At 32.6% G+C, this 144,179-nt stretch overlaps 4 protein-coding genes across 8 annotated transcripts in view; 1 reads left to right on the top strand and 3 right to left on the bottom strand.

Moving 5' to 3' along the window:
• Nucleotides 1-683: 683 nt before the first annotated feature.
• On the bottom strand, nt 684-17,400 carry GOLT1B (golgi transport 1B). Its single transcript, XM_074268870.1, has 5 exons — nt 17,156-17,400; nt 10,164-10,255; nt 7,577-7,755; nt 6,160-6,241; nt 684-1,957 (listed from the first exon to the last, which is right to left on the bottom strand). Exons 1-5 carry the CDS (start codon nt 17,178-17,180, stop codon nt 1,919-1,921), a joined length of 417 nt encoding a protein of 138 aa, XP_074124971.1. The 5' UTR covers nt 17,181-17,400; the 3' UTR covers nt 684-1,918.
• A 50-nt stretch (nt 17,401-17,450) lies between these two features.
• On the top strand, nt 17,451-39,262 carry RECQL (RecQ like helicase). 3 transcript variants are annotated; one of them, XM_074268865.1, is made up of 16 exons: nt 17,451-17,532; nt 20,706-20,781; nt 21,844-21,892; nt 24,439-24,636; nt 25,627-25,806; nt 27,367-27,473; nt 28,892-29,090; nt 30,286-30,452; nt 32,078-32,159; nt 33,436-33,584; nt 33,675-33,792; nt 34,435-34,573; nt 36,536-36,627; nt 37,126-37,345; nt 37,701-37,830; nt 38,322-39,262. In XM_074268865.1, the coding sequence occupies exons 3-16, from the start codon at nt 21,877-21,879 to the stop codon at nt 38,487-38,489; spliced, it is 1,965 nt and encodes a 654-aa protein (XP_074124966.1). In that variant the 5' UTR covers nt 17,451-17,532; nt 20,706-20,781; nt 21,844-21,876; the 3' UTR covers nt 38,490-39,262. The 3 variants fall into 3 exon arrangements, with proteins under 3 accessions (XP_074124966.1, XP_074124968.1, XP_074124967.1); XM_074268866.1 differs by having other exon boundaries at nt 17,523-17,620; XM_074268867.1 differs by lacking the exons at nt 30,286-30,452; nt 32,078-32,159 and having other exon boundaries at nt 17,521-17,620.
• Nucleotides 39,263-40,002: 740 nt separating this feature from the next.
• On the bottom strand, nt 40,003-68,779 carry PYROXD1 (pyridine nucleotide-disulphide oxidoreductase domain 1). Its single transcript, XM_074268869.1, is given in 13 exon segments — nt 40,003-42,338; nt 44,001-44,138; nt 47,611-47,712; nt 47,714-47,734; nt 48,834-48,946; nt 49,653-49,782; nt 53,778-53,878; nt 54,540-54,700; nt 56,989-57,062; nt 60,520-60,648; nt 63,516-63,635; nt 65,779-65,859; nt 68,525-68,779. Coding segments are annotated over 13 exon segments (1,515 nt in total). The 5' UTR covers nt 68,621-68,779; the 3' UTR covers nt 40,003-42,089.
• Nucleotides 68,780-101,547: 32,768 nt separating this feature from the next.
• The window catches only part of SLCO1A2 (solute carrier organic anion transporter family member 1A2), an 80,904-nt gene continuing 38,272 nt past the window's right edge, over nt 101,548-144,179 (bottom strand). For 2 of the 3 annotated variants that reach the window (XM_074268874.1, XM_074268875.1), the window contains exon 13: nt 142,245-142,642. In XM_074268874.1, coding sequence (XP_074124975.1) covers nt 142,432-142,642 — 211 coding nt within the window. In that variant the 3' untranslated portion in view covers nt 142,245-142,431. Of the gene's footprint in view, nt 101,995-107,329; nt 107,465-107,606; nt 107,696-142,244; nt 142,643-144,179 lie in introns of those variants that run through there. The other variant, XM_074268873.1, reaches the window with a different exon arrangement.

The following is a 144,179-nucleotide window of genomic DNA, read 5'->3' on the forward strand; positions in this document are numbered from 1 at the left end:
TTTAAAAAGACAGATTTCACAATCTACTCTAAATAATGATCATCTGTCAAAAATACGTAGAACAAAGGCCTACAACATTCAAAGCCCAAAGTATTTTTTTTACAGTACTCCAATAAATAAGAGTATTTGAACATTACACAGACATAAAACACCAAGTGTCTTAAAATTATGACAGCTGTTGAGGTAGGAGTCTCCATTTTAAAATGTCTTAGCTGCATGAGTTTTGTCCATGCATCAAATGCTTTTGCATTGAATCTGCAAGACTGAATCAGTTCACTGGATATTTAAACCCTTTTCTTCTGTTTTGGATGAAGTTAGGAGTTCCCCCCACCCCCCTTTTTCTCACTGTTAACTCCTTCAACAGAAAACTTGAGAAGTAACAGAATGTTTTAAAAATCAAAATCAAATTTCTACAATTGTGACTTTTTTGGACCAAGAAGCATTGCAAAATGTAAGAAAAAAAAAGAAGAAAAATTAATGTCATCATCAAAAATGAATGGTAAAACAATCTGTACTGTGGTTGATTTAAAAAAACATATTTCAAATGTTTCTAAATCTTTGAAAAAAGTATGCCAACTAGGTGGGAAAAAAAAAAAACCTTGCTAAATGGTTATTACAAAACAGAAATAATATATTTTTTTTCTTAGCTCTCTTGGCTTTGAAAGAATCTAGTTACCAAATAGTCCAAAATAATTTGCTTATATTATCATTGAAGTTTTTTTAGGCAACTCTTTGTGGAAAATCTTCACAACAAACAAGACATTTTTAAATAAGAAAACCATTTCAGTTTATATGAATAGCCCTTTAAGATACAATCAGAAGTTACAACTTTTCAACACTTCATAAGTCTCAAGGTAAACAACAGTTAACTCTTTAGGGAGTTTTTCTTTATGAACAACAACAGCAAAATAAGATCTGAAACTTGCAGGATTTTTCTTTCTCTCCAAGGAAACTATCATCATATCAGACAGACCTTTTAAATTCTGAAAACAAGTTATGTTTGAATAGGAAAAATACAAGTTAGCATCATTAAGTATCTTAAATAAAAGACTATTCCATTAGACAATAAATGTAACAGATTATTTAGTGGACAAAGGGTACAAAGGGTATGCTTTTTATGCTCACATGTAATTATACATGCAGGTATCTTGGAGATGAAATTCCCCAAGGCGTGGAGTGTATATCCAAAGTATTCTACTGACCAAAGAAAGCTTTAGTCTCCTATAATTTAGGATCAAAGTTAAAAAAAAAAAATGAATGACCTTTGCATATTCCAGCACAGAAAGTAAATCCAAGTTAGCATTTACATCTGGCTTTGATTCCTAAGAACAGCAAAAGTTTATTTAAACTATGTATTTACAAACAAAAAAAAAAGTTTGATTCATACAACAAAGTTATTTGGATTTTCCTTTGTTTTTAATACATTAAAATGACATAATCCATCCTAACTCATGCAACACTTTTGAAGCTACAACTCTTGTTAAACAACAGGAAATGTTTTTGCCATTGCGATGAGCATTTCTTAAAAAATTCCAAATGCCTGGTGGCTCTCCCACACCTTCAAAATAAAGAGACAGAAATCAGGCACCACAGTTCTATAGAGGGATGGCTGTGTTTAGCACATTGTGGAAAAAAAAAAAAAAACCATAAAAATAACTTTCAACAGTTTCAATATAGATTGTAACATGGCAATCCCCTTCTTCAGTTCACTTGCTGAATTCTTAGTTACTTGTCTTGGAATCAAGCACCTTTTCATTGCTTCGTTGCTAATTACTTTAGGTACTTTGCAGACTACACATTATAAACTTATGTAAAAGATGTTATAAGCTGTTTTGTGTAATTTAATTTTGTGCTGAATTTCTTCAAAGGGGCTTTTGTAAATAATGCAGTTTTAATGTAATCTTTAGTCCACTTGCTGTTATACCATGTTGTTGCTTTCTCCAACTCTATCTACAAGCTGTTAAGGAAGAAAAGAAAGAAGGCAGTTAATGGCACATATTCACAAGCTTTATGCTTTACATATATTTATTCAAAACACAAACTCAGAAAAATACTTGAAGAAATCCAAAATATGACTAACAATAACTGATTAAATAATATTCACTGAAGTCTTCTGAAATTTTATAAAAGTTGCAAAATAAATTTCTTACAAAAGTACTTTTGCATGACATGTTCTGCATTGAAAGTTGAAGGTGCAACATGAAAATGCAATACAATGGATAAATAAATTTGAAAAATGAGGGCATCACTATTAGCTTAAACAAAAAAAGGGAAAAAAAAAAAGCAAAAATATGAGTCATTCATGCATTAATAATCCCAGTAAGATGTTTCAACTGACCATTAGTGTGGATTCTCTTCTGAGCCTATGTAGTCTTTGAACAAACAGATTTAACTCCATTAAGATCAATCAATAGTGAAGATCAACTACTGACTAAAATTTTAATTAAACTAAAATTGTGGTTTCCAGACTTAGTCTGAGAATGTTTGACAACAGTGTTAAAGACAAACTTCATGATGCAAAAGTTATAGATTTATGTAATAAAATTCTGCATTTAATTTTATACATATTGTTTCAGTTAAACATATAAAATAGCTTATTTTTCTATTTTAGGAGCTCTGACAGTGAGCTCCAACTAATTCATAGAGACATTTAAGTTTAAATAACAAGTGTTACAATATTAAAAAGATATAACAACTAATTCACCAGTCACTAAGATCTTTACTTCAACAAATAATATAATGCTATGATTATAGAAAATAAATATGTATGTATTTATAGAAATATATGTGAATAGAATTGGCCATGGACTAAGAAACACCTGGTTTCCACAAATCCTGTTTGTCACATTGGCTATGTAACACTGGGAAAGTCATTTATTCTCTTATTTAACCTCTCAAAAACTGACTGCTACTGCTTGAGGGAGTTTCCTCACTGGAAGTTCCTCATGCCAATGACTGTGCAGGACCAGAGTAATGACATTTCTAGTCAGACTAACACTACAGACTTCCTATAGTTGAGGTATGAAGTCTACTTTTTTTTTTTTTTTTTAAACAAAATACAGTTAAGTAAAATTATGTTAAGATTAAAAGATAATGGACCTGAGTTTGTAAAATGCAGAATGTCTATTTCTAGAATAAAACACTCGATAGACAGGATATAGTGGAAGAATGCTGATGTTGAAGTCAAAGACCTTGGATTCAAGTTTCTAATTCTCCTACTTAAACTATGTAATTTGGGATAAATCACTTTTATCTCTTTAGCCCAAGTTTCCTCGTCTGCAAAATGAGAGGTTCCCTGTGATTGCATGACAGTAAAATCAGCAATTGAAATGACTAATTTGAAAGTTGTTTCACAGATCTAAGTCTTAATTAGAATTCTGATCTGAATTCAAGTTGAAGTGACTATATAATAACAGAAATATAAGCTCCCAAATCTCAGCCCAAAACCATCTTGGCTGTGGCTTTAAAGATAGTTTAGGGGATTGAAATGTGAGAGGTTGTGTCCAGAATCTACTGCTGAATGCTTTCAGCACAAGCCTGATTCAGCTGAGACTTAGGGCTGATGAAGAGGCCTCAAGAACAGGATTTGCCTAGATAGCTCTGACTTAAAGATGCCAAGAATTCAGGGGCACTTAGGTGATGCAGTGGATAGAGCACCAGCCCTGAAGACAGGAAGACCTGAGCTCAAATTTGGTCTCAGACACTTAATACTTCCTAGCTGTGTGACCTTAGGCAAGTCACTTAACACCAATTGCCTTAGGGAAAAAAAAAAAAAAAAAAAAGATACAAGAATTTATCAGCCAGCAAAACCTTGAGGCAAAAGTGAGCAAACTAGCCCTAATTCTGAGTTGACAAAGTACTGAAAAGTCAGTAGCAGAGGCACAAAAAGTACCTATTTACAAATTCATTCTAAATTTCTGAATGCCATTTGCATCCACAGAAAAAAAGTTAATAGTCAATCCAAAAAAAAAAAGGCAGTTTAAGTCTCAGTTTGGTAAACTGTTCTGCTCATAACCAAATTACTCAAAATACAGCTTTTTATGGAACTGAGATTTTATTTAAAAGAGCAGAAAGTATAATCCTTTATTTGACAGGACTATTAAAAAAAATCATTTCATTTCTTCATTCATTCAACAATGTTTCAACAAGTGTTTTGTAGACACAGTTTTAGACACTTATTTGAAGCAGCTTGATGGTACAATGAATCAAAGCACTGGACTCAAAATAAAGAAGGCCTAAGTTCAAATCCTATTTCAGACATTCACTAGTTGTGTAACCTTGGCTAAGTCACCCAAACCTTTCCCAGCCTTAGTTTTCTTATCTGTAGATTTCAGATAACAACACACCTATCTCACAGAGTTGCATTATATTTTGCAAACCTGAAAGTGCTATATAAATGCTAGCTATGGAGAGGATCCTTTTTAAAATTCTTATAAATAATTTGTCTTGACAAGATCATCTACTCTAGGGACTTAGCTTCCAGGCATTCTTTTAAGACTCCTGATAGAGGGCTTTGCCATCCGAGCATTCCAGCAGCCACTCCCAGAGTTCATGGTCCGGCCTCTGGGATATTGCTGCACACAATATCTCCCTCTTTAGAGCTGTTTTAGGGCATCGACTAGATTTTTACTTTTCTTTGTATTCCCAACACTTAGCACAACATCGGTACACGGTAGGAGGTTATAAAATGTATGCTGACTCACTAGTTTCAATTATCATCTCTAGGTAGAAGCTACTGAAATGTCTATCTCTAACCTCAATCTTGGTCCTGAGTTGCAGCCTTATATTGTCATATATCTGTTAGAAAAATTTTCCTGTGTAACTTTCACTATTATTTCCCATTTAATACAGCCAAATCTGAATTTATTTAATCTATAAACCCTATCTCTCACCCTAACTTCTAGGCCCAACTAAGATGACCCTCTTACAACAAAGATTTCTCTGAAAACTTCTAGTTAGCTATGATTCTTCTTTTTTTGAACTAGTCAGGCTACTCAGACTTCTACCTACTTCTCATGTTGTCACTGGAGTAAAGATTTAGGCTTGACAACTAACTTTGAAATATTCTTGAGTGATTGCAGGCAAGTAAATTAATTCTTGTTCTAGTCCACTCTCTAAGATCCTCTATAAATATCAGAACAAAAGCCCATCCACACTTGCAGAGGAAGTCTCTTTACTAAAAGGGTTCCTATCCAATGAAATAATAAGTTCAGATAAAAAAAAAAAAAAAAAAAGAATAAAGTCCTAATTAATTTGTCCGATTCATTCCTCCATTAAACCACAAGCTTCCAAAGAGCAAGGCCTCTTTGTATCTTCAGGGGTGGCACAAATAGACACTCAATGCTCACAGAAACTAATGAGAGCAAGAAGGAATCTTGAAAATTCCTTATTCTAAATCCCTTCACTATACAGACGAGGAAAGAACTGCTCACTGACATAAAGTGATGTGTCCAAGTTTACATAATTGGTTAGTGGCAGAGACACCATGCCGCCTCCCACACAGGTTAACAGTGACTTTTTGGAATTATTCTTTGTTGCTAAAGGTGAGTAGGACAGATGAGAGTTACTCTTTGAAAGGTCTGCCTTGAGAGGTCATGTCTCCATCCTTGGAGATGAGATGTCTGTTTAAGGAAGTGAATCAGATGAAATGAAATTCTGATTTCCTTTTCTATGATTTCATTACAAAAGCAACTTATGATTGTGTAGTGATTGCTTGTTAACAGCCAAAAGTGGGAGTGATCACAGTTGCTTATGCACAATCTTCCCTCATCTAGTTTAAAAAAACTACAACTTATATATAAAAGTTAATTGTATAGTGCCTTAAGCGCTCTAAAGGAAGGGTAACCCAGAAATCAAAAAAAAGTTATTAGATAGAATTTAGAGAACAATAGGAAAATATGGATACAGTGAAGCCTGGCATCAAATTTTCATATTCTACTAGTTTTTGTTGTTGTTGTTGTTTTTTGCTGATTATGTTACAAGGTACATATCAAGATGTAAAAACTACACCAAACATGACCAAATTACTTATTGTCACAGCCATGTTCATGTATATCCTTGCTATTTTATTACTAGTAAATAATTATATGTATTTTTAAAAATTTGAATTTAAAAAAAAAACTTTTAAAAAGGTATAATGAAAAGTAAATGATAACATACTGATCTTATTCCAGGTAAATTCAAGAGGGATCCAAGAACTGGCACTCTTCTAATAAAGCCAACCACCACAGGAAAGAATCCCCTAAAATTTAATAACAAATAATGACAAATTAACATTCAGAACACCAAATATTTAAAAGTTTACTATTTAACATTAGTGCAAAATCATTTAACATTCTTTATTTTGATCTAAAGTTAAAAATTACTGACATTTTAATAAAAAAAACTGAAAATAATGAAAAAGTGAAAAGGCAGCAATATAATGAAGCCATAGATCAATAACCATATAAATTAAATGGGCTTTCTGTGATTGCAAATAGATTTCAAGCTCTGGTTAACTAAGAAAAATGTATGCTATTGATGAGATGTAGACTGAATCTATAGGGAATTCATAGTGGATTCAAGATATTACAAATATCTAGTAGAGCTAATAAAATTCTCAAAGCCTAAGTCTTACAATTAGACAGGGATGTGAATATTAGAATTATTAGAATTCATTTTAGATTTAAAGGAAAAAGTAGTAACCAAAGGTTTTTAGAAATCAAATACTGTTAAGTTCTTACTAAATTAGCTAGTGATTTTAAAGTTTTATTTTAGATGCCATTCATGCTCTGAAAATGTACAAACACAAAATAAAATCATCTTTCCTAAGTAGCATTTAATTTAGAAAAATCATTTCTAGATACTAAGCTTTAAATACTTTTTTTAAAAATAAAAAATCCTTATTTCAAACTCCACCACTTATTGATGCAACCTGTCAAGTAAATGTCCCAAATGTCCAGTACAAAGCTATAAACCAAAGAATTAGAACACTTATCGTATTCAATTAAGAAGACAATATATTTTCTGGACAAATCACTGCCCTTGGGACTTTAAATTCATTCTCTCAACACTGCTATAACCAGGGTTGCAAGTGCTTAGTTCAGCTTGAGACTTTTTTTTTTTTTTTTTTTTTTTTTAAACAAATTGCACACTATTGCTTATTTAGATATCACTGGCACTTACAAAATATTACCTGATTAAAATCTATCATGATGGTTTTGATACAGAATTCTAAAAAAAATGTTATATAGTTATATAGTGGCATTAATTATTTGATTATGATTACATTAAAAATAAAATATTATATTTGTATAATACACATTTTTAAATTTAAAAAATGAAATTAAGATAAAAAGATTTTTTATTCTATAAAGGAAAAATGGGCACATTTAAAACAACTTTTATAAAAGAATTCTGTGAGATTATTCATTACCCATATATTTTTACCATATCTGATTAGTACATTTAATATTCGATATTCTGATCAAGTTTTTATATGAGTGCATCTGCACTCAGATTTCTCAATTTATACAATTCCTCAATCCTCAAAAAAATTCCTCAATTATAAAAGCCTCTACTTAGGTGATTATCTTACCTGAACAAAAGAAAGAATCCATAAATTTCAAGGATCATGCCTATCAAAGGCCAACCAATAAGAACTACAAATACACCACCCAGGAAAAATCCTGTAGCTTTAACTTTGTGTTTCTGGAAGAAGAATCTAAATGTTCTTTCCAAACCAATTACAAAAGCCAATCCAGCCACAAATAGTACCTGGAAGACAAAGAAAATTCATCTCAAAATAAAGTATTTAACTATAGTGCATAAAAATAAAAAAGTAGGCTTATGGAAGTGGAACCTTTAAAATAATCTTTTTATTTTACAATGAAACTACTAGGCCCTCTTTGAATATGAGAAGTTAATACGGTCAGTTTGATGGTCAGTTGTCAGGTCAAGAAGTATTTGTTAAGCATCTACTCTGTACCAGGCACAGTACTAAGTGCCAGGGATACAAAGAAAGTTAAAAGATAGTCCCTGATCTCAAAGAGTTCACAGTCTAATAGGAGTGACAACATGCAAACAACCATATACAAACAGATATAGACAGAATCAATTAGAGATAATTAACGTAGGAAATGAAGGAGCATAAAGAAATTTGGAAAAGGATTTTTAGAGAAGATGAGATTTTAGCTAGGATTTAAAGAATGTCAGAGAAGCTAGAAGTCAGACTTGAGAAGGAAAATAATTCCAGGAATGGGGCATGGTGATTAAAAATACAGAGTAAGGAGATGGAGTACCTTGAGTAAAAGTCATGATAGGTAACCAACAATTTAATGAGACACTGGATTTCATTAAGGGATGCAGAGATTGCAAATGCAAAGAGTTAAGAGCCCTGATATACTCTGCACCAGCCATTATATAACTAGCTATATATTATATATTCACTGCAGGCACATGAACATAGATATAGAGCTTTAAGGAGTCTCAGAGATTGTCTAGTGTACCCCCTTCAAGAAGAAACCGAGGAACAGAGAATTTAAGTGATTTGTCTAAGGTCATATAGGTAGAGTAAGCAGCAGAATAGAGATTTGAACCCAGGTCTTCTGACTCTTGTGTTCTGTTCTGGGTACTACAGTCAAGGAATGGCCCTGGTAAGTTGAAAAATATTCAAGGGAAAGTCAGGATGGTGAAGGGACTTAAGTTCACGCATATAAGGATTTGTTGAAAATCTGAAGATGTTTAATTTATAAAGAAATGATTTGAGGGAAGAGGGAGACTAGCTCTTGTCAAATATGTGAAGGGTTTCACTTTAAAAAGGTAATAGAATTGGTGTCTAACAAGGGCAGAATTAAGATCAATAAGTGGACATTTTGAAGAGGTAAATTTAGATTTGATATGAGGATAAATGTATTAATGAAGAGAACTATTCAAAAATAGAACAGGCTGAGACTATGAGCTGCTGGATGTAAAACAGTTACGCTGAATACAAAGTTATTTTTCAGGTATGGCTTAAATTAAATGGCTCCCAAGCTCCCTACCATAAAGAGGATTATTAATAACAGCTAACATGTATATAGCCCTTTAAAGCTTGTTAAATTCAAAGAACATGGTGGCAGCAGAAGCAAATTAGTTGCATACCCTTTCCTGTGCATGCTAAAGAATATGTAGTCAAATGAAAAAATAAGTGGCAGTGGACAGAAGACTTAAATATAATTGGCTTTTACTTTTTCAAGCCCATAATTACTGTCAGAAATCTGAAATAGATAAGTTTTCTAAAGCATTTTTTTTTAAAAAAAATTCCCTATGTATTACATCTTATGCTAATTGCCAAAATGTGAGTTTCTTTTGAGAAAAAAATCATTAAAATGCACATTAAACATTATTTAATAATAATTATTATTACAATAAACAATTATTCAAACATTATACCAATATTACTAGTCCTGTGAATATCCTTTAATTTAAAAATCCCTGAAACCAAAAACCAAATATAATTTTGATCTACTTTGCCTTTTATCTTTTCTGTTCTCTGACTCAATGTGGATTCTTCATAACATTCACGTTCTATTAGTGTTTAACTTAAAATAGTTAGGTTGCTAGTTACTTTCTATTATTTTCCCCCTTATAATTAATAGTTATCAGGAATTTGTCCTTTTGGGTTTCTTCCATTCTTTCCAAATGATAGCATAAATGTTTAGTTAGTATAAACTATATATACTCTCTAAGTATTGTAGGAGTAGAAGTACTGAAAAACTTAAGCACCTTTTTAATTTTATACTAAAGTAGCAAATATGAAATGTTTACTGGAAGACTGAGATTAAAACAATTTAAAAGACTCACTAAAACTTAGGACATTCAGGTCAAATATTCCAATCTCTTCTTTCAGGTAGAGAAATTAATATAATCAGTTGGATATCTCTTTAGTCTTCCTTTAACCACTAATTAAGTGTCTTAAATCATAGGTAGTTCTGGACCTAGATGATCTCACTGAATTTCACATTAATAATCAAAACTGATGAATTTTATTCCTGATTGAGAGCAGAATGAATTAAATCTAAAGCTACAATTTTAAAAACATACTAAAATAGTGAATTCTTTCCCATATAATTATAATATATATGCTATAAGTTATTTATGAATTTAGTTAAAATATATTATCAAAATATATTTTAAAAACTCACATTTCCAATAGCCAGTAGTGCTTTGTCGAAAAAGAGAATCATTCCAAAAAATAGGAAAAATACGCCAAATCCTGTTAATCCCATTCCAATTTCTGTAATAAAAATCATAGAATTAAGGTAACAAAGAATAAAAGTCTTGGTTTCTAAAAGTGATTGGCTTTTTTCCTTAGTTGTTACACTAGGGAACAGGCTCTCAAACATTATAGAACAACTTTTTAAGTGAAGTAACAAAAGAATGGTATAAATTAACATCAGTTAATGTTTTCAAAACATGAAATTTGAATAGAAATTTCCCATCCTTATATAAGAATTTTTCTTAGGACACAGGAAACACAGTATAAAGAGATAAGAATTACGGTTATTTAAGCCACTGGTTCCAAACTTTATATCAATAACTCTCTTTGGTATTTGACAATTTTATGATCTTCTCTAACTATTCTCCTTTTATGTTTTATATCCAATTAAACAATGTTTTATAAGAACAATGTTTAATGCATATATGTGTGTGTGTGTGTGTGTATATATATATATATACATACATAAGTATATATATAAGTTCACATAAGTAAATTATGTATATTTCTTCACTTTTCAAATTGATGTCCCCTTTTGAACTCTGTCAGTACATAAATACTCTTTATTCTCAAACTATGGCCCACATGCCAGATGCTGCCTACCAAATTATGGCAAATGGGCTGAGGGACAGAGACAGAGTGTGAGGTTTTATTTTTACTATAGTCTGCCCCCCCCCAACAGTCTGAGGGACAATGAACTGGCCCCCTATTTAAAAAGTTTGAGGACCAGTGCTTTAGGGTCATTGTACTTAACCTAATACTAATTTCTCTAAAAGTAGTATCACTGAATGAATCAATGAAAAACTTTTATCAAGTGTTTGATATGCATGCTAAAGCACTATAATACCCCTCCTCAAAAAAAAAAAAAAAAAAAAAAAAAAGGCAGCATAGTTCTTGCATTAATGGAACTTAGATAATAACATAAAGGAATTAAGGCCAGGTAAGGATATTAGATAAAATAAAGGAATTTGGGCAGGTTAAGGGTATGTGAGTTTAGGAAGTCACTGCAGATTAAGTGAAGCAATAAGGGAGTCAACTGACAAGTCCTTTCCAGAAGCAATGATAGCAATTATTAGATTACTGTTTCAGGAGCAAAAAATAGAAAGAAGGTATCTTGGTCTCAGGAGGTACAGAAAAAGTGATGGGTAGCAGGTAAAATGGCAAAGAGAATCAAGGTAAACTCTTGCTGGGTGTAAGCGATCTAGGGCCAGCTAGATATAGTAGGTTAAGTGTATCTGTGCTGACTCAACAATCCATGAGAAATGATAGCTGTCAAAACTACATTTTGACCTTAGAAAATTGTTTCTCTTACCATGTAACCTCCAGGAGCTTGTTTTCTCATCTATAAAATTAGGAATTTATATAAATGGCATCTAAAGTGCCTTCTAACTCAAAATTTGATTTTCCATTGAAAATCTGAACGTGTTTTGGAACTTAATAATTTGATTTGGATTTGTCATCTATGAATTTACAGATGCTCTCTTTAAACTTAATGATATGTTCATTTACCTAAGTTTTTGAGGGTTTTGTTATTGAGTCATTTTAGTTGTGTGCAACTCTTTGGGATTTACTTGGCAAAGACACTAAAGCAGTTTTCCATTTTCTTTTCCAACTCATTTTACAGATGAGGAGAGTGAGATAAATAGGGATAAGTAATTTACAGGGTCACACAGCTAGTAAGAGTCTGAAGAATACCCCCCCCCTCAAAAAAAAAAAAAGAAAAAAGAAAAAGGCAGCATAGTCCATTTGAACTCTAGCTCTTCTGACTTCAGGGCCAACTTTGTGCTCTTTTGAGGGTTTTAGGAGTCTTAAAACTAAGCTCCAAAGGGTATCTCCCAGATTTACTACTGAAATTTATATTCACCTTACCTATATACTTGATTTTATAGACTGTGACATTTTTTCCTAGCCTGAAGGAAGCTAATCTAATCTATTCATAGCTCCAGTTCCTCTAACCTTTAGTCTCTTTGCCTTTAGAATACTGCTATTCCCTTTTCTATCTATAAGGAAAAAAAACAAAAAACAAAAAAACAACACAGTAGCAAATTTTATAGGATATGAAACACTTTAAAGCAGACACTCAATTTCTAATTGAAATCATCTTTTGCTTCAAATAGATAAACATATCATTTAAATGTCATCTACTTGACATAACTTTTTGAAAAAGGCTATCAAAAAGCTTTGATAAAAACTTCATTTGGCATGAATATTTCAAAGAGATTCACTCCCATTTTACTATACTAATTCCATTTTCATTGGAGTACAATCTTTTGTACACCATAATGAATAACCTAATAAAAACAGGTGATTAGCATAAAAAAGATTCAAATTCCAATAAAATGCAATGTTTCATGCTTTTTAAAGAGTGCTAACAAAAAAATCAAGAATTTCTTTCCTATTATATCTTTTTTTTTTTTTTTTTTTTTTTTTTTGGTTTCAGAGTGGTAATCATTAAAAAGTCCATTTCCACATAATTTATGAAATTTCACACAAGGTATTTATTTAATCTTTTTTTTTTGGGGGGGGGGCAAATGTGTGATGAAGCTAAGTAGATTGATAAGACAGTGACAAGTTTTGTAATTTAATCCCAGAATTGTGATATACTATCAGTGAAACAATACTGATCCACTTTGTTCAGGATTTTGTCACAGATTGGTTTCCTTTTATTTCCCAGTGCCTTTTTAAACTACTTTTCTTTCATGTTAATTTTTTGGGGACTATATATATATATATATATATATACATATATATATATATATATATATATATATATATATATATATATAAAGTACTATATAAGATGAAGTTATAATTTTTTATGACAGCTTTACAAAATAAAAAGCTATTATTCTCAGTGAATTAGGAATGATTTTTTTGGAGGAAAAATAATCAAGTTTCAGTAAAATTCCACATGATTTTTGTATTTCATATTGTAAAATGATAATAGTTTAAAGGAACATAAAGCTAAAACTAAAAGGGATCTCAGAAGCCATCTAGTGTAACTCCCTTTTTACAGATAAGGAAACCAGGCAACAGGGAAGTTAAGTCACTTAAGCCCATAGTCATAAAGATTGTAGTCATTAGAGAAAGGCTCTGACTTCAAAGCTTTTTGACATCCTCTTTCCATTGTACCACAATGCAAAATCACAGATCTATTTCATATAACAAAACTGTTGACATAGATCTATTTGTATATATTCAGTTAGACTATCTAATCCTTTAATTTCTGATTTATCATACATAGTCAACAAGCATGAGTACAATTATCCATAAATCTGTGATTAGTGTGATAAAAATTTGAAAAGGTTATTTTATATTAATATATTAGTATAATATAAACAAAAATTGGGATAAAAAAATATCCCATCTGTTCGCAATAGACTATGAGATACATCTCTGAACATTTTCATGTGAATATAAAATGTTATTTGCTGATGACAAAGTTTTTGGTCCAAACCTGTCATTTTATTGGTCTAAGAAACTTCCAGTGAGGAAGTTTGTTCTTCTTTAGATATAGATTTCCAATAGTTCTTTAATTTACAATCTCGGAGAGTTTCCTGAGGAATACTGAGGGGTCAAACCAATCTTTGCAGGTAGATGTTATTATCCTTATTTTACATCTGAGGAAACTGAGGTTTAAAGAAGTTAAGTGATTGTTCAGGGTCTTACAACTAGTAACTCAGATTTTCCTAACTCCAGTTGTTATTATATCCACTATATCACAAAGCTGCTTTACAAAGAACAAAGATTTCTTTCTTTGTTCAAAATAATGTAGTATGCAAAATTATGGCATTTTTCTCTTTCCCTTCTACCTGACTTGCTTTCCATTAAAAGTCTTATTCCTTTAGTGTGCAATGTTTTAGAAAGTAATCTTATTTAATTAATTATTGAAAAATTATTTTTTTCTTGGGGGGGCAACTTTAAAGAAGCACAGGCACTGTTAATTTTTCTTATTTTAAATAAATCACATATTCATTTTTATGAGAACAAACTGATCTTGTTTATTAGCTTTTGAATCATGGATCAAAGGGATTATAATTTAAAGCAGGCAAGACTCAGAGAAAGTCAGTCTTCTCTGTTCCAATGTTCCAATACCTTTATTCTAAGGAGGAAAAATAGGTACAGAAGTGTTTAAAGTGACTAGCCTGAGGTTACAAAGAGAATCAAGTACTTGAGATGGGAATAAAATCCAAGTCCTTTGATTCCAAGTTCTTAGCTCTTTTAAAGAATATCCCTCTACTTTTCCTCTTCTTCAATGGCCCATATTCAAGTTAGCTTCTAAATTCTGATGTGTCCTTAACATCTCTATCATCTGTCCCTTAATTATCTTCTATGTTAGCTCTGGCCTTCATCACTTTAGCTGAACTACTCCAATAGCTAAAATTGTTCTCCTTGCCTCTAGTATCTCCATTACAAAGCTGCTAAATTGATATTCCTAAAACGGAGGAGCTCATGCCATGTGTCCATTTCTAAAAGTTCAATGCTTTCCTTTTGCCTATAGGATAAAATATAAAATCCTCAGTGCATTTAAAGCCTACCTCAATCAGGCTCCCAGATAGCTTCCCAGTCTTATTTCATATTACTCTACTTGCATATGTGAGCTTTTCTTGTAATTAACATTTTACCTCCCACCAGTGTGGTTTTGTACACAAGTGCCCCTCAACTTTCTCATTAAGCCCCAAGCATACTACCCCCTATGTAAGACTTTTCCTGATCCTCGAAGTTATTAGCATTCTCTACCTCTTGAAGTAATCTTTACCTATATATTTGTGTGCATGTGATTATTTCCCCACAAGAAGGTAAGCACCTTGAAGAAAGTAACAATTTTGTCTCTATATCCCCACAAGACCTTGTATATAGTAGTCACTAAATAAAAACAGGTACATAGTAAATTATTGTTGAATTGAATTTGAATTTACATTGTAACAACAATGCTTCTCCTGAAATGGCAAAAGTTTGATCATATCAGCTTAAACTGCAGATAGCTAATATAAACATATTAGATCATGTGAGCATCTCAACCAAAACAAATCTTTTGGAGGAGTAACTGTAAAGAGATCTTACATGAATGTAGATGTTAAGTACAGTGACAGACTAGTTAATTCTTATTTCAGTTACTCATTCATCACAAAATTCAAGGCAAGTGAGAAGCAGGGAAACTGCGGCATAGTTATTTTCCCCTAAGCAAAAAAGTTCAAAACTCTACACATTTATGCTGCTGCATCCAATCTGAAAAGTCATAATTATGTTCATATTCAATATCTCAAGAAAGACAAGGAAGGTATGTGTATATTTGAGGCATCTAGGTAGCATAGTGGATGAAGTCTTTAATTTGGGTTCAGCTCTTGCCTTTGATATGTATTAATTGTGTGACTCTGGACAAGTCACTGAGCCCCTCTAATCTTTGATTTCCTTTTCTTAAAAAAAAAAAAAAAATGAGGATTATATTGGCATCTATTTAGCAGGGCTGTTGTAAAAAATTCAAATAACATATATAATGCACTTTACAAAACAATAAATGCTAGCTAGCTCTTATAGTTCTGAACAGCCTATAATAACTGAGACTCAATTGTCTCTAAAAACAAGATGACACTCATTAATGGGGTAAATATAATCTTGTTTATTTTTGCAATGAAAGCAATGTTATCACTGAACAGATTCTCAAATATCAGTATTTTCAGGACTCCAATAGAACATCTAAAATAATAGTTGAGGAAGAATGAACGCAATTCCATTTATAGTGAAGTTGTTTTGTATTCAAGATTTGTCTTGCATGAAAACAAATCACAAAAAAACTCAACTAGCAGAAAAAGCAAAGTATTGTCTGACAAAGAAAGGGTTACAGAAACTTTACACCAAGAAGATGGTGGGAAAAATAGTTAAATAAGGAAATAGAATCAATATTATGAAAAAAGCACTTATGAAGTGTGGTACAGGCTGGACATGTAAATGAAAACATAAGTCTGGATGGAAAAAAGTGAACTAAATATAACTTTTGGAAGGTATGAGGTTGAGTCTTGAAAACTTAAGAGCAGGCGGATACCAAAAATGAAAATAGAAGACAATACTGGAGGGCATGATACACTAACATTAGCCTTTAGATTACACTGTGAGGTGCTTGAAAGCAGGGATAGTTTGCCTTTCTTTGTATCCCCAGTCCCTGGAGCCTAACACCTGACCAATAATAGTAGGTGCTTAATACGCTCTAGTTCACTGACCGACTTTAACTGATGAGTGTGTGTATTACTAACATTAAAAAAAAAAAAAAAAAAAAGTTTTTTTACTAAGTAGATAACGTAGACTATTCTCCAGTGGAGACTCATTAGTCAGGCACGAGGGCAGTGATAAGAACCAAGAAGTCGGTGCAAATACATTTAAAAGCTCTGACTACTAGGAGACATTTTAGCCACATGATTATATCATATTATATGCATTCACAATACATGAAGGTACATGAAAGCGGTTGCCTTCCAACAAAACAAAAAGCACTTCTCGAAGGAGCGGGTGGGATCCGGATCCCTCCGGCACTGAAACTCCTTCTCAGACCCTGGAGGCCTTCCTTAGTTCATCTAACTCTCCCTTCCAGGTGCCCCCCGGAGAACAAAGGCGGGGACGGACCCCAGGGGGCTTAGCCGGCAAAGGAGGTGGTGGGAGTTGGGGGTCTTAGACTCCCGCGAGCCTCGATTTCTTTTTGTGACCCTTTACTCTTTCTCGCCCTAGTCCCGATCTGGTCCAGCCCAGGATCGGCGCCCCACCTTGCCCCTCGGGTCCCCAGCCTCCCCCCGACCTCCTCACTAGGGGCTTCATTCATTGCCTGGGGTAGGCGGGGCGGGGCTGGGCAGCAGAGCCGGGGTGTGAGGGAGGGGCGTGCGCGGCACCTGAGGGAGAGGGAAGGTGGGGACGCGGGGTGGTGCTTACTCTGCGTGTCCGTTAAGGAGATCATGGCTGCGGTGGTGGCAGTGGCGGTGGCGGCAGCGACTTGGGGGAAACGCGAATAGTGCCGGGGGGATATAAGGGAAAGCAACCCTGGCAGCAGCCGCCACGTCTTCCGGAAACACGCAGCCGCCGGTACCTCGATTCTAAAACTTCTTCCTGATGGCTGAACCCGCTCCTTCAGCGAGCCAATCGCGAAGGATCTTGTTCCATGTCGTAGCCTTTGATCCTCCCCTTAGGACAGCCTCCAAGGAGGATGCTTCTTCTGATTGGTTGCAAGGGTTGAAACAATGATCGTGCGCCGTCGCGTTTGGTTGAGAAGAAGACTTCCGGCGGAGGGAAGCTACTTTATCCCGCTGAGGGTGAGTAACTGGCTGGGGAAGGGAGATGCTGGTCTCCGCGTCCGAGGTGGCCTCTGCTGATCACTGGCTAGCGGGGAAAACGGCAGTGGTAAGGGTGTTGTTTTGGACTCTTGAGGTGATGCTCCCTCTGTTAGTAAGTGAGGAGCCTTGGCGGGCCCTCGGTCCCTCCTTTTGCACGCTTCCCTTCGTCTCTGGGCTAGGCGGGTGACTCATTGGCTAGGCGGACCAGCTTTGGACTAGGGAAGACGGGATGCTGCTGGAAGAATCCTCTTCTGGGCCACCGGAGCCTTTTGGGAAGGTTAGGTTTTTGTGTTCCGCTCTGTCAGCTTCTTTGGACGGGAAAGTTGCGTGTCTTTCACTTGAGGCACACTTTTACGAGCTCAGGGCAAGTTGTAAGACCTGGCGAGTTGTTTTTTTTTTTTTTGTTGTTGTTTTTAAATCAAGCTACTACTTATTCATAAACGCACAGCTTGGAGTGGTACGTCTTCATTACTTTACTAAGTCTGGATAACCAGTTAAACCATCAAGATCCGATTTGTCATGTTTGTCACTTAAAAATAAATTAACGCTTTCCTCCCTCCTTCTACATTGAATTCTCATGTAATAATCACTTTAAACAGATTATCTAGTTGGTGTACGCAGCACTCCTGCATTCTCCCACCTGTATTACATTTCTTTATTTGTTCTCACTGACTTTTACTGTGGAGTCATTATGTCTGTTCTGTGCAATTGACCCCCAATCTACATATCGATCCTTTATATCTTTTCTGAGTTCCAAACTCTTATCTCTAACTTATGGCTAGTATCTCCATGTGGATAGAAATGTCTCCTACAGCCATCTCATTCATTCTGTTTAAGCATTTTTTCCCACCTAACCCAGGACTCTATCAGTGCCCCTCAAACTTTTTAAATAGGGGCCAGTTCACTGTCCCTCAGACTGTTGGAGGCCAGACTGTAGTAAAAACAAAAGCTCACACTCTGTTTCCGCCCCTCAGCCCATTTGCCATAACCCATCGGGCCCATAAACATCCTCAGTGGGCCACATCTGGCCTCGGGCTGTATTTTGAGAACCCCTGCTCTAACCCGTCAAGATCTTTTTGAATTCTGATTCTGCTATTCAGTTTGTTAATTATTCGTCCCAGATTTGTGTCATATATAGCATATAAGCATGCCATGTAAGTTATTGTTAAAAATGATAGGGTTAACCATAGATCTAGAGACCTTAGTGGAACCATTAATCTTTAGTTTTTTGGGCCCAGCAATCCAACTAATTTGGAATCCTTCTGACTGTACTATTGTCTGGCCTACAATTTCATCTACTCTGTAAGAATGTATGAGAAACCTTTTTTTTAAGTGACTTGCCCAGGGTCACACAGTGTTTAAGGGTCTGAGGTCACATTTGAACTCAGGTTTTCCTGACTTCAGGGCTGGTGCTCTACTCACTGCGCCACCTAGCGGCTCCCTAGTTTGAGAAATCTTAAAATTATTTGCTAAAATTTAGGTTAACTTTATCAAGTGTTTCCTTGACTACTATTTCAGTAAGTCTGTCAAAAAAGGAGCTGATATTTGCATGTTATGATCTTTTTAAATGAAACTCTATCAACTCTTTGTGATTACTTCTTACTTTCTTTGTTGTCCACTCACCATCTCTTTTATGAAACATTCTAGAATTTTTCCAGGTTACCAAAGTCAAGATCATTGGCTTTATTTATAGTTTATAGGCTCCACTTTCTAGTTTCTTTTTTCCAATCGTGTGGTATCTTTCCCATTCTATACAATATTTTCATAAATCATCAATTGTGTTCAGCACTCAAATCTACCAATTATTTCAGAACCAAATTTCTTCTTCCCTCCAGACTTTAGGTTATGAATACATCAAGGACATTGAGGTGCTCTCTTATCTCCCTACATATCTTTCATATGTATTTTCTGTTAGTGATATTTATCCCATTCATTCCAGTTCAGAAAGCATTTTTCTTGTCATTATTTTCCACTTTGGAGTCCCATATCTTTTTTGATCCCTGTATTTTCCTAAGTATTTCATCAACTTGTGATTTTTCTTGGTGTGGCAATCCTTTTTACTGATATTGATCATAACTTATCTGTAACTTTTAAACATAGGAAATTAAGTGATTTGCCAATGAGCACACACTCATAAATGAGAAATGGTTCTTGAACCCAAATCTTCCTGACATAGAATTTAGGAGTCCATCCATTATGCTTGCTGCCTTTCTATTTTTAAAAAATCTCAAGGAAACAACAAAAACTACCTTTGAAAATGTCAATTCCAAAAGAGGCACCTAGATTGACATAGAAGAATTTTGAAATTTTTAGTGGACCAGAGCTAGGGGTATATGTGATACTGTGCGTATGAAACCTCTATATAGTCTATAAGCCTTTAACTTTACTCAGTTTTTAATTTTTTTACAATATTTTGTTTTTTCTTTTTTTCATATATGTACAACTTTGCATTGAAAACACTCATTTTTACAGCATAAACTGATTGAATTTGGAAGGTCTTATTGAAGTCTTTGTAGAATTTCTTTACCTCTTCATCCTCTGTAAAAAGAGTTGGTGTGAATTGCAGTGGTATTTTGCAAATGCTTCACATTATTGATGAAATGACCAATGTCTTAAAATATTTTTTTCTTGTTCTCCAATTCATGGAATATCATACACTGCTAACTTCTTTATTTGTCTTTTCAGGGATAATCTATGAACAACCTTTAATTTTAGCTGAAACTTCTATTTATTTTCTTATTTTATTTGTAACAAGAATGTCAGAATTGACAAGATTCAGTTTCTTATGTAATAATTCCTCTTGTTCATTTTGTGATTCTTAGCACCCTCTGTCTTCTTTTCTTACCACCTTACTGTATTACCACAAACTGTATTACAAAGGGTTGGAATATCATTTTGCATTATTCTACCTTTCATGTTGCCATGGCCAAAGAATTCATTGCGAAATGACTAGCAATGAAATGGTTCCTTTCTTCTTCCCCAGTTACAATAACAGAAGCTGAGTACTTTGGTGGTGGATGGGAGATGGGATGTTCCTAGTGGATAATCTTGAACATTATGAGGAAATCTGGATATTTTTCTTTCTTAATTAGGCTGATTTTAATATATTGTGTATTTTGTTTTTAATAATAAAACATGGTTTTCTTTTGCAGTGCAAGCCTGTGGAAACATCTTTTATTGTAGACTGATTGCCATATCTACAGTTCAGTGCCTCATTATAATAAAAAGGTCTGTTGCCTTTTCTGTTTTTTATTGCACTAATATTAATATGTGATAGTAATAGTAACAATCTTGTCTCTATCTAGACAAATATACTGGGGTATTTGTAGGCAACTGTAGTTTGGTCTTTAGTAGGAAGAGAGAATAGCAATCTCAAATATATGAGGTGACTGGGAAGGGATAGTCTCTGAGAAATATTTTGGAGAAAGGAAGATGATTTTCTTACATCTTCACTAACTGGCAAATGACTTCTCAGCTAGAGCGGCATTTCTTTTTTTCTTTTAGTTTTTCCTTTCCCCAGTTACATGTAAAATTCTTTTTGGTTATACATGTACATTCATTTTTTTTACATATTTCCATATCATGTTGGAGAAAAACAATCAGATTAAAAGGGAAAAGCCATGAAAAAAAAAAAAAGAAGAAGAAAAAAAAGGTGAAAATACTATGTTCTGAAATATTCAGTTTCCATAGTTCTCTCTCTGGATGCAAATGGCATTTTCCATACAAAGTTTATTGGGATTGCTTTGAACCACTAAACTGCTAAGAAGAATCAAATCTGTCATAGTTGATCATTGCATAATTCTGTTGTAGATGTGTATAATGTTTTCCTGGTTATGCTTGTTTTACTCGGCATCAATTCATGTAAATCTTTCCAGGCTTTTGTAAAGTCAGCTTGTTCATCATTTTTTCAAGAACAATAATGTTTTATTAGTTTCATGTATCTTAAATATTCAGCCATTCCTCAATTGATGGGTATCTACTCATTTTTCAGTTCTTTATCACTACAAAAAGTTGCTACAAACATTTTTGCATATGTGGGTTCTTTTCCCTCTTTTATGTTTTTTTTTATGATACACATCCAGTAGTGGTACTGCTGGATCAAATAGTGTGCACAGTTTTATAACCTTTTGGGCATAGTCTGAAAATACTTGGAGTAGCATTTCTTATTTAAGTACTTTTTGCAAATTAGGAACAATTCTTATATTCATTTTCTAATGCTTATTATTGAAAATAATATTAATGCAGAAAAGATAAGACTTAAAAACTTATTGATCAGTCTTTCTCTTTTAGAAAGAACTTCAGGGATTGTTAAACAGTTTGAGAATGGAATCAGTTTCAGGTGGGTTGAAATAATTGTTTTTTTTTTTTTGTTTGTTTGTTTTAGTTTTTTTTTTAAGTTCTGTTTTATTTCTAATTTTGCTTGCTTCAGATTTAAACATGCAGAAACATTTTGCTGATTACAAACAATAATCACTATCATGGATATCTGGAGAACATAATGAGTATGGACTTGGACACAAACTTGGATACCCATGATATGTGAAAAATCTACATGAGCCTGAATTCTCAAGTTTATACAATATTTTCAAAAGATATATTCATGTTCTTCTTTAAAGCCCTTTTTGCTGTCCTGATGGCTGGAGATAGTGTTAAAAAGAAAGTACTTAAGTTTTAAGAACCTAGGCCTTACCTTTTTTTTTTTTTTTTTTTTTTTTAAGTTCATATTATCATTATATATTGATGCCTATTCTCTAAGCATGAAAACTATTTCTGAAAAGTAAGTTAGGTTGATAGGATAAGGTTTTCTATTTTTTTTTTTTTTTAGACCTATATGGATTCTTTTGAACAGCCCAACTTGTTGACTTTGTATATTTATTCAATATATGTTTATTAAGTTGCCTGTATCATATTAGGTACTGGGGAATACAATGGGGGGGAAAACAAAACAAAACAAAAAAACTCTAGGACAAACCTCTTCCTTCAAGGGGCTTTTTTACATTCTCTTGGGGGAAAGGGAAACATGAATACAGTTAAGTAAATACAAAAGGGAGATTAAGTAATTTCACAGAAATGAGAGAGCCATAGCAATTGGAAGATTAGGGTAGGTCTTATGTAGAACATGTCATTTGAGTTGAGCCTTGAAGGAAGCTACGAATTCTGTGAGCTAGAGGTAAGGAGAGAATATAGTGCAATCATGAAGGACAGTTTATGCAAAGGTACAGCATTGGGGATGTGGAATGGTAAATATGGGGAACAAGTAGGCAGTCTTGTTTGGCATTAATATGACAAAGAGTCTGTGAATGTACAGTAACTCTGGAAAGGTAGGCTGGAGTCAGATTGTGAAGGACTCTGAATGACAAATGGAAGTACTTTATCCTAGAGGTAAATAAGTGCATCTGGCACTTTTTGAGAAAAATAATGAGGGGGTCACACCTGTATTTTAAGACTATCAATTTGTAAGCTTTATGGAGGGTGGATTGGAGAGGGAAGAAACTTAAAGCGGGAGTACTAATTAGGCTATTGCAATAATCTAGGTCTGAAGAAAAGGTATATATATGAACTAGGATGGTGACCAAGTGAGTGGAGGGTTGTCATGGTTAGGTGGAATGATGGTACCCTCAATCAGAAATGGGAAGATGTTAGAAGGAAGGGATCATATACAACTACAGATAATGAATTTAGTTTTAGAATTGTTGAGTTTAAGATATATATGGTGATTGATAAATATTTGGAATGTGGGTTTAGAGCTCCTCAGAAAAATTAAGGCTGTATATTTAAATCTGAGGGTTATCTATGTAAAAATAATAGTTGAATACAAGTGAGGTCTAAGATCATTAATGTAATAGAAAAGGTGGCAAAGGTGGCTACGTATAGGGGTTGTGACGTGGACTGTGATTCAGCAAAAGAGACTGAGTAATTAATAAAGAAAAAGAATCAGGAGAAATCAGTATCATAAAAACCCAAGGAAGGAAGAGAAGCATTTTGATACTATTAGATGCTGCAAAAAAGTCAAGAAGACTGAGAACTGAGAAGAGACTAGTTGTACCTGGCAATTAAGACACCATTAGTAACTTTGTAGAGAACAATTTCAGCTGACTTCTTAAAATGGAAGTCAGATTGTAGGAGATCAAGGATAAGAATAGAGGAAATGCAATAATAAGTATCAATAACTTTTTCTCAAATTGTGAGAGAAAAGAGAAATGTAAGCAGATAGTTTGAAACTGGCACTACAAAAAGTCATCCAAGACAATGACCTGTTTATTTTGTAATGTAGCTATTATTATGTTGTATCCAAGTCATGTGTTATCCATTTAATAACAGTGAAGTTGAGATTGAAAGGAAGTAAAACTAGGACATTACTTTGTATGCCTTTATTTTGTTACTTTGGAAAATATTTAGGGATATTTTTTAATAGCTTACCGGTTATCAATTGAATGAACTATTATGGGAGAAACCCTTCTTTTCTGCTACATCTTACTAACGCCAATGTTCATATTGATTAGAACTATACAGATTGGCATTTTTTCCACTGGAGTTAAAAAAGAAATAAAATTCTGGTAATATATAGTTTTTCTCTGTGCTTCTGGCACAAGGTATAGTCATGATTCATCACTAGCATAATATATAAACACATTGATAGGAAACTTATTACAGTAGTTAGGTATGAAAATTTTAAATAAATGCCCTATGTGTTAAGTTCTTGTAATTAAGATATAAATGGTCTGGAAAGTCTTGATTACCCATCTCTTGTCTCATTTGGATAATTCTTCCTTTATTCTGTAGTTTATGTATAGCTTGGTTGCTGAGCAACATGCAATAAAGTCTTTGTAATAGCGCTTTTATAAACTCATTATGGTCCTCGTGGACCTCTTTTGTTTCCTATAGAGCTAAGTGAGGAATTAGATTCCGTCACTAGTGAATTACAAGCAATAGAAATTCAGATACAAGAACTTTTGGAAAGACAACAAGAACTTATTCGGAAAAAGACTGCCCTAAAGAAGAAAATAAAGGAATCTTTAGAAGATTCAGGTGCTGGAGCAAGCTCAGAATTGGATTCCTCTCCTGAGGGCTGGAATAAACAAGGTTTTACTTTTTATCTTGCTAAGTTGTGTGTGTTTGTGTGTGTGGACTAAAATTTAAATTGCTGTATTTAATATACTTTCCATCAGTCTTAGAAAGTTATGTTGGTTGTCTCTTTCAGGGAATGGTGAGAAGGGAAACTGGATGTGGATTTTGGATACAGTTTTATTGATCCTTGTGAATTTAGTTTTTATGACTTAGATTTTGTTATTAACTTTTATGCTTGCAGAATGTAGTTATTCTAATTGGAATTTAGTGTTAACTAAGCTTCCTGATTGACTGTTGTTAAAAGCCTTTAAAAAATATATTTGCCTACATTCTTATAATTGAATCTTGAAATGTCAATAAGAATATCATAGATAACTTTCAGAATGTTAAAGGTACAGAAAATATTGAAATCAGTATATAAAAAAATTTAGGGCATATTATTGTACTAAATGTCAAAAAAGTTTATTTTCTTGTGATTTTTCTTCTGAAAATGAACAGTATTCCCTAGCCATTTAACAATCCTGGTTAATTGGGTTCCTGTTATTTGAGATGAAAACAAAAGATTGATGAACATCTATTGCCTACTATGAGCAAAATATTATAGGTTTTGTTATTTCTCAGTGCATCATACAACTACTTGTAATGAAACATAACTATCAGAACATTCGAAAGGAAAACAAAAAATGTTTAATTATGGTTATCATACTTAGTATGCCAATTGGAAGTTGTGATTATTATTCTTAATTTTAATCTTAAAGGGGAAAAAAACCCACAAAACTTTTCTTTTATATTTATTTCATTGTTCGTGTTTGAAAGTTTCCTGAAATAGTCAAGTAGTTATAAAAATAAGTCAATATTTAAAAATTAGTCTCTCCAAAAATTAAAATTGTTTTTTGCATTCATTTCATCTAATGTGGAAATTCTGTTTTAGAAAAACACTGATTTATGTATTTTTGCTTTAGTGTTTCAGTGTATATAATTTATTTTATGTTTTTCTTATCCTAGATTTTCCATGGTCTGGAAAAGTTAAGGATGCCATGCAGAATGTCTTTAAACTGAAAAAGTTTAGGTCTCTACAGCTTGAAACTATTAATGTAACAATGGCTGGAAAGGAAGTATTTCTTGTGATGCCAACTGGGGGTGGAAAGAGCTTGTGTTACCAGTTACCAGCAGTATGTTCTGATGGTATGTGAAAGAAAAACTAATTAAAATTAGGGAAAATATAATGTTCTTTCATATTATATTGTAAATAGCTTTAAAATGATTTATAAATAATATACTAATTTTGCAAATTTCAAAATTTACTTATGAATTTAGTTAGCTTTTTAAAAATCAACTTTAGTTATTTTTTTTTTCCTCTTATGAAAGTGTTTTCATGTAGACCTTGAAATATAACAGTAGAAGGTAGCTAGGTAGAATGGATGATATTTGATCAGGACTTTGTCTGAGTCACAGTTCTGCCACTTAACTAATTGTGTGACATTGAATACGTCACTAAACTTTTCTAATACTTTTTTGTCACCTACGAATTTGAGATAATGTTACTGTGGGAATCAGATGGGTTGAGAGAACTTTGAAAACTGTAAAGCACTAAATAAGTATGGGGTTATTTAAGTAATTATTATTAATCTTAATTGCTAATTAATCCTTAATTAAGGAAGCTTAGTTTACACTAAACTGTAATTAGAATAACCATATTCTGCAATAGCAATTCTAGTCTGCTACCTTAACATGGAAGTAACCCTGGCCTCTGAAAGATTATGCCAATGAAGTGCAAGCTCAGGTAAATATGATCTTTCCAACCTGGAAAAACCTAATGATATGGTGACCTGTTGTCAGACATGGCTGTTTTGGAGAGAGGCTCACCATTAGAAAGAGCAGTTAAGTGGCACAGTGAATAGTGTGCTGTACCTTAAGTCAGGAAGATTTATCTTGAGTTCAAATCTGGCCTTTTTAGCTGTATGACCTTGTACAAGATATTTTACTCTGTTTGCCTCAATTCCAGTAAAATGAGCTGGAGAAGGCAATGGCAAACTACTCTAGAATCTTTGCCAAGAAAATCCCATATCCAGATCATGAAGAATTGGACCTGTCTGAAATAAAGGACCAATATTAACATCATTAGGGGACTGACCACCAGATAATTTTTCTTTGGTTATAAAAACTCATGAAGATATTAAGATTACATTCTGCGTCATTGAAGGAATTATGTTCTCTGATTAAATCTTGGAATCTTGCAGTATTAAAGTAGATATTAATATTGTTTAGGGTTTTTAGGAGTGTGTCAGTCTCAGCTATTGGAAGGAACAAAAAAAAGAAAGGCTGTAGCTTTTAGAAAAAGCCATTAATTTAATAATATTTTCACTTGGACTCAAACTCAGAAGATGTTAATGTATTAATGCTACCCTGTAACTAATTTTTAGAAATTTACAAGTTGCTATTTCCATTTTGTTTAAATTATAGGCTCCTCATGAATGCCCATCTATATCACCTTAAAAGTGTGATCCAAAGATGTTATTGGCTTGAATAATATTATATTGAAGTATTATTGAATGTAAGTTAAGCATTCCAAAATATTATTATTTGGAATGTTAGACTATATTGAAAAACTGATAAAGCAGGAGAAACAAATATTACAACTTCTGCAATAATTTTCAGATTTTTGCCTATTGCCCATATTTACCTAACATTCCAATAGCGCACTGAGGAAATTATGAAGTTTAAAATAGGAATATTATCTTTCAGGTTTTACACTTGTGATCTGCCCTTTGATTTCTCTTATGGAAGATCAGTTAATGGTTTTAGAACAATTGGGAGTTTCAGCTACTTTACTAAATGCTTCCAGCACTAAGGTATGTTTTTGATAAGTATAAAAGGTGGGTTTCTAGTCTTCTAATGCTATAAATTGGTACCTTTTTAAATTAGAATACTATAATAATAATTAGTAATATGCTATTATACAATAAACAAATGAAAAATATTTTTTAGATAAGATAGCCTGCTCTTCTGTAATTTTTTCTGTTTTGAGACTAAAATACATATGCATCAAAAAGCATTTTCACTTATTCTTTTTGTCATCTTCTTATGCTTACCCATCTCTTTTACAAGATAGTTGATTGAAGTAATGCTTTAGTTTATCTAAAACCTAGCTGGATTAAAAATACCCTCTAGACCATTCTAATTTGATGAAGCCCATTTTTATCTCAGTAATGTTTTTTAGATAAATGAAGAAAATACAAAATTTCAGTTAGAGGTTAGTGAAAATTAAAATGTATTTTTTCTCTCATCCGAGTTCACATATTCTTTGAAATTTATCCACTGATGCCTTGGAGGCCTGAGGACCCAAAATTAAGAACACCTATTCTGATATTTTAGTTCATTCCTCTATCAGCCCTTCTAAAGCAGGAGGGTTTTTGTTGTTGTTGTTGTTGCTGTTTGTTTGTTTTAACTTTTTTTGTGTGTGTGTGTCTGATGAAGCCAGATGCCTTTTCAGAATAATATTTTTAAATGTGCAAAATTAAATGCATAGGGCTATAATAAGGAAAACCAATTGTATTGAAATAAATTTATCAAAATATTGTGTGGGGTAGAGGAAGATCACAGACCCTAGATAAGGAACTGCTGTGGTAAAGGTTTTTTCTTGACAAAATTAGTCTGGCTGCCGAAAGGCTACCTAATCGACATAAAGAGGAAGGGTGATAGGAAATAGTATTATGAGGTTTCTGTGCTGCTTTTTTTTTTTTTTTTTTTTCCCCCTTAGGCTGGGGTTAAGTGACTTGCCCAGGGTCACATAGCTAGGAAGTGTTAAGTGTCTGAGATTTGAACTTGGGTCCTCCTGAATTCAAGACTGGTGCTCTATCCACTATGCCACCTAGATGCCCCTTCGTTCTGCTTTTTAAAATGTAATTAATTTCTTTAAAAAGCCATCTCCTCATAACCTTTTACATGTCTTTCAGTTGTCATACGTTATTTTATAATACATATATTTTTGTCTTATTGAGTTAGACTGTGAGCTTCAGGCTATGGAACCTGCCTTAATTCAGCCTTTGTATGAGCACAAAGCTCATTTTAAGTGTATTTATTAAAAGTATTTTATCAACTGAAATTTTGCTGAGGCTATGTTGGAAGATACTAAACTATATAATAAGGAATGTTTATACAGTATTAAATTATAATAATTAGTAATAGTTGTAGTAAATTATAATAGTGTTTGTTTCAGTGTTGATCAGTGTTTTTTTTTTTTTTTTTTTTTCTATTTACTTTTTAACAGGAGCATGTGAAATGGGTTCATGCTGAAATGGTAAATAAAAACTCTAAGCTAAAGCTCATTTATGTTACTCCAGAGAAAATTGCTAAAAGCAAAATGTTTATGTCAAGACTGGAGAAAGCCTATGAAGCAGGAAGATTTACTAGAATTGCTGTAGATGAAGTTCATTGCTGTAGTCAGTGGGGACATGATTTCAGACCTGGTATGTATTATAATTATCCAGTACTAAATATATGCCAGAAAAATAGATGCCTGCAATATCCTTCTGATTGGTCTCCCTGCCATCCTTTCCCCCATTCTAGTCTATCTTCCATTTAGCTGTCAAATTAATCTTCCTAAAACAGGTTGGCTAGATCACATCCTAGTGAGTTGTTAGTCCTTTGTTCTTAGTTTATCTCCTGTGAGTAAACTCTGGTGGTTGTCTGTTACTTCTAGACTCAAATGTAAAATACTGTTTGTATTTAAAACTTATTATAACCTGATATCTTCCTACCTTTTCCATATTCTTATACATTACTCATCTCCATGTACTCTACAATGATATTGGCCTCCTTACTTACAAGATACTCTGCATTTTCATCAACTCTCCTCCATTACTGGAATGCTTTCCCTCCTTAGCTCAATTTCTAGCATTTCAAACCTTTCCTAATCCCATTACTTGCTAGTGCTGTTACTATGAAAGTTCTCCAGTTTATCCTTTGTATATCTTGTTTGTCCATAATTATTTACATATTATTTTCTCCATCAGATTGTGAATTCCTCCAGAGTAGGGATTGTCTTTGGCTTTTTTGTCCCTAGCACACAGTAGTTTCTGGCAGATAGTAAGTGCTTTATAAATGTTTATTAGCTTGACTTCTGAATTCATTTCATTATCTCTACCCAATAGCTTTTGTTTTGTTTTGTTTTTTTTTTTTTGTTTTGTTTTGTTTTGGTGTGTGTGTGGTTTTTTTTTTTTTTTTTTTTTTTTTAACAGAATAGATTATTTTGAAAGGATAGACTGTTTTGTCAGATATCTCACAAAAAATGGTTAGAAGTAAATAGTTCCTTAGCTCTTGATTTTTGATTCTGACCAAGAAGCTCTTTCTGAAGAAATGGCCAAATTAAATTCTGGGAGCAAATGCTACTTATTAACTTAGAGGCAGCTGAGGTAGTCATCTGAATAGAGAAGTTTTCTATTAAGCCAAAAAAGACGATACATTATTGTAGCATTACCTACTTCACAGAACTGTTGTGAGGAAAGTGCTTTTTAGGCTCAAAAGCACTAGAGAAATGTTGCTAATAATAACATATACTAATTGATATCAATAATATATTATAATACATGACATTTTAATTCTTGCTGGTAGGGAAGGATACCTTTAACAAGTTTCCCCTCTACCCCCCTTTTTTTCTTCCAGATTATAAGGCACTTGGTATCTTAAAGCGGCAGTTTCCCAATACATCATTAATTGGTTTGACAGCAACCGCTACCAATCATGTTTTGAAGGATGCTCAGAAAATTTTATGTGTTGAGAAGTGCTTTACATTTACTGCGTCTTTTAATCGGCCAAATCTTTATTATGAGGCATGTAGCTTTTATGTTAATTTTATGTAAAATTTTAATGGAATAGACTTTTGCTCTAACTAGGGAATGAACAGATATTGAAGACAATTTTGTAAATACTCACAATGCTCTAATCATACCCGTAGCAGAATAAAGTATCCCCTCTACAACATACTTAATAAATTGTGTTTAGCCTTTGCTTGGACTTTTGTGAAGATCACTGTCTTCCTCTTTCCCAGGCTTCTCATTATGTTTTTAAAAAACTCCAATTGTTAGGAAGTTCTTCCCTAAATCAAGCCAATGTCATCTTCTTTAGAACAGTTTCAGTTAAGAAATGGGGTTGAAAGCAAGATGAGAAGCGTTTGAAAAGTGAGATGGATATCTTAGAAGTTATGGAAGTAGTGAGTGTACATAGCTTTGGGGGGGGAATTTGACTTTGAAAAGGTAAAGAGATGATTGAGGGAATGGAAGGTCAAATGAAGTTTTTTGTTTGTTTGTTTTAAGAACTGGAAAAGACCTGGATATTTTTGTAGCAGCTGGGAAGGAATTAGTAGATGAGGAGAGTTTTAAAAATGAGAGAGGTAGAGAAGAAATGAATAAGGTATTGGCTATTTGATAGACCTTATAGCCAAAGATAAAAGAATGGAAATTAATGAAAAAGGGTATGACTTCCTTCAGGAAATGTGCTACCTATAATTTGTTTATTTGCATTCAGACAGTTGAAGTTAGGGGCTTTTTTGATGGGCTTTTTTCTTAGATTTTTTTTTTTCCTATGGATTTCTGGGCAACTCTACTATTGTTTGTCCTACATTGAAGCTATTCTCTATGGTATCTATAGCTTGTTATATAAAGAAAAGTTTTCTCTGAGCCTTTCCCTTTTTAGTTTAAAGCTCTTTTTTTTAAGGCTCCATGCAAATACCAGCCCTTGTGAGGTAAACTGAATTCCTCATTAGGAGCTTATTATTTCTGTATTTTAAGTTGCAGCCTATAAATGTGTATACCTCTTATATATTACAATCATTTATTAGGTTAAATCAAACCTTGTGTTTTGCTAAGGATTATCATTTGAGATTAGCTTCTATTAGGAAATGCAGAAATAGGAGAAATTCAAGTGTATATAATTTAGATATTTTCTTCTTTTGGAGAGGCAAGTAAATACTTTACAATGAGATCTCAAGTAATATAATAGAATGATTATTCTTGGCTGAAGTCTGATTGTGAATTTTTTAATAGTTCCCTGTTTGGTTTTTGATTATACATTATACTTAAGCCTAACATTGCAACAACTAAAATACTCTATTTTCCATTATTTTAAAGTCCATTATTTTAATAGATTAAATGTAAGTTTATTTTCCCAAGCAGTGATTTTATATAGGATTTTATGATCAAATGTTTGTGACATCCCAAATTTCATAACTGGCTCTGTCTCTTGTGGTAAATTGCAAAAAAAAAAAAAAAAAAAAAAAAAAAAAATCATATCTAAAAGCAAAATCCAGGGGGTGGCAGGAGAGAGCTATGTAAGGTGAATGAAGGAGCTCTATGGATACTGTGTTTATGAAAATTTAGGAAGAAAGATATACTCTAATCAGGATGATAATTTGATTATTGTTAACTAGTTTATTTTTAAAAGGTAATGGATTTTCTAGGTTCGGCAGAAGCCCTCGAACACTGATGATTTCATTGAAGATATTGTGAAGCTCATTAATGGGAGATACAAAGGACAGTCTGGTAATATAGGAAAAAATAACAACTTTGAAGACTTAGAAATGCCTTCCCTATAAAAAGTGGTAACTGAAGTTGGTTGTTTACTCATTGGAAATTTACTAGATTGTAATTTTTGACATAATTTATTTTTTGTAAACTTAGAATGTGATTATATAGTTCTACCTAGCTTAATCATAGATTTTAGAAAATATATAGAGAATTATTTGCATATATTTTTTTTCTTTGTAGAAAATTAGTTTCAGCTAGTTTATCTGGTTTCTTTATGTCAAATATAATTAACAAACATTATTGAACACATATTTTTCGTATATTCCCTGTACTAGAGGATAAGAATGCTTAAGATAATCCATGTTCTCAGAGGACTTACTCAAATTTCAGAAGTGGGGTATAGTCATAAAAAGATAAAAAAACAGTACAGAGTAGTTTTTTTGACTGCCAAATGAATTGTATTGATGAATGCTACAGCAGTTCTGAGAAGGAAATAATGTATGTTTAAAGACTGGGATAATTAGGGAAAGCTTCACAGAAGAGATGCTTTTGTCCTGGAACTTAAAATAAAATTTAGAACTTAGGTTTTTAGAAAGCAAAGATAAATCATAATATGTAACAGAGAAAATAGAGCCCAAAAAGAGCAATAGCAGTTAGTGGACTATTATAATAGTTGTATGAGGATATAAAATCCTGGATTGAGTAGTAGAGAGAGATGGAAGAAGAAGACTTGAATCTGGATAGGGCCAGGAATAGTAAAGGGGTGGGGGTGGGGGATTGGGAATGTTGGTTTACAAAGAGAGAGAGTTTAGAAAGGATTCCACTATATTTTATTGTGTAAAGCTTTTACAATTTTTATTATTCCATATTAATATGTAGCTTTGTTATATCAGAAACTAAAAGTCTAGTCACTCTTCCAAATGCTTCACCTGTATGTTGTCTGCAATATCAGTTATACTTTATGCTAGTTTCTTCCTTTAAATTCATCATGCAGCTAATATTATTTTTAGCTTTTAGAGGCGTAGGAATGGAAATAAGATAAATAAAACAGATTCAATTCTCTCTCTCTCTTTTTTTTTTTTTTTTTTTTTTTTGGATGAGCAGATAAGTAAAGTTGGAAACTTTTTTCCAGACATTAAAATATAGCTTTGGGCTACTTCATAGTTGCCTTTTAGCCAATATATAGTTTTAATGTGTCAGAGCCTTTTGTAAATTTCCTTTTGACAAATTTGCTTTTTTCCAGACAAATGCACATTTGTCATAAAAAAAAAAAATTTGTATTTTTATACAGGAATCATATATTGTTTTTCCCAAAAGGACTCTGAGCAAGTCACAGTTAGTTTACAGAAGCTGGGAATTCAAGCAGGTGCTTACCATGCAAATATGGAACCAAAAGACAAGACTGCTGTTCACAAAAAATGGTCAGCAAATAAAATTCAGGTTGAGTATATATTTATTAGTAGAAACATTCATGGACTTTGAAAATAATCATAATTTTTCCTAATAATTAAATTGCTGGGAATATTTCAGGTAGTAGTGGCAACGGTTGCCTTTGGAATGGGAATTGATAAACCAGATGTGAGATTTGTTATTCATCATTCAATGAGCAAGTCTATGGAGAATTATTACCAAGAGAGTGGACGTGCAGGTATCATAAAATTTATATTTCTAAGAGCATTGTGCTTAATGTAGATATATACCAAAATAGTTTATTATACTTCTTTAATTCTTTTTTTTTTTTTTTCCCTGAGGCTGGGGTTAAGTGACTTGCCCAGGGTCATACAGCTAGGAAGTGTCCTAACTTGGGTCCTCCTGAATTCAAGGCTGGTGCTCTATCCACTGCGCCACCTAGCTGCCCCTTCTTTATTTCTTAATTCAAGAGAGAATTGAAAAAAAATTGGGAAGGGTTATTTGCAAATACAGAAAATTTCAGCATATGTATTTGACTTGTTTCATTTTTGTATTATAAATTCCTTCATCTTTAATTTGTTAAGAAAATTTTTTTTATTATTTTTTTCTAGTTTTATTTTTAGCTGTTAATGTATAATATACATATTATATAATTTACATTTTATATTTAATAATGTCACTTATTATTAAGTAGAAGTTTTATTTATTTGATGCTAACTATATAGGTCACCCATCATACATATATGGAAAATTTTTAACTGTTCAGTTCTTCTTTCCACTTGTCAGTTTTCTTTCATTAAAGTTATTTTTCATGCTTCGGCTAAAAGCAGTTGTGTTTAATTTGATATTAAGAGTAACATTTTTATGTAATATATCATAGGTCGAGATGATCTGAAAGCTGATTGTATTTTATACTCTGGTTTTGGAGACATATTCAGAATAAGTACAATGGTGGTGATGGAAAATGTAGGTCAACAGAAACTTTATGAAATGGTGTCATACTGCCATAATATGCACAAGTACGTTTTATTTTTACATTTATATTTATATTGAATATATGTATGTATACTTTTAATAATTTATTAGCTAAAATCAGTCATTTACTCAGTATTTAGTATTTGGCTTTTCTGTGTTAGACCCTTTTTGGGAACCTCTGTGGATATAAAGAAAAAATGATACAAGTCCTGCCCTTAGGAACTTATAAACCATCAGACAAAATTCTATATAATTTAAAAAGTTTTAATGTTACTTTTATAAAAGAATTGTATACATCTGAATGAAATTGTCCTGTGAGATAGATTGTAAAGTAGAAAGCAATATACAATCATCTATGAGTATGTATGTAAAGGAATAAGTTAATAGAAAAGTAGTTCTTATTTAGTTTTCATTTTGCCTCTTAAACATGTGTGATGCTAACAACTGCAGGGATTATGTCTTATCTATATTCCAGTTGGCCTTATGTACATATACCTACATAGATATGTAGGTATATGTATTAATTTTCCCATTTCCAGCATGTGAACTCAAAAGCAAAAAATTGTTTGGAGCCTTATTACATAACTTACAGTTAATTTCTTTTTCTGTATAGTATTCAGACAATTGAGATCAATAATACTGTCCTGTTATTCTGGAATTGTCTACAAAGAACTAGAGGCAGTGCATTTCTGTGGGATGTTTTGCATAGTTACTCAAATATATTTGCTGCCCCAAAATCAACTGCAGATTTCACCATAATTCAGGGCTAAAAATTTCTGTATGGGATTTGAAGGATGGTCAAGCAGAGGCTCATAATTTCAGATCACCTTTTTAATTAAAGAAGCTTTTTTTTAGGGCTATACCATGCAAAAAATTAGCTTCCATTTGATTGCTGAGCTCATCATGTTTGATTGCACACACACACACACACACTCTCTCTCTCTCTCTCTCTCTCTCTCTCTCTCTATATATATATAATATATATTGTATATATACTACCATTGTAACCCTGTTTTAAGTTAAGTAAATTAACTCAAAAAGAAAAAAATATTAGCATACTTTTTTGAATTTTATTTAAGTAAAACTAGTTTTTCCACTAGTCAGAATTGTAGATGTGTTTATAAATCATTGGAACAAAGTCCTGAATTGAATAATAGGTTTGAATTTTTGATATTCCATAGGAGGTTTTTTTCCATATTCTGAGAAAGATGAGAGGAAATTTTGTTAGAATTTAAGTGGTCCCAATAAATCATTGTTTTAATTTTCAGTTATGTCTACTCCTTGTGACCATTTGGGGTTTTCTTGGCAAAGATACTGGAATAGTTTGCCATTTCCTTCTACAATGCATTTTACAGATGATAAAACTGAAGTAAATGGGATTATGATTTGCCCAGGATTACACAGTTATTATCTGAAGATAGGCCGGATTTGAACTCAGGTTTTCTTGACTTCCAGTTGTGATACCATTTCCATTCTACTATCTAGTTGCGCGCGCCCCCCCCCCCCCCCCCCCCCCCCCCCCGCCCCACCATCCCCTTCTCCCTCAGCAAATCATACCTGAGCTTTTAGAACTCAATTTTTGACATCAGAGATTTAGCAAAAAAAAATAACTTTTTTTTTGGGTCGGCCCTTCATCTCTTTGGATCTTAGTTTCCTAGTAAAGTGGGTGATTATATTTCCCCAGGTAGAACATAAGCTTCTTGAGCTCAAACTGTTCATTTTTGTTTTTGTGCCCCCAGTACTTAGCCTATGCTTAGCATATAATAAGCACCTAATAGTTGCTTTTTGCATATTGCTTTTATTTTCAAAACATATGCAAAGATAATTTTTCAACATTGACCCTTGCAAAACCTTGTGTTGCAATCCCCCCTCCCTTCCTCTTCTAGATGGCAAGTAATAATGATGACAATTTAAAACAAAAGATACATGTTTTAAAATCTGTCACCTTATACTTTGAAATACATTTGCTAATCTGCTTATCAGTTATCTTTCTACTCTGTTTTTAGATGTCGCCGTATGCTGATAGCTCAACATTTTGATGAAGTGTGGAATTCAGCAGCTTGCAATAAAATGTGTGATAACTGCTGTAAAGACATTTGTGAGTTCATTGTGGATTTTTTATTGTTAAACTATGTAATATGATTTGAACGTAGGATTGCATATAGCAAACATTTCTAGAATATGAGGACTTTAGTAAGGATGTGTTCTAATAGTTAAAGGGGAACTTTTGCTCTAGAAAATTTCATAGTAGGCAAAAACAAAGTTTTAAATAAAATTGGAGAAAGGGTATCAGTGATAATGATTTTCAGAAACTGATGCCCATAGTTAATGTCCTTCCAAAATTGTGTTTGTCATAGGAGATAGTGAGCATCTTATGAATTTTAAGGAAAATTATCTGAATAGGACTAACAAGTAGGTGTGGAGGTTATCACTTACTAATCATCTGCAGCCATTAAATAACAAAGACAAAAATAGATAAAAACTAGGGAGCTTCTTCCAATTTTTAATATATTCATAAGCCAATATTTTAAATCTTTTTTTTTTTTTAGATATTCCAATATTTATTTACTCTATATGGATATTTCTTCCTTTGTAGCATTTGAAAAAAAGAATGTTACTGACTACTGCAGAGATTTAATCAAGATACTGAAACATGCTGAAAAACTAAATGAAAAGTTAACGCCATTGAAACTTATTGATGCCTGGATGGGAAAGGGTGTAGCAAAATTGAGAGTGTCTGATGTTGTTTCCCCTAAACTTCCACGTGATGAATTGGAGAAAATTATTGTTCACTTCATCCTACAACAATATCTCAAGTATAAAACAAACTTTTTTCTGGTATACTTTTCTTTAAAAGTGGTTTAGTTAAAGTTGCTATAAAAGGTTATTTGAAGAACAAATTTAAAATATTCATAATTGGATTTTTCTAAATTTCTTTGGAAATTTAAAAAAATCATTACAGGGTACTCTTAAAAAGTATTTGTCATCATGTAATATAATGCTATATATGTATATATAGTACTCTTAAAAAGTATTTGTCATCATGTAATATAATGCTATGTATATAAAGATATATATATATATATATATATATATATATACACACATACATATTTATTACTTTTGTGATGCATTCAAATGTTTTATGATTGTGGACTTTTTCTTCCACAGAGAAGACTTCAGTTTTACAGCATATGCTACTATTTCATATTTGAAAATAGGCCCTAAAGCTCATCTTCTGAACAATGAAGAACATGTAATTCCCATGAAAGTAAAGAAAGGCACAAAGGGATTTTTCAAGGTACCGTAAACAAACTTAACCTTCTTATTAAAAATATACATTCCTCTTATGCATAGGTACTATTTATTATAAGATCTAGAAGGACAGAGCATTTCTTATATTCTCCCCTAGATTTGAGGCTTAGAAGACAAAACTTCATTTGGAAGAGCTAATAGCCCATTGTTTTGCTTAACTTATACTGAAGCTTGAAGACCTATTTTAGCTTTCTATAGAGCTTATGAATAAAGTAATCTCCTATTACCAGTTGCTGTTTATTATATGTTTTAGAATCTTTAGCTATCTCCAGATAATTTAATTCCCAAATGTACTGGTAATAAGATCACCATAGTTGAGTGGTATCCATATATGTAATTACCTTTATGTTAGTCTGCTTTGAGAGGTAATATTTCTATATATTAATGATGCAAAAAGTTTCATTATATATTATCTAACTGCAATATTTATATTAGAAAACATTGAATTTTTACCAGTATTATTTTCTGGATCTACAGGTTGAATTACCTCAGGTTTCTAATTCTGAAGCAGAGAGAAAGATGGAAGAAAAATATTCTGGTAACTTCCAGAATATAAATGTAAAGACGTGTGGAAATATGGTTAAACAGCCTCATTCAGAGACTACAAAGGCAAAGAAAAGAAAGCTAGATAACTCAATTGACTAAATTTTCTAAAAGAAGCAAAGTTGTTATCACTTCAACAAAATTAATTTTTGGATTGTTTCATTGTATGTACATGGAGTTACATTTTCCGAGCTTTAAGCAGTTTTTGCATGAACAGTTTTTGTATTTTTTGAAATACTGTTGATTTAAGATTATGAAACAAACAGGATATAGAAAACAGAAAAACATCCAATAAAATGAAGTACAAAAAAAGTAAAATGTTTAAAGAGATTGTTGAATGTCCTAAATATACATAGGTTATTCAGTTGCCATAGCTGGCAAACATAGTAAAAATACAGCTTGTATTTTTTTTGATGGTTTTTTCTTTCTTTTTTTTTTTAATTATAGTTTTTTATTTGCAAGATATATGCATAGGTAATTTTTCAGCATTGACAATTGCAAAACCTTTTGTTCCAACTTTTCCCCTCCTTCCCTCCACCCCTTCCCCCAGATGGCAGGTTGACCAATACATGGTAAATATGTTAAAGTATAAGCTAAATACAATATATGTATACATGTCCAAACAGTTATTTTGCTGTACAAAACGAATCAGGCTTTGAAATAGTGTACAATTAGTCTGTGAAGGAAGTCAAAAATGCAGGCGGACAAAAATAGAGGGATTGGGAATTCTATGTAGTGGTTCATAGTCATTTCCCAGAGTTCTTTTGCTGGGTGTAGCTGGTTCAGTTCATTACTGCTCTATTAGAACTGATTTGGTTCATCTCATTGTTGAGATCAGAATTGATCATCATATATATTATTGTTGAAGTATATAATGATCTTCTGGTTCTGCTCATTTCACTCAAGATCAGTTCATATAAGTCTCTCCAGGCCTTTCTGAAATCACCCTGCTGGTCATTTCTTACAGAACAATAATATTCCATAATATTCATCTACCACAATTTATTCAGCCATTCTCCAATTGATGGGCATCCACTCAGTTTCCAGTTTCTGGCCACTACAAAGAGGGCTGCCACAAACATTCTTGCACATACAGGTCCCTTGCCCTTCTTTAAAATCACTTTGGGATATAAGCCCAGTAGTAACACTGTACAGCTTGTATTTTTTAATAAACAAAACCCTAAAGGTAGATTAAAATCAGTGTAGTGGCAGGAAAAAAAACAAAACAAAACAAAACTGCCTTTGGAGTCAAGAGAATCTGGATAGGGGCAGCTAGGTGGTGCAGTGGATAGAGCATCAGCCCTGAATTCAGGAGGACCCGAGTTCAAATCTGATCTCAGACACTTAATACTTCCTAGCTGTGTGACCCTGGGCAAGTCACTTAACCCCAGCCTCAAAAAAAAAAAAAAAAAAAAATCTGGATAAAAATACTACCTCTTATACTGCCTCCCTGTATGAACTTGGGCAAATCATTTAAACTTCCACTAGTCTCTCAGTTCCCTTATTTATAAAATGAAAGGAAGTTAGACTAGATCAATGGCACCAAACTCAAATAGAAATAGGGGCCATTCAACTGTATATAAAGGTCCTTTTAGATATATATTGACTTAGAAAATTACATATTAACATTGTGATTTATCATATTTTTATTTTGTTGAATATTTCCCAATTACATTTTAATCTGGCTTGGACCATATGCATCTTTTTCCTGTTCACAAATTCAAAGATAATAAGTGCCTTATTATAAATATCAAAAGGCACCACAGCTTTTGTTGCTATTTAGGTAAAGGTGAAAACATAAGAGTTCCATTATGTAACTAAAGTAAAAGTTAAGCTAGTCATTTAAAAACTTTTAAATTGCATTACTTAAATAACATTTTTCAGGTTTGGAAGGTTGTTTTTTAAAAATATATATTTGGTAAGCCTTGTTTTCAGATAGTTTCAGCTAATTTTTTTAAAGCAACTTTTTTACATCATTAGTTTTTAAAAACACATTATCAAACTAAATTGCAAATAGATATTTGAGTAATCATAACGTCCAAAATATTGAAGAATGTCACAGTTGTTTAAATATACCATCCAAATGCTATTAAAGAGAATGTTAATGAGCATCTAGAAAAGGAAGCAAATTATCACCAAGTGCCAATATGGCTTCACAAAGAATCGATTGTGCCAGATACCCAAAATTACTATAATTGCATAAACTCTAGTATTTTAGCAAAGTCTGTGAAAAAGTTTTGTTATTCTTAAGGGCAAGGTGGAGAGTTGTAGGCTAGACAGTAGTTTACATGAGATGGCTTAAGAACTGGTTGAATGGCTTGGATCCAGAGTTAATGGTTCCATCTTAGTGAGTACTCCAGCAATCTGTTTGTACTTGCATTATTAAAAGTTTTTATGAATGACCTTAATAAAGGCATAGATTTTAATTCTTGGTGACAGGATTCAAAAAATCTTCAACAGGCTACAATTGAATAAATATGAGTACACCGTTTAAAAAAATCAGTTCCACATATACCCTATTAGCAATTTTTGTGAAAACTGTGAGTTTTAGTGGGTTAGTAACTCAATGTGAGTCAACAGTCTGATAGAATGGTTGAAAAAGCTAACACTATCTTTGGTTGTATTGAGATATAATGTAGATAATTAGGGAAGCAATAGGTCTAACTCTGCCTCTAGTCATTAAGCATTTATTAAGTGCCCATCAGGCACTGGAGACAAATTCCCTGCCTTTAAGGTGCTTACATTTTATTGGGGGAGACAACTTCTATGTAATGCAAAACAAATACAATGAGGAATGAAGGGAGGCTGCTAGCAGCTGAATTAGGAAAGCCCTCATGTTAGAGGACCTCTGAATTAAACTTTAAATGAAACTAAGCACTCTAAGAAGGGATTGTGATGGAACTTATTCAAGATGTGGAGGATGGTGTGTAAATGTAGAGAGATGGGAATGCCACATGTGAAGATTAACAAGATACTGAACTGCAGATGAGGTGAAAGAGAGGGAATTAGGAAAATAATGGTCAAAGTATCTGGGATATTTGCTGAATTAAGCTAAAGAGGATTCAAAGTAGATTGACTAAAGACTGAAAAGCCTTGACATTAGGAAAATTGTATTTTCCAACAGGATAGCTACATTCATGTGTCACAAGAAAGGGGTATTAGACTTGTTTGCTGGAACCAAGAGACAGAACTAGGAATAAGTATGCAGAAGTGGCAAATTCAAATTTAATGTAAGGAAACAACAAAGCTATCTTAAAATGAAACAGACTCTTGGAAGATAGGGTTGGTTTCTACTCTTATTCATCCTCCCTTCCCACTCTTATTCCAAGTTTTCAAGTCAAAACCAGGTATTGTAGAATATAAATATAGATGGGAAATCTTATTCAGGTAGAGATTTGCCCAGATTGTCTTGAGTCCCTTTTAAGAGATCCTAAGATTCTGTATAATGTAACATAAATACTTCCAAATTACATTATGTGTTCAAGTTGATCAGTAATACAGTATGAAAACACAAAAATTAGTTGAGCACACTTATTGATATTTTAAAATAATTTCACATTTTCACATTACATTATTCATCATTAAGATCCTTGTAAAGTTAACTTAAGCAGGTTTATCATCTAGGTTGGTAAAAATGATTCAACTTTCTGCCATGACTTGAGATTCTTCTTATTTCCAGTGGTTTTAAAAGTAAATATTTTTTTAGTCAAAATAGTCTTCTATATCAATATTTGGATCTAGTAAATTTTCTCCATATGCTGAAAGGTTCATCTGGTTTAAAATCAAATTTTCAAATGTTTCTTCCAAGTCTGTTTCACCAATCAGAATGGCTCCCATCATCCGTCCATTTTGCATGACCACTTTAACATATTCTTGTCCTTTGGTACATCTCAACATTAATTCATGATCTAAACCTAAGCCTTGGGCATTATATTTTCCCAATAATACAACCTAAAAAGAAAAGTAAAGGTTATGTTTCAATGGGCACTTAAATTTTAAAAAAATTGTCAAGTTGGAAAAACACAATATTAGCAAAAAAATTAGGGGACAAAATCTATAAAATTAATTTGAAAATTCTTAGTCTCAACTGAAAATAAAATGATTTAGTTCTAAGAGTTTTAGGTATCTAAAAATCTTTTTACCATCTTAACAATTAATAAATGTGTGTGTGTGTGTGTGTGTGTGTGTGTGTATATATATATATATATATATATATATATATATATAAACATCATGGCTGGACTAAACTATAGTCATAAATAGAAGTAGATTTCACAGAGAATGAAATACTTTAAAACTGGCTTGGAGAAAAGGTCACTTTACTAACAATAAATATCAATGAGACAGCACAATTAGAGATTGATCTATATAGGATAGACTATAAGAAGATGAAGTAGACTAAAGGAGGTTAATTTCTAAGGATGTTTTCAAATGAAAATATGATTTGATTATAGAGAATGAAATAGCATAGCCTGCAAGAGATCTACCACTTTATAGATAGGAAAATTGAAGCTTAAGGAAGTCAAATGACTTGCCCACTTCATACACTAATAAGCATGTGTGTGTGTGTGTGTGTGTGTATGTGTATGTTTTGCTCTCTACTATTAAGGACATATATATGTATATAATCTCTGTCAATTTTTGGAAAATAAAGAAAAGGAGAAGTAAAATTATACAATTGGTAGATTTAAAAAAGGGAGAAGGATGAATTTTAAAACAATAGGCTGAGGAATTCTACAGTATGTTATTTAAAGACAATAGTTTGTGAGAATTTAGAAAGAGGTAGTTATCATTAAAAATGAAACTATGAAGTTAAAAAGACCAATAAAAGGCCTAGAGAAAAGAAAATTAAACATACTTTTCTTCTCATATGAAAGGCAGTATGTGCCCTAATACTAGGGCAAAATGGTGGATAAAGGAACATTAGGTTCCTTTTATCTGTCTTCTTCTGTCACAAAAGAAGGTTTCAATCTGAGACAGGAAAGGGTCAAGGAAGTATATGAAAATACAAAAAGGCATGAATAAAATGAATTTTAAAACAAAAACTTAACATGTTCTTAAGTTACCTCAATAAAAAAACAGCATCTTGAAAAAGGAAAGAGCTGCCTGAATAAACCACATATGAAATACTATTTAATTCTGGGCACCAGAGTTTAGGAAAGGCAATAACCAACTGAAAATGGGCTGATTTTGAAACTTTAATTTCCAGTCATAGTAAGTCTACAAGAAGAGGGAAGATGCTACTTAGAAATGTTATACAAGGAATTCCTGTGTTTAGAAAGAGATTGGTGTACAGATGAATTCTAAGATCTCTTCTGATTTAAAGTGTCTGAAGTTAATTTTAGATTAAGTTTAGAATGGGGCAGCTAGGTGGCACAGTGGATAGAGCACCAGCCCTGAAGTCAGAAGGACCTGAACTCAAATCTGATCTCAGACACTTAATACTTCCTAGCTGTGTGACCCTGGGCAAGTCACTTAACCCTAATTGCCTCAGGGGAAAAAAAAAAGGTTAAGTTTAGAATTAGGTAGGTTAATAAGCCAAAGGCAGATATCAACATTTTGTGTACAACAGATAAGTCATATTTAATAACTTATTATAACAAGATACTTTACCTTATAGTTAAAAAATTTTGTCACATGAGCAAAAAGTTCAAAACAGAAATCCATATCAATAGAGTCTCCCAAAGTATCTGCAGCCATGCATTTTGCAGCATAGTTTCCCATCTGTCTAGCTTGAGTCCACAGCCTCATCTGAAAGTTATAGAATTATAATTGTAAACATTTTGGCAGGATATAGTACAGTTTATGATAGTGCTTATGAAATTATCAGGTTACCCTTATAAGTTTCCTTGAATGAACTAAATAAACATAGTTCAGACCAAATGAATTTGCCAAAATTAAATTGCAATTGCTTTTACAAATTAAAAAGCAAATAAAATGTGATAAATTATTACCTGTTTAAAGTTGCTGCAAATGGCAAGAATTTTTGAATTTAAGGAAACTAAATATTAAAATTCATTAATTTTGTTAGAATAAGCAGTATAGTATAGTAAAAAACCAGCTTTGAAGCCAGGATGTCCTAGATTTCATATCCTATTTCTGGTACTAATTGGGTGACTATGGACAAATCTTTTTTTAATCTCTTGGTACTCACAGTTAACTCTGCAAGTTATTAGTACTGATCACCAGAGGAAGAAATTCCATACCAAGGGTTCCCTGACATGACACTAAGAACACACTTAATATGACTTGTATATAATAATTTTGGATGTAGGAATTTCTTTTCCTACTGCTACTGTGATATTTTCATCTTCACCAGTTCTGAACAGGGTCTATAAGAACAAGATCAGTCTGGTAAGGACAAAAAGGTTGGAAAATGCCGCTCATTTGTCTAATTACATCTCTAGAGTCTCCAGCCCACATGGCTATGAATAAATGTCTTAGCCTGAGTATTAAGGTTTTTTTAAAAATTACAAATTATTCTTCAGTCCTTTGAATAAAACAAACTAATAGTCTTTGATGAAGTCTAAGTGGGAAAAAACCCACAAGTGGTCATTTAAAAATTTTTATAGCAGTAAATATTCTATTACCTTGAAAAGGTTGCATGTTTGTTTCAGGGAGAGGAGTGTAAAGAGAAAAGTTCCAACTAGGCCACGGAAGTAAAGAAACCCCGCTTAGAAATAATAGTTGTTAGCAGTAGATGATCTAGTCTAGAGCTCACAAAAAAAAAAAAAAAAAAAAGAAAAGATCACTAAGGAGCCAATCTAATTGTATTCCTGATATTATATTGGCAAGAAATCAGTTATATGCTACACGTCTCTATGAAAAGTCTTTAAAGCCATCACTGTCTGGACCTAGGGGAGATCCTAATGAAACAAAGGGAAATAGGTTCCTAGAATCTGAAATAATAATTAATATTGGTAATTCCATAAAAGTGCTGTTATACACAATGATTAGCTTTCATATTATTGGTAAGATAACTACTCTTAAGTTCTTCTTTAATATCTTATTGTAGTATGAAAGTGATCCTAGGTTTTCAGAGCTTATGACTTAAGTACTAGAATGTCTTTTGGTGATTCTGAAAAAGTTTCAAAGGTGCACCTAGTAATGGGGTATCATCTAAGGAAATGGGAAGAAAAATCAATAAGTTAGTCTAAGGGCAGTATGTTTTCTAGCCATTACAAAAGTCTTTAGAAAGCCTATTAAAGCACAGACAGATTGAAATTTGTTTTTATGGAATGAACACACATCAAAGAAACACACAGATCCTTAAAGAATTAAAGGAATCAGGCCTGATATACCAAGGGATATTAAATAGATGTTTGTGAAACTGGGCTGAAAACTGAAACCAAATTTATAGTATTTCTACTGAAAAAATGCAATCCAAATGAAAGACTGAAATTATTTTAACTGTAGAGTGCCAGATATTAATTTTATAATTTTGTTTAACTCAGTACAAGTAACCTTCACTTTAAGGAAAAAGTTCCAACAAAATGGCTCTCAGTAGCTTTTCCAATTATAAAACCAAATGATGGAATTATCCTCTAGTTTAAAAAAAATTCTCTCTAATAAAAATTCATTAAAAATGTTAGTTTCAGAAAGGATTATAGGGACAGTCAGTTCCACAGAAATTTTGGAATTAATTTTTCCTTAGACATATTCTGATTGAAGAGGATATCTTCAACATAAAGATCCAATTCACTTCCAGTTGATCAATGATGGACAGAAACAACACCCAGAGAAGGAACACTGGGAACTGAATGTAAACTGTTTGCACTACTGTCTTTCTACCCAGGTTACTGATAACTTCGGAGTCCAATTCTTACTGTGCAACAAAAAAATTGGATTTACACACATATATTGTATCTGGGTTATAATGTAACACATTTAATATGTATGGGATTGCCTATCATCTAGAGGAGGGAGTAAAGGGAGGGAGGGAAAAATTTGGAAAAGTGAACACAAGGGATAATGTTGTAAAAAAAAAAAAAATTTCTCATGCATATGTACTGTCAAAAAAATTATAATTATAAAATTAATAAAAAAAATTTTCCTTAGCAAAACTTTCAGTACTTACCCCAGTTTTGGAATTTTCTGCCATCTTGCCACATCATAAAAATTTCAATTATATCTTAGAATTCTTTCAACAGACATTCAGATTACTCTGAATTTAGCTCTGTTAAATTATCAGGGTTTTTTTTTTTAATGTGAAGGTAAATTTATACTGAAACTAAGCTAAAGAAAATTTAGGTTGGAGAAGAGAGAAATTTGCAAAGCTATTTAAAATATGTGAAGGACTAGCATGTAAAAGACAGATTAGACTTTTTTTCCTTGACCATAGCAGGTAGGACTAAGAGTAGCAAGTAGAAAGAAATTGCAAAGAGAAATTACAGCTTGTTCAAAAGGAAAATTTTTCTAACAATCAGGAGTATTAAAGTGGAATGGGTTGCCTTAGGAGAGATTAGTTTCTACCCTCTAGAGACATTTAAGTAAAGACCGCAGGACATATTGGCAATTTGTAGAGAAGATTGTTGTTTTCAGGTTTAAATTGCTTTAGATTAGCAGTTTTCAAGTTTTTTGATTTCAGAGATACTTTTATATTCTTAAAAATCACTGAAAAAGTCCCCAAAATCTATTATTTACATGAGGTCATATTATCTTGTCACAGTTATTATTACCAAAATAATTCCAACCTTCTGGATCTCCTAAAAGCAGTTCAGGGACCCTTGTATTGCAATGAGTGGCAGCAAATCACTAAGAAACAAGTAATGCTAATAAATTCTTTAAATGGCAATAAGTGAAGTAGAGTAGATAACAAAAGTTAGCCAAGGAACAAAATACTAAATCTCTACAGTTTCTACTTTTAGAAATAAGTCTAAAAAATGTATTTTGGTATGGACTCATAATCTTAATAGTGTAATCTTTATGCCATGGTGCTGATGCAAAATAGTATGTTATTTTTCAAGCTTTTAAGTAAGAAGTGCAAAGAAAACCACTACAATATTTTAAAAAGTCTGAAAAAAGACATAGTGGCCCATGCCAATACTACGATTACTTAATTAAGATTAAAGTTAATTAAATTAATTAAAGTTAAATTCCATAAATTTTTCAACCTTGCATCATCCTCTGTAGTGCTTTCTGTTTAATTACTATAGAAAAATTAATTAGGTAGGATCAATAGTTTAAGTTACATAAAAGCATAATATTAAATAGGTTGGCTTACCTGCTGCCAGACTGGACTGGGTTGCCATGATGCAGTACAGATATCACCTGCAGCATAGATATTGGGAAGTGATGTGCGCATATGGTCATCTACTTTCAGGCCCACCATCTTCACCTAGCATAAACTAAGAATATATGCAAAAAAATAATAAAAGTAAGAAAAGATAATAAAACAAGGCCTTTTCCATGCTCACCTAGAAAATCCTGATTTTTCTAATTGGTAGACATATTTAGTATATAATAGAAAATAGAAAAAGGGCTCAGTACACAAACCCAAACCAACTAACCAACTAACTTTTAATCAACCATTTAAAAAATGTTTCCAAAGAACTATTTAGAACCTTTTTAGACCAGCTTCCTTCCAGCCGACCTAATTACCTCCTTAGGATATTTTAACAATCATTTTGAATTAAAAAATGAACCTGTGTAACAACAATATGATATAACGATCAACTGTGAATGACTTGGCTATTCTTAGCATTAACAAAGATCTAAGACAATTCTGCAGTACTTATGAAAAATATTACCTACCTCTAGAGAAATAATTGTTGAAATCTGAATTCAGAATGAAACTTTTACTTTTTTTTTTGTCTTTTTTTTTTGGTTGGTGTTTTCTTTCACAGCATGACTAATAACAGAAATGTTTTATATGATTGAATATGTATAATTATTATTATATTGCTTGCCTTTCTCTGTGCAAGAAGGGGAGAGAGGCAAAGAAAGAATTTGGACTCAAAATTTTAAAGTGTTATTTTTTCATATAATTAAAAAAGAAGAAAATATAAAAAAAAAGAAAAAGAAAAAGAAAAATGAACCTCTGTACTTAATATGGACTCATAAAATTTAAATGTTAATCAACTAAAGGGCAGACCTATTTGTCATAGCACGGCCACTCTTTCAACAATTTCAACAACAACAAAAAATTCAACAATTGTTTTAGGTTCATGTCAATGACCTAATTTTAAATATCAAGATGAAGTAAAGGAATTCATGGATATGAATGGATCCTGATAACTACTCAGGATGATCAAGGAATTGATGCTGCTATAAATCAAGAAATAAATATAGCTAAACTGAAAACCACTAGACTGGGTGCTGATATTTCAAATACCAATTTTGAGACAAATTCTACACATTTTTTGAATTAGACTACTGCAAACAGATTAACATTTTACTATATCCCAATTAATGACTTTTAAAAATAAATACAAAGTGTTTGCTTACATTGTTGCCATCCAGGAAAGGGTTAACATTTGGCATGACCCCAGTTGCACTGACAATAAAATCACAGCCATATATCTTCTCATTGGTCAATTCTATGTATACAGGCCATGTATCTAAAAAAAGTAAAGATCTCAGACTCAGAAAGTATCAAGTCAATAAGTATTTACTTGGAATTATATGGACCCAGCACCATATGAATATAAAAATAAACATCAAGGGACAGTTAGGTGGCACAGTAGATAAGAGCACTAGCCCTGAAGTCAGGAGGACCTGAGTTCAAATCTAAGCCCAGACACTTAGCACTTCCTAGCTGTGTGATCCTGGGCAAGTCACTTAACCCCAATTGCCTCAGCAAAAAACAACAGAAAATATCAAAACAAAATTGCAACCAGTACATTTTAAGTCAGATAATATCTATATCTATATATCTGCTTCCGTTAATAAAAAAAAAAATTAACCAAAAACTTATAGTACTTTGAAACATCTCAAGTTCTATGTTTTTTACTTTCAGTTGGATAAAACTACCCATTTCACCTGTTCTTCCTTCAATGATTTAGTCAAGATTTTTGAACTGCTCTTTATCCTATAAGGAGAAAAATTTCAAAGCAAAATGAATTTATCTGAGTTTAGCATTGGCTAAATATAATATAGGCTGAATAATGGCTGAAGTAGTGATTTAAACATTTTTTAAAAATGTAACTAATTGCAATTATTTAATTTATCTGTATAATGCCTATATATACATCTGAAAAGGTTTCAAATGTTTAAAAAAAGTAAAATAGATCATAAGAAGTTGTAAATTCTTCTTTTAATATTTACCTTTATCAGTTGACTCATCCTGACAATCTTTAGGAAAAGTCAAAGATATTTTCTTCAGTTGCTTAAATTCTTCCTGGTGATAAATTTTTTTAATTTCACACATGATTTCAATGTGAATTTTGTGGGAGAACTAAAAATAAAAATAAAAAAAAACTTGCTCGTTACCATAAAACTTAACATTAGGAATAGTAACCTATTTGAAGTTTTTAAAAGGCTTTTAATATCTTAATTTGTAACATATTTATATTAAGTTAAATATATAGAAAAGCAAATCCTTTTGATCTAAATGGTGATTCAACAAATAAACATTTCTTAAATGACTCATATACAAAACCAAAATGAAATAGTATCCGTTTTCAAGATGCTAACATTCTACTGGGCAAAGGGGGAGCAAAGAAAAGGTTAAGTATAAAAATACATTTAGGACAAGGAAACTAGAAGAGGAAAAGAACACTAAAAATATAGAGATAGGTAGAGGGCTGCAGAGAGTGGGGGAGCTCTGGGTAAGGTATAAGACCCTTTACCCCGGAGGAAACCTGCTGACAATATCTGGTTTGGCTCCATATTTCCCTTTGGTGTTCTCACCTCCCTTCCTGAGAAGTCAAGGGGAGCATGACCACCTGTGTTCTACTTGAAGCAAGGGATACTTAAAACAGGGTGCTTATAATTAGCATTTAGTGTGATTGATGAGATAATGGTTCTCTAGTTGGCACACACTTAGTGTGCTGTAATGATATAATCACACTGAGGTATTTAAGGGCTGAGAGGACTGGAAAAAGGAGACTTCACCTTTGACCATCATCCTGGTGGCTCTCTTGCCTCCTCCACTCCTCCACTAAGATCAAGGCTGGTCCTGAGATCTTCCAGAAAGCTAGTCTGGACACTACAGAGAACAATAAAAGTTTTGCCGAGGAAGTATTGAAGCCTTGAAGAAGACAATTCTGGAGCAGAAATGAAGCATTCTAAAGTGAGAGTGAGAGGGGAGGGAAGTGCAAAATAATTTTTGTGAATGCAGAAAGGTGGAAAATAGAATGCTGAGTTTAGGACACAGAGAGGAGTCCAATTTGGGTGGAATCTGAATCAAACAAAAACATTTTTAAGCACCTAATGCACCAAAGGTTGGAAAGGATACACTGGATCTAGCCTGTGGAAGGACATAAATAACAATCTATCTTAGAACTAAGAGGAAGTGACTGAAAATTTTTGATTTAAGGAGTTAGATGATTAGATATTTTTGGAAAACTACTTTTGGAAGCTATGGGAAAGGCAGAGTAGAAAGGGAGAGAGAATGGAAGCAGAGAACAAGTAGGAGGCCATTACATAATCCATAAGAAAGATCACCTAGGGTGATGGCAGGGTGAACAGAGCATCTATGCAGCACAGTGCTGGGCCTGGAGTCAGGAAGACCTGAGTTCAAATCTAGCCTCAGATACTATGTGACCCTAGGCAAGTCATTAAATCCTGTTTATCCCCCTTAGCTCATCTGTCAAATGAACTGGAGAAGGAAATGGCAAATCACTCCAGTATTTTTGCAAAGAAAACCCCAAATGGGAAAATGAAGAGTCAGAAATGACTAAAACAAGTGAACAACAATAAAGTGTGATTGGAGAGATGAATTACAGAGATGTTGTGGAGGTAAAAGATAAAGAGAACAAGTGAATAGAAATGAAGAGTAATAGACAAGGAAAAGTTTTGAATCTAATTGACTGAGGCTGGGAAGGTGGCAGAGTGAATGGAACACAGGAGTTAAGGAGACCTGAGTTTGAATCTAGCTTGGAACAGTTTATTAACTAAGGCAAACCACTTGACCTGTTTCAGGTTCTTCCTCTGTGAAATGGAAATAATAATAGCACTAAGCTCCCAGGGTTATTGTAAGAAAAAAAAGAGATTTGTAATTTGAAAAATATAAAAAGACCCACTGTTATTGTTATTGTTTGCTTCAAACTGGTAGGGATTAAGGAACAAACATGGGAAAAGATGAGTTCTGCTTTTATACATATTGAGTGTAAGATGTCTACACAAAATCCAAGAGATGTTCATCAGGTAGCTGATAAGATACTATGCAACTGGCATTAAGATGAGATGGGGTCTAGATAGATTTGGGTGTCATCAAATATCAAGCTGACCTTGGAAGCAGATAAGATTATAAGGCAGCAAAACAAAGTGAATAAAAAATTGGCCTCGAAACCAAAATCAATATTCAAGTCTAGTTTCTGACACATCTTTTCTGTGTGATCCTGAGCAAGTCACTTAATTTTTTAGTGTCATAGGCAGGTTTCTAAGATTTAAGTTTCAGAGAAGTTGCTGAATTGTGTTGGTGCAGGAAGTTTCCACATACCAGTGAAATCATAGACTTAGTCCCTTATTTCAAATACCAAGGTAATATCTGAAACATTAGAAGCAAATGAAATCACCATAATGAAAGGAATAAAACAAAAGAAGGCAGATGCCAAATGCTTAAGAGATGACTACACTAACAAGTCAGGAGATAAAATGATTCATGAAAGGAGACTTGAGAAGGAGTAATCAAACTCATAAAGGAAATCAGCAGAGAGAAGGGTCAGAGAACCTAAGGAAGCCCAAGTTTCCAGGAAGAAAAGAGTGTTCAACACAATTAGATACTTCAGGAAAAGTCAAGATTGATGAAAACTGAAAAAAGACCACTGGATTTAGAAGATAAGGGATCACTAATAACACTGAGAAATTTTAGTTCATCAGTGATACCTGATTACATAAAATTGAGGAGTAAGTGGGTGGGTGGCTGAGAAAGTGAACACACAAAAATAACCATTTTTTGGGAGAGGAAGTATTCAACATTAACATGTTAATAGTTAATATTGGCTGAATAATCACTTAGTCTGTCTCTGCAGCAAATGTTCAATGAGATTGCATTTAAATGAAGAAAAGAAATAAAAGAGCACTGACTTTACTTGGTAGTCTGAGCCCTTCAACAATTTACTGTATAATCTTAGGCAACTCACTTAAAATTCACAGGGATGGACCCTCCCCCTTTTTACAATGAGGGTTAGTTAGAGGATATAATGTTTAACTCTACTATCCCATAGTTATCTGCTTAAAATGGACACTTAAAATGTCCTCTAAGAAATTAAAAGAAATAGACAATCAAATAGTTTGTACTTATTTATAGCATTTTTAAGAAATTGTAAAATCTTTAAAATGAAGACCCTCTGGTCAAACTGGATTCTCTCTGCCTCATGGTCACTCTCCTGGCCAGATCCTGGTGCCTTATTTGCCGGCTTGATTCCATCCCTCTCACAGTACTTCACTCTTACTCCCACACCCACCTCTACCCAACCTCAAGAGTCCAACTCAAATATAAGCTCCTCTGTGTAGCCTTTCCTTATCAGGTGATAATGATTTCCTTTTCAGACTTTATATAACACATTACAAAACATTATGAAATCATGAAATATAGCATATTATCATTCTCTTGTGTTTATATTTTGTCTCCTTACTACACTAGGAACTTTCTGAGGCCAGGAACCATTATGAAGCAAAATTTTATATCTCTCTTGGCTCTCAGCAGATACTTAATAAATGTGGTTATTTCTTTGGAGGTGGGTCAGTGGGGGTTAGGGTTAAGTTTAAAAAAATTCAATTCAGGGGCAACTAGCTGGTATAGTAGATAGAGCACCAGCCCTGAAGTCAAGAGGGCCCAAGTTCAAATCTGGCCTCAGTCACTTAACACTTCCTAGCTGAGTGACCTTAGACAAGTCACTTAACCCCAATTGCTGCAACAAAACAAAAATAAAAATTAAATTAAATAATTTATTAAAAATTTGAATCATCTTTAAATTCATTAAAGAATATTAAGGACACTGATCATATTTTACTTAACCTCTATAAATAAAACTCCCAGTAAGGTTTAAAAATTTAAAAAATTAGGGAATTTAATTGGATATAGGAATTACATAATAAAGACTTGAACAGATTACCAATGGACTACTTTCAAGATTTAGATATGCAGCTACCTATAACAGAAGGGATAAATCAACTGTCTTTGTACTACTACTTTTTAAACTATTTCATGTTTTTTTGTCAATTCAGAGTGATACACAAAATTTGTATTTATAGAAACTATTTAGGATATAGAGACATATATACCTCTTTTGTTCCTTTAAGACTTAAACCTTCATGCCAATCAGGTCCCAAGGCACTGCCTAAATTAGCAGCATTATTTATGGCACTTGCTTCTTTTTCACTTTCTGAAAACAGAATTCAGGGTCAAAAAGCAAAAAAACCATATTCATGTCAAAGAACCGCTGGATGTGTTCTGAAGCTCACATGACCATATTGATTTTGTTAGTTAACAATTTGTAAACTAATCTCAAGTGAACAAAAACCATTGTGACTTTATATTCTTCTCTAATCAACGCTCTATCAAACTTCCCACAGTACTTGTTCTAAATCTTATCTTCTCCTAAATTTTCTGCACCATTGCATCATGAGTGGAAACTCACTCTTGCTTTTCTCAAAAAGGACCCTAGAGCCTATTTTAAGCAGAAAAGAGATCATCCAAACATAAGCTAATTCTGCTCTCTTTAATGCCTCCAAACTCTTTCAACATTAACTTCTCCTCTCACTCTTTCCTCTTTGTTTCATTCTCAAATGTAGAGAATTTTTCCTCCAAGGGCAACCCCCTGGCATTTGTGCTCCTGATTCCATTTCCTTTGGGAACAAAAATAGTTTGTGTCTTTAAATAATAGTTATATCTTCTCTAATGCCCCCAAAATACTGGGGTAGAAAATATTCCTTGTTTGTCATTGCCACTTTCAGACTTTCTACACATTCCTAATGTTTTCTGACTTAAAGTAATTACCTTGTTCTAGATAGAAAGACAAGGAAAATATCTTTTAAAAAATTTACCTTCTATTGTATATCTTGTTCTTTTACATGTAATTTTAGCTTCAGATTTTTTAGAAGTGAGCTTTGTGGTCAGGAATTCTGCAGCTCCAGCATCAAAGAAAGCATTCCCAATTGCTTTGTCTTTAATAGCCCAAATCACTTCACAGCCTTCAATTTCATACCTGAAGAAGATAATAAATTTCATCAGTAGAGTTAAAAATGATTTGTAAAAAAGAATATTTAAATCTATAAACAACAACTGACTACTGAGCAAAAAAATTCCAAATCAAGTTGGGTAAACAATGTCTAATAAGCAAAAGATCTTCAGAATAAAAGATTTGTAAAATCCAATAGACCAAAAGAATCCATAACTAACTAATTTATAATGAATATTGGCAAAACCTTATTATAGTGAAAATTAATGCACAAGAAATTCTGTGTAACAAATTTATTTCCCAGAAGCATTATGGTATAAAACAAACAAAACAAATCACTGAATTTAGAGTTATAATACCTGGGTTTGAATCCTTTCTGTTATTTACTGTCTATGTGATTTTTGGATAGTTGCTTTATCTTTCGTGGTCACAATTTCCTTATATGCAAAATTAGGAGATTGAAATATATCTCAATTTCATTTTCTCTCTACATCCATTAATCCCTATTTCTGTATAGGGCCCACAGTGATGTTCTGTTTTATTATGTAAAATATGGTTACTAGGTTAATCTTAAAATAAATAATTACTCTAGTAACTTCCACTAAAGTCTATTCTGACACCTCACTAGAAAAGGAAGCAAGCCTGGATTCTTAAAGGCTATGCAGAAGTCTTACACCAAGCCCTAAAGGCTGAAAATAGATTATACTGCAATTTCAGGATTATTATCTAACGAAATTCAGAAAATTTCATCATCCACTTGGCCACAGGGTTATTGCTACCTTTTTGTACAGCAAAAATAACAATGATGCAGAGACCGTTGAGAGAGGTTAAGAACCTACATGAATGAAATATATATCGTTCAAATGATGAAGCATGGAAGCAGTAATCTGGTAATAACCACTCCTCTAGTGCACATTTAATCATTCTCAATTGATGTCCCTTTGCAAGGGCTATTGTGGTAACATTATATACAAATATACCCCTAAATGCTCCTCTACCACTCAGATATTAGATCACATGGCCATCTTTAGAAAGAGTTAGAAATAGTAGAGGCCCCCTCGGAGAAAATGTTAGGCTCAAACCTGGGTATGAACCTTAATGAATATCATCTATTGTAGCACACAAAGAGCAGCATCGTAAAGATTCTTGTAACACTCCATCAAGTTGTAAGAATTACCAAGGCTCCACAGATGCCCAAGTAGCTTCAGTCCCTGGGGAATTTGCTTTCTTGACAAATCAAAGAAGGAGATAAACCAACAACCAAAATTCTTCCTCTAGAATAATGCTGTTTCTTCCTTTAAAAATTGTTTTTCATTCTAGTCATGGATTTATTATTTTGTTGTTTTCCCCCCAATTACACATAAAAACAATTTTTGGGTTCTTTTTTTCCCTTTTTCAAATTTCGAGTCCCAAATTTTCTCTCCTTTTCTTCCTCCTCCTCCCCTCCTCCCGCAGAGAAGGCAAGCAATTTGATGTAAGTTAAAATATGTAGTCATGCAAAAACACCTTTCTATGTAAGTTGTTTCTATGTAATGTGGTTCTTCTCTTTAACTTTAAATTGGAAAACTTCTTAACACTCTTGGATCTTTCCAAAGGGGCAGTAGCATTGGTCTTAGCCCCAGTCTCCCTTCGTATCTTGGGTAATCATGACCAATTCTGGAACTTATGATGGTTGATGCCAGAAATACTTATTTTGAGCTTTTATAGTACAAATTCTGAACATCTAAGAAGTACCCTTCCATTTATAACATTCTTCTTATGGAACAAAGTATAACATGCTGTTTTTTATAAAATTGTTAATGAAATAACATGAAGTAACATTCATCATAATTAATTTTATGTGGGGAGACATTTCTTTATTGTTTATTCTGATATTAACCAGGTCCTCTGTTTCAAACAAAATCCTCAAATATCTCACCAAAATCAAAGTCATCAAAGAAAAGAAGACCCAGAAGCTAGGAAACAAATGTATTATTTGTAGCTAGTTTTCATTAATTCTTAATACATGATCTTCACAAAGGAGGAATCTAACAGGAAAAAAAAAGAACAGAAAATAAATAAAAATAATCCATGCTTATTAAACTTGAAGGGCCTTAGTGTTGTAGATATGACACTTCAGAAAGACTTGTATTAAAACATTAATATTATTGATCTTATTTTTTAATTTTCATAATGGAAAGAGCAAATCAAGTACTGTTTTTAAAAATTAATTAAAAATACTTCAAATATTTTAACTCTAACAGCTTTTTTATCCTCTTATTTACCAAAAATTACTTAAAATCCTATAACTATTTATTAAGTTGCACAATACTCACACTAACTCAAGAGCAATGCCCCCATTCCCAACGATTGCTATTCTTTTAGCTTTCTTGAGTTGTTTTTGAAATTCCTGTATCAAAGAGAGAACAAATCAGAAATCTTACGGCAGTACTGGGCAATATTTGAAGGAATAAACTATATAATAATTTTAAATTAAAAATATTTAAATGTATTCATCTCCTTTAGCTCTTTTTCTTCAAGCTATTCTCACAGGATTGTAAAGTTCAAACAAGATAATTTACAAAGGCAGGGGCTCACTACATTAGTGCTGGACTTATCTCACTAATATGACATTGACCTCTCATTTTTTCATGCCACTCAGAACTGTCTTGTTTATCACAGTGAGTCAATTAATAGGTATTTTTAGGAATGATGGACTTATCAAATGCTAATCTAACAGGAGAGATCATTATGATTTAGAATGAACTAGTGGTTCTAACTTTTTTTTTGACAAACTGGCCCCCACAGGAAAGACAGGGTACTTCCCTTGGTTCAGAATTAGAACTGAAACAGTTCCAATCTGCATGTCCCATCTAAAAGGAATAAAAAAGAATTAACTGTCTAAGTGATGTAAAACATAAGTAATGGTTATAAAAATTCCAGAAAGTCCATTAAAATAATGTATCAAAAATTGTTATGACACTAACACTGAAAAAGTGAAGATGAATTTAGTTTGTGCTTCATTCAGTACTTGGGCAATTTTAAGTTAGTGTGAGAGATGATTATAGGGCTCAAAATGATGTCTCATTTAGGTTAGATCATTATAACTGTGCCATTTCAACTCTGTCTTAAGAAATAGTATGACTCCTGAGATATTTTAAGAATTCTGAAAGGTCAACGGAAACACATTAAATAAATCATATGATTCATTTAATGGAACTGCTGATGTTAGAAGATGATCATATTTTATTAATTTATTTTCTGGGGAGAAAATTTAATGAAATACAGTTCTGATCCATACTGAAATGGTCTTAAAGAACTGAATTTCTGTATTGTACACTAAAATGAATTCAAAATATCTTAAGGAATGCTTACTTCATGCCTGTCATTTCTGATAAAAAGATAAAAAATAAAAGCACATACACACACAAAAAAAAGGGGGCAAAAAACCACACCCAAATGTGTTTCAAAGGAAAAAAAATCTGAATTTAGTCTATAAAAAAGAGTCTCAGGGAAAACAACATCAAAAAGTACATTAAAGATTAAATACATTTACATAAAGATAATGCCCTGTGTGGTATCTTTAAAATGTCAGGGCAAACTGAGAAAAGCCTCTAGCAAGCTGCATAATTTGTAGCAAATTTATAGAAGACCAAGACAAGACTCATATAGGTTGGGTAGGCAATAATAAATAGGATTTGCATCAAAGAAGAGAATATTTAAATTGATATTTTTTTAATATTCATCAATAAAGGTAGGTTTTAATAAAGTCATTCTTATTTGTGTCCTTTTTAAATTCCTTCATAGTGAGTCTACTTAACATGTCAGTGACTTTCCTTTAGATTTCCTGAAAGTGTTTGGTACAATACAACACATAGGTTTTTACTACCTATTATCTCTCATTTTCCATCCATGTAGCTTTTCCCAAATGTCTTTTATGCTACTACCTATTTATTGTCACAGGATTTTGACTTTGTAATAATTAATGTGTCAAGGCTTGAAACACTCAGGACAATGCTATTCTCAAACAGGAACATCGAGAACACTTCTCTATCTCTTGGGAATGCTTTTTTAATTGGCAATCTGTGTTGTATGTTCTTGACAGTAATAAATAAACATTTTTGTTGAACATAAATCAGAATCAAGAGACTTGGAATTAGAAGAGGAACTGAAGGTCAGTTAGTGTAACTGCCTCATATCACAGATAAAAGTCACTGGACGCTTGAGAGGTTCACAAAGGTAACAGGTACCAGAACTACAGAATGCAATCCAATTCTCTTACCTCAAACCCAATGCTTCTTTTTTTTTTTTTTTTTAAATCATATTATAAAGCTTAATGTGTTTTAAGTCCCATTTGATTTCAATAATTGGAAGATCAAAAAATTATGTTGTTGCACATCATATATAATCTTTTATAATCCTGGCATATGCCTAAGATACACTGGATATTGGATACTAAAATACTGGAAGGGCTTACAAATTGCTTTTTTCATGCATCAAACAAATTTTACAGTAATAAATGATATGCAGGAGACTCTCGTATCCTCTGCTTTGATTTTTTAAGTCAAGTGTCTGACTAAATTTATTAAGTGAGAAAATATGACCCCTTCTTATATTTTAGAAGATAAATATTTTATAGTTTACAGGCTAACAGTTATTGTTATTTTTTCAAATGCCTTTTTTTCAGAAGTAATAATGCTTACAATTTTTTTCAGTTGATCAATATCTAATCTTTTTTATTAACTTGAGAATCTCTTAACAGTCTGAAAAGTGTAACCCTTCTAATTTAAAAAATCTCTGTGATTACTTGGTCTGGTCCAGCTGTTTCTTTTGTCTGTTTCCCCCCCCCCCCCTTTTTTAGTGCCATTGCTTGGCATTCAGTACACTGAGCACAATATTAAGAGTTCAAACATGGTCTCTCCACTGTTATCAACACCACATTAAGAGTAAAGAGTTTGTGGTAGAATATTGACAGATTTTTTTCTAATTTTCATATTTGCTGTCTTTATAAGCTTCATATTAAAATTTTTTGAGATCCTTAATTGATTCTTAGGATAAACTTTCTTTTTAAATCATTTTACCTTGCACTTCCTCTATTTTATGGTACAATTCTATTCATAATCTTCCACCAACTACCTATAAAAGCTTGTACAAATGATTTTATATCCTAAGTGCCATGTTTTTGCACTGGACAAGCATTTTAAATATTTGCTGATTGAAATTGATTTATAAACAATACTTGGTTTCCTCATTGTGGTGACTGCTTTACATTACTTAAACTTACAAAACAAATGGGGATAGTTGATGTTGTCATTTGTTCCTTTATTTATTTCCGATAGCTTGTAAATAGGTCAAACTGAAGGTGTATGAAATATATGCCATGCTTTCTTGTTTTTATAGATTTTTTTAAAAATTCATTTTTGATCTTTCTTTTAGCAAGGATGATCTGCATGCTTGGATAATTTATTTAAATATGATTTCCACTTAAAAGCAAATCATTTTCTATGCAATTGATTTCTTTCTTTTTTTTTTTTTTGCAACATTCTTTGGTATTCTCTATATTCAGAATTCTCAAATTTTCTTCTAGCATAAAGTATTAAGATATCCCTGAAACTTTTTTGCTGTATACTATGGGTTTCTTTTTTTGCACTGATGTATTTAATAAAAGTATTTGTTAATTAGTATTTGATGCTTTTAAAAAATGCTCCCGATTAAATGTTATCTAAACTATTTTATGGGAAAGTTTACATGAATTTTATTAATAACAAATGAAATATTCACTACAGAATCATTCTGAAAATGTTTGCTATTCATATCTGATATTCACCCAAATTGTTCTGTGACATTCTTCAATTTTAAAACATTACCTGAGCGCTATCTGTATCACGGATTCCTAATACATATGGATTTCCTTCAGATATTAATTTTGGTTTCGCTCCAGCACACAGACAGAGTTTTTCATATTTATATTGATTGCCATCTTCTGTTAAAATGCACTGTGAAATTATAAATTAATGAAGAAAAAAAGATTACTTTCAGATAAAATAATTTGGTGGTGGGAGTAGGGAGATTTGGATTTAGATGGTGCCAAAAAAACATAATTTTAAACTATAAATCTAATTTTAGAATGGCCAAAAATTATGAAATTTCCTTCTGACAGGCACTTAATGCTTTTCTATAGCACAAACAGCATATATAAATGTTTTGGTATTATTCAGAATGTTTTTTCTTTAGCTTTTCATAATTTAAATTAGCTGTTAAATAAAGTAATAATAAAAATGTTTTAGGAAAACCATAAGATTTTGGGATAATCTATTAAAGGTTAAACTCTAACTAGTATTAAACTACTATACTTATATTAACAAAAAGGACACATTAAAAACAAACAACCCCCCCAAGCCCCTGTAATTTGATTATGTTTTAGCTAGAATATCAACAAGAAATTCCTTAAAGGTGTTATTTTATTATTTAAAATAACATATAACATATAACAGTAAAATTTTCAAATATTACATGAGACTCCTAAAAGTGAATCAGGGAGTATTCTGTCATTGGTAGCAGTTATCAAAAAATAAAATTTATGGGAAAAATAGAAATACATAAAAAGAAGTATACATTGGCTTAGGAGACTGTAGGAATGGTTAGAATAATTTAAGGCTTACCAAATAAATCTGAGAAATGATACCTAAATTAAAAACAAAAACAAAAACAAAAAAACTAAAGTAAAGACTGACCCTGTGATTTTACTGGTATAGGAAACTCCTGAATAAGGAAATTCCTTTCACTAACTCAGGTCAGCACCAACTCTGCAACTTGAATAGTAACAGAAAGAAGCCTAGAATACTGAGAGGTCACATGAATTGATCAGGGTCACAAAGCTAGTATGTGTCAAAGTGGGACTGAAATAATAACAAATAAATTTATCACTCAATTTATTTCTTTTCTTTTTTTTCTGAGGCTGGGGTTAAGTGATTTGCCCAGGGTCACACAGCTAGGAAGTGTTAAGTGTCTGAGATCACATTTGAACTCAGGTCCTCCTGAATTCAGGGCTGGTGCTCTATCCACTGCGCCACCTAGCTGCCCCCACTCAATTTATTTCTAATCCAATAAAAACAGAATTATTTAATAATGTCATAAAGTCAATAATCTCAAATATAACATAAATATAAAGTTTTGTTTGGATTTTTTTCAAACAAAAATATTAAAGTAAGATAATATGGGTATTTTATATGGTGAAAAATAAAACTTATGAGATCACAAGAGTTTACAAAATAATGATTCACATTTAAGTGCTCGAAAAATCTTTTCATTAGCTTCTGTTAAGCTACTGGTAGAATATGAATGCCCAAAAAAGTAAAAGACATTTTCTAATTCATTAAAGAATCCTGAGAAAGGATAAGAATATGCAGACGTGAATCTGAGACTTTCAAATGGTAATGTATTCTGAGTCATTTAAATGCTACAATACATAATAATCCCCACAATTTTAAAAATATAGTTTTATTTATAATTCCAATTAAAAAATAGATACTAGATACTGGTCCTGATTAATGTCTTTTGGGAGTCATCCTAAATATAAACATTCATTGACAAAAGTGGGACATTTCCTGTCATTAAGAAGCTTACAATCTAATATGAGAATGCCACATATTCATAGAGAAGTTAAGTATAGTATAGATACAAAAAATACACCAGAATTATCAGGGAAGTTTAGCAATTAGCAACTGGCGGAACCAGGACAGGCCAGTTGAAGAAGTAGCACTACAGCTGAATCTTAAAGGGAACTTAGGGTTCCAAGAGATGGAGATGAGGAGAAGTACTTCAGGTATGGGGAACAGCTTAGTGAGTTGACTGATGCATGGAGAATAGCAAGCAGGCTAGTTTGGCTTAATAGTAAATGAGATAGTAATGTATAATTAGAATGGAAAGACAGACTGAAGCCAGATTGTGAAGGATTTTAGATGTCAAACAGAGTCTATATTTTAACCTAAAGACTAAACCTTAATGAGCAGAAAGATGACACAGTAAAACCTGAATTTTAGGACTACCATTTGATAACTGGGTGGAAAACGAATTGGAGAGAGTAAAGATAATACAGGGAGATCAATGAAGATATTGCTGCAATAGTCTGGATGAAAGATGATGAGGGATAAAAGATTTGTGATTAAATTAGACAGAACTTAAGGCACAACAGAGGGTTACAAATATGCAAAGAGAAGTAACTTTTTCTTTAAAAGAGTTGGTAAGGAAGGGGAAAGATGTAGAGTACCCAATGTTAAGTACTTTCTTCTAAGATCTGCTAACATTGTGTGTATATTAATGACATACATGGATATACACACAATGTCAGCAGATCTTAGAAGAAGGTACCTAACATATTGGAAGTTGCTTTTTTTTCTGGTCATGCCTTTCTATTGACATCCTTTATGATACTTCTCCAGAATAGTTCTTTGCTAATAATATATCCAAATCAAATCATATTTACTTTTCTTTTTTTGCTTTCAACATTTATTTCTGTAAGATTTTTGTGTTCTAAAATTTTCTCCTTTTCTCCCTTACCTTCCTTCTCTCTAAGACAGCAAGCAATATAACATAGGTTAAATATGTGCAATCCTTTTAAACATATTCTATATTTTTCATTTGTGCAAGAAAAATCAGACCAAAGGGGGGAGGGGAACTATGAGAAAGAAAAAAAACAAATAACAATTTTTAAAAAGAAGAAAATATTATGCTTTGATCTATATTCAGTCTCAGTCTCCTCATAGAGAATAGAAAGGTCAAAAGAACTGAAAAATAGAAATATAATATGTAGAATGAAAAAAAAACCTGTCTACATGAAAAACCTTAAGAAAAATTATCTCACATGTTCTGCCGTCTTGAGCTGCTTTACTTTGGACTCTAAAACCTTAATGTTGGGGAAGTGTTTTTCTAAAACAGAACTTGGTTGCTCTTCAACATCAAATTCTTCCAATGTTTTGGAAACCTGTAAAATAATAATAAAATGAACATTTGATAATAAATTATTTTCAATTCAAACATTTTAAGCAACTCTTATATAAGGTAGTGATTAGAAGACTATGATGCATCTGCAACCAGAGAGAAAACTATGGAAACTGAATGTAAACTAACACATGCTATGTTCAATTTTTTTCTTTCTCTCATGATTTCTCCTTTTGCTTTAATTTTTCTCTCCCTACATAATTCATAAAGAAATATGTATTTTATTTATTTTTAATAGCTTTTTATTTACCAGATATATGCATGGGTAATTTTACAGCATTGAGATTGCCAAACCTTTTGTTCCAATTTTTCCCCTCCTTCCCCCCACCCCCTCTCCCAGATAGCAGATTGACCAATACATGTTAAATGTGTTAAAGTATAAATTAAATACAATATATGTATACGTGTCCAAACAGTTATTTTGCTGTACAAAAAGAATCAGATTTTGAAATACTATACAATTAGCCTGTGAAGGAAATAAAAAATGCAGGCGGACAAAAATAGAGGGATTGGGAATTCTATGTAGTGGTTCATAGTCATCTCCCAGATTTCTTTCGCTGAGTGTAGCTGGTTCAATTCATTACTGCTCTAATGGAATTTATTTGGTTCATTTCATTGTTGAAGATGGCCACGTCCATCAGACTTGATCATCATATAGTATTGTTGTTGAAGTATATAATGATCTCTTGGTCCTGCTCATTTCACTTAGCATCAGTTCATGTAAGTCTCTCCAGGCCTTTCTGAAATCATCCTGTTGGTCATTTCTTAGAGAACAATAATATTCCATAATATTTATATACCACCCTTTATTCAGCCATTCTTCAATTGATGGGCATCCACTCAGTTTCCAGTTTCTGGCCACTACAAAGGGGGCTGCCATAACATTCTTGCACATACAGGTCTCTTTCTTTAAAATCTCTTTGGGATATAAGCCCAGTAGTAACACTGCTGGATCAAAGAGTATGCACAGTTTGATAACTTTTTGAGCATAGCTCCAAATTGCTCTCCAGAATGGCTGGATGTATTCACAATTCCACCAACAATGTATCAGTGTCCCTGTTTTCCCACATCCCCTCCAATATCGCACATTTTCTTTCCCTGTTATTCTAGCCAATCTGACAGGTGTGTACTGAGTGGTATCACAGAGTTGTCTTAATTTGCAAAAAATGAGTATTTAAAAGAAAATGAATGTACAAATCTAACCAGAAGAAAATAAAATAAAGTTAAAAAAAAAGACTGATACAAAAGATGAAAAATTACACAAGTCCCTCTCATCCAAGAAACTAAACTCCAGGGGAAACGACATGTAACTGAAAGCAATGCTGTGATGGGGCAAAAAAGAGAGCTAGGAAAAAAGTACTCTTGAAAGATCTGAGAGAAGTGACATGTGAACCTAAGGTTGCTTCCATACAATGATGGATAAGGATGTTAGTAGTTGTCTCAGATACTAAAATTACATTGTTTCAGATTACCCCTATTATCTGAATAATCAAGTCTATCCTGGATGTTCTCTCTGCTCCTCCTCCACAGGGAGGAAAGAGAAATGGTAAGAAGCTGAGGACACAAATAATTCCTTCCCTAAAAAAATGACATTTTACTTAAAGAGATGGGAAGTATATACACACAGAAAATAAAGATTGTAAACATAGATAAGTTAATTGCTACAACACGTCTTTTGGAGATGCTTAGGTACCAGGAAATTCACATGTGGCTGTTATGCAGTTATATAAAAACAACACAGTATATGCCCCTAAATGACCGCTGGAAACTATGATTGTCCATATCTTCCAAGGAAAGATATAGATAAGATTTATAATACTATGACTGGATTTATACTCAATTTTTTTTGATTATGCTAAAATGGTCTTAAATGAGTATTACAATGCTGAAACTATGCATGAAAAGAAAAAATACAATTTTTCTTCCTTTAAATGGAAAAACTTAAGAGCATTCATAAATTCACTTTTGCATTTATACACTTTTCATTCAAGTGTTCTAAGGAATCTTCCTGAAAAACCCAGCCATTATTTGATTGTCATAATCAAATATCCTAAATAGCAAACAGCATAAAAATCAATAACCTTAAAACTGAATAATACTAAGAAAAAATCATATCAGGTTCTTACTTGCTTAAAATTTGTAATTGCTTTAATAACAGGAGAAGCGGTTATCAAGAGAACTTCTTCAGATGGAAAATGAGTAGCCAACTTGCAATGAAAGAAAAGGAAAAAAAAAGTCACAATTAATATAGGCATTGATATCTGTAGAATATAAACAATAAAATTTATCAAAGTAACAGAATGAGCATTTAAGTGGCTGGTGTCTACTATGTTCCAGTCACTACTAAATACTTTTTTTTTTAAACAAATATTATCTCATTTGATTCTCAAAATAACTCTGTGAAATAGGTGCTGTTATTATTCCCATTGTACAGAAGAGAAAATTGAGGCAGACGTTAAATGACTTGACCAGGATCACATAGCTAGTATCTGTGGTTTCATTTAAACTCAGGTCTACTTGACAAAATTCTGACAGCATTCTATCCACTGGGGTCATCAGCTTCCTGAAATATGGGGTAGATAGATTTTACCTAGTAAACTACAAATTTATTCCCCTCCACATTCAACAATACTTTTTATTTTTTTAATTAATTTTATAATTATAACATTTTTGACAGTACACATGCATAGGTAATTTTTTACAATATTATGCCTTGTACTCCCTTCTGTTCCAAATTTTCCCCTCCTTCCCTCCACTCCCTCCCCTAGATGGCAGGCATTCCCATACATATTAAATATGTTATTGTATCTCTTAGGTACAATATATATGTGCAGATCCGAATTTTGTTGTTGTTGTTGTTGCAAAGGAAGAATTGGATTCAGAAGGTAAAAATAATCTGGGAAGAAAAACAAAAAATGCTCACAGTTTATACTCATTTCCCAGTATTCCTCTCTGGGTGTAGCTGATTCTGTCCATCATTGATCAATTGGAATTGGATTAGCTCTTCTCTATGTTGAAGATAACCACTTCAGAATACATCCTCATTCAGTATTTCAACAATACTTTTAAAGCACAACATGAGAGGAAGGAGGAATTCAATTCAGTTTAACTCAACAAGCATTCATTAAACAACTGTTTTAAGTCTCTCTGCTAAGCACAAAATGAGTCTCTGATCTTAAGGAACTTAATCCCACCCAAGGAAGAGAAACAAAAGAGAAGTAATTTCCAGAGAGAAAGTGCTAATAACTTGGTGGAGTTGGGGAGGCAATAAGAACAAGTACCATGCAGGTAGGTAGTGAGTGGCACTTGAGCTATGCTTTGAAGATAGTTGTTAAGAGATTCTATGAGGTAAAGTATATTGCAAGGCCTAGGGATTATTCTTGCAAAAGTAAATTTGGGAGAAGGAATATAGTTTGTGAGGAAGTTATGAAGCCAGTTCAATAGTCAAAAACTGCTTAATAAAACCATTTTTTTTTTCAGTCCTTGACTCCTTTAGCATTATCTAATGCTGATGACCATCTACTTCTTTTTTTTTTTTTTTCCCTGATTTCTAAGACATTACACTATCCTGATTTTCCCTTTTAACTTTTTCCTTTTTTCTCCTTCATTGGAATTTAATTCCTCTCTGGATCACCTAATATACGTATATTTCAATATTTTGTTTTTTGTATAATATATATGTGTGTGTGTGTATACACACACACACACACACACACACACACACACACACACACACACAAATATTTTTTCTTGGCAACCTCATTCACATGACAGTTTGTAATTTTCCATTTTACATGTGTATAAAGTAGTACATTAACAAACAGTAGTTAGGACAAGGATCTAGTTCAGATAGTATAGAGAATTCCTAAATGGGGAGACTTCCCTCTCTCAATTCAGTGTAACACTGACTTTATAACCATGGTCTTGGAGAGCTGCCCAGGGCATTTAAACAGAAAGTTTAAATGATTCTTTCCTATTAGGTTGTGAGCTCCTTGAGAGCAGGGATTATCTTTTATTGTCCTTATATCCCTTGGATTTAGCACAGTGCCTGGCACATAACAATCACTTGATAAATGTAATAAAACAGTCACACAGCCTATATGTATCAAAGGTTGGACAACTATAAAAACTTGTATATAAGGGTAGCTAGGTGGCGCAGTGGATAGAGCACCAGCCCTGAATTCAGGAGGACCCAAGTTCAAATCTGGTCTCAGACACTTCTTAGCTGTGTGACCCTGGGCAAGTCACTTAACCCCAGGCTCAGGGGAAAAAAAAACAAAAAACTAGTATATAAATCACTCTATCTCTTGCAATTAATTATACTCCTTCCATGTATTCATTCCTAGTTCAGATCTTAGTCCAACAACTTCCTAACTGATCTACTACCTCAGCTTATCCCTCTCTGAATCCTCACATCTGGTAAAATAAATTATTAACATAAAGGCTTTACTTTATGTCCTTACCCAGAACTTTCAGTGGTTACCTATTACCTATAGATGAAATAGAAACTTTGTAGGTTAGCGTTTAAAATCCTTCATAATCTGGTTCTAATTTACCTTTTCAGTCTGATTTCATATTATTCCCTTTCATATACACCACAGTACAGCCAAACAATTATTTCTTGTTCCCTGACTTTGTCCTATATTCATTCCTCTAGGTCTGAAATGCTCATCTCTAATTGTGGACATTTCCTTTCCATCACTGAAAAGAAAAGGAAGCGCATATACTCTATGAAGTACAGAGCCCTGTGCTTGGGCTCTGGCACGGACGGGGCTCGGGAGCAGTAAGAGCTGCGGGGAACCATCGAAGGAGGGAAGGGTTACCGGGCCCATAAAGGCGGGCCTCCGGAGGTGCCCCTCCTCCGCCTCTCACCTGCTCAGCACAGGTGACGCCGGCAATGCCCCCGCCGACCACTATGAACTTCGCTGCCCGCGCTGGCGCCGCCAGAGAACGGCAAGCGGTTGCCATTTCCACTCTTCCCAGTCTTGCTTGGTGTTTCTGAGAGACTTGTTGATAGTTGACACTCTAGCGGGACCGCTTCCGGCGCCGAGGCGGAAGGAATCCTTCCTACGGAGCACCAGAGTGCTCAAACTTCCTCATTTCCATTCGTGTAGGTGGTTGACCTGTGACCTCAGGGAGGGGCCGACTACTGGTCTGTTGTGGATAAATATATTTAGTTTTCGAAGATTTTTATTTTTGTTTTTGTTTTCTTGATTCCTGTGTTTGCATTTCAGAGTTTCTAAAGGTCTGGTATTTCCTCAGGAATTCTTTTTTTTTCTCTTTCTAATTTTTTTTTAAATTAATTTTATAATTATAACATTTTTTTTTTTTTTTGACAGTACATATGCATAGGTAAATTTTTTTTTTTTTTTACAACATTATCCCTTGTACTCTCTTCTGTTCCAAATTTTCCCCTCCTTCCCTCCACCCCCTCCCCTAGATGGCAGGCATTCCCATACCTGAGGCTTAAGTTAAGTGACTTGCCCAGGGTCACACAGCTAGGAAGTGTTAAATGTCCTCCTGGTGCTCTATCCACTGTGTCACCTAGCTGTCTCTTCTTATCTGTGCCTCCTCGGTAATTCTCTTCTATTCTATGACTTAAAAAAAAAAAAAAAAAAAAAAAAAAAAAAAGTTTAAATGGTCATTTTTTGGGGGATTAGTATAGCTACCCCTCCCCTCCCTCTAATTAAATGGAAAAAAGGGGAGGGCCTTATTATAAATAAGCACAGTCAAGCAAAACAAATGCACACAGTGGCCACTTCAAAAACATGTATATCTCATATGATTTAGACATTAAAGAGTGACAGCCATAAGCAAATTAGGAGAGCAAGGTATAGTTTACCAGTCAGATCTGTAGAATAGGAAAGAATTTATGACCAAAGAGGAGATAGAGAACATTATAAAATGCAAAATTGATCATTTTGATTACATTTAAAAGCTTTTGCACAAGATCAATGCCAAGATTAGAAGAGAATCAGAAAGATAGGAAAAATGTTTTTATAGCTAGTATTTCTGATAAAGGCCTCATTTTTTGGCAGTTTGATAGGCATGGCACTAAACAAGTAGACCAATTTAGGTAGAATTGTCATTTATATTTATTAACTCAGCCTACCCATGAGCTATTGACATTTTTTCCAGTTATTTAGATCTGACTTTATTTGTGTGAAAAGTGCTTCGTAATTATGTTCATATAGTTCCTGGATTTGTCTTGATAAGTGGACACTCAAATATTTTATTTTGTCTATTGTTTCAAGTAGGTTTTTGCATTATTTTCTAGTATTATCTAAGTATATTATCATTTTGTGTACAAAGAGTGATAGATTTATCTCCTCATTGACTACTCCAATTCCTTTCATTTCTTTTTCTTTTCTTATTGCTAAAGATAATATTTCTAGTACAATATTGAATGATAGTAGTGATAATGGGCATCCTTGCTTTATCCCTGATCTTCCTGGGAATGTGTCCAGCTTCCCTCCATTTTAAAAAGAAGAAAGAAAGAAGAAAGGAATGAGGGAGGGAAAAAGGAAGAAAGAAAGAAGGGAAAGAAGAAAGAAGGAAGAAGAGAAGGAAGGAAGGAGAGAAGAAAAGAAAAGGGAGGAGGAAAGAAAAAAGTAAGGAAGGAAAGGAAGAAAAAAGGAAGTAAAGGAAGAGAGGAAAGAAAAAAGGTAATGAAGAAGGAATGTAGGAGGGAGAGAAAAAAGAAGAACAAAAGAAAAAGAGAAGACAAGACTCCAAATTGGTTAGAATGTAGGATAGAACAGAAACTGGCCAGAAAATTGTGTTATAATAGTAAGTTATAATAGTAAATAGCATGCTGGTCTTGGAGTAAGGAAGATAATGGGTTCCCATTATGCTTCTGATAGGAGCTGGACATGTGACCAAGGCAAGGCACTAAATCTTTCTGAATCTTAATTCCTTTACTTATAAAATGAGAATAATAATAATAGCTACTTCTCAGCAGTGCAAGAATCAAATAATATAATGTATGTAAAATATTTTGAAAAACTTAAAACTTGAAATCAATATTATCTTTATATTTTATTTGTACCTAGGAGAAGAGGAATAGAGTGGCATAAAATTGATGATAGATTGAGAGGTATAGATTTTGGAGGTTTAAATTTTATTTTGTTAGACAACAGAATACTATTGAATGGGTTTGAGCAAAAGAGTGACAAGATGAGATATGTGCATAAATAGATAATTCTGTTAACTTTCCTAAGGAAAGCTCTGGAAAGCAGGGGAGGAAAGATTGGTGTGGAGGCTGTTTTATCACTGATAAAACTTCACAGGTCTCCTGTGAGGTCAGGAAATGAATCACAATTCTGGAAGCTGATGGCTCTCTTTAAATAAGAAATGTTTTATTTTCTTTAGGGATACCTTTTACTGTCTGTGATAATTTGACAACTGTCATGACATCTGTAACTCATCTTGATTGTAATCTGAATATTGTCCTCATTCAGCTGATCTGCAACACGATCTACTCTAAAAAATTATTTGACATGAACAATTGGACAGAATTGTGTCATAGGATATTTTCATTACTCTGCCATGCCTAAAAAAATTAAATGAGAAATTTTATTTTTAGACTGATATGTTTAGTCATTCCCACTCTGAACAAGTTGAGCAAATATGTATTTTATATAAAAAGTACTCAGCTAAAACTATAAAGAATATATATCTATAAAACAATGAAGAATGTATATGAAAGTGATAAAATCATTAGTAACATACTTGACTATATAAATATGCTATATTTTTGTGAAGTTAAAAAATGAGTAAAATTAAACATCTGAATAAATACTAATAGATTGTGTTGGCCTTGATTGCAGTTAAGATTCTTCCAGATATATATTTTAATTTCAATATTTTTGTGTTACTTGGAATGAAATACCTATTATTATCTGTTACATCTTCCTTCATAATGTTCTCAGTTGCAAAGTATTCCTCTACTTACATATTTATTGAAAATAAGCCAATTTTATTACATAGAAAAGTATGTTATAAGAGTATTTTAGCTTTCATCCAGTTATTTCAAGAAATTGCTAATAAATATTTATTTATGAAATTATAAATTTATATTTCCTTTAGCTTCCATATTAAAAATATCACAATACTGCCTGATAAATTAGAAGAAAAATGAACAGTTTAAGTAGAAATTAATTAGCAAATATGCATCAATGGGTGAATCCTGGAAATACATTATATGTGACTTATAGAAGATCCTTAAGTTTAAAAACAATGTGTACAATACTTTGTAGCTATTATTGTTGTTATGCTGTATGAATAAATGTCTTCCCTAAAAAATGCATCAAGGCTACAGATAGACTTTGAATAAGGCTTCTAACTTCAGTATTAGAAGGATGGCCACTCCCAGCCTATCCCAGAGCCCTGAGAGTAATAGTAATTGCCTGTCTTAGGGCCCAAACTTCCATGGCCAATGCAAGTTAGAGGAGTTACTCTGAGAAGTATGGTATTTAATACAATAAATTTCACAAAATGTATTTTGAACTTGATTTTTTTTTAAATTTATGCTGGTAAAAAATTGAATTGAGACAGGAATACACTTTCTTCTTGGCAGTTCATGAAACCTATAGAAAAATATTAGGACATAAAGACCTCAAAATCAAATGCAGAAAGGAAAAATATGTAAATGCATTTTTTTCAGATCACAATGCAATAAAAATTACATTCAATTAAGGACCCAAGAAAATAGACCAAAAAGAAATTGGAAACGAAATAATCTCATCCTAAAGAATGAATGGGTGAAACAGCAAACCGTAGACACAATTAATAATTTCATCCAAGAGAATGACAATAAAAACATAACATACCAAAATTTGTGGGATGCAGCCAAAGTGGTAATAAAGGGAAATTTTATATCTCTAGAGGCTTGCTTGCATAAAATAGAGAAAGAGAAGATCAATAAATTGAGCTTATGACTATAAAAGCTAGAAAAAGAACAAATTAAAACCCCCATCAAATACTAAACTTGAAATTCTAAAAATAAAAGGAGAGATCAATAAAATTGAAACTAAAAACACTATTGAATTAATAAAACTAAGAGTTGGTTTTATGAAAACAAACTAAGAAAATAGATAAACCGTTAGTTAATTTGATTAGAAAAAGAAAAGAGGAAAATCAAATTGTTAGTCTCAAAAATGAAAAGGGAGAACTATCCACCAATGAAGAGGAAACTAGAGCAATTATCAGGAGTTACTTTGCTCAATTTTATGCCAATAAAATTTTTTTTTGCCCAATTATTTTTATTTTTATAGCTTTTTATTGACAGAACATATGTATGAGTAATTTTTCATCACTGACCCTTGCAAACTCTTCTGTTCAACTTTTCCCTTCCTTCCCTCCAACCCCTCCCCTAGGTGGCAGGCAGCTTCATACATGTTAAACATATTAAAGTATATCTTAAATACAATATATGTGTACATATTTATACATTTCAATTGTTGCACAAGAAAAATCGGATTTAGAAAGGTAAAAATAACCTGGGAAGAAAAACAAAAATGCAAGTAAACAACAACAGAAAGAGTATAAATGCTATGTTGTGGTCCACAATCATTTCCCAGTGTTCTTTCACTGGGTGCAGCTGGTTCTGTTCATCACTGATCAATTGGATCTGAATTGTATCCTTTCATTGCCAAAAATAGCTACTTCCATCAAAATTGATCCTTATATAGAATTGTTGTTGAAATGTATAATGATCTCCTGGTTCTGCTCATTTCACTTAGCATCAGTTCATTTAAAACTCTCCAAGCCTCTCTGTATTCATCCTGCTGGTCATTTCTTACAGAACAATAATATTCCATAACACTCACATAATACCATAATTTACTCAGCCATTCTCCAATTGATGGTATGCCAATAAATTTGACAACCTAAGTGAAATGGAGAAATATCGACAAAAATATAGATTGCCCAGATTAACAGAAGAGGAAATAAATTACTTAAATGGTCTCATTTTAGAAAAAGAAGTAAAACAAGCTATTAATCAACTCCTTAAGAAAAAATCCCCAGGACCAGATGGATTTCCATGTGCATTCTGCCAAACATTTAAAGAACAATCAACTCCAATACTATATAAAGTATTTGAAAAAAAATAGAGAATGAAGGACTCCTACCAAATTCCTTTTATGACACAGACATGGTACTGATACCTAAACCAAGCAGGATAAAAACAGAAAAAGAAAATTATAGACAAATCTCCCTAGTGAATATTGATGTTAAAATCTTAAATAAAATATTAGCAAATAGATTACAGAAAATCATCCCCAGGATAATACACTATGACTAAGTAGGATTTATACCAGGAATGCAGGGCTGGTTCAATATTAGGAAAACTATTAGCATAATTGACTATAACAATAACCAAATTAACAAAAACCATATGATCATCTCAATAGATGCAGAAAAAGCATTTGATAAAAATCCAACATCCCATTCCTATTAAAATACTAGAGAGTAAAGGAATAAAATAGTCAGTAGCATCTATTTAAAACCATCAGCAAGCATCATATGTAATGGGGATAAACTAGAACCATTCCCAATAAAATCAGGGGTGTAACAAGGTTGCCCACTATCACTATTGCTATTCAGTATTGTATTAGAAATGCTAGACTTGGCAATAAGAGAAGAAAAAGAGATTAAAGGAATTAGAGTAGGTAATGAGGAAACCAACTTATCACTTTTGCAGATGATATGAAACTTAGAAAACCCCAGAGAATCAACTAAAAAGCTATTATAAATAATCCACAACTTTAGCAAAGTTGTAGGATACAAAATAAATCCACATAAATCATTAGCATTCTTATACATCACTAACAAAATCCGACAAGAGATACAAAGAGAAATTCCATTTAAAGTAATTGTTGACAATATAAAACATTTAGGAATTTACCTGCCAAGGGAAAATCAGAAACTACATAAGCAAAACTACAAAACACTTTCCATACAAATAAAGTCAGATCTAAGCAATTGGAAAAATATAAAGTACTGGAATAGATCGAGCAAATATAACAAAGATGACAATACTCCCTAAACTAATCTATTTATTTAGTGCTATGCCAATCAAACTCCCAAAAAACTATTTTACTGAACTAGAAAAAATAACAACAAAATTCATCTGGAAGAATAAAAGGTCAAGAATTTCAAAGGAATTAATGAAAAGAAAAGCAAATTAAGATGGTCTAACTGTACCAGATCTAAAACTGTGGTTTTAAAAAGCAATGGTCATCAAAACCATTTGATACTAGCTAAGAAATAGACTAGCTGATCAGTGGAATAGTTTAGGGTCACAGAACAAAATAGCCAATGGCTATAACAATCTAATATTTGACAAACCAAAAAGCCCCACCTTTTGGGATAAGAATTCACTATCTGACAAAAACTGCTGGGAAAATTGGAAACTAGTATGGCTAAAAGTAGGCATAGACTCACACCTAACACTGTAAACCAAGATAAGGTCAAAATGGGTTCATGATTTAGACATAAAAAATGATACTATAAAGAAATTAGAAGAACATAGGATAGTTTACCTCTCAGATTTGTGGAGGAGGAAGGAATTTGTGACCAAAGAAGACTTAGAGATCATTATTGATCATAAAATAGATAATTTTGGTTATATTAAGTTAAAAAGTTTTTATACAAACAAAACTAATGCAGACAAGATTAGAAAGGAAGCAATAAACTGGGATAACACTTTTACATGCAAAGGATTTGATAAAGGCCTTGTTTCTAAAATATATAGAAAATTGACTCAAATTATTATTGACTCAAATTATTATTGACTCAAGCCATTCTCCAACCGATAAATGGAAGGATATGAACAGACAATTTGCAGATGAATAAATTGAAACTATTTGTAGCCACTTGAAAAGGTGCTCCAAATCACTATTTATCAAAGAAATGCAAATTAAGACAACTCTGTGATATCACCACACACCTGTTAGATTTGCTGAGATGATAGGAAAAGGTAATGAGGAATGTTGGAGGGAATGTGGGAAAACTGGGACATTGATACATTGTTGGTGGAACTATGAACTGATCCAACCATTCTGGAGAGCAATTTGGAACTAATGCTCAAAAAGTTATCAAACTGTGCCTATCCTTTGATCCAGTAGTGTTTCTATCTGGATTAGATTCTAATGAGATCTGAAAAGAGAGAAAGGGACCCATATGTGCAAAAATGTTTGTGGTAGTCCCTCTTTATCATGGCAAGAAACTGGAAACAGTAGATGCCCATCAATTGGAGAATGGCTAAATAAATTATGCTATATGAATGCTATGGAATACTATTGTTCTGTAAGAAATGACCAGCAGGATGATTTCAGAGACGCTTGGAGAGACCTACATGAACTGATGCAAAGTGAAATGAGTAAAATCAGTAGATCATCATACATGACAACAACAAGACTATATGATGATCAATTCTGAAAGATGTAGCTCTCTTCAACATTGAGATGATTCAAACCAGTTCCACTTGTGCAGTGATGAAGAGAACCATCTACACCCAGAGAGAGAACTATTGTAACAGTGGGTGATGTAGAGAATTCATAACCATCATGAAAATACCCATGCTTCAAATCCCAAGGTGTGTGATCATGAAATTTTCCAACTTAAGTGAAAAGAAAAACATTTTATGACTTTATATGATACAAATTTTCCAACATGAAAAAAGAGAATTTGATTCACATTGGATTATTCCATATTAATGAGAAATTGCATTTCAAAAAAAGCAAAGGAACTAAAGATTCAATCCAAAATGGCATATTCTGAAAACATTAGCTTTAGCAATGAAAAAGAGATGGACAATCAACAAAAGAGAACCCTTATCAGACCTTCAAAAGTCTTAGTAATAGAGAGAGATTATCCTAAAATACATGTAGATGATTTCTCATTATTCTATAAACTCCTTCCTAGTATAGAGAATTTTTGATTCACAAGATTTGAATTTTTCAATTCAAAATTAAATGAACTATTCTCAACCTATGATATATTTGATAGTTGCTTTATTTTATGAATTTTTCAGGATATATGATGTAATTTATGTTATTGCAGATCAATTTCACTGTTTGACTTTTGTTACTCCTTTATCCAACTACTATGATGTCATTCCATATTAATTAGCCCTGCTTGGAAAGTTCAAATTAGTCTGGAAAATTTATATTATGGGATGTCTTGACATACTTCTATTACCAGACAGATTTCTATTTTTCATCTCTTCTATGCAAACTTTGCTGAGGAGCAATCAGCTACCAAGTCAAGTTACCTGTCAAGAAATAGGTCCCTGGGCAAATTGATTGACTCATAATTCAAACCTCAATGCTTCAATTTTTTTAATTCATTACTTGCTATTTCACTGTTTGCCTCTCCAAGGTCATCATGGGTTGCATAGTTGATTATATTAAATTTTGCAGGGAAAATTTGGATTTATCTAATAAGTAGGCATATGGCTTATTTTTTATGGGGATGAAATAATAAAATAATAATTTCTGACAAATGTATTCATCTACTTCCAAAGAGGTATAACAAATAATTATAGAAAAGGGCAATTATGGACAAAATAATAAGGAATAAAAAGCAAATAGAATAAAGGAATCTAAATTCTAAATAGTCTAAAATCTACCAGGCACTTAAATTTGGCTGTAATTTTTCTGGCAATTAAAGCAAAAAGGGACATTAACTAGTGTACATTAGAGCTTCTTAAATTTTTCCCACTCATGACCCCTACTCATCAGAGAAATTGTTATGTGACCCTGGTTATATAGATATACAATAGACATAAAAATAAAAATTTACTGATGATAGATTATAATTTCGTGGTTCCCACATTCAGTTACATGACCACATATATAGTTGTAACACAGCTTAAGAAGCTTCGATGTATATTACTTTTGTTTTCCGAAAAAGAAAGCAAAATAAAATCATCTGCTACATGCTGGTATAAGATCATGGGATTACATCATAGAGAATAATTATCCTCAATTAGGGCTTTAAAAAAAATAGATGGAAACTGTTTAAATAGATTAATTGTATTGACTTTTTATTATTGAACATCTTAAAACTCTAAATGTAGACATTTCTCAAATAAAGAAACATAGAAACTTAAGCGTTTAGCGGGCCTAAAAGTCTATTTAGACCAAGTGATAACTGAGGAGGAATCATTTGTACAAATCTCTAACTAAACACATTGTCAACTAGTCTTTGCTTGCAGTTTTCTATTGAGGAAAACCCACTATGATCTTCCAAAGCTGCTCATTCTATTTTAGCTGCAAATGCTTTTGTTTATTAATTTTTATATCATTTTTAGATAAAAATATTTTTCCTCTATATGTTGTATAGAGTCTGTGTCTTAGTTTGTGTCTGGTATTTATTCAGTAGCTTCCTAAATGGTTTGCCTCTATTCATTTTCTCTCCTTTAAATCATCTTCCACATAGCTGGCCCAAACTACTGTACCTAAAATGCAGGCCAGATCATTTCATTCTTCTGCTTAAGATCCTTAATTGTCTGTTTATTGAATCTAGGATAAAATACAAATTCCTCTGCTTCATATTTAAAGCCCTTCACTATTTGTCTTCAATCTACTTTCCACACTAATGCATTTGTTTGTTCATGTCTTAGCCAAACTGACCTAGTTGCTATTTTCTATGTAATGGTAATGATTGGGTGAATTCTTCCCCACCACAAGGCTGTTTCCAAGGTACTTACCACATGTCTTTGGCTGCTATTGATGATTATGAATAATTAATTCAACCTTACGGTGCCATGAATGACTGACAAATTGCCAGTCAATATCAATAGAAGGAGTTTCCAGTCTGGTGAAATCATAGTTCCTTGAGGTCATGATTGGTATCTTTAAGTATCTTTTAAAGTATCTGTTACTCCCTTTCTCTGCCTCTCTGTCTCTGTTTCTGTCTCTGTCTCCTTTTCTGTCAGATATATTCAGTTGGCTACAAAATCTAGACTCAATCTCTGAACCTTCTGGCTTATTCTCCTCTTGAAGCTTATAAAATCATAGTTATCTTTAATCTTCACCTAAAGTTAAAAGCAAATGCAAAAGAAAAGAACAAAGACAGGTTTATACTTATGAACCACAAGAGCTTGGAATGGGCAGAGCCCCATGTTTCTTCCTCACCAGTATACCATCAGCCTAAAAGAAATCAAATGAAGAGAGGAAGGATTAAATTGATTCGAGACATTTGAATGTACTTTCAAATTGTTGCTATGTAGCACAAGGGACTCTTACTAACTATACATGTAGCAGAACAAAACTTGTTACAGAATGTCTTTGCATGTTCCAAAATCCACATTACGATTGTAACAGAAGCACTCTGTTCATGCTCATAAAGATGAGCTCATTAGTCAGTCTCTCATTACATATTTATGTACCTATCTCTATTTGTAAATACTCATATGTGCATATATGTTTGTATTTGGGTGTGTTGTAGCCAGATCACAGGAAAGGGGAAATCTCTTCCAATTATCCCCATTATAGAGGGAATAACAAATATGTCAGTTTGGCTAGAATATAGAATTTGTGAAGGTCAGTAATGTAAAGTCAGTGTGGGAAAGATAAGCTGAAGCCATATATATGTTCTGTGTGTGTATGTGTATGTGTTCACTCCTTGAGATAAGGGACTATTTCATTTTTGTACATCCAGGAGGGTCACTTACATATCATAAACTCTTTAAAATTTTTTTATTATAGCTTTTCATTTATAAGATATATGCATGGGGTAATTTTTCAGCATTGATAATAGCAAAACTTTTTGTCCAGTTTTTCCCCTCCTTCTCCCCACCCCCTCCCCCAGATGGCAGGTTGACCAGGATGACAGTATCATAAACTCTTAATAAAAATTCCTGTTGAATTACTGAATTAGTTGACTCACTCCTTCTCTCTTAGGGAGGGGCCTTATATCACACTGAGGCTACGAGCTTGTTATTGAAGAAAACTTTCTGACTCCATAGTCTTCTCTTTTCCATCCTTACACTTCCCATCTTCCATCACACATTCCTCTTCCATCACACTTACTCTGTTGATTAAACAAATCATTTTCACAAGTACAAAATGAGGGGGTTGGACTAGATGAATTCCCAAATCCCTTCTAGCTCTAAATCTCTGATCCCACGACCCTGTGACTCTTGATATGGGAAAGATACAGCTAAATAGCAGTTTAAAAATGATATAGGAATTTTTGCATGCTCAATAACATAGTGTAGTGGTGAAGGAAATAATACTGTTTTTAGATGAAACTGGCAATGCATCAAGAGTAAGGCAGTGACAGTGTTGTTGGACTTTGTCTTCATCAGACCTAATCTGGAATATTGTGTTCAATTCTGGGTGCTATAGTTTAGGAAAGACATTGATAGATTAGAGTACATCCTGAGGATGTACACCAGGATAATGAAGAGCTTTGAATTCATTACAAAAAGTGGACTGAGTGGGGAGGTGATGATTATCTTCAAATACTTGAAAGTTTAACATGGAAGAAACATTGTTTTGTTTTGTTTTGCTCAATTCCAGAGAACAAAACTAAGAACAGTGGATGGAAGTTTCCAAGAGGAAAATTTAGGGGGAAAAGAGGAGAAAAAATTATATTTATATATATATATATATATATATATATATATATATATATATATATATATATATAATAACTTCTATGTATCAGGCACTGGGCTAAGTACTTTTTACAAATATTATTTTACTTTTATTCTCACAACAACCATATTAGATAGGTGCTATTATTATCCTAATTTAACAGTCGAGGAAAAGAGGAGACAGACAGGTTTAATAATTTCTCTAGAACCACAGTGATACTTAAGTTTTGATCTCAACTCAAGTCCACTGCAGTAGCAATTGATGTGGGCTTGATTTAAGAAAAAAAAAAAAATAACAATTAGGTTTAACCCAAAGTAGAATGGGCTATTTCAGGGGGTTATGAGTTTCTTTCCTCCAGATGTATTCAAAAAAGGTCTACTTATCAAATGAAAGAATTGATTATTGATAATTAATAATCTGATGAAGTCCAGAGTTCACCACTTATTCTAAAGTTCTGATTTGAAAAGTTCAATCGCTTGAAGCACATTACTGAGATAATGAGATTGGACTAACTTTCTTAACAATCTTGTTTAGACCTATGCAGGCAACAAAACCATTGTGCTTTAATCAAATTTGGGTAGGGATAAATTTTTTGAATAGATGGACCGTTGCTGGGAGTACCTTAGAAGTAAATAATATAATCAAAATTTATTTATATAACTTTAGCCCCTCATTGTAATATTGATTCTCTTATTAATTATTGATTGATCAGAGTTGTTCTCCAATGTAGAGAACATCCTTCTTCCAATGGACTTAATAAACTTTGAGCAGCTACTGTGGTGGTTTGTAATTTAAGAGAAAGATGGCCAAATGACTATCCTTTTATTAAAATCCTGGTATTATTAATAAAATGATTAAATTACCTAGAAATTATGTTTCTCAAACTTTTTAAGTGGTACACAAGTATATCATATAAGAGGTTCTTTTTTCAGATTTCTGTTGGGCTAGACAGTATCTGAGATTCCTTTCTTCTCTAAAATTCTGTGATTCTCTGACCTCAGATTAAAGTCTAATTTATCTCAAATTTCCAGACATGATCTAGATAAAGATTCATCTTTTTACTGATGTATTGTCAATTGCAAAGATATCTGAACTATCTTTTTGTTTACTACACTTAAAAAAAAATTGGTCCTGCTATACTTATAACATTTCTTTTGTAAATGAACTGTGGCCTCTATTTATGGTTATCTTTTTCTCCCTAGAACTGACTGTTCTCCACAGTTTCTATAATTATTAACTCTTTGGGGAAATTGGAGTACCAAGGTTGACCTGTGATGTAGGCTACAAGTTACTAAAGTGACATATAAATAGAAAAATGATTACCATTGTAATCCTGGGTTGCTCAAAGGCTAAGGGAACAAGTTTGGCTATTTTCCCTTATGTCTTTGCCAGCAGACATTTTAAGAAACTCACAGAAAGGACATCTTGTCAATCAACTATAGGCTATGATTTATTTCACACTATGCACTCCATATCCTTCTGGTATTTTATTATGATTTACTAATTTTTATCCTAAATGATACATTTCTAATTTGTACCTACTATTACCAAATGTGGGTACATTAATTCTTCACTGGCTCTACGATCTCATCAGATCAGATCAGGACTGCAAAGAAACTGGGATGAATATATGACCCAAGTTTTAACTTGGATTAATCAATCAATATTTATCGAGCACCTATTATATTCTAGGCACTGTGCTAAAAGCTGGGTATGCAAATACAAAACAACAACAACAAAAAAGACAATCCTTTCCCTCAAAGAGCTTATATTCTAATGAGGGAAAGGGGAAAACAATATACACATAAAAGCTGAAAAGGTCTAGAGATGAAGGAGAAGATACTGGCATTGAAACATAATGGACAAGTTAAAAGAAGTTCAGTCAAATGGGGAATAAACATATGAATACCCTCCTTAAATAGAGAATTTTGAGGGGAACTTCATTCCATTCTCCAATGAGAAAGACAGATGGTGCTGATGAAGTCTAAGTATGACTGATATAATCTTTCAGTGTGATGAAATATCTGATGATATCATTGCTGGAAAGTTGAGGTTCTTGGGGTTGTGATGAAACCTAAAGGAAAACAGTCTTGTGGAAAACCCATCCCTCCTTAGTGCCAGTGATTTCTCTAATTTCAAGCTTATGTCAGTTCTTCTGGGGTAGATATGATTAACATGTTGTCTTCCTTCCTTCAGGAGGCTGCCAGTCTTTTATTATGACCAAGAAAATGTTCTTCATAATGGTCTTCATTCTTAAGATTGGTTATCGTCTGCGTATGATCTTATTATGCTCCTTTAATTTAAGGGATACAACAACATACACTAAATATATTTCTTCATTTTATATACCCTTTTTATATGTTAGTAGATGGTCTATTTTGTTACTAATCATTTGTAGGATTTTTTCTTTATGTGTTTTAACATTTGTTAAATACTAAATTTTCAGCTAATGTACATAGTTTAAGAATTCATACTCCAAAAAATAGACACTTTAGTTTGTAGCTGAATCTGTTCACTATTAAACTACAATATTTACTAAATGTTTTACTCTGTACAAGGTTCTGTGATGAGCACTGAAAATAGAGACAAAAATGAAACAATCTCTTTCCTCTAGAATTCTGTGTTCAGTCCATGTGAAATTTTCTTGTGTTTCAGTTACATTGATTACTTGTTCTTCTAATGTTGAACATTTTTAAAATTATTGGATACAACCCGTAAATGATGATGATAGTCATAATTGTAGATTATTGCATACAATTAATATTAATAAACATATTTGAGCACATATTCCTTGAAGACCCAACTAGTTTAAGAATGACTACAATTCATCCTTTTTTTCAACTTTGACAAGATATAATCAATTATTGCTTATGTGCCTTGAACTCCTTTAGGACAAAATTCTAGATACTTATATAATACAATTGTGATAATGATGAAGATAATTACATGCATCAACTATTCATAAATTGCTACAACAAATTTTTTTGCCTTTTCTTCTATATTTCAAATGGAAGAAAAAAATTCATCTCAGATATCTGGTCACGGTGACCAAGCTCATTTTTAACCACATTATCCATTTTAGATAATTCAGCATCTATACTCAGATATATGAAAGGGCAACATGCACTAGAGATGTGTGAAATTTATATGTAATTGAAGTGTCTATAATGAGTTAAATCTTAAAATAGTTATGTTGAAGTTCTTCTGCTAGTCATGAGTTATTATTTAAGATGATAAAGAAGAAAAGTATCTTTTCAATAATTAAATATATTTTGGAAGCCAATACTTTCAAAGGTTTCTGTATTTCACCAGTTTTTCTTTCTAGCAAACCTCTTCCTGCTTTACTAGAGAAGTTGATTTTAAAGTTTGGAATCTTTATACAAAAGTGAGACCAAATGTTAAAGTAATAAAAGGGCAGTGCTCTTTAATATTATAGTTTAATATAATGATATTAATATTATATGTAATAAATATAGTTTAATATTATAGTTTGAAAACTATAATTTATCCTAGAATTGTAGTGAATGTTTACAGCTTTGCTGTCTATTCACTATTATTTAGTCTTTGCTTTAAGTCTTTGTTTAAGATTAGTTTTGTTTGTTTGTGGACAACAGCTTAAGGTGTTTGCCTTTTCAAAAATATTTCCATTTTAGCAGAAGTCTCTAAATACTTTGAGATATAAAGGAATGAATGTCTGATGGTGGAATGTCATAGGGCATATTATTTTGGAAAAGAAGCTTGATCCATGACCCTTCAAATTATTACATCTAGGTGGCTACCTTACTCTACCTAATTTTATGGCTTATCATCCAGGCAGATATTGAACAGAAAGAAAAGATCAGAGAAAAAGAAGAGACCAACTTCTGCTTGGTCTTGTTTGAGTTACACTGACATTTGATATCATACAACAAATACTCCCTGCATATTGGCTATACCACTTTTTTTTTAGTTGATCTGAACCACTTGCTCATATTCAAAGAAGAAAAGTTAATAAACATTTATTTGATACTAAGATTGTGCTAAGATCTGGAGATACAAAGAAAGGCAAAAACAATCTCTGCCCTAAAGGGACTCATAATCTATCAAAAAATACAACATGCAAACAATTATGTATAAGCAAAATAAATACAGGATAAACTGGAGATAATCTCAGGGGAAGGTACTAACATTAAATAGAATCAGAGAAACCTCTTGCAGAAAGAGGTATTTTTAACAGTAACTTGTGTACCAAATGAATGTATAGAGTATACCAGGAATTCTTAACTTGGAATATATAAACTTGTTTAAAAAACAAAACCAAAACTATTTTGATAACATTTCAATATAATTGGTTTCCTTTGTATTATGTATTTTATTTTATTTTATTTTTGCATTTAAAAACAATAATCTAAGGAATTCATAAATTTGTTCATGCTGCCAAAGATGTCCTTGGCACACAAAAAAGTTTAGGAACCTCTGGACTTCACTAAATATTGAATAAGGATAAAAATAGATTATAGCTATTTAGAATTAGAATTTATAGTCTTTATATAGTTGACTTTCTTGATTAGAAACTTGATAATAAATTAAAGAAAATTATCATACTGTTTACTGTGTTTAGCTAAACATGATAACTAGAAAATTTACTACTTCCTCTAATCTCTTTAAACTCTCATTACCGTGCTATATTCTAGTTGGGGCAGCTAGGTAGTATAATAGATTGAGCATTGGTTGTAGTCAAGAAAATCTAAATTCAAATCTGGCCTAAGGCATTTACTAGCTGGGCAAATCATTTATATGCCTTAGTTCTTCATCTAAAAAGTGAACTAGAGAAAGAAATGACAAATTACTCCAGCATCTTTGACAAAAAAAAACAAAAAACCAAAAATCTCCAAATAGAGTCATGAAGAATCATACACTATTAAGAAACTACTAAATAACAAATATTCTAATTTAGGCACTCCCTATACAGTGTTAACATTATCCCTTAATTGGATCTTAACAAAATACACATACAGAAAAGTAGAATTTTCTTTCAACCTTTGTGTTCAAAATCACAAGATAGAATGCCTCCACAGGTAAGGGAATAGGTTAATGTGAGGGGGGCAATTAAGTAGTTTCTGGTCCTGCCTGCTATCTTTTGAACATAATTTAGTAATCCTACATAAATATTGTAGAGTAACAATGTGTATGAATGAATAGTAAATATTGGAACAGGTTATGTATCTGGTTAAACAATTTATCTATTTATATTTTGTTTTTATTATGTTCACCATTCCCCTCCACCTTTTCCACTTGGTTTACTTTATACATATTTTTTCTGACACAGTTTTTGCTGTGGTGGTTGTCACTGGGTTATTACAGTCAGGAGCATTGAATGACATAAAAGTATTCTCTAATGATTAACCAGCCAGGCCTACTCAGTTTGAATAAATAGTATTAGGACTGCATTTCCTTAATAAAGTTGGAGATCTTAAGCATAAGGCTCTAACTAAAACTGTGTGTGGATAAGCCTCAAATACTCGGTCTTGTGTGATAGGATCTAAGCTTAGGAGAGAGGGGGGGGCCATAGATTGGTCTAACTAATTCAACTTTAAAATTGATTTCTTTTTTTTTAAGTAAAAATATTTCATTTTATTTTTGTTCACTTTTAAATTTTATTTATTCAGTATTTTTCCCAATTACATTCAGAACAAAAAAAATATTTTTATATTTGTTTTTAAAACTTTAGAGTTCTAGGATTTCTCCTTTTATCCCCACTCACAATTAAGAAATAATATGTGAAATTATTCAACACATTTCCAAAAAAGTCAAGTTGTGAAAGAAAACACATAGGTCTCCTATCCTAATGAAAATAAGGTTAAAATTCAAAAATCAAGAAAAATTAAATTAAAAAGAGAAAGAGAGAGAGAGACAGACAGAAAAGAAAGAGAGAGAGAGAGAGAGAGAGAGAGAGAGAGAGAGAGAGAGAGAGAGAGAGAGAGAGAGAGAGAGAGAAGAGAGAGAAAGTATGCTTCATCTATATTCAGATGCTTTGAATTCCTTCTTTGAATATGGATAGGATTTTTTCAAAAGTCCTTCAGAATAGTATTAGATGATTGAACTACTAGGATAGCAAAGTCATTTATATTTGGTCATTCTAGAGCTATTACTTTATGTACAATACATTTCATTTTGTTTGAGTTTATGATGGACTTTCCAGGATTGTTGTTGTTGTTGTTTTTCTGAAAAGCATTCTGCTTATCATTTCCCATAGAACAATAACATTCCATTACAAACATTATTGCTCCATTCCCCAATTGATGGGCTTCCTCTCAATTTCCATTTTTTTCCCTGCCCTGAGAATAAAGCTGCTATGAATATTTTTTTATACATTTAGATTATTTGTATTTGAGAAATAAGGCCTTATTAGAGAAATTTATTTTGAAATTTTTTTTTTTTTTTTTTGCAATTACTTTTGCTAACTTATTTCCCCTCATTTATTCTGTTTGTTCTTTCATCCTGTCCCTACTCAAAAGTGTTTGGTACTGAACACTCCCTTATCCAATATGCCTTCTTTTTTATCACCTTTCCCCCTTTCCATATCCCATATTCTCCCCATCTTTCCCTCCACTGTAAATGCTTTTTGTTGCTTCTTTTTTTATGACAGATAATTTGCACCATTTCACTTCTCCCTTTCCCTTTCTCCCAGTATATTTCTCTTTCACTTCTTAATTTCATCATTTAAAAAATATTATCCCTTCATATTCAACTCATGCTTGTACTTTAAAGTTGATTCTTATGGTGACTTCTGAAACTGCTGAGGCTTTGGGAGATTCTAGTCTTTTGGGCTGAATGGGCCATAGGATTCCTTTGGAGCCCTAATACATCTTTTAATTGTCTTTGTGAATGGATAATTGAGATTTCTGAATGGTAGCAAAAAATTCATCATGCAAAAAAAATTAGTCAATTCATCTATGTAAATTTTAATTCTTCATACTTAGTTTTTTTAAAGCTGTTTTTTAAAGGAGAACAATAAGGAAAGCCTCAAATAAAAATTAATTTCTAACTTGAACTTTGAGGAAATTGCAAGAATTCCAAGAGTCAGAAGTGAGGACAGAGTACAATTTAAGAAACTGGAAAAATGAGGTTAGGAGGAAAGGCCATTGCCAGGTCACTGAGATGGAAGATAGAACATTGTGCTCTATTTAACCAAATCAAAATGCTTTGAAATAGTTACACATGTATGATAAACTTTTCAAGTTAGTAATTTGGGATTCTCAATAAACTGTATTCTATTTCTCTTGCTTCCTAATTTACAATTTGCAGTAAATTTAGACAGGCATTTCTTTTGAGGTTTAGGGTAGAATCTAATTTCCCCTCAGGTATTATGCCCTAGGTTATACCTTAGGGCAAAAAGGTTAGGGATTTTCCCATAAGTTTAAGTACATAAGCAAAGAAGATGTCACTAGTAACAATAACTAGTGTTTATATGATACATTAAGATTTCCAAAGCACCTTAAATACATCTTGTTTAATATCCATAACAATCCTATGAGGTAGGTGATATTATTGTGCTCTTGTTACCCATGAAAACATAAATGACTAGGGTCACAGAGCTAGTAAGTTAATCATACATTTAATCAATAACTATTTATTAATCACTTACTATGTCTCGTGTTTGCAACATGTGCTAGGGATGCAAGAAAGATAAAGATAACTGTTGCTTTCATGGAGCTCTCAGTATATTAAGAAAGACAAAATTCAAATAAATATGTATGAATGATCTAGGTACAAAATGAGTTTGAAATAACTGACAGAAGAAAGACATCAAAATTAAAAGGGATCCAGAAAAGTTTATTGTAGAAAGTAGAATTTAGCTGAGACTTGAAGGAAGCCAGAGAACCCAGGAGATGGTGATGAGGAGGAAGACTATTATTCTGGGAATGAAGCATGATCAAGTTTGAATCTTCTGGACTTTAAGTCCAGCATTCCACATATTATATTATTGATATTTAGCTGCCTCTAAAAAATGCCTTCTTATGTTGGCAATCATGAAAAAATGGTTATGGCTGGCAATGAAGAAGGATGATCATCTAGAAATACATACATACATATTTCTTTATCACAACTTTCTTAATAAGACTATACTTCCCAGAGGAATTTTATCTTAGAACAATAAGCTGGAACATTCATTGAAAACACTTAGCTGAAGATGACAGGAAAAGACAATGATGAATGTTGGAAGGGATGTGGGAAAACTGGGACACATACATTTTTGGTGGAATTGTGAATGGATCCAATCATTCTGGAGAGCAATTTGGAACTAGGCCCAAAGAATTCTCAAACTGTGAATATACCCTTTGATCCAGCAGTGTTTCTATTGGGTTTATATCCCAAAGAGATCTTAAAGGAGGTAATGGAACCCACATGTACAAAAATGTTTATGGCAGTTCTTTTTGTAGTGGCGAGAAACTGGAAAATGAATGGATGCCCATTAGTTGGAGAATGGTTGAATAAATTATGGCATATGAATGTTATGGAATATTATTGTTCTGTAAGAAATGATCAGCAGGGTGATTTCAGAGACATCTGGAGAGACCTACATGAACTAATGCTACATGAAATGAGCAGAATCAGAAGATCATTGTATATTGTAATCGTTGTACATTGTAAACAAGATTATATGATGATCAGTTCTGAAGGATGTGCTCTCTTCAACAATGAGATGATTCAGACCAGTTCCAATGATCTTGTGATGAAGAGAGCCATCTACACCCAGAGAGAGGACTGTGGGAATTGAGTGTGGTTCACAACATAGCATTTTCACTCTTTTTGTTGTTGTTTGCTTGCATTTTATTTTCTTTCTCATTTTTTCTGGTTTGATTTGATTTTTCTTGTGCAGCAAGATAATTCTATAAATAAGTATTATGTATTGTATTTAACACATATTTTTATCATATTTAACATATATTGGATTACTAGTCATCTAGAGAAAGGTGATAGGGAAAAGGGAAAAAATTGGAATGCAAGGTTTGTAAGGATTATTATCAAAGAATTATCCATGGATATGTTTTGAAAAATAAAAAGCTTTAATAAAAAATAAAATAAAATAAATAAAAAAGTTAAAGAAAACACTTAGCTGAATGTTGCTTTGTCCCTTTGAGAATATTAAGCCTGGGCTGAAAGAGGATTTTCTCTCTCTCTGCCTAGTAAAGAAGGTTTATAGTGTGTTATGTCCACAGAAGGGAATCAGATTTAATAATGATATATCAACTTTTAGGTCTGTGATTCATTACTGTAATAGCTTCTTTTTTTCTTCATTTATTTTCACCTCATAAGCATTTCTCCACAGTCATCATGGAGAAATAGCAGGTTCTAAAGCACTAGAGATGTTATTGACACCTCCCACACAACTGAAAAAAGGTGAAGATTTTGTCTGCAGTTTTAAAAGAACCTGCCATTGCTGCCTTCTATACAACCACGATGTATTTCACGCCACAGGTCGACCAGGAACAAAAAATTGTTGAAACACCATGGAATTTTCCTCAAGACCTTATTTATTATACAGCAATTTCTTGACCAGCAACAGAAAGAATGTTGTATTATAGAGGTTTTTCTACCCATATGTATATCAGGATAGAATCTTCTATTTTTCATTTCCTTTTACAGCACAGGTAACTTGTAGATATTTGTGAATCAAAAACTCAGTGATTCAAAGCTGGACTGAGGTGCTTCGAGACCACTGGATCCTGTAGTGTGTTTTCATACATCATACTTTTGCATCTTTCCTACCTATTCTCATGACAAAATCTCTTTCAGATTGACTGAGTTAAGCATGAAACACTCAGAAAAGATCCAGTCTACGGGTTACCAAAGGAGAATAAGACCTCCTCCTATGAATAAACTTCATAGTATAATTAATATGTTATTGACTTTCTGTGGAAGATTTCTCTTGAATCATTCTGTAGGGTGTAAACTACAATAAACACATTATCAAAATCTTACCAGTATACACTTAGTCATCTTGTAACAATTTTGGTTACAAAATTTCAGAGCATAATTTGTGGCTGAATTGTTCTACATTACCAAGAACATTTTCACATTTTGTGTTCCCTATATTGAAAAAGAAGAGGTTTGGACCAAAAGAAAAAAAAAAGATGTAGGAGCTCACTTCCACCAATATAGGTCAGTAACTTCCATAGTGGCCAAGTAATTTGATGAATTGGACAGCACAATTACATCATTCATTATCTACTTGGAGTTATCTGCAGTAAATGCCAAGTCATTTTCAGAAAATAAATTCTGTGAGGTACTCAGTGCCAGCACAAAAACTCTTGTCTCTTCCCAAAGTTGGAATAAAATGTATTTTATAGACTTCCCTCAATGTTTTGTGTGGTAGTGGGAAAAGAATGTTTCTGTTTCTTCTTTCCCCAATATCACAGTAGCAGCATTCCCATATACAAATATTCCCTTAATCATAAAACCCTCCAGGTCAGAAAACTTTCCCTTTTTTCTTTTTTTTTTTCTTTTCTTTTTTACTGCTAGTACAATGTGTTGATATTCAACAAAAAAACCTTCTTTGAAGAATCAGATGAAAGAAGAAAATTCTAAATTACTTACATATATATATATATATATATATATACATACATACACATACATATCTATACATATATACACATACATACACACATGTACATTCATACAGATACATATATACATAGACACACATTATTGCTTTGTTTTTTGTTCCTGCTAACTCTTCTACTTCTACCTTTATTTTGTTTGCTATTACTTACCTTCTTCTCCCTCAAGAAGACTTCCCATATCTTCTGTTCCTACCCTCCCTCTTTATCCCTTTCCCATTAATCTACATATTTTATCCCAATCCCATTAATTTACACATCTTTCTATATCCCACTTTATTCCCTTTCCCTCTAATTTTTAAATAGATTTTGGAAGGTGCTATATCCTTGGTATGGTGAAAATCTAATTTCTCCATGTTCATTCTTACTCTTAGACCTTATTTGTAATTATCTTACCTTTTCTTAATTTCATTTATCTTTTTCTAATTACTTTTACCTTTTATAATCACATCATATTTCAGCTCTATCCCAGTCATTTTTTAAAAAATTCTACTTTGCCTCTGAGGTGCATTTTTTTTTTTTTTTTTTTTTTTTTTTTTTTTTTTTTTTTTTTTTTTTAGTTTGTGAAGGAAATCTAGAAAGCTTGGGATTTTCTGACCTATTCTGTCACTTACCCAGAATCTTTTGAATCATTGTAAATTTTAAATGTAAAATGATAATGAAACTTTACATATATGTATAAATGTATGTATATGCACATATATTTCATATATATTGACCATATCTATCAACTCATTGATATATCCCAATATGTAGCAACTTTATATGTGTATGTATATATGCACACATACACACATATATTCCAAATCATTTTTTCATTTGTTAATTAAATAGTTTTATTGCTTTAAATTTTATAAATTTCCTCTTTTACTTTCAGAATTTCAAATTTGTTATTTAATTAGGGGTTTTAAATTTGTTCTTTTTCTAAGCTTTTTTAGTTGCACACCCAATTCATTGATCTTATCTTTCTCTATTTTATGAAAATAAGCATCTAGAGATATAAAACTTCCCATGAGAACAAGCTTTGGCTGCATCCTCAAAATTTTGGTATGTTGTCTCATTATTGTCATTTTCTTGGATGAAATTATGGATTGTGTCTATGATTTCTTGTTTCATCCACTCATTCTTTAGGATTAGATTATTTAGTTTCAAATTAATTTTTGGTCTATTTTCCCCTGGCCTTTTATTGCATGTAATTTTTATTGCATCATGATCTGAAAAAATATATATATTTACCATTTCTGCCTCTCTGCATTTGATTTTGAGGTTTTCATGTCCTAATACATGGTCAACTTTTCTATAGGTTCCACGTACTGCCCAGAAAAAAGTATATTCCTTTCTTATTTCATTCAATTTTTCTCCAAAGATCATACCTCAGTTTTCTAAAATTCTATTTATTTCTTTAACATCTTTCTTTTTTATTTTGTGATTTGATTTATCTAGTTCTGAGAGAGCAAGGTTGAGATCCCCCACTAGTATGGTTTTGCTAACTAATTCTTCTTGCATCTCCCTTAAATTATCCTCTAGGTATTTGGATGTTACACCATTTCATGCACATATGCTTAGTATTGATATGACTTCATTATCTATGATACTCTTAGCAAGATGTAGTTTCCTTCCTTATCTCTTTTAGTTAGATCTATTTTTGCTTTTGCTTTATCTGAGATCAAACTCATTACTCCTGCTTTTTTTTACTTTAGCTGAAGCAGAATCGATTCTGCTCCAGCCTTTTTCCTTTATTCTGAATGTATCACTCTGCTTTAAATGTATTTCTTGTAAACAACATATTGTAGAATTCTGGCTTTTACTACAGTCTGCTATCCACTTCCGTTTTATGGGAGAGTTCATTCCATTCACATTAATAGTCAAAATTACTAACTCTGTATTAACCGCCATATTGTTTTCCCCAAGTTTTCTTTTTCCCTTTCCCCCTTTCCCTCAGTATTTTGTTTCTGACTACTACCTCCCTCAAATAGCCCTCCTTCTTTACAGCTCTTCCCCTTTTCTTTAAACTTTCCTCCTCTACTCTCCCTCTTATTAGCCTCTCCCTTTCCTTTCCCCTTTTCCTTCCTACTTTCCTATAGAGTGGGACAAGTTTTTCTGTGAAGCTAAATATGTCTGATATTCTCTCTTTGAGTCACATATGATGACAGTAAGATTAGCAAAATGCTCATCCTTCTCCCTTCTTTCCTTCGATTATAGGTCTTTTTTTGCCTCTCCATATGATATAATTTATCTCATTTTAACTTCATTTTCCTCTTCTTCCAATACAATCCCTTATACTCCTCTAGTTTCTTTTTTATATCATCAGAATAAAATCAATTATACCTGCACCACAACAGAAATACAGATCTCAAGAGTTCAACATCATCTTCCCATATAGGGGTATAAGCTTTTTAACTTAAAGAAGTTATTTTTTCTTTCCTTTTTTCTTTTTTTTATGCTTCTTTTGAGTTCTGTATTTGAAGATCAAATTTTCTGTTCAGCTCTAGTCTTTTTATCAGAAAGGAGCATTTACCTGTTTCATCGAAAGTTCAGCTTTTCCCCTGAAAGACAATGCTTAATTTTGCTGGGTAATTGATTCTTGGCTGTAATCCAAGTTCCTTTTCCTTTCAGAATGTCAAATTACAGGCTCTTTAATACATTAAAGTGAAAGCTGCTAGGTCCTAGGTAATTCTGATCCTGACTTCAAATCATTTTTTTCAAAGAAATATATGGATTATTCTGGGAAGATATTGGGTGCATAGACAATTACTCAAGACTGATTTTCTTTTAGGCTGATGTTAATTCACAGCATAAAATCAGAATATCAATAATAGTGAATAGTAGATTATTAGATTACATTCTTTTCTTTTTTAAAGTATGGTAACACTGGAGTTTATGGAAATATTTTTTGGCATATTTCATTAAATTCTTCTAGTTATGAACCTGCATCATGATTATAATTTTAAAAATTAATTTTATAATTATAACATTTTTTACAACATTATCCCTTGTACTCCCTTCTGTTCCAAATTTTCCCCTACTTCCCTCCACCCACTCCCCTAGATGGCAGGCATTCCCATACATATTAAATATGTTATAGTATATCCTAGGTACAATATTTATGTGCAGAACCGAATTTTGTTGTTGTTGTTGTTGTTGCAAAGGAAGAATTGGATTTCGAAGGTAAAAATAATCTGGGGAGAAAAAAAAATGCTAACAGTTTACACTCATTTCCCTGTGTTCCTTTTCTGGGTATAGCTGATTCTGTCCATCATTGATCAATTGGAATTGGATTAGCTCTTCTCTATGTTGAAGATATCCACTTCCATCAGAATACATCCTCATACAGTGTCCTTGTTGAAGTGTATAATGATCCCCTAGTTCTGCTTGTTTCACTCAGCATCAGTTAATATAAGTCTCTCCAAGCCTCTCTGTATTCCTCCTGTTGGTCATTTCTTACAGAACAATAATATTCCATAACATTCATATAGTATAATTTACCCAACCATTCTCCAGTTGATGGGCATTCGTTCATTTTCCAGTTTCTAGCCACTACAAAAAGGGCTGCCACAAACATTTTGGCACATACAGGTCCCTTTCCCTTCTTTAGTATTTCCTTGGAATATAAGCTCAGTAGTAGCACTGCCAGATCAAAGGGTATGCACAGTTTGATAACTTTTGGGGCATAATTCCAGATTGCTCTCCAGAATGGTTGCATTCTTTCACAACTTCACCAACAATAAATCAGTGTTCCAGTTTTCCCACATCCCCTCCAACATCCATCATCATTTGTTCCTGTCATCTTAGCCAATTTCACAGGTGTATAGTGGTATCTCAGAGTTGTCTTAATTTGCATTTCTCTGATCAATAATGATTTGGAACACTTTCATATGAGTGAAAATAGTTTTAATTTCATCATCTAAAAATTATCTGTTCATATCCTTTGACCATTTATCAATTGGAGAATGCCTTGATTTCTTATAAATTAAAGTCAATTTATAGATGAGGCCTTTATCAGAACCTTTAACTGTAAAAATGTTTTCCCAATTTGTTACTTCTCTTCTAATCTTATTTGCATTAGTTTTGTTTGTGCAAAAGCTTTTTAATTTGATGTAATCAAAATTTTCTATTTTGTGATCAATAATGATCTCTAGTGCTCCTTTGGACACAAATTCCTTCCTTCTCCACAAGTCTGAGAGGTAAACTATCCTATGTTCCTCTAATTTATTTCTGATCTCCTTCTTTATGCCTAAATCTTGGACCCATTTTGATCTTATCTTAGTATGTGGTGTTAAATGTGGGTCCATGCCTAGTATCTGTCATACTAATTTCCAATTTTCCCAGCAGTTTTTTGTCAAATAATGAATTCTTATCCCCAAAATTGGGATCTTTGGGTTTGTCAAACACTAGATTGCTATTTTTATTCACTATCTTGCCCTGTGAACCTACCCTATTCCACTGATCAACTAGTCTATTTCTTAGCCAATACCAGATGGTTTTGGTGACTGCTGCTTTATAATATAGTTCTAGATCAGGTACAGCTATTCCACCTTCATTTGATTTTTTTTTCCCATTACTTCCCTTGAAATTCTCGACCTTTTGTTCTTACATATGAATTTTGTTGTTATTTTTTCTAGTCATTAAAATAGTTTATTGGGAGTCTGATTGGTATAGCACTAAATAAATAGATTAGTTTAGGGAGTATTGTAAATTATATTCGCTCGGCCTATCCAAGAGCATTCAATGTCTTTCCAATTATTTAAATCTGACTTTATTTTTGTGGCAAGTGTTTCGTAATTTTGCTCATACAATTCCTGACTTTCCTTTGGTAGATATATTCCTAAATATTTTATACTATCGACTGTTATTTTGAATGGAATTTCTCTTTGTTTCTCTTGCTGTTTTATTGTGTTGGTAATGTATAAAAATGCTGAGGATTTATGTGGATTTATTTTGTATCCTGCAACTTTGCTAAAGTTCTGAATTATTTCTAATAGCTTTTTAGTAGAGTCTTTGGGGTTCTCTAATTATACCATCATGTCATCTGCAAAGAGTGATAGTTTGATTTCCTCATTTCCTACTCTAATTCCTTGAATCTCTTTCTCGGCTCTTATTGCCTAGGCTAGTGTTTCTAGTACAACGTTGAATAGTAATGGTGATAGTGGGCAACCTTGTTTCACTCCTGATCTTACTGGGAAAGGTTCCAGTTTAGTGCCATTACATATGATGTTTACTGATGGTTTTAAATATATGCTCATTATTTTAAGGAATAATCCATTTATTCCTCTACTCTCAAGTGTTTTTAGTAGGAATGGATGTTGGATTTTATCAAATGCTTTTTCTGCATCTATTGAGATGATCATATGGTTTTTGTTAATTTGGTTATTAATATGGTCAATTATGCTAATAGTTTTCCTAATATTGAACCACCCTTGCATTCCTGGGATAAATGTCACTTGGTCATAGTGTATTATCTTGGAGATGATTTTCTGTAGTCTTTTTGCTAATATCTTATTTAAGATTTTAGCATCAATATTCATTAGGGAGATTAGTCTATAATTTTCTTTCTCAGTATTCAGCCTACCTGGTTTAGGTATCCGTACCATGTCTGTGTCATAAAAGAAATTTGGTAGGACTCCTTCAATCCCTATTTTTTCAAATAGTTTATATAGCATTGGAGTTAGTTGTTCTTTGAATGTTTGGTAGAATTCACATGTAAATCCATCTGGTCCTGGGGACTTTTTCTTAGGGAGTTGGTTAATAGCTTGTTCTATTTCTTTTTCTGAAATGGGACTATTTAGACTATTTACTTCTTCCTCTGTTAATCTGGGCAAGCTATATTTTTGAAGGTATTCTTCCATTTCATTTAAGTTATGGAATTTATTGGCATAAAGTTGAGCAAAGTAGCTAACTATTGTTCTAATTTCCTCTTCATTAGTGGTGAGTTCTCCCCTTTCATTTTTAAGACTAACAATTTGCTTTTCCTCTTTCTTTTTTTAAATCAGATTTACTAAGGGTTTGTCTTTTTTGTTGTTTTTTTCATAGAACCAACTCTTAGTTTTATTAATTAATTCAATAGTTTTTTTTTTTTTTACTTTCAATTTTATTACTCTCACCTTTTATTTTTAGAATTTCAAGTTTCGTGTTTGTCTGGGGGTTTTTAATTTGTTCTTTTTCTAGCAATTTTAATTGTAAGCCCAATTTGTTGATCCTCTCTTTCTCTATTTTATGCAAGTAGGCCTCTTGAAATATAAAACTTCCTCTTATTGCTGCTTTGGCTGTATCCCATGCATTTTGGTATGATGTCTCATTGTTGTAATTTTCTTGGGTGAAGTTATTAATTATGTCTATGATTTGCTGTTTTACCCAATCATTCTTTAGTATAAGATTATTTAATTTCCAATTATTTTTTGGTCTATTTTCCCCTGGCTTTTTATTGAATATAATTTTAATTGCATTATGGTCTGAAAAGGATGCATTTACTATTTCTGCCTTACTGCATTTGATTTTGAGGTTTTTATGTCCTAGTATATGAACTGCTGAGAAGAAAGTGTCCTTTCTGTCTCCATTTAGCTTTCGCCAAAGATCTATCATATCAAACTTTTCTAGTATTCTATTTACCTCTTTGACTTCTTTCTTATTTATTTTGTGGTTTGATTTATCTAATTCTGAGAGTTCAAGGTTGAGATCTCCCACTATTATAGTTTTGCTGTCTATTTCTTTTTGCAGCTCTCTTAATTTCTCTTTTAAGATGCTGTACCACTTGGTGTTTATATGTTTAATATTGGTACTGCTTCATTATCTATGCTACCCTTTAGCAGGATATAATGCCCTTCCTTATCTCTTTTAATTAGATCAATTTTTGTTTTTGCTTGATCTGAGATGAGGATGGCTACCCCTGCTTTTTTGGCTTCAGCTGAAGCATAGTAGATTCTGCTTCACCCTTTTGCTTTTATTTTGAATGTATCACCCCGTTTCAGGTGTGTTTCCTGTAAATAACATATAGTAGGATTCTGGCTTTTAATCTAGTCTGCTAACTGCTTCCTCTTTATGAGGGAGTTTATCATGATTATAAATTAAGAAATTTTGAAATCTATATGAAGTTTTTGAAAGCTATTGAAATAACTTAGCAACTGTGAAAAAATAATATAACCAGAAAGTTACTGATTGTAGTTACTTATTTAAATTACTGATAATAGTTCCTGGGATAAATATTAAATTTCATTACCTCTGTCTTCTGGATTTGAGGAGTTTATTTCAGAGGCTAGCAAGGTGATCAGTCTTCTGCTATATCTTGAATCTTTAGCAATGATTGTTTTCTAAATGAATATTTATATGGTAAGTATCAGTGAAATATGAGATTTAAATAGGACTAATCAAAGTATACATGAAGCTAGAGGATTTCTAAGATAATAAAGAGACATCCAGTCATTATTGTCTCTGGCATTCTTCTGGGCTTTTGATAAATCTATTTCTCATCAACTCTGTGGTAGCTGAATAGCATTGACTTTTTAGCAGTAGTGTCCTTCGCCAAGACTATATTTCATTTGTAATATGTCTTTGGGTAAATGTTTTTGGTAGCAGTATGATTTGAGACTGGATTGCTCTTATGTAGAGAAAAAAACAAACTTTTGACATAGATCATAAGTAAAGTCCCATTGTGATTTGAATTTGAAGGTTTGAGAAATACTGTTTGGGCAGTATTTCTAAATTCATAATTGTTTTTTTTTCAATATCTTTAGCAGTCTTAGACACACATAACTGTTATCTGGGTTAGAAGTCTATGCCATGTAGTTTCTCATAATTTGCCTACAGATGTCACATTCAATAACTTTGAGAGGAAGCTGTTGGGTTAGGGTGGCTGGCTTGCTCAGTTCAGGTTCCAGTCTTCTTATATCTTATTCCTCTCCATACATTCTTATGACCCAATTACAATGGTCTTCTTACTGTTTCTCCCACAAGGGACTCACACGATCCACAAACATCAGGCAATTTCACTGATTGTATCCCATGTCTGTAATGTTTTTGTTTTTTTTCCTCATCTCTGACAGAATTAATTGGCTTCATTGAAATCTCAACTAAAATCTCAACTAATGTAAACTAAAATCACACCTTTTATAAGAAGTTTGTTCAGGTCCATCTTATTATGAATTCTTTGAAGGTAGGGACTATTTTTGACTTTATGTTTCCATTGCTTAGCATAGTGCCACACAAGATATTAATAAATGCTTATTGATTAGACTAGATGGTATCCCATATGCAATCAACACAATTTTTCTTTCTCTTTTATGGGTCAGCATCACCCCATGATTTGAATTCCTTAAAGAGGAAAATCAACTTTAGGATGGCAGCAAGGAAACAACTTGACATTCTAGTGAATCCCTTATTCTTTCACAAAGTCCTCTCAAATCTCTTCTAGATTTATATCTTCATCATTTGGTTTGGACTCTTTCAAGAATGAAAACATGTTTTTGCGTTCTGGATATGGAATTTCCTTCCTATGGACCTTCCACTCTCGAAATAGTTTATAGTGGTAATGGGGAAGAACACATTTTCTTTCTTTTTTTTTATTGTGGTTTTAGTTCCTTGTTTTATAAGCTTGCAGGTTGAGGGGAAGATGTAGGAGATTCTCTTCTCTTTCTAAAAGGCACACTACTTAGAAACTTTATTTCTCTCTTCAGAAGTCAATATACTTAAACTTTTAAACTTAAGGTTTCTCTTGGGGCAGCTTCTAAAACTGGTGCTGTTCAAGAAATATCCTTTCTCTGGCTAGAAGACTAGATTTTGGGATCACACTAAGAAATAATAAAATCCTTCTTTGTCTAGACATGAGGCTAAGGACATTGTCTATGAATGCTTTTCTTTGGCCACATGAACATATGTTTCTTCCCTATGCTTCTTATGATACTATAGCATTGCCATGGCTTCTGATATCTAGTTTGAGGACTTATTTTCAGGAATTCTCCTCTCAGCTGACTTGGTGAAAAAACCGTTATCAAGCATCCACAACTACCATGTGCTTTTACTTCAAGGTAGTCATCTCCCCACAGTTTTTCTCTCCTGACTTTTCACTATATATTTTCCTATAGGAAAAAATGGGAGGGATAAGGTAAAAGATGAAAAGAAGCTCCCCCATCATATGTGGAAAGTTCTGTTGTCTCATTTTATAAGTTATTGGAAATAGTGGCTTCTTCCATGAGAATTAATACTTCCAAGGGTCCAATCCAACCAAATGATATTAAGAGCATTCTTAGTTAAGAAAAGTTAAGCAGGAGTTGTTTTCAGTTTCTTTACAAGGTATCAAATGGACATCTGAAGAGTACTCTAAAGAGAACAAAGTGGGGAAAATTAATGGTTTCAGACAAAAGTTCACCACCTTGTAAGATCATTAAAATAATCAAAGAACTCTTCATATCCCTATGTGTATACCATCCTACTTATATATGCAATAATTTGAGGGGGGAAAGAGAAAGTCTAATATCTAAAGAGAATAGTTAAAGTTTCATTATGGGAGATAACATATTAGTAGAGTCAGGTGAAGATGAGGACAGTGCTCAAAGGCATGGAATTGGGAGATGGAAAATTGAATTTAGAGAATAGTGAGTAGGCCATCATGTCTTTAATACAGTGTTCATGAAGAAGTTATGATATACAATAATTCTGGAATATAGATTATGTCCTGATTGTATAGAACTTTAAATGCCAAATTGAATTTTAATTTTGTCTCAGAGGCAATAGGAAGTCATTGAAACTTATTGAGAAGGACACTGATATACTCAGACTTTAGTAGAATTTAGGAATATATGTTTTTGCCATCTTTTTTGATTAGGAATGCATATATAGATCTGAGAGTACTCTATAGAGAAAAAAAAAACAACTTGTGAATATAAAGGACCTAGAAAAGATGAGGGTTGAGCTAATCTACAGTTAGGGAGTAGGATATGGATGATTATTCATAAAATTACCTCTCCACTACCTGACTTTTGATTGTGAAAGGGAAAAAAAAGAAATATAGGAGAGTATTTTGAGTAAGTGGAAGAATCAAGCATAAGTTTTTTTTATAAAGAAATCATGTGCAGTAATTTAACATGACAATTATTAAATTATGCAGAGATATATTTATTTGAATTCAAGGAGTAAACCTTCTACACAATTTTTACACAACTACAAAGAGAAGAAAGAAACCACTATCACAAATTCTGAAAACTTGTTCATCTAAGGCATACTTCCCAATAGAAATTTAAGATGTGATAGTCATAGAAGTTTACTGAACTTCATATTATACAGACTAAATGACATAAGCATTTAACAAAGAAGAATGTGATATTAATTCATAATAAAGCTCTCATGGAATCATACTGCTTTTAGATTTTTGAATAACCACATAGAACAAGCAAAGACCAATAATAACTTGGTTTAAAAAAGTTAACTGAGGTGGGAATATGATTTTTTAAAAAATTAAAATGAGTAAAAGAAGCTTTATAATTTTATTCATTTTCTTTTTAGTCAGCATCTTACTTCTTTTCAGATAATCGAGCATTCAGAGACTGCTTCCAAAATTGTATCAGGGCCTAAATCTTTCAGTTGCTTAATTTTTTATGATTTACTACTTTTGAAATATCATGATAACATAGTAAGATCATTATATGTTTCTTTGTTCTTAAGTTGCATCTATAAAGGTTTACAAGTCTTTTTCAAATGTTTTAATTAAAAACTGCCAGCAATTACAAATGTATGTGTACATATATATTTCTTTCTACAAAGAAATTTCATATTGAATGCAAACAATCAGATACATGTTAGGTTATATAGATAAGTAAACTACAAAAGAGTAATCATTATCAATAAACTCACAAAAGGAAACAAAAAGTGATATATGAAATTACTAAGAATATTGATACATGAAATAGGAAAAGTTCATCAGAATTACAACAGCAATATAATAACCTAATGTTGGAGATAATTCAGAGAGTCTCTGCTTAACTTCCCAATTGTATCCCTCTTGCCATATGTATTGGATCCCACATTGGTAGGAGAGAAAATTGCTCCAATATTGTTGTTGGATCGAACTAGAAAGTCAGCCAGGCGTTGTGTCACACATGTAGCTGTGTTACATTTCCTTTTCTCCAGATGATGACTAACAACATAAAACAAAGTTAAGCCTTAAAATAAGGAAATCAGGCCTTCTGTTATTCAATTTTTCACATCAGCCACTAACTGGCTAACTATGAAGGTACCATATATATAGATGGAAAATGAAACAAAACTACTCAAATAATTGACAATTTTTCCTTAGTAAGTGATTTTTGTTTTCAACTTTAAAATATTGTGTATTATGGAATCCTGTAAACATAGATTTTTGGTGAAGGAATTGTAAAAATATAGCCAATTTTATTCTTTATATCATTACTACTCAAGATCACATTTCCCATCTTTTTCTCTGTATGTCCATTAACAATTGGTTCTAAATTTTTTTTTAAAGTGACTTTGACTTACCGTCTTCAAACACTTTTTTATTTCAAACTTACTTATAGCTTAAAAATGCTATAAAATAATTATGAAATGTCAAATTAAAGTTAATCAAATTAATTACTTGGCTTTTGTAAATTTCTTTGAGATCATTGGATATAGATATTTTAATTCTTGTAAACCCTTATGAAAAATCAGAATTCTACCTGTTCAGGCATTCGACTTGTAATGTACAAGTTATTTTACTATTAACATAAGTACATGAACATTACTATTATCCTCCTACCTACATGGCTCTTGGAAAAAAAAAAGTTATAGAGTATGCTTTTAATGGTTTAATGCTATTTCTAAAAGGCTTTTTATATTATTTATATTACTATTCAGCAGAATGTCTCTAGTATCCTGGAAAAGATATAAAATAATATTATGGCTTAGGCAGGCAATGCTGCTGTTATAGCTTGTTTAGCTTGCAGCAGAATTTTTGTTTTCCTCTGACTTACAGCTGAAAAAAATACAGATGGATAAAATTATCAAAAGTAACTTTAAAAAATTCTAACATGCTTTTAATATGATGCTGGAATAGATACAGAGGTAAAAAGTATCACCTTCCCCCCAACATCTTACCCCCCAAAAAAACCCTATTTTAAGTTTTGTAGGTCAATCACTAGGTGCTAACAAGGCAAATGTAGAAATGTTTTGACTAACCAATCCTTGAAATAAAATGGTGAGTTAAACTATATGGTTATTTATAACCATCAAGGGAAATTTAAATTAAGTAAACAATTTTTACTTCAAAAGTGGTATTTTTGTGTATATTTTGTTGTTGTTGTTGTTGTTGAATGGAGTGCTAGAACTGGATTCAGGAAGAACTGGACAGACATTTATTAAATATATGATCCTATGCAAATCAGTTACCCCTTTGTGACTCTGGCAACTTTTGTAAGTTTGATCTACTGAGTCACAGATGGTTGGCAAACTGACTGATAGGTGTAGTTTGACCAGTTGACACTGAGAGCTCCCACTGGCCAAAGAAAGCACCACAGTTGTTTTGCTTATTTCTATAAGTTACATTCCATTTGTAGGGATAACTAGAGTGTTTTAATGGGATCTAAAGATTTAAGTTTCAACTAAAGTATCATGGTCCATCTTAGTCCTGGGGAACTGATAAAGAAAGATGTCTTCCTCTTCACAGGAGAAATGTAGGAACTACAATTTAAGAAGGACAAATACAGTTTTTTGTCTCAAGTCTTTACTTAATGTGTCTTATTTTGATAACTATGCATTCAATGGGGGATATGGGATATGTAAGTGTAGTCTTAAGGAAAAGTTAATATGATATAAAAATGAAAGGCACTAATAAAACTATTAATAATAAAATATCTTGTCCTACATCTATTTTTATCTGTCTATCTATCTCACAGAAACAAAACGATTTGATAGGCTTTATAGTAAGGGTAATGGCTGAAGTTTAGGTGACATGTTTTGGAAATGGCTGGAAAGTGATGTCTAAATGTGGTTCTGACCAATATAAAGACAAAGTTCACCTTAAGAGCCCAGTCTTCAAGGGACAGAGTCTAAAGTTCTGAGGGGATAGGAAATTCCATTTTCCTCTGAAATGCTGAGCTCTGATATATGATCTTTTATCTAATCTTGCCAGAACCAGATCTCTAGCTCACTTTCAGGACATTTCCAAGCCATATTGCCATTTAAGTTCCCCAGGCTCTTAATTGTTCTACTTTTTATGTTGTCTTTTTCCATTAGAATGTAAACTTCTTTGGGTAGGGAACAATCTTGTTTGAATTTGTATCACCAGCACTTAGTACAGTGTCTAATACATAGTGTTTAATAAATGTTATTTATATCTTTCATTCATTCATCCATTCACTCACCTTGACCAATATAATTCAGATTCTACTTCCAAAATACTTAATTTACTCTCTAATACTGGTCAAATTATGAATATGACTCCATGCTTCATTTTTATGATTTAGATATAACTTTGGTATAGTTTATAATCTTAAAAGTCTGTTTCTGAGGACTGAATACTTAGAAAGTCATTTTAAATTCTGAGGCCACTAAGACCTTTCTTTCTAGCAGAAAAAAAAAAAAAACTTATATTTTTTCCTGAGGACTGGGAGTAAGAGCAATTTGTTCTAAACACTTTGAACAGGCAATTTTCAAAGCATCTGAGATAGTTTTAAATTAAATAACTATTAGAAAATTTCAAAAGGAGATATGCCCTTAGCTAAACTTGTCAATGGTCTAGAGGAGAAAAAAGGAATTAATTTTATGGGTAAAATATCTAGGAGATATTAACCAAGTGGGGAAATGGATAAAAAAGGCATTATTTTAAGAATATCTAACTTTGTTTAGGAATATCAACTTAAGAATCAACCAATCAATTATCAAGATTTTATTAAGTGCCTACTATTTGCCAGATATAATGCTGGGCACTATGAATACAAAGATAAAAAACAAAATACTTCCTGCTCCCAGTGAACTAATATTCCTTTGAAGAAGAAGAGATGTATACTGTTAATTTTCAACTTATCAAAATTAAAGCCATATTTAACAAAAGATAACATTAATCTTAAAAAGAAACAGGATGATTTCTTGATATCCCAGAACTGTCTTGTATTTGAAGATATTTCAGTTGAGCATATACTATCAATTTCAGTAAGGTTAAGAAATAACTCACTATCATGACATAAAGATGGTCAAAAAATATCCTACTAGAGTTAATTTCACCACCATTTTTTAATATTCTAGGTTATAGACCAGATAGATCAATTTGTCTACCAGGCTACCCATTTATGTCACACTATATTTGGGATACATGAAATTGAGTTTTAAGCTGTAAGTGAATTGAAAGAAAAAATACTCTTGATTATTTTAATCTGAAGTATTTGTGAGTATCTAAGTATAAAAATTTCTCCATCTCAAAGTTTCAGTCCATTTTTCTTGCTGTACTACTCTTTTCTATATTCAACTTGTTCTATCCAAGGGTAAGTACAATTAAGACATATTATTCCATATTCTGAAATCAATAAACTAGAAGATGGACAAAGATTTGCATACTTCATGAGCTATTTTGTCACCCTCCAAGTTTAAATTGAATTATCTGCTTGTTGTTGGAAGATTGAAATAAAGCTGGAAAAAGCCACACTGAATCATAAGATATCAGACATCTTCTGGTCCAAACCCATATTTTACACATAAGGATTATGAAAATCAATCATTCAATAAATCATTCAAAGTGATACTATTAAGTAGCTTGAAATCAAGTCTCCAATCTGGTAGTCCCAGTCCAAGTCTATAGCTGAGCAAACGCATAGTGCAAGTCTTTACTTTTTACATGTTTTGATTGAATTTGGCTTTCATGTCCTTATAGATTTACAATACAAATAGCCTAAACTATAAATTTTAATGAATAGAAAAATAAAAAAATGTAAATGATTGATTTTTCAAAAGAAAGCTGGTGAATTACTGTTGGGTTTGATTTTTTAAAAGTCAATTGGTATTTATATTGTTTATCTTGGCTTTAAATAATATCTTGTTGCAAATTAAAAAAAAACTTAATATGACTAAAGTCTTGTCCTTTAAACAAACAAAAATGTGATTTCAAGTATGTTAGTTAAAAGCAAAATTATAGATTTTTTTTAAAAAAAAGCTTATATAATAGGTGGCAGTTTAAAATCAAGAGACTGAAACTAGTACCCAAATTATTTGAGGACAAAGAATTTTAGGGAACTAGGTAAACATTCTACCTCCAAATGAGAGATATATAATAACAAGCAAAGCTATGTAGAGACATATTTCATAAATGTGCTCAGGAAATGTCTACAGTCTAATGAAATAAATGATTCAAGATATAGACAAAAATACTAAGTAATACAGCTAATTTTCCTGTCATTGTGCCATTGTGTTGCTGCTTAAGAAGAACTTCATGTCAATTTTAGAGTTATTTTTATCTGTGAAAAACATAATTGAGATCTAGTCATAGTTCTGAGAGCACTCTGTAAACCAGGTAAGTTACAGCATGACAAATGAATATGTCAATTCCTACTGCTTGATATGGCACATCAGTGATTTAGATCAGAAAAAGGAAGTGTAGTTCTATAGTTCTATATAGCAACTATTATATTTTCAAATCACTGATTTCATTGAAAAAGTAAATTTGATTGTTCTCTATTTTGTAAAGTATATTTAGTCCAGCTTTTTAGAACCAAGTAAAGGCAAAGTTAATGTAAACTCAAATAAATTTTCTTAATGTTACTTTATGATACCTTGATTCCAATGGATATGTGGTATAAAGGGAGAATTATATTTTTCAACAAATCTCTTTTTGAAAAAAAGAAAAATTAGCAGCTGTCATTTGAATTTGAGGCTTAGTTTTAAAAATAGTGGTTAAGTAATCTTTAAAAATATGTATCATGTCATGGAATAATGATAATATGTGTCATTTAAAGTTACTCCTTAACTATATAGAGCTCTAGCCAACTAATACTCTGAGTTGGAGAGATGGTGCTAGCCTGCATTTGATAGAGGGAATTTCTTCACTGGGGAGTTTCTATTCCTATTCCTAGAATAGAGTGAGGTTCTATTTTCTAGGAGTATTGATGTAAATTTTTATAATTTAAAAAAGAAATAATATAGACTAATTTGGAACGACTGGCTTTCCATATTTGTTCTTCAAATTTAACTTTTTAAAGATGTAACTTGTCTCTTGGATATGTCTATATGTTTTACTTCCCAGGAGTAGAATTTGTTCTTCAAATTTAACTTTTTAAAGATGTAACTTGTCTCTTGGATATGTCTATATGTTTTACTTCCCAGGAGTAGATTTAAGTGTTTTGGCAGTTACTGAAACCCCTTCAACAAAACTTAAACAAGTAAAAGATCTGATACAAAATATGTATAATATTTAGCTTTTCCTAGTTCAAAATTTCTACATCTCAAGTCTGCTTTTTGAATCAATAACATAAGAGAAGCTAAAGGAATACCTTTTAGTGTTTCCTGCTTCATTTTCAGGAACTGTTCCTCTAATTTCCAACAGTGTATTTCTTGACCGAATAGGCAATATCCATTCCTGCCTGTCAGAAGTTCCATCGGAGAGATCACCAGCTACTGACATCAATCTTTAAAGAACACAGAATACAAAGCACAATTGAACAGCTTTTGGTATTGTTCTTAGGCAAGATTTATCATTCAGAACCCAATGGCAGTATTACATAATGGATTTCTTAAGCTTTAAAAAATAAGTACTAGAAAGTTACCAACCTATCAATAGGTGTAGCCTCCAGATAGCTTAAAGCAACAGAGAGCACGATAAGGACAACTGGCAGCTTTAGATTGCACATTGCTTCTTCCTATATTTTTTGGAAAGAATGATTTAGAACAGAAATTAACTCTGACTCCCAGTGACATCCCAAATAATAGATCACCTTTAAAAAAAATCCAACCAAACTTTGTATTTAGGGAGGACCACAATTCCAATTGCAATATTCCTTCAATTCATATTCTTTTTGCATAAATGAAATGAAAATTTTCTTATTTCTCCTCTTTGCTTTTTCAAAATATCTTTGAACATTTGAAATTAATGATCATCTTCCTTTAAGCTTTTCCATGAATAAATGCTAAAAAGTACCACCCTATCTCTTCAACTACTCTAAATAAGTACAAACTTTAAATCTCAGAAATTGAAAATTCTTTACCTTTTACTGCTTAAGGGACTGAAGAAATCAGAAAAACTCTCTTTTTGCTGGCAAGAAAGATACACGAAGCAATTCCAAGCTTGCATCCACTTCTGGAGTAATCCCCCCCATCCCTTTGCTAGCTAGTAATACTGCTTTTATATACCCTTCACACCTTTCTCAGCTCTGACATCAGGCAGCACAGAGAGACTCTGTCATTAATTTCCATCCCTATAGATAGAAAATGCTTAATAGAGAGCAGAAGAAGATGGGTCATTATTACATTAATACATCAGTAAATATAAACATAGCAGATACAGGGTGTTTTGTGCAGGTAATGTATCATACACATCAAAACTTATTTTACATCTAGGTAGAATAGCAGAATAACTGCTACTTATATGAATTTTCAAAGGTTTAATGAGTTGTCATGTCATTAAAAGAAATTTAGTCCAAGTATGGAATAATTACAGCTGAATGCTTAACATAAAAAACAAAACAAAACAAAACAAAACAAAAAAACCAACTCCAGTAAGAATAGTCAATTGAAATACTTTGAGCTTTTACTCAACATCTACACATTTAGTCCATTACCTATAATGGATAGAGCAAATATAGAGAATCTCTCAGCCTTCCAGTTGTAGGAAGTCCACATGATTGTAACTTAATTTGAATTTCCCCAAATCCCCAATATATATATTTCTTTTACCAGTGAAATAAAAGGCTCTTTCAGTCCTTACCTATTGTTTTTCTGGCAATACTTAAATGTTGAGACAATTAATCATGTACACAAAATTCTGTGTATATAATATATATGTAAACATACATATAACATTCATGTTACATGTATATATGTATATATTTATACATATATAAGTGTATAATAATTATGGCATGGATACTCAGTGGAAACTCTAAGTATTTATACATATATGCATATATTTGTATATATACTATTGTACATATACACATTATATATGTCTATATTTGCTTTCTTATTCATTATGTTGTTCTTTGCTTCTTCTTCTCGCCCCCCCATTTTGTTGTTTTAACCATTTCACTTTGAAAGTTATGATTGTTAGGCTTCTATTTTTCAATATTTGCTTAAATGTTAAGAATTTTATCAATGTGAGGCTTGGAGAGTTTGTGACTAAGCCCATAACTTTTCTCCTAAGAAAAGTTCCCAAGCTGAAGGGGAAGGAACCCAATAGACAATATTTAAAGGAAGCTAATTATCATGATAAAATGATAATGTAATAGCCATTACAGAAAGGACAGTTTTTTTTTTAAACTAAATAAGAAAGAGGCAATCACAGAAAATGTGACTGAAAGTTGGAAAAGCTTTTCCACAAAATTTCACTGTAGCTAGGATAAGAAATATAGTTGATTGTGGAAAAAAAAATCTTTTCTTCTCCAAGAATCTCTGATGAAAATGGATTTCCAATAGCTGAATGAATACCAAATTATAAGGGCAAAGATCATTCCCCAATGAATAAGTGGTCAAAGGATATGAAAAAGCTGATCTTAAAAGAAGAATTGTAAAATATTAAAAGTCATATGAAAAATTGCTTCAATTCACTAAGAACTGCAAATCAAACAATTGAGATTTCACTAGAAAACTGGAAAAGATGACAAAAAAATGGAAAAGACATAGGAGAAGAACAGCATACTCACTGTGATTTACTTCATCTATTTGAGAAAGAAATTTGGAATTATATTTTTAAGAATATGTTTAGACAACCCATATCTTTTGATCTACAGATCCTACTAAAATATCTCCTAAAGGAGATTAAAAACTAGAAAAGAGTCCTACATAGATTAAAATATTCTTAGCATCCTGTTGGAGGTGATTCTAAAGCCAGCATTCTCTTAGTTCCAGTTCTTTGCTTCTTCTCTTCCTTTCATGCTCTGATCTCCAAAAATGAAATTTTTGTTTATGACTAATTTCTCTTTGAATTTGGCCTCCCTCTTAATCTTCTTCTTTCCCCTAATCCCACAGATCCCCTAAATTTCTACAGCAACTTCTATATGTATATGAGTGTTATGTTGTATGTCTTCAATTCTCTTTTGTCTAGTTCAAATGAAATTGAAGCTCATGAGCATTCTGCTTCACCATCATTTCCTTCATGTCTTATAATCTTCTTCTGTATGCTTTTATGGAAGATAATAAATTTCACCCTGTTCTCTCTCTTTATTATTGTGTTTTTTGTTTTGTTTTGTTTTGTTTTTAGTAACAACTCCTGGCAAATGCTGGCTGGCTACAAAACCTTTTGGGATGTATAGTTCTTCTGGGTTTGTAGGAAAAAAAAAATATGTGAACTCTCTGATAAAAGGTGATAGTGGGGAAATAAGTTTTGTTTTTCTTTTCCACTCTAGGTGAAGGCAGAGATCTGGGGAAGGTGAACTCCTGAGGAGAACAAAAATGTGACTATCATCTCAAGGCAGATTTAAGATACCAGAGCAGCTATTGATGCTGACTACATCGGCATTTTCTTCTGTAAGAGCCTGAGAAGTTTCATGGTCTTTTCTCTTTGGAGGTTTCTGACCTGGCTCTATTTTTTCTCTCTTCCTTCCTTCCTCACTCCCTCTTTCTTTCTCTCTGTCTGTCTGTCTCTATCTCTGTTTCTCTCTGTGTCTGTCTCTGTCTCTTGAATGGGGTGATATTCCCTGGGATTTTTGATATTTACTTGTGCAATACTTGTTCAGATGAAAGAATTTTATGATTTCTCTTTAGCTCTTTTTAAATTATAATTCAATTTAGTATTCTTTTAGATCATTACTGAGGTAAATCTATTATTTTTTAGGTCGTTGCTGAGATAAAAGCAGGAGAATTAGTCTTCTTTATTACCTACCTAGCAATCTTAAGTATCCTTTCTGTGAATTTAAATTATATGTACATTTATTTAAAATTTAAATACAAAATAAAAAAGATTATCTAAGAGGGGATTCAAAATATAAAGCAGCAAATTTCCATTTCAAGAAGCCTCTATAAAAATACTACACATTGTGTTCTCAGTTATCCATCTTTGCTTTCTTGTAACTTTTCTTTTCTTCTCTGCTATGTACTGTATATTTTACTTTCTCTCCTTCCTTCCCCCCCACCCCAATAATGCTACAATTAAGACTGGACACACACATACACACACACACACACATGCATAGATATACACATAGATATCTACAATCATACACATATATACATATGCATTCATTTACAGCTATGAAAAACCAGACTATACTTGTTTATCCTCTGTTTCTCTGAAGATGGATAACATCTTTCTTCATAAGTACAAGTTTTTTCACATTTTTCTAAATCCAGCTCATCAGTTCCTATATACCACAGCAATATTCCATCCTTATACTGCCTAGTTATTTTAAAGTCTAAAACAATATTGATTAGTATGGCTGACAAATAGTGTAGTTCCTCTATTTTTCTCTTCTTATTATATCTATTTTAGCTTTAACTTTATCTGAGATCTTGATTACTACTCCAGCTTTTTTAATCTAATAAATTCGTTTCTGATCTTTTATTATTAGGTATATATCTTTTATTTTCCATCTGTTCTAATTTCTCTGCTTTACTTCTCACTTCCATGGCCTTCGACTATTTTACCTACCACCACTCCAAGGTTCCCATTCTTATCCTCTCCTCCCATTCTTTCCCTTTGCCCCTCTTGATCTATTTGAATTTAAAAGACTTTTATAGCCTTACACACACAGACACACACAGACACACACACACACACACACACACCCATACACCCATATGCTTCTATGCCTGCACCCCTTTATCCTATTCATTTACTCACTTTATAAATTTAGAAGACTTTTATTTCCTTCTAAGTGTATGTTGTTTCCTCTTTACTTACAGCTACCTCTAAAAATCCCTTCCTTATCTTCTATCCCCTCCTTATTTCCTTAGCCTCTTATTTTTTTCTGAATTTAGAAGACTTTTATACTTTTCTAGCTATATGTGTCTTTTTCTGTCTTTAACCCATTCTCAATGAGAACAGGGTTTCAGAACTACCAGCTCTCTTCCCCCTTCTAATTCCTCTGTATGAGTTCTTCTTGTATCTTATTTGTATAAGGTAATTGCTCTTTTTAACCTTTCCCTATACCATTTTGCTTTTTAGAATCACATGATACACAGCTCTATCCCTTTCTGTGAATTTTTGAAATAGGTACTTTTTTTTCTTTTACATTTAGGTGTTTAATTGAGGATTTAAGTCTTTTCTTTTTCTAATTTTTTAGCTGCATGCCCAATTCATTTATAGTAGCAAAAGACCTCCCAAGTAGCCAGATTATATCAAGTGTACATCAAAAAGATCTATGCTATAAGCAATACAGTTATGAATATCTTGAAGCATTGATTCACAATTGATCATATGGAAGAGATAAAACAACAAAAATGAAGAGAAAAATAAGACTTTATTAATACCAAAAAAGGGTGAGTAGGGAATCAAGAGAATATCAACTACCTTTGAGAATATCAGTTAACTACACATTAACTATACAATTAACTGCCCATACTAACTTTTATTTTATATAAAATTTTTCTGGGAATTATCTATACATGTATAAAAACATTCTTGATGAGGACATGCTTAGTAAGGACAAACAGCCTTCTATAAGTGATCTTCCAAAATTGACTGCATCTTTCTCATCATATGATTGACTGAAGGATGTAGAAGATAAAATATCAAACTATGCTTAGTGTTTATTGGCTATAGATTTAAATGTAACTTTTGATTTGAATTCTCAACAAAATATTTTCCAAGAATGCATCAAAATTATTTTGCATTTCACACACAACAGCATAACAGAAATGATCTTGTTTAATGAGTTGGACCTGGAATAGCAAAAGGAAGAGAAGAAGCTGCATTGTCTTTGGGAAATTTCAACATTCTTTAATGAAATCCCTCGTCTCCCAGAAACAAAGCTCTACCTATTTAACATCACTCTTCCACCACTGTTTTATATCACATAAACAACATGATCTTTGAGGAATTAAAAACTTACTGATCACATAAAAAGCAAAAGATTTGTGGCATTTGATTGGCTACAATGTATAGCAAATAAGAAACTTTGAAGAGAAGCCAGAGTAAAGGACATTATCAGGGAAATTTATGATAAAATAGATGAAGTTTCAAATTTTACTTTAAGAGCAAGGATAATGGGTAGATAGCATGCAAGTTTAAAACAAAATGAGGACTGCCCTCAATATGTGAAGGGATTCTTCTGTGGCAAACTCATGGAAGTATATAAGCGAAAGTCCAAAAGAATAAGAAAATAGTTTTAATAACCATAATGTGCTCATCATTTACAGAGGTAATTGAAGTACCTTGTGTTGAAAGAATTTGTTTTTTTTAAATTTATCATTCATTTAAACTTTTTGAGTTCCAAATTCTCTTCCTTTCTCTCACTCTCCTCTGTAATGTTTGGGCTAGCTTTCTGGAGGTTCTTGGGATAAGTCCGAGTCCTTGGTCTTAGTGGAGAAGTGATGAAAGCAGGACAGGTACCACAAGGCTGGTCAAAGATGCAATGTCTCTTTTCCAGTCCTTCTCAGTCCTTAAATACCTTGTTACAATTACGTCATTCTAGAATACTGAATATGTGTGAATTAGAGAACCATTACATCACCATACTAAGTACAAAGTATATATGTGAACTAGAGAACCATCATCTCATCAATTCCACTGAGTTAACACCTTGTTTCAAGTATACTTCTCCAGAGTTCTGATCCTCTACACTCCTCCACACATTGAGAGGCAAGTAATAAAATACAAGTTATACATATTAAATAGTTCAAAATGTATTTCTATATTAATTATGTTGAAAAAGAGGAAAAAAGAGAAAGAAAATGTTTCAATCTGTAAAACAGTTCATCAGTTCTTTCTTTGAAGGTAGATAGAACATTTTATCATGAATACTTTGGAATTGTCTTAGATAACTCTATTGTTCATAGTAGCTAAGTCTTTCTAGTTGATTACCATTATACCACTGCTATTAATGTATACAAAGTTTTCTTGGTTCTGCTCCCTTCACTTTGCATCAGTTCATATAAATCTTGGGTTTTTCTAAAACCATATATTCCACCAAATTATATAGCACGACTTGTTCAGCCATTCATCAATTGCTACACATTCTTTCAACTTCCAATTCTTCACCACTACAAAAAGAGCTGCTATATAATTTTGTACAATATGTTCTTTCCCCTCTTTTTTAATATCTCTTTGTTATATAGATCTAGTAAGTGGTATTACTTCATCAAAAGGTTTATAGTTTTATAGCTTTTTGGAGAAAGTTTTAAATTATTCTCCAGAATGGTTGGACCATTTCACAATTTCTCCAACAATGCATTAATGTACCTATTTTCCATATTCCCTCTAGAATTTGTCATTTTTCTTTTCTGTAATGCTGTCCAACCTGAAAGCGGTACCCCAGAGTTGCTCTAATAGTTATTTAGAGCATTTTGCTTGTGACTGTTGATAGCTTTGTTTTTTTTCCTGAAAACTACCTGCTTATTTTGACCATTTATCAAATAAGACATGGCTTTCATATATAATGCATATATATACATATATATGTATATATATATATATATATATATATATATATATATATATATATACTCATATTTGGCTCTGTTAATTATATATTTGAACAATAAAACACTTAGCAGAGAAACTTTCTGTAAAAAAAAAATCCCTCCCACTTGCCAGTTTTCTTTCTAATTTTGGCTTCATTGGTTTTGTTTGTGCAAAACCTTTTAAATTTCAAATAATCAAAATTATTAATTTTATCTGTTCATCATCACTCTCTACCTTTTGTTTGATCATAAATTCTTCTTTAATCCATATTTAAAACAGGTAAATTTTCCCATGCTCCCTTATTTGCTGACAGCATCACCCTTTATGTCTAAATGATATTATCTATTTTGATCTTATCTTGGTATACGTTATGAATGTTGGTTTATATCTAATTTTTACTGGAATGCTTCCCAGTTTTCCTAGCACTTTTTAATTAAAAGTTGGATAAATATAATTCAATTCCTTCAGTAGAATATCTAGAATGTCCACTTCATAGTAACTAGATGAAGATCTCACATTTAGACTATCAACTAGCACTTTTGAACCTGTTTTCTGCCTCTCTGCCACTCTATAGGAAACTATACAGAACTGAGAGGCCCTTTGCTTTTTAAAAAAATTCCACAGTTAATTTAGAAATCAAGCTTTGTTTATTTTCATGTCTTTCCTAATGGGCGAAGAGAATGATTACTCAATGCTATGTGAAAGTTTGCATAATGGATCCTTCTTCTGCCTTTTGGCAGCAGAAGACCAAAAGGATTCCAGATTTTCTTGTAGAGAGCCCTAGAAGGAAGGATTTTGGCAAGTAGATGTGACAATGTACAAATTTTTTTTTTTTTTTTTACTTCATTCCACAGTCAAAATTTATTCACTTAAGGGACATTTCCCTAAAATAATTCTGGAACTATGTGCACTTTCTGCTGTAAATCAGGAGTAAAAGGAGCTCTCTTTTCTCAAGATTTCATCAACTCCGTGATGCCTCATACAGGTAGAACATTGAATAATCATTCATTCCACCAAACATGGAAGTCTTATGCCAATGTTCCAGACTAGAACCCCAGTTTATACATGGGTTCTCATGAGCAAAGAATTAATTTATTCTGAAGTGAGTCTTTCTGCACTTAGATTTGTTGATGGAATACAGAATCTATATGAAACTGGCACTGAATTCTAAGCCTTTTCAGATTAGTAGAACCTGTGAGAACTTGTACTCAACTGGCATTATCTTTGAGAGTTTAGGTATGATAAGGTAGTAGAGTAGAATTTTGTGGAGGTATTTATAACTTATTCTTTTAATGTAAGACCCTTTAGGACATAAGAAAGGCATTTAATCCAGCATATTTCCTTTTATTGAGCACACATGCTCAATAAGCATTTTTAAAATTCAATTTCATCACAAACTTCCTACTATATAAACCCCTCCCCCAAAACTCAAAACAACAGACCTCTTTCAGGTAGAAGAAGTAGGTACAAAGATAAATCATATTCTGTGCCACAAGAGAAGTGAAATATATTCACTCAAAATAGCAAAAGAAACCTAACATTTCTTGACTTATATTTATAAAATCTTTATTTCTTAAAAAAAAATCATTTAAGCCATTTGTAAGAATAATAGAATGTAGTGCCTCATTTCATAAGTGAAGAAAGAAAACCTAGAAATGTTAAATGAATTGCTAAAAGTCCTATGGTATGGTGAGAGATATAGCCTCTCCTATGGGACTATGCCCATGCCAATTTAGGCTAATTTTACCTTAAAATATATTTAAAATCATCTTCAAAACATGATTGAAGGACCTAAAACCTCAAGTTGCTAACAAACATCACATGACTACAAAATAGTCATGAGGAGGGGGCAGCTAGGTGGTGCAGGGGATAGAGCACCAGCCTTGAATTCAGGAGGACCCGAGTTCAAATTTGGTCTCAGACACTTAACACTTCTGAGCTGTGTGACCCTGGGCAAGTCACTTAACCCCAGCCTCAAGAAAAAAAACAAAACAAAACAAAACAAAAAACAAAATAGCCATGAGGAAGCCAGGCCTTTGATGTACATTCCTTGCCTAGTAGACTACAATGGGCAGCCAGACAATGGTGCTTTGTTCAGGTGGATCACTTCAAAGTGCCCTCATGCATACACTTGTGGAATATCCTTCTCTTACTATGATTAAATAAAACTCCCTTTGTTAATTACTGAATGTAACTTAGTAACATCTGATTTTTTTTTCCATTCTCAAATATAAAATACAAGGGCCTGACATGAATCAGACCAGACACATAGTAATAAATACCAGAGTTGGAAATTTGAACCCAATTCCACTGTTTCTAAATCTAAGGCTCTTTCAATTGTACACCACCACCTTTTGTTGTTGAAAATGGGGGTGTAACTTAAGAAAATGTTAACAGAACTGGTCAGAAAATATGATTTCAGCTCTACAATGACTGCAGTAATGAATACTTACACTTAGTATTTAAGGCTGTTTTCTCCATTTCCTATCCCATTCTAATCTTGAGCCTATTCCTCTAGCCATTAAGACATAGATACACATAGAATTTTATGACCCTTTAGATATCTACTTCTTCTTGATCAACAGTTTAACTTGATATTTTTCTTCTCAAATGATTGCATGATAATCTTTTGTATTTTTACATGAAATATTCATTATTTTCTGCCATTTCTTAAAAAATGGAGAACAGTAATTTGTAAGTCCCAGAAAAAAAAGAGTCTTTTCTGACACTCCTTTCATATCTTTTGCCAGATTCAAAACTTGTGAATAAGGTGTTTGCAAAGAGAGGAGGGCCTGCCTGACAGAATCCTAGGTGAGAGTGAGCAATGCCTTCTCACTTACAGCTTAATTTTATTTTTATGGTTTTGAGAGAGAGAATCCTGTCCCTTATAGTTTGCATCTTAGGATTTTTAAATGGTTTTTCATAAAGTCCCAAACAAAAATATCAACCTTTTGCAATTTACAATTTTAAGTATGTTGAAAAAAAGTAAAGAGCAATTCCTACAGAAGTCTAAGACATAACTTTTGTCTTAGAAGGATCATTTTTTAATCTACTAAATTACTTATGCAATAATGGAGTTTTAGGTTTGAAAGGACACAGAAATCACTTGAACAAACTTTTCTCTGAGATATTATGAACTGATGGACATCTACTACCTCTTTGGTCATTTGCAGTAATGAAGATTTGATTCTCCACCCCCTGCTAAATTAGCGCATTACATTTTTAGACAGCACTACTTATTTGAAATTCTTCCTTTTATTAAAGGATAAAAAGGGAATTATTTTGAGAAGTTCTAAAGATTTATTTTGTTCTTTTCATCATTTTAACTATAACTTGGTGAAGATGTAAATATCATACTTATATTTCCAGATGATATGAAACTGGGAGATATGACAGAATAGATGACAGAAATATGATCTAAAATATTCTCAAAAGTCTAGAATGATGGATCAGATCTAATATAATGAAGTTTAATTGGGATAAACATAAAATACTAGCCTCAAAAAAGTTAACTGCACTAATAGTGGAGGCAGAGACACATAACTGAAGAAAAGTGATCTCAAAAAGCAATAATAGGAAAGTAATGACCAGAACAAAAGAAATTGTTGTCCTGTTTTCTTTCCTCTATTTCATTATAGATGTCATTGATGTCTTGGGGAGAGGAATTTTCCAGAAACTACTTGTAGAAAAAACAATTCAAAGGGAAAGTAAAGAATAAAAGTAATTTGAGTCAGAGATTTCTGATTTGTGTCAGGATGCTAGAGAATAGAAGAGTGTGATAGAGGGAAAGGAAACAGAACTACTGAAAGTTGAAGTTATGTAATAGGAATGAATCTTTCTCCCCCTCTATATGGCCTAAGGATGGACCCTCTAGGAAACTCTTGATGCACTGAGGAGTAATAAGATATGAATACAGGTACTATTATGAGAAATTTGAACTGATAATGTTCAGAAAAAGAAGAAAGAAGAAATAATCAGGGATAGCTGGTAACTTCTCACAGTGGCGTTTGTCAACCTGACATGAAAAATAGAAAAGAATGTTATCTTTCTAAGGTAGATGTCTGGGAAATAATTAAGAGCTTCCTAAGATCTGACAAATGAGGAAACCACTACCCACTTTTGGTAATTCCTGTAGGGAAGAAATGTATTGCCAAAATAAAGATAAAAAATGATGTTAGACATTTTGAATTCACAAGCAAAAAATCCAAAATGTTAAGGATACAAACTATGTAGCCCAGGTAAGAAATCACTCTAGCTGTCATTGATTGGATAATAATATGTCCCAGGCCAATCCTCACTTGATCATTGTTTGATCCCTGATTGGCTCAGAGTGAATATAAGTAGCAATTATTTCTGTTTTGACTAAAATCCAAACATCTTTCCCTCCAGATTGATTTTTTTTTTTTGACTAAGAGGCCATTCTTTGCTTCAATTCTTACCTATCCTTAATCACTGAATGGACCTTTCCTCAATTAAACTGAGACTTTTTTAAAGACCTGAGCTTAAAAAAGGCCAACATCTTCCACTGCATTCAGGGCCATCTCTAGTCATCCTGATCTATATCTTACCACGGGATCCATATGACTCGAGAGGAGAAAGTGAGGCAAGTGACCTTGCACACCTCTCCCTCACTTAAATGCAATTCATTTGCATGTCTTGGATGTCATGGTCCTCTTTGAGAATGAAAGAAAAACAACAAGAAGACGACTTTTCATCTCTAATGTTCAATGACTCTATGAGTTGAAGTCTATCAAACACTAACTTCTACCCATTTTCCTAGTTTTGTGTTCTGGAAATATACAGAATTTTTCATCTTACTTCCATGTGTTATGATTCAAGGTATTTGACCACAACTATTCTGCCACCTCTTTTCAAGGTAAGCATCTTATATTGCTTGCTATAACTGAATACAATATTCTGAACAATGGTTTCTTTACTTCTTTTAATTTCTCTTATGTGTGTGCATGTGTGCATGTATGCATGTGTGAATTGTGTGTGTGTATGTATGTGTGTAGTTATGGCAGATTTATTCTCTGTAGGAGATTTATCCTGCAGTATTTACCCTACAGTATTTCTTTATTGTATTAGTAGTTTTCCCTTATTTTGTAGTTTTCCTTTCTCTTCTGTTTCCACTGATAGAAAACCATTAGACAAAGATTATATATTTACAGCACCAATAATTAATGTTTGGAAATTTTCTAGAAGTTGGGTGATTCTGCACATTTTCCTGATACTATGCCATCATCATTGAAGTCAACAAAGTCATTTCTGTGATCATTATCTTTCCTTGTCAGCCTAAATTCATTTAGAATTTTATTTAGCATATTTCAGATTCTTTCTATTGATTAGTAATACATTTATGTTAATTCTTTTACCTCCCCTTGATTTCATCTTCTATAGTGGCATTTTTGTCTTCTTTCAAATATCATTAACAGTAGCTTAGTAATTACATTGCCAATTCTTTCAGGATCCAAGGATGTAGCTCCAGGTAACATGAATTTATTCAACATAATTTAGTTGTTCTCTTACTAAGTTCAGTACCACATAGCTTGAATATAAACTCCCTATTAGCTAATTTTGTTCAGTTCTTTCCAATACATTGTCCTTAACAGAAATGTAAAACAAAATAATAATTAAATAGCTCTTCTTTTGCAAATAACTAAAAACTGACATTAATATAGTACATTAAGGTTTACAAAAACTGCTTTAAAATATTATCTCATTCTATCTTCATAACAAGCTGTCAATAATAAATCACATTTTATAGACGAAGACATTGTAATAAAGAGAGTTTTAGTGACTTGCCTGGGCTTATAGAGCTAATATGTTTCTAAGACTGAATTCGAATTCAGGTGGTACAATGAATAAAATCCTGGGCCTGGAGTTAAGAAAGCATGAGTTCCAATCAAGCCTCAGATACTATTACTGTGGGCAAGTCACTTGACCCTGTTTGCCTCAATTTCCTCATCTGTAAAATGAGCTGGAGAAGGAAATGGTAAATCGTTACAGAATTTTTGCCAAGAAACTCCAAAGAGGGTCTTTCATTAATATAGCTATTTTAAAATGTCATATCTTTTTGTTTTCCTGAGCTTCCCTTGCAAGCATGTTTATTCAGAACTTTAAAACTCCTTCTGATAATCTTATAGTACCTTGCAATACTCTAATACTTTTAAGCATCTTCTTGTTTCCATCAACTTTTATTATCAATTTTAAATCCAAATTGCGGTTAGTTCCCGTTAGTTTAAGCACTGAAGTCTTCAGACTACTCCAACTTTTTTTTTTTTTTCTCACCAGAATTGTTTCACTTTGAATATTTGGAATTTCATTCTTGAGAGGGTTTTGGGTTTTTGTTTATTTTTTTATTTAATTTCGAGGTTGTAGTTGTTTTGGTGTCCCACCCCAGCCGAGCTTTCTCTTTTCTATCAATTCAGGCAGAATTTTAGTCCATAGTTATATGAGATTGTGGCTTATGATTGCTAGAAAAGAGAATTTGCCTTGGGCATTGTTCACCCTATCTGCAATATTTCTTTGGCTCAGTAACTGCTCTAATAAACTCTGTGAGGATAGTTATCATATGGGTCCTGGAGTAGGGATGGAAAACCTCTTACTATGATGAACTTGGGAATGAGTGGTGGCTTTCTTTGTCAAGAATAAGTATATATCTAAGCCAAAGGAAATGAAGATGATTTGGTTTGGTCTATTATTGCATTAGTCAGTAGAGTCATTGTTAATACTGATGTGGGTTAAGATTCCTTTCTGATTCCCAACCCCCATGAATTCCAATGGGAGATATCTGGGCTCTCCCAGCCAACTTGGATCTGTCCCAGCCCCCATTCTAAAGATCTGCTCAGGTTTCCCAACACCCACCAGAAGCACAAACAGTTTCTTTATCTAAAAACCCATTGAATTCTATTCAAATTCTAACCCTGGCTGATACTATAGCCAGAAGCCAATCTGGGACTCCACCCATGAGCCCCTTCAGATTACCAAAAGCACCCCATTTATAAAAGAGGCAAAACTAGAGTCCACTCTTTGTAGAAGTCCCAAACATGGCATCCTTACACCAGCCATGCCAAGGATTTCTGCCCACCAGTGCCAGCCCTGACTCTGGTGTCTTTCTACCTTTTAACTTTATTTCCAAACCCCACAATAAACCTCTCTTATTAATCTAGGTTTTCAGGTCTGTAAATTCCTTTACAGAGGACTCTTGTGCCGCACTAGACCTCATTTAACTATATCCTTGCACCGAATCCAAAGGAGTTGCAGGGGAGCTCTATTTGACTCCCTGTACCCCTAACCTGCCACTAGACCTCAATTAAACCTAATTTCATTTAGATACTCCTTATCTAATTCTCATCATTACAACCTGATAAAGTGCTGATGTTTATTTTGTCAGAAGTGTTAGAGAAGACAATAATGGTGGAGAGAATTTGGACAAAAATCAATAAAATCTGAAGAAATGATTTTGTCATTGGAGTTCAGATTACTGGGACAGAAATAAAATCAATGAGTAGTCTAGGAAACTGTAGATTAAATCTGACCCAGAGACATGTTATAGTTATACAGAGTTTCTTGCTAACTCATTTGAAGCAATTCCGAGGATAAGGGTGGAGGTAGGATATATAGTTCAAGAAATGGCATAATATTTTTTTGATGCTCTTAGGGATTTGAAATGTCCATCCTTAAGTCTTTTACTTGATTCATTACTTTATTAAATTGGTGGAGAGAATGCTTGAATTGGCATGAGAAGATTCAATTTTGAATTCCTGTTTGTTCTACTTACTCTCTATATAACTGGGGAAATTATTTTACTTTGTTAGGTTGGATAGTTTGTAACATATTCCAGCAAAGAGAGTATCCACACTGATGGGATCATGGATTCATTGAATAGATTGATACCATCTAGGTTGTCAGATTGCTCTTTGGCAACAAAGTTTGGGCCAACTGGAAATTTTTGTGTTTGAGTTAATGCACACAAAAAGAACAATGTCTCTTCTGGCCTTTTTGTTAGATCATCATTTTTCAAAATCACTGAATGATGCTTATTTCCATATAACTAAATGCCAAGGATTATTTGAACATTGCTCAAACATTTCAGAAGGCTTAAAATATTGGTTGTCTAATACAAATCTTATATTTATATAAGCTTACATAAAGCTTATATAAATCTCAACAAGTTAGTCATTTTGATTGTATGTAAAGAAAAAGAATAAATGAATTTGTTGGGAGTGATAGTTAAATAAGAGCTCATGATATTCATATGCAAGAAACAATAACTTTCTATTTGGGGGAAATTTTATCATATGCTTTCCCTATAAATATTATTAAGTTATCCTGTCTTATAAATATGTAGCAGAGGCTTAAGTATATATTTAACTCCTTCTTTTCACTTCCCATATCTTCATATTTCTTTATATCATTCCAGGGAGGCAGCATACTATAGTGAACAAAGCATTTGCTCTGAAGTTAGAATGCTGTCATTCAAGTCCCTCTCCTAATACTTAAATTCTATGTGACCTTGAACAAGTCACTGTGGACTCCAAAATAAAGCTTTTGGACTAAATGGTTTCTGTGGAACCCTCTAGCTCTACTTTTTTTGATCTTTAATCTAGGACAGTATTCTATTAGGAGGAAAAACAAGCCAGAATTTGGATACAATCCATGTTCAAAGTTATAAAATTCCCAATAAAGGAGTAAAGAAATCCTTTCTTCAATTAGTCTTCTATATTGTAAAATCCTTGTTGGTCACTTTGTTTTTTTCTTCTTTATTCAATAACTGGAAGTCTTTTCTTGATTCTTTTACTACTATCCAAAGTATACTGTACTTTTACTACATCCATTTCCTTCAATTTTGTTAATGCTAATTGGTAGGAAGTTATTACTTAGGCTTAAATATGCTTATAGCTTCTATTCATTGATTCTGGCTTTGCCTTTGAAGGACGAATATATTAAATTTAAATACCTCTTTCATGTGATTGTCCTTGAATATTTGAAGAGTATGTTGGGCAATACAGTTCCCTCATATCATCACACAACTGGCCTCTCTAAAAGATATTTTGTTTGCATAAATTTATAATTGCTGACATATACAGGACTTTGTAAATTTTAAATTTTCAGATAACTTAATACATTATCTCATTTGATTGTTGTGATAATTTTGTGATATAGCTACTATTATTACCATTTTTACAGATGAGAAAACTAAGGCCCAAGGAGTTTGAATCACTTGATCATTTTCATATAATTCACATCAGAGGCAGGATTTGAACTAAGGTTTCTCCTGACTCCAAATCCAGTGCTTTTCTCTTAATGTTGTTACCTGGTTGTTAAGGTAGTTATACAGCTGTCTATGCTGTAGAACTCAGAACAAGCCATTTGTGTGTTGGGTTTTTGCTATTGGTGTTCACTTTTCCCTAAAAAAAAGTAAATCTCTTGCTCAAGGAACTCATTTACTGTAGCAAACAATTTTTCTTAATCCATTTAAACTGAAGATAATCTTGGATTGGGTGCCTTATTAAATTTTGGAGTTTTACATAAATTAGCTTCACTTAATTGTTAAAAAGAGTTTGGAAACAGCTTGCAGGCTAGTTTGATTAGAATGTAGATATTAAGTTGTGAATGAGATGAGGTGAGATCTCTCAAGACAGTTGCGAATATCGAGTAAGGCTTCATCTACTTCAGAGTTCGAGTAGGCCTGAAGGACTCTGAAGTTCAAGTAAAGGACATTGCCTTCCCCTCCTATGATATCATCTCCCTATTTCATCCAAATATGGGCAACTACGTACTTATTGGTCAAGTTCAATTTCATGGGTAGATCTCGTGTTTAGAATGTAAGACTCTCAGCCAATGAGGATGAGAGTCAGTGGTGGGAGGGGCATTTTGCGTTAGGGATTAAAGGTGCTGTCCTGCCCACAGGAGGTGCTTCCTCTCTTCTACGTCTACTTGAAGAGCTGGATGCCCGATTCTCGCAAGAACGTACAATAAACTTTGCTTTTCTTTAGAGCTCTCTCCAGCTTTTTTTATTATATGGTGATCCCTCACCATTTCTGTACCACACAGTTGAAATAAAACTGGAAGAGTAGAGAGCAAGATTATTGAGAGCTTTACATTTCAAGTTTGTTATTTAACCTAACCCTAATTTAACCCTACAGGCAATAGGTAACCATTGAAAAATTTTTTTTAGAAGCAGAGTGAACCAAATACAGACCCATGGTTGGGAAAGATTGATTATATTTATTTCTCTATGGAAGAAGATAAGTGGACAAGGCACATATTTGGGAAACTTGTAATATTTTTAGAAATTATAAGTGTATAACCATAGAAGAGATATTTGGCAGACTTGATAAGACTTGGCAAATATTTGGATACAAATGTGGGGAGGAAGAGAAAAGAATCAAGGATGTTTCCAAGTTTGTGAACTTGCATGACTGAAAGGATTAGAGGTATTCTCAACAGAGACAAGAAAGTTTTTTGGGGGGATGGGGGAAGATGGGTTTAGATTAAAGATGAGTTCTAGTTTAGACCCATTAAGTTTGGATACCAGTGAAACATGTCAAATAGACATTTAACAAAGCAGGACAGGAGTATAGGGGAGACATGAGTCTGAGTTTATAGATTTGGAAGTCATGTTCATAGAGATTATAACTGAAACCATGAGAACTAACGAGATCACCAAGCAAAAGACTGAAGAGAGAGGAAAGATCCCAGAAGATGCCCAAATAAATAGGAATCGAATGATAATCATGCTCCTGAAAAAGAATAGGTAGGAAAAAAACCAGGAGAGAATAGTTTCATGGAAGTCAAAGGAAGAAAGAGTATTCAATAGTAATAAAAATAGCAAATGTTTCAGGAGTGGGGACCCTATTTTTCTGCCAAGAAAAACATTTTCTGTCATTTAGCATCATTTGTGCTATAATTATTTCCTTCCAACTACATTTTGCCCTTTCTCGATGCCTAATGTCCTTTGCTATCCCCTCCCATTGTGATTTCAAGAATCCCTATTTCATCATTTAAAAATTTCCTTTCTAGATCACCACCTCTCATAATTTTACTATCCTCTCATAATCTCAGAAGCTTTATTTCTTCTAGAAGACAACAGAAAGATCTTCCTGGCTATTATCTCTTGTCTCATATGTTTCTTCTTTCCTTCACATTTGGCTGAGAACAGGGTAATTAAGTCCTTGCTCCCAAGAATTCTCCTTTTAGTCTATATCTTTTTTTTTTACTTGGCATCCTCTCCTTCTTTCAGATTTTATATGACCTTGTCCAGCTCAGAAAAACCAAATTAAATAAATTTTTAAAAAATAGAAAATCTACTTTATTTATTTATTAGCCAAGACATTTTCCTGCCTTTCTAATGGAGTTCAGTGTTTAGCTCTCAATATTTTACTCTATATCAATACCTGTCTTTTTAATTGGGGACTTCAAAATAGATGTCAGTGTACCTATTAGCATACTGGCTTCTCAATTCATCAATCTACTCAATCTCATGATTTATAGTATCATTCCCATCTCACCCACCCACAATCTAATCTAGATCTTATCAGAACTTGAATCAGAATTTGGAAATTCCTTATCTGGTAATAATGTTCTAACTTTCCAATTTCTCCTTTATCTCACTTCTAATCTAAACATAATAATCTTGTCGATCTTTAGTTCATCCTATTTTCCTTTCCCAGTCTATTATCCCTTTTCTGGCCTGAATTTCCTTCTTTCCCTATCTTCATCCTATAGTTGAAAAGCTCTATTACACATGTACACTATCCCTAAATACTTAGCAGCCCTGTTGCTAGAATTTACTAAACCTCAGCCCTGAATAACCTTCACCACCAAATGCTCTACTTCTGTTACTCAGGTTTCTGTCTTTTCTGCTATGCAAGAAAATCCCACATTTTTTATGAACTTCATCAGAACCTGCTGACAGAACACACCATTCATGTACCAGCATGCCATAAATGGGATCATTTTCATTTTTCTACCTACCTTTTCTACCTTACCATTTACATATGGTAAATCAATTTTTTTCTTCATTTGTTTCTTGTGGAAAACTGTTAGGAACATGAGTGATTCTAAGTTCAGTTATTTTTTTCACAGTGCAGGAATAATGCTACTGTTAATAGAATATCTGTCAAGACTACATCATTTTATAAGATAAAAGTTTTAAGAAATAGCGAAATTGTCATTCTTTTAGTAACTTAAATTGGAAGAAAATTGTTGAAAATGAAACAACTTTAAGGAATACTTGCTGGAAATTTAACTATTGATAGGCTGACAAATCTTATGTTATTACTCAAGAAATATTTACCAAGAAGAACAAAATCAGGAGCTAAAAGTGACTTGAAAAGTCTAGTCCAACCACCTTGTTTAAAAAAGTAAGAGAAAAGTTAAGTGACTTGTCCAAGATCAAACAGGTAGTAAGTGGCAGAGCTTAATATTGGAATATGGATCCCCTGACTCCATGGTCAGCACTCCAATTTTAACTATTGTTTCCAATGAATAGAATTCAAAAGCTACAATGGTATATTTTGAACAGTTAAGTGATGCAGTAGGTGGGGTTCTGGGCCTAGAGTTAGGAAAACCTAAGTACAAATCTTGCCTTGAACTAGCTGTGTGTCTCTAATCAAGTCACTTAATTGACCTCTACCTCAGTTTCCTCATTTGTAAAACAGGGATAATAACAACATCTGCCTCTTATAGGTAGCAGGATAAAATGAGCAAATATTTGTAAAAGCATTTTGCAAACATTAAAGTGCTATATGAATGTCATTTATTATTATTATTATAATTGTTATTGTTATAATTGTTATGATATTGTTATTGCTGAGTACCTCAACTATAGAAGAGGGTTTAAACATAGTTCTTATTCTTAAATAGCTCGGAATTATTTCCAGGAATTCTCTTTCTCCTTAATGTTATACAAGATTTGGAGTGACAGATCTGGGTGTGAATCCTCATTTTTATCAGTTATTAGTTGTGTGACCCTAGAAAAATCACTTGACCTCTTTAAATTTCAGTTTGCTCATCAGTAAAATTAAAATTGAAAATCCTTCCACTACCTACAACAAAGAGTTGCCTTGAGAATAACCCTGTGTTTATAAACCTTAAAATATCATATAAATGCAAATTATACTTTGCAAGTTCGGTAGGAATCAGGGATATTACATGATAGCTAAGAAATCTAATGTAATTTTAGACTTTAAATTCCTGAACTAGGAAATTCATAAACATGCTATACTCTGTCTTGGTCAGACAACATCAATTTAATTCAATTCAATTTTATTAGACAAATATTTGTTATTTAAATTATAGAGAGATATCACTTAGCTATGGCCTTATCTCAGAAAAGCTTTTAGGGGAACAAATTATGGTATAGTACTTGAATTCATTTCCATAGTTTTCAATAAAGGGATAGAATTTTACAAACATATTTTGATATGCAGGGAGCACATAAGCCATTAGATCATTAGAAAGTCATTCTATATTGCAGAATGGCTGAATAAGCTATGGTATATGAATATTATGGAATATTATTGTTCTATAAGAAATGATCAGTAGATGATTTCAGAGAGGTCTGAAGAGACATGAACTAATACCAAGTGAAATGAGCAAAACAGCAAGATTATACAATAATCAATTATGATGGACATGATTGTCTTCAACAATGAGATGATTCAGGCCAGTTCCAATGGTTTTGTGATGAAGAGAGCCATCTGCACCCAGAGAGATGACTGTGGGAACTGAGTGTAGATCACAACATTTTTACTTTTTTTTGTTGATGGTTGTTTGTATTTTGTTTTCTTTTTCATTTCCCCCCCCTTTTTGGTCTGATTTTCCTTGTGTGGCATGAGAATTGTGGAAATATATATAGAAGAACTGCATATGTTTAACATATATTAGATTATTTTTCATCTAGGGGAAGGAAGGGAAAAAGTTTGGAAAAAAAAGTTTTGCAGGGGACAATGTTGAATATTATCCATGCATATATTTTGAAAACAAAAAGCTTTAATTAAAAAAAAAGCCATTCTATAACAAAACCTGGGAATTTTCAGGTCTACAAAATAATCTCAGAGAGAATGATTGGGGCCCTACAAAGACAACATATCTATTGTCTATTATAAAGTTAGTTGGACACCCAAATAATTAGGAGGAAAAGAGTGACTGATTCTGGGAAGAGCCTAATCACTAGTATAAGAGAGACCTACTTATTAGTTCAGAAGATTTGTGGAGTACTCTGAGGGAGAACTTGGGAGTTGATACCCACTGGAGATCTGGAGAATTCACCTAAATAAATATTTCTTTTCAAATAGAAGGAAAGGGTTAAAGCTAGATATAGCCCCCTTCCAGTTTAAAGCACAGCCATGGAAGCCTCTTCTTCAGAAAGAGGGGCATCTCTGAATATTGGAGATTGTAATAGGTAGCCTGGGTAATTTCCAATTTTAAGATTTGGGTTATAAGCTTGGAAGGTCTCTGGTTTTTGAGAATTAGCAAGTGCAGTGTTTGAGATTCAGTATCATATATTGAGATTGATGTTCAGGCACCAAATATTGGGGTTCAATCATGTGAAGAATTCACATTGACTATTCTGTTGGCCAAAACGTAGGTTTATTTAGGAGATGTTACAGACAAAATGAAGAGATACAATAAATACCAGGAATGGTAAATGTGAAATAGATTTTGGGGAACATGTAGTTAGTTAACTATTAGAAGGAGAAAGACATCATGAAGCTTGGTGGGGGGATGAGAGGAAAGACAACATGAGACATGGTAGGGGGGAGAGGAGAAAGAACAACAAGGCAGAATGCCATCATGGTGGGCTATAATACAAAAGAGATTCAGCAAAGATGACACAGGCCATGGACAGATTTATAGGAGAAATTTAACCTCTGGAGTTTGACATAACTTGGATTTCTGACTGGATAAAGCAAGATGTGATTTCCTAAGACCTCCACAGAGGGTGAAACTATAGATCCCTATCAGTGCCTTTCTCTACTTGCTTCAGGTAGTAATCTCAGCAGAATTTTTCTCTGCTGGATCTCATTACTAGGACCTTTCAGACAGAGTTCAAACTAGAGTATGAGGCTTCAAGAAAAACAAAGTGATTATCCATTTAGCCAGTGTCTGAGTTCACATGAACTTGTGTTTTGCATGAAACCCCAATATGTTATGAATGAATAAGTTTAAAAAAGCATTATATAAGTAAAAAAAATTATTATAATTGCTTACTATTTATAAAATATCTTGTTAACCAAGGATGAAAATACAAATGCAGTTAGTCCTTCCCCTCAAGGAGTTTATCTTGTAATAGGCAAGGATAACATATAAAAGGGAGTGGTAGTTATGCAGGCATATTTTGTTTTAACAAGTTAGAGTGGAAATGAGGGGAGCCATAAGGGAGCAGACTGACACTTCCTTGATTGTCACAAGAAAGTATTATTAGCAGAAGAAACAAAGCAGGTACTACTGGTTGGTTTGTTTGCATTCAAGGAGTTGCCATTAGTATTATGATAACAATTGGGTTAGTCAGCAGCTTTCTGAGCATATTTTTATAATTTATGTAGTGAGGAATGTAAGAGAATAGAATTCTGGACCTAGAGTAAGGAAGATATGAATTCAGATCCATTCTCAGATACTTTTTAGCTGTGTGACATTGGACAAATCACTTAACTTCTATTTTTCTTCATTTTCTCACCTATTAAAATGAGGATAATAATGGCAATTACTTTCCAGGGTTGTTGAAAGGATCAAAAGAATTATTAATGAACATAAATTACTTATCACAGTGCCTGATATATAGTATGGGTTTAATAAATGCTTTTTTTCTTTCCTTTCTTTCTATATATATATGTGTTATCTGCTACTCTTGTGATTTCTCTTCTTGTGAGCAGATGATGGTGATTCAAGGAGATTGAGAGGCTGTTGCTGTTCTCTGACCTCCCCACTGAGAGGCTATTGTGTTGTCTGACCTCTCTCGTCTTCCTTCTGCCTCCAATTTATTTTCCCAGTCCACAAGCAACACTTATGTCAGTAAAGGCTGCTTTGCAACTCCTTCATATGTTCACAGTTGTGGAGGCTCTCAAAGAATTGATTTGCCCCTTCCAGTACACGTAGGCATGGTCCTTAACAATTTCCCGTTTTATGTTTCAAATGTGATTATTTTCCCCCCAGAGTATGGTCAGCAAGTTTCTGTCAGCACTAAAGCAGGTGTTGAATCTTGTGAAATGTCATGGAGGCAAACTTTTAAAAGGAGAATAGGACTATAGTCAGAACAGGCATTTAAGTTTCTGATCACTCTCCTGACTTGGCCCTTTGATGTAGTGGCCCATTTAATTACCCTGACTACCGGGTTTCTTCTCCCTTTCCTTCCCCATGGGTTACCAAAGAAACTCTGAGACTATCCTACTCATGAAAAGCTTTCAAACCCTTTGATAATACCCTCCACCCCTTCCTTTCAGCTCTTGCAAGTTATTTGTCAATTTTCATGTTGGTGAACCACCAGGCTTACACTGATCATGAATAAAATGATACTTCCTTTCATTTTACATGTCTGCACTCTCACCTGTTCCCATTCAATGGAAAACTGATATGCCAGTGTGGGTAGAACAGTGGCCCTTAGCAAGTGATAGAATTCAGGCCTTATTAGATATAGTATAGTAGCAACTTGACCAAGGACACTTACAACCTTCTCTAAGTACTTGGAATTCCCCTGTATTTTGTTGTAAAAAAGAAATCTGGAAAATGGAGGATGCTGACTGATTTAAGAAAAGTAAATGAACAGATGGAAACTGGGAACTCTTCAGCCTGGACTTCCATCTCCTACTCAATTGCCTAGAGAATGGCCTCTTTGGGTTAAAGACATTAAGGATTGTTTCTACTCTATCCTTCTAGATAAGGAGGATATGAAAAGATTTGCTTTTTCAGTATCCAGTGCTAATTTAACTGAGCCTTATAAAAGATATGAATGGACAGTTTTGCCACAGGGAATGAAAAGCAGCCCTACTATGTGTCAAATGTATCTTGCTGCTACTCTTACTCCAGTAAGAGAAGCATTTCCAAAAGTAATGTTATTACATTACATGGATGATAAATTGGGATGTGCACCTGAGGAGCAGATGTTAGAAGCATGTCTATAAAAGACCATAGATGCACTAAGGAACTACAAATTGCATATAACTCCAGAAAAAATTCAAAGGCATGCTCCTTTTCAATATATAATATATGAAGTATATCCTAAGGTGCTTACAGTAAAAAAAAAATTCTTTAAGAACAGAAAGTTAAACACCTTAAATGACTTTCAGAAAATGATAGGAGATATCCAATGGATGCATCCAGTGTTAGATTCTTTTTACCTTTTTTATGTTTCTCTTGAATCCTATATTTGGATTTTAAACTTTTTGTTTAGTTACAGTTTTTTTTTTCATCAGAAATAGATGGAATTCACCTGTTTCATTGAATGTCCATCTTCTTCCCTGGAAGAAAATGCTCATTTTGGCTGGCTAAGTTATTTTTGGCTGCTCACCAAATTCCTCAGCCTTTTGGAATATCAGATTCCAGGCCCTTCCATCCTTTAATGTGGTTGCTTATAGATCCTGAATAATCCTTATTATGTTTTTTTTTTTTTTTTTTTTCTAGCTGCTTGTAGTATTTTTTTTCCTTGGTCTTATAGTTCTAGAATTTAGCCACAATATTTTTTGGAGTTTTGACTTTGAGTAGGTGATTGATGAATTATTTCATGATCTATTTTACCTTCTGTTTCTATAATAGCTGGGCAGTTCTCTTTGATGATTTCCTGAAAAATAGTGTCTAGGTTCTTTTTTACATCATGATTTTCAGGAAGTCCAATAATCCTTAGATTATCTCTCTTAGATCTATTTTCCAAGTTTGTTGGTTTCCCAAGTAGGCATTTAACATTTTTTTCAAGTTTTAAATTTTTGTTGTTGTTGTTGTTGTTTTTGCTTGACTGATTTTTGGTGTCTCCTCAAGTCATTCATTTCCATTTGTTCAATTCTGATTTTTAATAAATTATTTTCTTCATTTACTTTTTAAATTTCTTTTTGTAATTGTCCAATTGAGTTTTTAAATGAGCTGTTTTATTCTATGGAATTTTTTCCCATTTTACCAATTTTATATTTTAGGGAACTATTTTCCTTTTCCAATTCACCAATTCTGTTTTTCAGGGAGTTGATTTCTTTATCCACTCTATCTTTTAATGAGTAACATGACTTATCCATATACTCTTGCAAAGCTTCCCTTTCTTTCCCCCATTTTTCTTCTAGCTCTTTTTAAAGAGTCTTTTTAATTTCTTCTATGAGAGCCTTGTGTGATGGGGACCAGGTTATATCACCATTTGGGGCTTTATCTGGAGACAATCTGCTTATAGTCTCTTTAGCATTTGAAGTCTGCTCTTTTTCAGTATAAAAGCTATCTATAGATAGAGCCTGCTTTGCCTTTTTACTGATTTTGACAAAACAAAAAACAAAAAAAAAAAAAAGCACTGCTTTTGGGGCAGTGTGGTATTGCCAAGCTTCCTCAATAGACAACAGAAAGTAGCAGTAAGGCAGCCGTGGGACAGGAATGGCTATGCTGGGACCAGAATCTGGCACTGAGATTAGTGTCTATGCTGAGCTCAGCATGTGTTGTGCTCAGTAGTTGCATGCTGAGGTCATGCTGAGTCCCTCCTGGTGCTTGGTGGGTGTGGCTAGGTCCAGAGAGACTCTAGCATTTTGGGATTATAGTTTTTACCCCCTTTGTTTATTGCTTATTTGTTTGATCTACTGGCTTATTGCCAAGGCAGGGCAGCTGACACTGTGGTAAAGTTCTCCCTGCAAATTTTCCACTGGTGAAGATCACACCCTGCGCCCCTCTGGTCTGCTCAGCGTGAGCTGTTTCCCATGCTCTCATTACCTACTTGCCTAAATTCTGCACTTGGCCTATCCATCCCAGCCCTTGAGCAAAAACAGATCTTTTCTGGTGAATTTTGAGATTATTTTCTGATTAGTAATGTGCTGTACTCCCAATATTCTTGGGTTTTGACAGTTAAGCACTAGACTGTTTCATAAAAAAGTAGTCTAAGGATAAGGGAGAGCTTAAGTAGACGTGTGTCTTCTCTGCCATCTTGACTCCTAGTGATTTATTTATTAAGAATTTGATTTTTTCTTTCCACTTTCCCTGGTGAGGGCAGATGTCCAGATATATGGAATTGCTACTCAATTTGCAATCCCTCCACATTATTTTCTATAAAACCTTAGAAGTAAAGCATATTTCATTATCAAAATCAACAGTCTCCATACTTAGGTACAATTTGTGCATAAAATAATGCTTTCACAGTTTGATTGGCATAGCACTGTTATACTGTGAGTACTATGTCCATTGATACAGGATTTCAACAATGCCTGTTATACTGTTATGTTGTTCTTTCGAGCCCAGACATATATTCTGTTACTGGGCATTTTCCAAGGAAGTGAGACATGATTCAGATCATCTCCTTCATTAGTATGAGCTTCTACAAATCACTCTACAAATCATAGAAACATGCTATTTGAATTCTTATTGTATAGGATGAAGATGGTCTAAAACTTAGACATGAAAATAGAAAAACTGAACAAACTTTTGTTGCTGTTGTTCAGTTATTCATTCATGATCAGACTCCTTTTGACCTCATGGATCATGCTATACTTGATTTTTTTTTTGGCAAGGATACTGCAGTGGTTTACTATTTCCTTCTTTAGTGGAATAAATCAAATGGTGGTTAAGAGACTTGTGCAGGCCACTTAGCAGTGTCTGAGGCCAGAGAGAAGCTAGTCTATCTGACTCTAAGACCAACATTCTATCCACTGAACCAACCATCTCACTGCCTCCTTCTTATTCAACTTAGCATGTTTTCATCTCCCAAAGGGAGTATGATTATTTTCCTGACTTGAAGGGCTTCTCTAATCAGTTGCTATGGATCATGCTTGAATTAATACTTATTTGACTTCTCACATATTTAGCATGGATCAGCATTGATTCATAGTGTCAAGGTTTTAATAATAACAAAGAACATCTCCCAAATATTGGCTTCTATATATATGTCAATCAAAATTGTTTTCCCTCTCTCACCCCTATATATTTTGTCCCTCTTAGGATCCTCTTTATATAAAATAGAAAAGAGTCTGGACAAGTGATTACACTTACATAGAAAGCTTTCAGATGAGGAAATTTTTATTATCTATGCCTACTAGAGATTTTTTTTTGCAAATTATAATGTTGGACAATTAACTAGGACCCTAAGAAGTTAAGTGAGATGAGTAAGGTCATACACTAAGTTTGTGAGGCAGAAATTGAATCCAAGTATTCTCAACTCTAAGGCCAGCTCTATATCCACTATGCCATATTTTCCACATAATATCATAATATAGTATTATATGCACTATATAAGATGTATGTCATATAGCTTGAAATGTATTTCATACATATGTATCAATTTTTATCAGATGTATAAGTATGTAACATATATATGTATCTTTCTTTTGATCTGTTTTACATAAAATATAAAATATTGAGCTTGTGAGAAATTGTTAACATGTGAGAAAGTGCTTCTGATTTTTGCCCTGCACACTGAATTCTCAAGGGAATCTGCTATTTATTCATTTAGGAATTATTTGAAAACCATCTTGTTCAATTTATTTACTATGTTAGAGAGATAATTTTAAAATGATAAGATTTGGGGAAAATTGGAACTGGCCTAAGAACTTTAAATTTTAATCTTGTTAAATATGTAATATTTATATAATTTATATTATATTATTTATATAATATAATTTATATTATGAGAGTGCTTAGGTGTCATATTCTTATTTAAGAAATTCTAATGTTATAAGCTGAGTAAAAAAACAACTTGACTTCTGTTATTACTTGCTGCCTGAGTAACTTTGAATGGATCATTTATGTTTTGGGCTTCAGGTTTCTCAAATGTAAAATGGGTGTAATCATCTTGGCCTGATCCTGTTGTGAGGCTAAAGGGACATAATTTAAATGCAAATGATAATCACAAGGGACCAATACTGTTGCTTAGCACAATGGGCTAATCTGGAAAAAGATAAAAATTCAATAAAGAATACAATGAGAAAAACATTTTTATCCTAGCAATTCAACTCAGAGCCACAGGAATTAGAGTTAGAATTGATTAGAATCAATTGGTTTTATTTGTACCATCTAAAAAAATTAATGTAACCAAAATTATCCATTTTACATTTCTCAGTGCTTTCTAACTATTGTTTATTCATATATTCTTCACCTATCCATAAATCTGATAATTCATGTGTTTCATTCTTTTATATCTAGGTCATGTATCTATTTTGATTTTATTTTGGTAGATGTTATAAAATATTGATCTATACCCATTTTCTGTCAAACTGCATTCCAGTTTTCTCTTTTTTTTTCTTTTCTCTTCTTTTCTTTCTTTTCTTCTTTTCTTTTCTCTTTTTCTCTTTCTTTCTTTCTTTCTTTCTTTCTTTCTTTCTTTCTTTCTTTCTTTCTTTCTTTCACAATAGTCTATTATCCTCAAAGTTCATATATTTACATTTGTCAAATTCAAGGATACTATAATCATTTACTCCTGTGTACTATTTATCTACTTCATTCCACTGATCCATTTTTTAATTTCATGCCAATGCCAGATAGTTTTGATAATTATAAGTTTGTAATGTAGTTTAAGATCTGGCACTGACAAAAATTTCCTTTATATTTTTCATATCACTCTTTTTAATAAAAATATTTATTTTTCCATTACTTTTTAAGTCATTTATTCTTTAAGACTAAGTCATTTAGCTCCTAATTAATTTTTTCCATGGACTCTTATTAAATTAAATTTTATTGAATTATGACCTGAAAAAGGATGCATTTAATATTTCTCCTTTTTTGCATTAAGCTCTAAAGTTTTTATGCCCTAATATAGAAGAAGCAATTTTTGTAAAGATATCATATATTGTTGAGAATAGGTGTATTCCTTTCTATTCCCATTCAGTTCTCTCTAGATAGCAATCATATTTAACTTGTCTAAGCTTCTATTAATCTTCTTAACTTTTGTCTTATTTTTTTTTGGTTCAGTTTAGTTCTGAGAGCACAATAATGAAGTTCCTCATTATTATAGTTTGCTATCTATTTTCATTTGCAATTCATCTAGCTCTTTCTTTAAAAATTTGGATGCTCTAGTATCTGGCACTTATATATTTAGTATTTATATTATTTCATTATCTAGAATACCTTTTATCATAATGTAGTTTCATTGTTTATCTCTTTTTATTAAGTCTTTAGTTTTAATTTTGTCTGAGATTATGATTGTTTCTTTTCCTATTTTTTGTTGTTGCATCAGTTGAAGCATCATTATGCTTCATATTTTACTTATTATGCTTATTCTACTCCAGTTCTTTATGCTTACTCTATATGTATCTCTCACTTTAAAATGTTTTTTTTATAAACAGCATATTATCAGATTCTGGTTTATAATCCATTCTGCTATTTCCATTTTAGGTGTGCATTTATTCTATTCCCATTCAAAGTTATAATTACTAGCTGTGCATTTCCCTCCATCCTTTTTTTTTTCCCCAATTCATTGTTTATCTTTCTTTCCCTTCTCAGATATGTAATAGATTTTTAATCACTGCCTCCCTAACCTGTACCCCTTTTAAGAATCCCTCCTTTATCCTCTTATTTTGGCCTTCATATTCCTTAATTTACTCAGTTATAATAGTCCCTTTCTTATCTTTTCCCCTTATTTTCCTATTTCTTGATCTGCATACCCTTCCAAAAGTTTCTGCCTTATTCTATTCCCTCTCTTATATCTTTGTAAGTTAAGAAGACTTACATATTCTTCAAGAAATATATTATTCCCTCTTCTACTCATTCTGTACTGCAACTATTCTTTCATTCATTCCTCATTTTATGAGATAATTGCTCAATTTTACTTATCCCTATTCTATTTTTAGAATCATTTTATCACATTCAGCTCAACCCCAAGCTTTCTATTTATACACTTCCAACCCACCTAAATAATAATATTCTTAAGAGCTACTGATGTTTTCCCAGAAAAGAAGTAAAACTTTTGATTTTATTAAGTCCTTTATAAATTAGTCTTTAATGTTTATCTTACTATGTTTCTCCTCAGTAAACTAGGTCAAATTGTCTATTCGGCTCTGATTTTCCTCTCCCTTCCATTATAAATACCTGAAAGTCCTTTAGTTTATTGAATATCCATTTTCACATTTTAGATAGTATATAATTTTGCTGGGTAAATTCTTGGTTGCAAGCTCATCTCCTTTGCTCTTTGGCATATATTGTTCCATGTGCTTTGGTCTTTTAATTAGAAGCCTATGTGGCATTTAAATTGATTTTTTTCCCTAGTTGCTTATATTATTTCCTCCTTAAAATGGGAGATTCAAAACTTTGTTATGATATTTCTGTGAGTTTTCATTTTGGGATCTCTTTCAAGTGATGACAGGTGGATTTTTTCTATTTCTATTTTACTTTCTCATTCTAAAACTTCAGGGCAATTTTTCTTAATAATCTCCTGAAGTATAATGTTTAAACTCTTTTTTTATAATAACTTTCAAGTATTTTATAATTCTCATATTGTCTCTTCTGTATCTGTTCTTCTGTTCAGTTTTATAATAATATGTTTTACATTCTCTTCTATTTCTTTCATTCTTTTGTGTATTATTAATTCTTGGTATCTTATGAAGTCAATATTTTTTCCTTTCCCAATTATAATTTTTTAAAAAATATCTTTTTCCAATTTTTTGGATCTTTTCCCTTTAATCAGTTGACTTTCTTTTTATAATTATCTTGGTTTTCATACATTACTCTTATTTTTTCTCAAACTCATTTATTTGATTTTTAAAGTCCTTTATAACCTTTTCCAATAACTCTCTTTGAGCTTGACACCATTTTGTCTTTTTCTTTGAGACAGAAGTAGTTTTAATTCCCCCTGAGTTTGAACCCAGATCTTCTCTGTCATTGTAGTAGCCATTTATGGCTGGGTTCTGTGTTTGACATACCCAAAGATCCCAACTTTGGGGATAAGAATTCATTATTTGACAAAAACTACTGGGAAAACTAGAAATTAGTATAGCAGAAACTAGGCATGGACCCACATTTAACACCACATACTAAGATAAGATCAAAATGGGTCCAAGATTTAGGTGGGCATAAAGAATGAGATCATAAATAAATTGGAGAACATAGGATAGTTTACCTCTCAGACTTGTGGAGGAGGAAGGAATTTGTGTCCAAAGGAGAACTAGAGATCATTATTGATCACAAAATAGAAAATTTTGATTACATCAAATTAAAAAGTTTTTGCACAAACAAAACTAATGCAAACAAGATTAGAATGGAAGTAACAAATTGGGAAAACATTCTTACAGTTAAAGGTTCTGATAAAGGCCTCATCTCCAAAATATACAGAGAATTGACTTTAATTTATAAGAAATCAAGCCATTCTCCAATTGATAAATGGTAAAAGGATATGAACAGACAATTTTCAGATGATAAAATTGAAAGTATTTCCACTCATATGAAAGTGTTCCAAATCACTATTAATCAGAGAAATGCAAATTAAGACAACTCTGAGATACCACTACACACCTGTCAGATTGGCTAAGATGACAGGAACAAATAACGATGAATGTTGGAGGGGCTGTGGGAAAACTGCAACACTGATGCATTGTTGGTGGAGTTGTGAAAGAATCCAACCATTCTGGAGAGCAATCTGGAATTATGCCCAAAAAGTTGTCAAAATGTGCATACCCTTTGACCCAGCAATGCTACTACTGGGCTTATATCCCAAGGAAATACTAAAGAAGGGAAAGGGACCTGTATGTGCCAAAATGTTTGTGGCAGCCCTTTTTGTAGTGGCTAGAAACTGGAAAATGAATGGATGTTCATCAATTGGAGATTGGTTGGGTAAATTATGGTATATGAATGTTATGGAATATTATTGTTCTGTAAGAAATGACCAACAGGAGGAATACAGAGAGGCTTGGAGAGACTTACATTAACTGATGCTGAGTGAAACGAGTAGAACTAGGGGATCATTATACACTTCAACAAGGACACTGTATGAGGATGTATTCTGATGAAAGTGGATATCTTCAACATAGAGAAGAGCTAATCCAATTCCAATTGATCAATGATGGACAGAAGAAGCTACACCCAGAAAAGAAACACTGGGAAATGAATGTAAACTGCATTTTTTTTTCTTCCCAGGTTATTTTTACCTTCCAAATGCAATTCTTCCTTTGCAACAACAACAACAACAACAACAAAATTCGGTTCTGCACATATATATTGTACCTAGGATATACTATAAGATATTTAATATGTATGGGAATGCCTGCCATCTAGGGGAGGGGGTGGAGGGAAGGAGGGGAAAAATTTGGAACAGAAGGGAGTACAAGGGATAATGTTGTAAAAAAAAAATTACCTATGCATATGTACTGTCAAAAAAAAAGTTAAAATTATAAAATTAATTAAAAAAATAAAATAATAATAATAAAAAACCCCCAACATTCCATATAGTTATTGCCATCTATCTCTTTTTTTATCAGTGACAAATATAGGAATCATAATATGGTTATGTATATTTTCAAGTCAGACTACCTCTGAACCCTCCCAAGTACCAATAACAAGTGAAGTCAATAAAATTTTGTTAAACACTTGTTATGTGTTAGGTATTGTGCTAAATTCTGGGGTAGGGCTGGGTGAGTACAGAAAAAGGCCAAAAATTATCTCCTCCCAATAATAAACAACCTCTGCCTTCAAGAAACTTATTGTCTAAAAGAAAGACAAAATGCAAATAAGTAGATGCAACAATATATAGAGGAGATAAATTGGAGACAATCAAATATAATTAATAGAAGAAAGTCATTAGCTTTAAACAGGATAGAGAAACACTTGTGGAATGTGAGATTTTATTTGGGACTGAGAAGAAAGATAGGAAAGTCAAGTGAAGGAGCTGAGGAGGGAGAGAATTCCTGGTATGGGAATTCATTCCATCCCATTCACAATTATTTTATAGGTAAAAAAGTAAAGATATCTTTTTCTTTTCTTCAGGAGATTTCAGTAGATTATGACTATTCAGTAACTACATATTCTGTTATATGAAGTATTTTCATTATTTCTACCAATTATTTCTACACACATGTTGCTTTCCTTTGCATGACTGCAAGATTTTTTGTTGTTTTCGACAAAATCTTTTCCTTTTCTTGGCTTGAATCCCTTTCATTTGCTACTTGCAAGGGGAAATTAATATTTTACCCACATTTTTTCCATCTCTTCTCCTCCTCCTTTTCCTTTTCCTTCTCCTCCTCTTCCTCCTCCGCCATCATCATTATCATCATCATCAGCAGCAGCAGCATGCCCCAAGTTTTTCTAGTCATTTAATACATTTTACTTTTCCCACAGCCAATTCAAAACCTCAGTAAGACAGAAAATCTATGTTTATTCTTTAGTCTGTATTTAATGTAGTCTTTCATAAAGATAAATATCCAGATAGGTAAAAACTTCTTGGGCTTATGATATCTTTCCTGGAATATTGTAATAGTTCTTGTGTTTATTCTGTTCCCTTCACAATCTGTCCTCCACAGAGCTGCCAATTTATATTCCTAAAATATAGATCTGATCATGTCATCTCCCAACTCAAAAAACCTTCAGTGGTTACTTCATAGCCTCAAGGTAAATCTCTGTCTGAAATTGAAAATATTTCTATTTTATATTTGTTATCTTTTAAGATAGTTGAATTGTTCTGCTCAATGTTCTCCATGCAACACATTTATTTTCCCACTTCTGTGTTTTTATGAAAGTAATATATCTGGAAAGTATGTGTTTTTCATCTCTGTCTTCATCCTTAGGTTTTTATAAAAATACAACTTAGGTGCTGTCTTCAAAATAAATCTTTTTCATGCTTTTCCAAGTTTTTAGTGTTATCTCCCTCATGAAATTATTGGTATTATCTGTACATATGCTATATTATATTGATTAACTTATGCATATGATGCATAAACCCAATAGAAGGCAAGAACTTTGATGACAGAGATTCAGTTTTGTTTTTGGATTTCTATTCCCTATGTCATCCACATAGTCAATGAATCAGTTCTTGTAGAATGAATTGAATCTCTATTGCCATGTCAATGAGAGGCCAAACACTACAGCTGCTCGTGGTATCAATAGAGGTGATATGCCAAAATATTCATAGCACTTAATAGCAGGCAGCAAAGAACTAGAACAAAGTGAATGATCATCATTTGGAAATGGTTGAAATAATTACATTATTTGAATGAAATGAATTATTATTCAGTCAGAATGAGAAATTCAGAGAAACATAGGAAATTTTGTAATGAGTAATGCAGAATGAATTAAGTGAAAACAAAAATATATAATACACAATGCCTACCATAATGTAAATAAAAAAAACCACTAAAAAGGAGATGAGTTCTGAGTAAGAGGAAAATCAATAGTTATCATGGAGAACAGATAATACATCATATCCTTCTATCAATCAAGAGGAGAGGGACTATCAGAGTAAAATGTTATATATGTTTGTCAGATTTGACAATTGCTTAATTTTTGACTATGTTGCTAATAAAGGAGAGAATTCACTTCTAGGTGGGCAGGAAGTTGTATTTTTATAAAGGGTTGTGATTTAAAAACAAAAACAAAAATGAAACACATTGAAAAGAAAAACATTATTATGTATTATCACAAAATGAGAACAAAATTGTGATTAATTTTGATAGTAAATAAATTGTGGAGTGTGGTCTCCTACTCTGGGAAATAGTATCTAGATAAATATTAAAATTTTGTTAGTATTTCATCATCTTTCAAATATACTAATTGCTTGTTTATGTCTTTGTCTTCATTTTCCTTCCTTTTAACAACCACCTCCATCATTGTAGTATTGCTTTCAGATGGTTGATAATGCTTCCTCAAAATAAATACGATGAGTAAAGCTGGGACATAGCTCACCCCTCTTAAGATGGTTGACAATCCAAGATAGATAGTTCTGTGAAGAAATGTAAACCCCATAAGATCTTATACAATTAAGTAGTCCACTAAACACTCACCACTTTCAAATGCGGAATTACCTATGCATGAGTAATTTTGCTAATATCTCACTGTTTCATAGCAGTTAGAGCTGAAAGGAATCTTTGAGATCAAGTTATCCAATACTCTCATTTTACAAATATAGAATATGAAATCCAGATAAATAGAATGACCTGACCAAAGTCACACTATTAGTAAACTGCAGAACCAAGATTTTAACCCACTTAACTTCAATATTTCTATTAATTTCTTTTATATATATAAGGGACATTTCTGAGAATGACAAAGATAAATAAGACATGTTACCTGCCCTAAGACAAATTACAATCTAATAATTGTGTATAACTATTAGATATGTGTATATGTAGACACATATGTTAATATATTTTATATACAATATATACATATGTAAATATTTTATATGATGTATTGATACATACATATATATTATATATACACATATATATAAACACACAGTTACATATATATATGTGTATATATATATATATATATATATATATATATATATATATATATATATATATATATATATATATATACATGTAATTTTTTTGTGGTTAATTAAGGATTCTTCTCTGTTTCTTTCAGGAAAGACTAAATATATTTGGAGAGAAAACAAGAAGGGTGCAATGGAAAGGTCATTGGATTTTGAGTCAGAGATATGAAACTAATTCCTGAGTTCACTATTTAAATCACTTAACCTCTCTGTGATTTGAGGAAGCTGGACTCAATAACTTCTTAGGTTCCTAGCACTGCTAAAAATCTAGTATTCTATGTCTATTTGTTCTTTAAGTTACCAATCTATAGCTTCCCAAAATAAGATGGGGAACTGAAAATAGGCCTTTGTTGGTGGCATTGAGATACCCAAACCAGGGAGAAATCAGTATGTCATATATCTCAAAATCAACAAGCAAATTAGTCAGTATCATCAAACATGATAATTATTGACAATTGGAACTCTATGAAAATGATGTGTTATAGTTGGTCTTCACACAGAGATTGGCCTACTCTTTTTTGGGATATCGTCAAAAAGAACATTGCTCAAGTGTGGTTTGGACTAGATGACCTTCTTTAGGTCATTGAGAAGAAGTTAGATGGCCCAATGGATAGACCTGAGTTCAAATATTGTTTTGGGCATGTAATAGTTATGTTACATTGAGCAAGAAACTTCCTTTCTCAGCTTCAGTTTACTCATTTATAAAATGGGGAATAATAATTGTACCTTCACCCCAGGGTTGTTGTAAAGTCAAATCTTATTTCTTACCTGACCACACTATTCTGGGACTTCCTTATTATGATGGGCATCAAATATTTCTCCCTCAACCCTCTCAACTCCCTAACCATTCTGCTGTGGACAATTTTCACATTTTCTTTGTGTTTTATCTTCCTCTATTAGATTATAAATTCCTTAATAGCAGGAATTGTCTTTTTTTTTTTTTTAAGTATTGTATCTCCAGCACTTAGCACATAATAGA

This window comes from Sminthopsis crassicaudata, chromosome 5 (assembly GCF_048593235.1).
Source record: "Sminthopsis crassicaudata isolate SCR6 chromosome 5, ASM4859323v1, whole genome shotgun sequence".
Classification (NCBI taxonomy): domain Eukaryota; kingdom Metazoa; phylum Chordata; class Mammalia; order Dasyuromorphia; family Dasyuridae; genus Sminthopsis; species Sminthopsis crassicaudata.

What these genes read in the sequence shown, in the direction of transcription:
- GOLT1B (XM_074268870.1), bottom strand. Translation starts at nt 17,180, where the DNA reads ATGATCTCCTTAACGGACACGCAGA. An exon ending in CACTACTGGCTATTGGAAAT is followed by an intron (nt 7,756 to 10,163) that starts GTGAGTTTTTAA and finishes TTTGTCTTCCAG; the next exon opens with GTACTATTTGTGGCTGGATT. An exon ending in GGATTCTTTCTTTTGTTCAG is followed by an intron (nt 6,242 to 7,576) that starts GTAAGATAATCA and finishes ATTAAATTTTAG; the next exon opens with GGGATTCTTTCCTGTGGTGG.
- RECQL (XM_074268865.1), top strand. An exon ending in ACCAGCAGTATGTTCTGATG is followed by an intron (nt 25,807 to 27,366) that starts GTATGTGAAAGA and finishes ATTATCTTTCAG; the next exon opens with GTTTTACACTTGTGATCTGC. An exon ending in TAACTGCTGTAAAGACATTT is followed by an intron (nt 36,628 to 37,125) that starts GTGAGTTCATTG and finishes CTTCCTTTGTAG; the next exon opens with CATTTGAAAAAAAGAATGTT.